This window comes from Peromyscus californicus, unplaced genomic scaffold (assembly GCF_007827085.1).
Source record: "Peromyscus californicus insignis strain IS unplaced genomic scaffold, ASM782708v3 Scaffold_9__1_contigs__length_137607984, whole genome shotgun sequence".
NCBI classification, from domain to species: domain Eukaryota; kingdom Metazoa; phylum Chordata; class Mammalia; order Rodentia; family Cricetidae; genus Peromyscus; species Peromyscus californicus.
Window position 1 is genome coordinate 94,521,661 of NW_026294617.1, and position 144,179 is coordinate 94,665,839.

Here is a 144,179-nt window from a genome sequence, read left to right on the forward strand (position 1 = left end):
AGAGTCGTAGGTTGTATGTGTGTTCAGTTTCAGTAGGTACTCAAAAGAGTTCTGCAAAATGGCTGCACATCAGTTGAAACTTCCATCAACAGCATGAGAATTCTGGTTGGTCCACATCCTTGCACTATTTGGCATTCCCCACCCCCATGCTGGTGGGTGTGTGGTGAATTCTTATTGTAATTTATACTGGGCAATTTATAATGAAATTGAGGGATTCATAGATTTGCTTGACCCCTGAATGGAGATGTGCTGGATGGAGTATGTACTGGATATAGTTATTGTTTCATAAGAGAAAACTGTGATATATAATTGCACATTTATATATCAACTTTTAATTAATAGATAATTGTTCTCTGACAATTTTATACATCTATACATAATTCACTTCAATCACTGTCTCTCTCTGCCTTCTCTTATCTTTCTCTTATCCTTGGTAACTGCTTCCCTTCCCTACAAATCTTTTTACCATATTCATGATATTTTGTTTTGCTTTGTGACCCACTGAGTTTAACCTGACCTACCCACTGGAGCCTGAAGGGCTCACCAGCAGCTATGCAAATGGACACTGTGGATACTGTGCCTACCCATCTTCTAGAATCTGTTACTCATAGTATTTCAGCAGTAAGGGACAGGGTCCATGAGCCCCTCTACCACCCAGAGCTGACTGTTGATTCCTGGTAATGGTTATTCCTGTGGCCATACAATAACCATTGCTCCAGGCTGTGGTCATTATTTGAATAGGACTTGTGTTGTAGTACCATTACATTTTTAGGGTCTGCCATTGGCCTTGAATATCTTCTTTTAGACATGAATATCTAACAGAATACATTTCCTTTTAAATACTGCCTCCCTGTATCATGCTAGTTTGAGTGTATGGATTTTTATTATCATTTAATAATTGTTTTCTAATTTTCTTCATGAAGTTTTCATTGATATGATGGTGGCTTAAAAGAAAACTGATTAGTTTTAAAACACTTGAGGGTTCCTAGATATCTTATTGATGTTTGAAAACAAAATACGACTGAAACATGAAAAAATGTGATTATAGTCCTTTGCATTTACCAAGACCGGCAAAATGGCTCAGGGGGTAAGGTGCTTGCCACATGAGTTGGAGCCCCAGGACTTACATGGTGGAAGGAAAGAGCTGACTCCTGTAGGCTGTTCTCTGTCCTCCACAGGTATACTAGGGCGTGCACATGCCCCGTCCCTCCAAACAAATAGATGTACTAAAAAGTTTTAAGTCACTAGATTTGTTTTAGGACTCAGTAGATCTTTCCTGGTGAGTGTTTTATCATTTACTTACAAAGAATATGTGTGTGGTTTCCCCATCATGATCTTGACCTCACTTCCTCCTGAGATTCTTCCTCCCTCTCTTCAACTGAAGTCTAGGAGCTCAACTAAGTGCTTGGTTGTGGATCTCTGCATCTGCTTACATCAGTTACTGGATGTAGGTTCTTTGATGTCATTAATCTAATTATAAGAGAAAGTAAGTTCAGGCACCCTCTCCATTATTGCTAGGAGTCTTAGTTGGTATATCTTTGTAGATTCTTGGGGATTTCTCTAGTACCAGGTTTCTTCCTAACCCCCTAATGATTTCCTCTACTAAGATATCTCTTTCCTTGCTCTCCCTTTCTATCCCTCCCTTCACTGGGCCGTCTCAGGCCCTTCTTTCCCCATCCCCCATCACTTTTCTTCTACCCCCTCCCAGTTTACCCAGGAGATCTTAACTATTTTCCCTTCCTGGCAGCCTGGAAGCCTCTCAGGTTCATCTTTTTTACCTAGCCCACAGAGACAGCTGATCCAAGTTAGTGGGAGCTCCTGGACTCTGGCCTGTTAGCTGGGGTGTTCCAAGCTGGGAATCAAACTAGTCCCTTTGAATGTGAGTGGCAATTATGTGGCTAGATCTGTTTGGGGAGCCCTCAGTGGTGTGACCAGGACTTATTCCAGGTGTGTGAAATGACTTTTTGGAACACATTCCCTAGGGTGGGATACCTTGTTCAGCCTTGACACAGAGGGGGAGGGGCTTGGCCCTGCCTCAGCTTAGTATGCTAGATTTTGGTGACTCCCCAAGGAGACCTTATGCTCTCTGAGGAGTGGATGGGGGTGGTAATTGGGAAGGTGGAGGGATGGGAGAAGGGGAGTGAGGAGGAACTGGGGTTGGTATGTGAAATAAAAAAAAAAAAAAGAATATATATGTGTAGTATATACGTATGTTAGGTCAAGTTTTTGTAGTGTCATTTAAAAATTTTACATTCAGCTGTAGTGTTAACATCTCTAACTATGAGTGTGGCATTGTTAATTTTTACTTTATATATTTCAAAGTTCTCTGAATAAGTATACATGTGCACAGAGTTACTATGTATCCTCCATTCATCAGTTCTGGTTAGTCTGGTTAGGCTGATATCAGCACCCTTATTTATTTTATGTTAGTCAAAATTTCTATCATTGATCTGGAGAGTATTGAACCTTTTTGACATTGTCCTGACATCCAATAGGAGAATTTGCATTTTTCAAAATTCAGTCTCTATATGATAGGCTTTCACTATGAACTCTGGTATGGGCTCCTATCCCCACTTGTGGTGAGTGCTTCTCAGGGGTACACCTCTCAGTCTAAAGAGCCCCAGTCTTAACATCTCAAGGCCAAAGCACTCTCTTCTTTGTAGTTAAGAAGGGCAGTAATGAAAGACACCTGGTAGTTCTTGCTGGTTCTTAAACAGCCTTTGCTTTATCGCCATGCTTTAAGGTACCCAGTCTTGCAAGTTCAGCTGTGTGGATAAGACAGTAAAGAACTTTAGGCTATTTCTAAGGAAAGCTGAGCTGATGATTATATGTGAAATTATGTGAATTAAATATCTTCTGGATCCACACTTGGGTTATGGCTGAAATACTTCAATCAGAATCACTCCTTTTTGACTATCGACTTGTCTATTTAAGAGGAAACTAATTTTCCCAGGGTTCAAAACAGCCAACTATTTTTTTTTCTAAATTATCAGTGTCTCTTTCCCATGTCGATAACCACAGGAAGGGTAGCACATGGAAATTCTCATAGGTCACTCTCACTGTAATGTGACTAACTAATCCGACCCTTCTATCAAACACACAAGAAGTCTGCTCACTAATATTGGGTGTGTGGATAAGTAAGTGCAAAAAGAAAGGGTATCTTTGCTGTGATTACTGAAAATTTCTATGTCTTCCTGAGAAACATCTTTTTGTGTTTACTGTCCATTCTTAAGTCATGGCTTTTGCTCATTTGTTTTGCCCCTGAGACTTTTGCTTTCTTATATATTCTGGATATCAATCCTTTGTCAGATTCATATTGTGTAAATAATTTCATCCCTTTTGCGAGCTGTCTCTTTTAATCTGTTCATTACTTTCTTTGCTGTGTATAAGCTTTTGAATTTGATATAATCTATTTTGAGAAAGGTGGTTACTAGGAGCTGGGGAAAGTTAGAGGAGGGATGGTTGGCCAGAGGTTGATCACTGCTTTCTAAGCTGTGGTATGGCAGGAGTAAGAAGTTCTGGTGTGAGTTCTATTGCCCTAGGAGGGGACTATGGGTAATGTACTATAAACATTGTCTTCAAAAAGCTACAAGACAAGTTTTGAATGTTTGTACTATAAAGAAAAATTTTGAGGCTTTCAAGATGTTTCAGCCAGCATATTGCTTATGGCCCAAGCATGAGTGTCTGAGTTCAGATCCTTAGCATTCATTTAAAAGGCTGTGCATAGCAGTGTATGTCTGTGTCTGAAATCCCAGCACTGGGGAGGCAAAGACAGGAGGGTCCTTGAAGGCCAATGAGTCTAGATGAATTGATAAGATCCAATTTCAGTGAGAGACCCTGCCTCAACAAATAAGGTGGAAAGCAATGAGAGAAAACGCTGGACATTGGGTTCTAGCCTCCATGTGTATGTACACCTATGTGCATGTACACCTGCATGCACACACACACACACACACACACACACACACACACACACACCCCTACACACATACAAGAAATTATAAGTGCTTAAGGAGACAATTACACTTAATTCATTTTAAACATTACGTGTACTGTATACATGTATGAAATATCACATGATGCTTCATAACTATGAATAGATTTTATGATGCCAGTTTTTGAAAGTCATTCTTTGGAGCTCTGTGAGCCCACACTGTGGGCACCTGGTCACACTGCAGAAGAATATCAGGGAGGTCATGCAGGAGGAAGGGGAATTGATAGGGAATAGAGTTTTATTAAAAACTGAACACAAAGCCGGGAGGTGGTGGCGCACGCCTTTAATCCCAGCACTCGGGAGGCAGAGCCAGGCGGATCTCTGTGAGTTCGAGGCCAGCCTGGGCTACCAAGTGAGTTCCAGGAAAGGCGCAAAGCTACACAGAGAAACCCTGTCTCGAAAAACCAAAAAAAAAAAAAAAAAAAAAAAAAAAACAAAACTGAACACAGAGAGAAAAGAAAGAAAAATTCAGTTAGTCAAAGTTTAACATTTACAGAAAAAGATTCATCCTCCTAAAGTAGTTTTTTATTCTTAGTTGTTAAAACACACACTACAGATGAGTCTTTCTTTTTTTATTTTATTTTTTTAAATTTTTTTATTAAGAAAAATTTTCATTCATTTTACACACTGATCAAAGATCCCCCTCTTCCCTCCTCCAGCTCCCTAGTCTGCCCCCCAACCCCCCTCCCACCCACAAGAGGGCAAGGCCTCCCATGGGGAGGCACATCCAATAGAGGCAAGTCTAAGGCCTTCCTCCTGCCTCAAGGCTACAGGAGGTGTCCCATTATACGTAGTGGGCTCCACAAAGCTCACTCATGCACCAGGGATGGATTCTGATCCTACCGCCAGGGGGCCCCCTGAGCAGATCAAGCTACAAAACTGTCTTGCCATGCAGAGGGCCTAGTCTAGTCCCATGTAGGCTCCACAGTCATCGAGCCAACTTTCATGAGTTCCCACTAGTTTGGTTTGGTCGTCTCTGCATATTTTCCCATCATGATTCTGATGCACTTGCTGATAGAATCCCTTTTCTCTCTCTTTGACTGGACTCCTGGAGCTCTGCCTGGTGTTTGGCTATGGATCTCTGCATCTGCTTTCATCAGTCATTGGAGAAAAGTTCTGTGATGACAGTTAGGGTATTCACTGGTCTTATCTCTGGGGCAAGCCAGTTTAGTTCAGGCACCCTCTCCACTATTGCTAGTAGTCCAGGCTGAGGTCACCCTTGGGGATTCCTGGCAAGTTCCCTAGTACCAGGTTTCTCTATCCCCATGATATCTCTATCATGGTATCTCTTTCATTGCTTTTCCCCTCCCTCCTTACTTTCTATGAGAAGTTATATGTAGGTTACACATTTTCTTCTGAATTTAATTTCTTACTAGTAATTCATCTAATAACATTGAGGTTATTGATTACTATTATTTTATTCTTTAGGTTATGTAAAATGTTTTACAGTAAGATATATTACAGACTTACTCTTTATGAAGAAACACTTAGTATTGCATTAATTTTCCCATGTATCCTTCATACTTCTGGTTGATTTTCCCTTCTCATATTCAAATTGTAATAACACAAGTTAAAAATATAATTACCTTTCTGACTCATTTTTTTTTTCTTTTCAGAGAACATATAGCCCAGTCAAGAGTTTTATTAATACTCCCTGTGTGAAGTTTTTTTCAAAATGAGTTTGGAAGATGTAATTAAATTAGGCAAATGCATTGCTTTTAACACTGCTGTTGTGAATTCACCTCACCTGGAGGCCGTACTCTAGCCCAACAGTTTTTTTTTTCCATTGCTACATTTGTTCCTATGGAAACCGGCCTCTTGGCACTCTTTTTTCCCCCCACTTTAGATACAGGTTACAAAGGCAATGTCCAGGAAGAAACATGAAATATTCATAGAGCCAGTGCTCAGCAGCTTCAATTTACAGCTGCATGCCTGCCCTTAAAGATTATACATACACACACACAGAAATCCCCACAGTACAAATTTCCATATTTCCCCAAGCCTTCCTCATCAGAGCTGAAAAAAAAATTCTCTTCAACTCAGTAGCAAAGCAGCTCAGCAAAGACACTCTGAGTATGTGGGGAAGTGGACCAGAGAGGTTATATAGAGGAGAATGTCAATGGGTGCTCGTGAGAACACTGAAGATCTGGGACAGAATAAATGTACATAGGTCCAGCCATGCTCCTGGTATCTGTCAACAAAGTTTGAAAAGTCAGTTTAGAGACAGCAGGGTCCTACCTGACTAATTATGAATTTTGGAAGAAGTACTTATCTCTCTGCCACCACATCTAAATAACTCCAAATAAATTAATGCATTGGTTTGTTTTGTTTCTCCTAAATGAAAGAAAATTGCCTTTGCTTGTCTTTTAAGTTCAAACAGAACAAGGCCTCTGTTTCAAAGTAAGCTACTTGTATGAATATGAAAATGAGCAAGAGGTGCTACCTGGGAGGGCTTAGGGGGAGGAAAGGATGGTAAGAATGATGTAATAATATTATAGTCTCAAAAGAAAACAAAAGAAATAATTTTAAAAGAAAAATTGGAGAAAAATGTTAAATTTTTGAGAGTTGAAAAAAGATATAATATGTCTCTATTTGGACAGAGGGAGAAGCACTTGGCAGGGATGTTGGAAATGGATAAATTAAGTGGGAAAGAGAAGAACTTAGGAAGATCTGTACCTATTTGTGGTTGCTGTTAAATATGGCAATAAACTATGAATAAGGTTTTAAAAAGTGAGCTACTAAAGAATCAACAGTTTTTACTTTTGCTTCTACTTATTTTGCTATTGACTAGAAATTTTCCAAGATAAATTCCTTTGGTGGTAGTTTAGCAAATTAATTGATCCACGCTCATCTCCTCCAAACCTGGATGGTCACACTAGGCTGGACAGTTCTACATTTCAGACACCAGTTTTCATCTAGAAAGGGGAAAAAACCCCCACATTTCTATTATGTACATCACAGACACAACTCCCAGTCTGGAACCTGGAGTTAGAAACCTGGGGCAGTCTGGAGTCAAGCAACCTGAGAAAGTCCTCAACTTTCTGAAGGTTTTTTTTTTTTTTTTTAATCACACTCTCTAAACTAAAGCAGCAATGATTACTTCGTTGTTGAGAGGACTTGGTCTATTTCCATGGATGACTTTGAGTTTCTTCAAAGCTGAGACCCTATGAAAGACAGCAGAAATACTGTAGTGAATGGAGCACAGCTCTTGTCCTCACAGGGAGGAGAAAATGTTGATTTTAGCCTTTGGTTTTTAGACACTTGTCACCACTATTGCTTTGTGCCCACGGGAACACTGCATTGCCATGGGGACACATGGCTAAGGAAGCCTACACACCTCATGCAGTGAAGGAAAGCAGAGCAGAGAGAGGGAGAGGGCTGAGTGTGCCATCAGCATCATCTTGGAGGTCATGCCTTCAATGATGTAACTTCTCTCTGCTAGGCCAGACCTCCTACACTTTCCACTACTACAGACCAAGTGTTTAGGAGACATTCAAGATCCAACCAAACTTAGCAGGCAGAAATGAAAATTCACACAGAAGAGAAAAGATTATACCAGAGGCTAGTGGTCAATCCGGGACTTGAATCTCAACCTTCTTACTTCACTGCAAGCCTTATTCATGCTACCAGATGCTAAGGAGAATTATGCACTGGTTTAAAAATATTATCTACAAACATACTTATACCATATTCTACAGATTCCATGTCAGGATTTTGAAGACTCAAATTTAGCCAACCCTTTTGAAAATATTATGTTAAGTGAAATTAGCTATGAGAAAAATGTGCATGGTCTTACTTACATATAACATCTGAAGCAGTCAAACTCACAGAAGCAAAGAGTAGAATGTGGTCGCTAGAGAGGAAGGATGGAGGAATGTATGATGGGAAAAAGGGAGAGAATGGTCAAAGGATACAAAAAGCTCCTTTAAAAGGAAAAAAATGTGATCTATTGCATTGCAAGATTAACAAATTTAGTCACAATGTATATCATTCATTAAAACTTCTAAAAGAATAAAACTTAAATGTGTCACTTATGAAAAATGATAAGTAGTAGAGGTCATTGGCTAACCAGTTTGATTTAATTAATTCCATAGAGTATATTCATGTCTAAGTATGAAACTGTACCTCCTGATTATACACCATTGTAGCAGGAATCTTAAAAGTTCTTATTAATAAAAACAAACCTGAAGCCAGGTATTGGGGTGAATGCTGGAAGATCAGAGAAGCAGAACAAGCCACAGCTACCTCACCTTGCCAGTTCCTCAGCTGATACTGTTTCCTCAGACTGGAAGCCTCTGAGTCCTCATCCAGAATGAATCTCAGCTGAACTGTGCTGCTCAAAGTCTAAAAGCTTAACCAGTCAAATGCTTCTAGTTTCTGTTCCTCACGCCTTATATACCTTTCTGCTTTCTGCCTTCACTCCCTGGGATTAAAGGCTCACTTTCTGGGATTAAGGGTGTAAGTCACCATGCCTGGCTGTTTCCATTGTGGCCTTGAACTCACAGAGATCCAGAGGGATTTCTGCCTCTGGAATGCTAGGATTAAAGGCGTGTGCTACCACTGCCTAACCTCTATGTTTAATATTGTGGCTGTTCTGTTCTTTGATCCCAGATAAGTTTACTAGCGTGCACAATATTTCAGGGAACACAATACCACCACACACCATGATATTTGCTAATTTAAAATAATAAAATATTTAATGAGCTGCTACAGTGGTAAGTAGTACAGTTCTATGTGCTGAACATACAGCATGGGGGAAGCATTCTTCTTTCATAATGTCTAGGAGGCTCTGGAGTCTCTGCTTCAACAAAGGAGAGAGGAAGTGAAAGAAGACATAGGACCCAAAGCCACAAGTGTAACAGACAGAAGTGTTGAAGGGAATAGAGCTGTAACCAAGCCCAGAAATCAAGCAGCCCAGATTGGAGCAGGCAGTTGGAGGGTGGTGAGAGCGATGTCCTTAGGAACAGAACTGACTGGCTGCATCCAAAACATCTGAGCATCTGGAAGAATGATTGCTGGAAGTCTGACAGACATCAGAGCATTTGGGAAAAACTACCAATTGGAACTTAAAATGAGTAAGCAAATGAAAAGAGCATCTATAAAGCTTTGGGACAGTAAAATAAAAAGTAAATGCATACATTCCTGATGTCAAGATGAACAGTATTACATTAAAAAGATACATAATACAAGCACTGACTATTAATTGAACCTCAATTTGTGTCACTGGATGGTCACTAGGGGTTTTGATCAGGACAGTCTAGCGGACAGACAGGAAGAGCCTGTAGGAGTAGGTCTCAGCGTAAACTGAGAGGAGATGGAGTTGGTAAGTGTACACAACCCCCCAAGGAATTCCAGCAAATATTTGTTAAAGTTTGACTAATGCTGAGACTTTATTTATATGAACTCAAATTAACGATCAAGAAAAAATTAAAAACTAAATCTATATGGAGGACACACTTGGATTTGTGTTTGCCTGCTCTTTAAATGTTAACCCACTTGAGACTCAGAGAGCAAACAAAACTCACAAGTTGTGAAGAGCTGCAACTTTCAAAATTTGCAAGGACCCTCCCAAGGACATAGAAGCAGCAAGCAACTGCAGGGGGAGGGGAGACTCTCTGGCCATGACAGAGGACAATTCTGTCACTGCAGAGATCACCTTGACCTCCCTTTTAAAGTCATACGTGTACCCCACACCAACATGTTTAGCCCTGGTTTCCAGCAGCTGGTAATTGTTCTCACCTCTGTAATCTTTACCTTATTGAGAATACTGTTATCACCTGAATTGGTTGCCCAGTGCCAAATGGTCAGCCCTGAAAACATGCATACAAGTAACATTATACAAATTGAACAGGTTATATTTAAGAACACATATGTTAACTTTATACAAATTGAACAGGTTATATTTAAGAACACATAAGTTAACATTTTACAAATTGAACAGGTTATATTTAAGAACATATGTATATATGTGTACATACATGCATGCAATAACAATGGATGAAAAAGAAGCTATGAGTTTGGAGGGTGGGGAGGGGCATATGGTGGAGTTTAGAAGGAGGAAAGGGAAGGGAGAAATGTAATTAAAGTGGAATCTCAAAAGCAATTAAAAATAATATTGTACAGGGAAGGAAAAAAAGATCAGTGGTTCAGAAAGAGATACTGTGCTTGAATTTCAGTTGTATCTCTTTGTATTTACACGTGGCATTCTTGGCTTCCTAGTTTCTGCCGGAAGCTAGACAAAACACGCCTAGGACAGTCGTTAGGGGGGAATGTAGGGCCAACAAATAAACTCAGTCCCATAGAGGAGGACACAGCGTGGGACAGTTCCTCAGATGAAGACTAAGCAAGTAAACTGAGTTTTCACAACTTCATTGACTCCACAAGTAGGCAGTAAAACACAGTGCGTCAGTAGACAGCATATTATTCACAGAGCACCGGACACTAGCGCTTCTCCTGCCCGCAAGTCTCTGGAGCAGAAATGATGGTCTGACATGGTGTGACAGCTCTAGAACCCAGGTCTAAACACTCAGTACACTGGCACACAGCAAGAAAGCCCTTTCTCCTCTAGTTGGAGAGGGCCCCGCCGTGGTACTCATGTTCTAGTCACTGAACTGTTTGATATCCTGTGTAACAAGTTAGGCAATGTGCTTTTCTTATTGAAAACAGATTTTTTTTCCCTCATAGATTATATCTTGATTATGGTTTCCTCTCCCTCTACTCTTCCCAGTTCCTCCCTACCTCCCCTCCCATTTGGGTCCACCCCCTTTCCGTCTCGTTAGAAAACAATCAGGCTTCAAAGAGATAGTATAATAAATATAATAATATAATGATAAAAACAAAAAGAAACAAATTGGAATAGGACAGACCAAACCAAAAGAAGGACAAGTCCAAGAAAAGGCACAAGAAACAGATACATAGGCACGGACAGACTCATCTGTGCACTCAAGAATGCCACAAAAACACAAAGCTGGAAGTCATAAATCATACAGACGTAAAACCATAGGCTAAAAATAAAATAGAAGTAAAGTGAAAATGAAAAGAAAAAACCCGGATACATTATGAGACAAAGGACCCCCAAGATACCTGGTTTCAGAATATGTTGTGGAGTTGTCATAATCCAGTCACCATGACAACCAGCACAGTGCTGACGCCGCTCATTAAATCTCTCAGCAGAAGGCGGTGGGAACATTCAAGGGTGTATAGGGAATACATTGTTTCTTGAAATGGCACTATTTTGAAATTTCTCCCTTTTATATGATAGTTTGGTGGGATATGAAGTTGTGAGTTAAAATTATTTTCTTTCATTCTTGTGGCCTTTGTTCTGCGCCATGGCACCAAGCTTCAGTGACAGAGAAGAGTGACGCCATCAGTCATCACTGTTCTCACTGGATTTGAATTTGATATCTGGGAGGAACTGCTTATTTTCACTCATTTTTGGGGTTTGACAGAAATTTGAAGTTTAAGGTATTAGGGCCATCTGCTTTGGTAACTTTTTGTATTATTAAATATTTTCTCCTCAGGCTAGGCCTCTAAGACAATTTATTATTGTCATATTCTGTCATTCTCTGTGTTTCTCATTTCTTCCTCTTTCTCTTCCATATTGTTCTTTAATTCCCAGAGGATTTTCTTACTTTAACCTTTTACATCTTCAGTGAATCTAAATTTCAAAATCTCCATCAAGTCTTCACTAATCCCAGGTTCTTGTTTTTTGAATGCACCCATCTTAGTTTATGTAGTGGACACAGTATCTTTTATATCCTTAAGTAATTTAATTATAGTCTTATCTTTGAATTTTGTGGTTTACTTGGATGAAATTTTGTTTTACATTGTTCTACTTTTTTTTTTTTTACATGGAAGCTTTCAAAAATCACATAATGACATTGGGCACTTATTCAGATTTATTGGGGAGCATTAAAGTGCAGATTAGAAACTGTGAGTAGACAGTACATCTACTTATTTATATCTGTTTATTGATTCATTTATTCTTTTACTTTAACACTTACTTTAAATATGATACTTTTAGTGACTCTTTGAGAGTTTCATACAATGTAGTTTGATCATATTCACATCCACCTTTCCCCCAGCTCCTCCCTTCTAGACCCATGCCCAACCTCTTCTCCCCTTTATAACTTTGTTTTTTTATGTCTTCCTTTTTTTTTAATAACCCACCAAGTCAAATCTGTGGTGCCCATATACTCATGAATGTGGGGTCATCCACTGGAACACGGTCAACACATTAAAGAAAACTGACTATTTCTTCCCCTAGAAGCCATCAATTGTCAATAGCTTGGTTTTGGTTGGGGTTTGCGATCTCCTTCCCCTTCCAAGCTAGCCAGAAGCCATCAATTGTCAATAGTTCATTCTGGTTGAGGTTCTCGAGCTCCTTCCTCTTCCAAGCTAGCCAGTGTTGTGGCTCTAAAAGACAGTGCTTTGCTATGGTCCACCCTGACTTCTGTTATCATGATCCTTCGGCCCCCTTTCCACAATGGTCCCTGAGCTGTGGTCTCGGTCTCTCTCTCTCTCTCTCTCTCTCTCTCTCTCTCTCTCTCTCTCTCTCTCGTGAGTGTGTGTGTGTGTGTGTGTGTGTGTGTGTGTGTGTGTGTGTGTGTGTGTGTGTGTGTTTTAGTGGTATATAACCCTCTTGGAAGATCAGGGAGTAAGTTACACTTTTAAGTAGCATCACCAAATTTCAGCTTTTGGGAGAAATTTCTATGGAACTATTTAGTTTCCAAGAAAAAAGTAATTCAGTTTGACTTTTGAGTGTGAGAGAGCATTGAGCCAACTAATCATAGCATTCTGAAACAAAAAAGTTTACCATGAAACAAGAAGTTTGAGGGCCAGGTTTACGCGTGTTTTTGCTTTGAGTCACATACCTTAAACTTGTGTCCCATTGTAGGTAACATTCCTGCTCAATTTCTTCAAGTAAACACTGTCTTCTCTAGAAGGAGGGCTGAGGGGGGCTTGTGCATCAAGGGTGCATCAGAGTGGGATAATTACATGCACTTTCTACAAGGCCACTTGTTTCCATCATATGACTCATGGAGGCTATCAAAATACCTACACAGGGCTTAAGATATCTGCCTCTCAGGCCTCTCTTTCTTAGTGTTAGAGTCCTGTAAGTATCGGTTTCTTCATTTTGTAAGCTAAGATGATTACCATTTTAGTCCATGCTCTCTTATAAAATAATTAAAAAAAAAGCCATCTACTGTTACCTTTTCCCACTTTCCATGCCTATGGGTAAACATAGTTTTTTTTTTAAACTTTTTTCTACATTGTTTTAATTTTTAGAGTTTGGGAAGGGAGAGAAGTTAAACACACAGTTGATGGGTGTGTTTAACTCCATGTTTTCCTATTGAGTTTCAAGTGAAGAGACTGAAATTAGAAATAATCAGTATATATGAATACCTGCTGTATACTGGATGGCTGAAGATGGGCCTTCGAATCAGCGATCTGTGTTGCTGTGTGCTACATGATTCATAGGTGCAACTGGAGTGGGTGAAGGACAGCCAGTGATCCACACATGACATGCTCCGAGTACTTGGAGACCAGAATAACTTTCCAGTTATTTGACATTTAAACTACAGGCTATATATAAAAATTATTCTTCTGGGTGTCTTTTTTTTCTTCTCAAGACAGCATGTTTAGATGATTGCTATGATTCATAAAACAGTGAAGAGTTGAGAGATGAGCTATGATCAAATGCCAAAGAAAGCTTGAAGAAATTCACTTCTCCTAGCTGTTTTTGACATATTTTAGAGTCTCCATAATATGAACAGTTATTTTTAGGGAAAATGAGCAGAATTGCTTAAACAGTTTGGTGCAAGTTTTAGACTATAGAATAAGGGTAACATTGCATAGGCTTAGGAAAGAAGTGATATTTTGAGGTCTATAAGGAGGTACAAGCTACAAACCTTTGATCCCAGAACTTGGGATGCAGAGGTATAAGCATCAGAGATTCAAGGCCATCTACAACATATGGAATCTGAAGCCAGCCCAGTGCTACATAAGACCTTGACTCAGTACTATCTTCACTCTACCACAAAAAGGATACACAATTTACAAGCAAAACATATGTTAAGTATATATTTCTATAAGAGAAATAATTTCTGATCAAATCAGTTAACATATGTTGTTGTTATGTTTTGGGTGAGAATTAGGATTATTGCCAGAATTCTATCAGGCAATGTAATTTGTTACAAAGAATAATATTGCTTAACTGAATAAGTTAAAAACACAGAGATACTGCCTCACTAAACCTACAGTTTCAGGTATAATCATATATCATAATATGCAGAAATTTTTTTATTGATTTAGTAATTTAAATTACTGGATTTAATGCTTATTATTTAACCATTAGTGTGATTTACTTTTAAATAAACAAAACCAACTCTTGCCTTTGTTACATTCTGTAAGAATATGTTTTATGTATGTGCATTTCCTAGATATCTAAACTATTTTATCTATATCATATCCTATCACAAGGCCTGCACAGGTTCAAGCCAGATATGGTCCCAGCACTGAGAGAGGGAAGTAACCATGGACTCACAGTCCTAACAAAGAAGCTATTTGCAATTAATACCTGCTGGTAAGGGAAAAATTGTTTTCTCCAGTTGAGTCTCACTGGGTATACTAAATACACCTTTGGGCAGGCCCAAAGACCTAGAATAGTTGACCGACACAAAACAAACTCAATCATATTTTTGTTTCAATTTGCTTTTTAGGCATTTTTGTCTTATCGGTATTTTGCTTGTTTATTTTGACTTTTGTGTGTGTGTGTTTCTTGGTTTTTGTTTTTGCTTATTTGAGAGAGAGAGAGAGGAATGTAAATTTGGGTGGGGACGATCTGGGGATGAGGAAAACATGACGAAAATATATCTTATAAAAAACATAAAAATCTTAAAAATACAAAAATGAAATTAAAAAACTGCCCAAAGTACACCCCTAGGTAACCAGCCCTTTCTTACTTTAGTCTCCATGAAAAGAGACCCCAGACTGAGGCGGGTACCGTGAGCGCTCTCACTCATGTTATCTGCTGTCAAGACTGACTGCCATCTGAATGTGTTCAGTTTGCCCTGTTCCCACAGCCTCTATTGAAGGCTGATTATATTATAGTCAAAGTAACTGCAAAATTAACAATTTTGATATCTACCACTTAACATTCTCCTAGAGGCAATGTGCCTCAAAGCCTACACAGAACAACAAGGGGAAGGAGGCTGGTTTTTGCTCTGTACACATATGCAAAGGTCAACTGGGATCTTGTATTTATATTTTGAAGAGTTTAATATTAGTAGCCCTATAACTTGGTTATAGGTTGGAAGATGCTTGGTTTGTAAGAAAGTGGGTAGTGCTTGTCAGAATCATCCTGTGCAGGACTGTGGTTCTAACACTCACAGCTTGGTTTGCCTTCCTTAATAAAACAACTAAAGACTTTGCAAGATCTCTGAATGGCATTCCTCATCACTGTGATGTTGGAAGACTTAAGACAAAGGAACATATTTGAACTATGAATCCAATGAAAGTGAATAATGTATATTTGTTAATTATTTAACTAAAATTGTTTTGGCGTATAACAGGGGAAAGACAGCATCTTTGGGATGTAGTTGAGAGCAGAGCTATTAGGATTTGGTTGGGCAGAAGATGGTAATGGGAAGGAATGTATTAAAGGCAGCTGGAACTTTTCTTCAGCAGATATGGTGGGCATGGGATGTTGCTATGACTATGAGGAAAACACAAATTTGGGCATAGAAATCATACCAGGAAGTATACTTTAAAAGTATGAAATCTGAGATAATTATAGATGTTTAAGCAGAGATGTAAATCAACAAGGCAATATTACTGAGCTCAGACAGCTAGGGAGAGGAGAGGACTGGAGATTTGAAAATCACCTAAGGGAGGCTGGAGAGACAGCTAGGAGGCAGAGAGCACTTGACGCTATTTTAGAGGACCCAAGTTCAGTTCCCAGTGACCACCTGGCATTTTACATCTGTCCATAACCTCAGGGATCCCACACCTTGTTCTGACCTCCATGGTCACCAGGAATACATACACTGCACATACATACTTACAAGCAAACACTCATACATATAAAAATAAAATAAATGAATCTAATTTTTAAAAAATCATTATATTCCTTCTCAGGTCTTTGATGGGATTGAAAACTAACAGTTATAGTTACAACTTAGTAGATAGAACATATTAAGTATTAGATTCAGGTTCTTTAGGATAGGACACGTTTTGGAATGATCTTTATAACATGCCATTTACCTATGCTCTATACTTCTCTGGATTTTAGTATGTTTCTTGCTTGATATTGTTTACATTGGTTGTAGTTCCATCTTATCTAGGTCATTATCCCTCATTATTCCTGGACAATATTTGATAACCATTCCTTTGTATATAGTCTTGTATTAGGTTAGAACTTTCTTATTTAGACAAAAAGGGGGAGATGTAGTGGGTAGCCATTCCAGCTTTGATCTGGAAGTTCCAACCCCCATTGAGACTTCGGCAACTGTCACGCCTACAAGGCGGGGCCAAGGGAGGCACCTGGAGACCCGAGATCTGGATGGGCCAGCGCTCTCTCTTGGTTCCGGGGCCCTGGATGGTGGAGGTGGGCCAAGCAGAGCTCCAGAGAACACCGCTGGACTGTGATACACCTTCCCCAGACCCCGCGACCTACCTATCCCTTAATTTGTAAGTTACGCCATTAAATAAATCTCCTTTTAACTACGTGGAGTGGCCTTAATAATTTCACCAATAAATCACCTAAGCATGGACTGGGGAGATGGCCCATTCAATAAAGTACTAACCATAGCTAACCATACAAGCATAGGGATCTGTGTTTAGATCCTATTATACTCTCTCTCTCTCTCTCTCTCTCTCTCTCTCTCTCTCTCTCTCTCTCTCTCTCTCTCTCTCACACACACACACACACACACACACACACACACACACACACACAAACACACACACACACTTCTAAGTGCAGAATGCTTTTGCTTGTAATTCAAAGATTGGGAGGGTGGAGACAGGAGGATCCCTGAGGCTTACTGGACTATCTAATTGAATCAGTGGCCTCCAGGTTCAGCAAGAGACTCTGTCAGACTCTGTCTCTAAAATGTATGGTGGGAAGCAATTAAGGAGGACACTGGACATCACCTCTATCCTCTATACTTATACATGTATGCACACCATATATGCATGCACACATACCTGTACACACATGTGTATACATATACCACACACACATTTACATGCAATGTAGTGAAAGCTGTGCAGCATCGTAAATGTATCTTCCATAGTTTTCCATTCCATTCTCATAATTGCCCTAGCTATAAGAATTCTAAGCCAAAGCACAGTGCTCCAATATTAAAGAAATATTAAAATCTAGTGTCATGTCCTACTAGAGAAGGTGGAGTGCACCTAGCAGACACCAAACTATAGAGAAACCAGTAGGTTCTGCACTTGGATGTCTGATTTTGTCTGCTTAAGTACAGCAGGGTTTCTCAGTCTTCTGGGTTTGGTGTTTTACACAGTAGAACGAGAAGGTTCTGTTTACTTCCACTCACCTCCTCTATGAAGTTGACTGTGGAGGTGGTAACATTTGAACAAACAACAAGCTAAATCATAAGCACTGTGAGAAGACAGCCTGTTCCAAGAACTCTGATTTATACTATGTAAACACTCTTTAAAACATGCTTCAGATGAGAAACAAAGAGAAAAATACAAACAGTACAAACTCAGCTTCCAAGTTTGGAGGTGGATTTTTAAAGTGGTGGAACTTCAGTGCTAAATCACATGGACAAAGATTTCTTTTTCTAACCTTTATTTTCACATTTTTAATTTACATATATGCATGTTTCTTTCTGTGTGTATGTGTACACCATGTGTGCTCAGGCATCTGTGGAGGAGAAAAAAAGATGGCATCATATTCCCTGGAGCTAGAGTTACTGGTGGTTGTGAGCCAATTGAGGAGGGTGATGGAAACTAAACTCAGATCCTGTGCAAGTGCAGCAAGCGCCCTTAGCCATTGGACCAGCTCTCCCTTCTAACATCTACTTCAAATTCTCTTTTTCCTCTATAGATAAAATTAGATCATTTGCTTACTTCAGTGAATTCTGAACTTAATTATTTTCTGCCTATTGAACACCTGGGGTGGTAGAAGCTCTTCAAAAGTACAGTGTGTGATAAAAGTTACATGCCTCATTCATCAAAACGATTGATGATATAAACTGTATGATGAAGCAAATACACAGATTATATCCAACAGAGATTTTTTCACAGTCTCAAAAGGGGGGTGGTGGATAAATTCTTTGAGAAGAAATGTGTTTGGTCTTGTGTTCAAAGATTCAGTGAAAATAAATGAAAGACAAAATTCATTGCCCAATGCAATGGAGTGATGTAATGACCAGGGAGGGTCTAAAATGTGATCAACAGACCATGTCCCTGTTCCCAGTGTCCCCCTGACACATGACAGTTGTGTTGATAAATAAGTCTCTCCCATATATTCTGTTTTCTCATGTGTGGAACATGGGTGACTGTAGTATTTGTTCACAGAAGTCGGGATTTCTCAGGTCTTACCAGGTAGGATTGAGATATAGCCTTTAAGAGTAAAGAGGATTTAAACAGCCATCAGGACTACGCCTGTCTTTCACCTACTTGGAGAAGACAAAGAATTTTAGCTGAGCCCAGGCCTCTTCCTTTGCTGCAAGGTGGTATAGATAAGGCCCATGGGGTAGATTGTGAATGACGGATGCTAATTATGTATCATTTTGAAGCCAAAGTGGCTTTTCCTTGACTTCATTCTGCTGGGAATTTGCAACCAACAGAGTGAACTTAGAAGTCATATGTTAAAGACTGCAAATCCCTCTCTCTAAGTATGGGCTTTTTAATATCAAAATTACTTACCTCAAATGATAGAATCATATAATTTGTGACAGTTCTGTGTTGGCTTGTCTGCCTAGCTTTTAACAGCCAAGCCATCTCTCTGGACCTGTCTGATTATTTTCTGCTCAGTTCCTGGAGAATCATTCAAGTTAGATACATTTGTGTTTTTAATCGCAGAATAGTATTCCACAGGATGGATGTATAATGTTTTAATGGTTCACACGCAAAAGGACATCTGGGTTGTTTTTGGTCTACTAATAATGAAGCATCTTTGAATGACTATGGGCCAGACTTTTGGTGTGGAAGCACAAGTTTCCTTTTCTATGTGCTAAATGGACAAAATTATAGTTCCTGGTCCACATGGTGAGTATATGTTTAGCTTAAAAAGAAATGGTCTGTGGTGATCTGAATTATAATGACTCCAGTAGGCTCATATATGTGAATTCTTGGTCTGCAGTTGGTGGAACTGTTTGGGAAGGATTAGGAGATGTTGTCTTGTTGGAGGGCATGGGCTTTGAAGTTTCAAAAGCACACACCATTCCCATTTAGCTCTCTCTCTGCCTCATGGTTGTTATCTCAACAGGTAAAGTTCTCGGCTACTGCCGCAGTGCCAATCCTGCCAGGTGCCATGCTCCCCACCATGATGGCCATGGACTCATCCTCCACAACTTTAAGCAAGCCCCCAATTAAATTCTTTCATAAATTTAATCTCTTTTGTGGTGGTGCTTTGTCACAACAATAGGAAAGTAACTAAGACATGACCAAACTGCATTTCAGAATGGTTGGACCATTGTTTTCCCACTAGATTAATTATGGCAACCATTTCACAACATATATGTGTTAATATATCAGACACCCCTGAGTATACCTTAACCACATACAATTTTTATTTGACAATTATATATCAATAAGTATGCATCCCTGAAGGTTGGTGCAAAGGAAAGAGCTTATTCAAAATATGATAAGACAAACTCCAGACTAGGAAAATATATTTGCAGACCAGAATTCAAAAATCTTAGATTTGAAGTATTTTTCTCCTGTTCTTAACACAAAGTTATATATTTTATACTTAAGTGTTTGAGCTCTTCTGAGACAGTTTTTGAAATGCCTGTCATAATTCAACTTAGTCTCACAATGGGGGAAACTAACCTGGAGGTGGAATAAACTATATTTTCCAAAACTCCAAGACAGCATACCTTATCTATACATCACAGGCTATCAGGTGGACACATATCCATAGGGAAGAAGCCAGGGATCCTAGTTTATAGAGCATCTCAATTTCCAACAAAGGTGTGGCCATTACTACCCTACATAGCACCCTGAATTCATTAAGGAAAAGGGTGAATTTGTATGACTATAACACATTCATATTTTTTCAGACTCATTCATTTAAATGTTTGTTTTACCATTTTATAAAGAGACTTTAGATTTTTGATAGATTTTCTTATGGCAATGATAAGAAGATCTTAAAATAGACAATACAATGAGATGAAATGGACACACTACAAGCTTGGAAAATTGGATTAGCAACAGAACTAGGGTTAACCCAGTCTTTGACATCACCTGTGAGGCATGGATATGCACAGCTAGGAACTTGTGACTACATTTATGGAATAATGAAATAGCTCTTCTCTGTATTAATGGTTCACTTAGATATTTTCTTGAAACTAGGTGGCATGGTTACTAAAGAGTTCCTATAACTACATTTTTATATACCATAAGCCACATACTGTTACTGGAATCTATATTGTCTTCCAACTGGAATGTTTGATCCTAGCATTTTAAAGCTTTCTACCAAATAAATGCAGGCTACATCTCCAACATCCAGAGGAAATGAAGTACAGTGTAGCTAGTGGCTTACCGGCATCTTCACATGCTGTTTGTCATCGTGGCGGCTGGCAGTGTCTCTGACTCAGCCTTCCACTTCTCAGCATTATTCTCCTCCTTGTCCTGCCTATACTTCCTGCCTAGCCACTGGCCAATCAGTGATTTATTTATTGACCAATCAGCAACACACTTAACATACAGACCATCCCACAGCAGTACAGGGTCATACACACGTCATTCCCTGTTTTGCAGGTGTGTTTCCCTCTTAGAATAAAACATTGCAATTCATTTTGCTTGCTTTCAATGATATTAACTAGATTACTCTTGCAACCACACATGCATTTTTGTGTTCCTTTGCTCTGGGGTGGGGACTACAACACCATTAAGCTCTTGACCTATAAAAGAAAGAAATGGCAGCTGTGATGACAGCTTCTTAGGTCTACAGAAGCTGCTCACTTGAGTCCTCACAAGATGAAGTTTGTTCTGGGGACATAACTACACAAATCACCTCTTTTGATATATTATATGGTAAAATGGTTGACACAGACTCTAAACATCCTGTATTTTCTCATTTCTTCTAACCTTGTAGCCAAAGAGGGCAATAATCATTAGACATTTGATCAGGTAATTTTCTGTTTCCATATCAGTAGTTTTATTTGCTGGATAAAACAGTATTGCTAATCCACAGAAACTTATATATTTTGTTGGATATTCTTCAGAAATTCTTCAGAAAGCTGGTATAGCTGATTCAGAAACAAAGATTTAAGGAATCAAAGTAGTTTAAAACTGCACTTAAATAATTATGAGACAGACATTGTGGTTTGCATATTGTTTGTAAAACCAGAATATTTGCATAATTTCATAGCAGCCTGCATTGGCTATTGTCTAGGCAGCAGTAATGATCTCATCCCTTGGTATCCATGAAAATGATTGCTACTGAACAGTTGTAAAAACTTAGTGTCATTTATAGATAACTGCCACTTTGTGTTCATAGAGCATAGTGCTTAAAGCCATTGGATTAAAGCATAAATCTTGGTTGTAATCTAAACCTTGTATTAACAATTTCTAATGTGATATAGAGCAGTATAAGTCAGAGAGTGGGCACTTATGGCTTGAAAGAAAATATAGTTAATTGTCAAGCACTCTTTTAAGAAAAACTGCAACATTTCTGCCTACAATGGCGTGAAAGACCATAATTGAGAAGGCTATATTGACTACTTTTAAACATTAAGACCCCTTAATCTCCTTATGTTGTCTTATTGCTCTGGCTAGAACTTCAAGTACTATATTGAATAAGTATGGGGAGAGCGGACAGCCTTGCCTCGTGACTGATTTTAGTGGAATTGCTTTGAGTTTCTCTCCATTTAATTTGATGTTGCCTGTTGGCTTGCTGTAAATCGCCTTTATTATGTTTAGGTATGTTCCCTGTATTTCTGATCGCTCCAAGACCTTTATCATGAAGGGGTGTTGGATTTTGTCAAATGCCTTTTCTGCATCTAGTGAGATGATCATGTGGTTTTTTTCCTTTGAGTTTGTTTATATGGTGTATTACTTTGATGGACTTTTGTATGTTGAACCACCCTTGCATCCCTGGAATGAAGCCTACTTGATCATGGTGAATAATTGTTTTAATGTGTTCTTGGAGTCTGTTTGCCAGTATTTCATTGAGTATTTTTGGATCAATGTTCATGAAGAAGATCGGTCTGTAGTTCTCTTTCTTTGTTGTATCCTTGTTTGGTTTAGGAATCAGGGTAATTGTAGCCTCATAGAAGGAGTTTGGTAATGTTCCTTCTGTTTCTATTGTGTGGAACGATTTAGAGAGTATTGGTATTAACTCTTCTTTGAAGATCTGGTAGAATTCTGCGCTGAAACCATCTGGTCCTGGGCTTTTTTTGGTTGGGAGACTTTTAATGACTGTTTCTATTTCGTTAGGGGTTATTGGACTATTTAAATAGTTTATCTGGTCTTGATTTAACTTAGGTATGTGGTACCTATCCAGAAAGTTATCCATTTCTTTTAAGTTTTCCAGTTTTGTGGAGTAGAGGTTTTTGAAGTATGATCTGATGATTCTCTGGATTTCCTCAATGTCTGTTGTTATGTCCCCCTTTTCATTTCTGATTTTGTTGATTTGGATGCTCTCCCTCTGTCTTTTGGTTAGTTTGGATAAGGGCTTGTCTATCTTGTTGATTTTCTCAAAGAACCAACTCTTTGTTTCATTAATTTTTTGTATTGTTCTCTTTGTTTCTATTTTATTGATTTCAGTTCTCACTTTGATAATTTCCTGGCGTCTATTTTTCCTGGGAGATTGTGCTTCTTCTTGTTCTAGAGCTTTCAGGTGTGCTGTTAAGTCACTAGTGTGAGATTTCTCCACCTTATTTATATGGGCATTTAGTGCTATGAATTTTCCTCTTAGCACTGCTTTCATAGTGTCCGATAGGTTTGGGTATGTGGTGTCTTCATTTTTGTTGATCTCTAGGAAGTCTTTAATTTCTTTCTTTATTTCTTCCTTAACCCATTGGTGATTCAGTTGAGTATTATTCAGTTTCCATGAGATTGTAGGATTTCTGTAGTTTTTGTTGTTGTTGAAATCTAACTTTAGACCATGGTGGTCTGATAGAACACAGGAGGTTATTCCAATTGTTTTGTATCTGTTGAGATTTGTTTTGTGGCCAAGTATGTGGTCGATTTTAGAGAAGGTTCCATGGGGTGCTGAGAAGAAGGTATATTCTTTTTTGTTAGGATGGAATGTTCTGTAGATATCGATTAAGTCCATTTGAGTCATGACATCAGTTAAGTCCTTTATTTCTCTGTTAAGTTTCAATTTGGGAGATCTGTCCAGTGGTGAAAGTAGGGTGTTGAGGTCTCCCACTATTAATGTGTGGGGTTTTATATGTGATTTAAGCTTTAGTAATATTTCTTTTACATATGTGGGTGCCCTTGTGTTTGGGGCATAAATGTTCAGAAATGAAACTTCATCTTGGTGGATCTTTCCTGTGATGAATATGTAATGCCCCTCTTGATCTCTTTTGATTGATTTTAGTTTGAAGTCTATTTTGCTGGATATCAGGATGGCTACACCTGCTTGTTTCTTATTGGAAAGTCTTTCTCAGCCTTTTAATTTTATTTTTAGGTAGTGTCTATCTTTGAATTTGAGATGTGTTTCTTGTATGCCTCAGAAAGATGGGTCCTGCTTTCGTATCCATTCTGTAAGCGCATGTCTTTTATCATCCTGAGTAAGGTAACCCAGACTCAGAAAGACAAACATGATATGTACTCACTCATAGGAGGATACTAGATGTGGAACAAGGATGACTGGACTGCTACTCACATCACCAGGGAGGCTACCTGGAAAACAGGACCCCAAGAAAGACATGGGGATTGCCCAATGATGGAGAAATGGAAGAGATCTACATGAACAGCCTGGACATGAGTGGGGGTAATGAAGGGTGAGGGTTGAGGGAAAGAGAGCTTGGGGGAGTGGGAGATCCCAGCTGGATCAACAACAGAGAGGGAGAACAAGGAATAGGAGACCATGGTAAATGAAGACCACATGAGAATAGGAAGAAGCAAAGTGCTAGAGAGGCCCACAGAAATCCACAAAGATACCCCCACAACAGACTGCTGGCAATGGTCGAGAGACATTCTGAACTGACCTACTCTGGTGATGGGATGGCCAAACACCCTAATTGTCATGCTAGAAACCCCATCCAACGACTAAGGGATCTGGATGCAGAGATCCATGGCTAGGCCCCAGGTGGAGCTCTGGGAGTCCAATTATCGAGAAAGAATAGGGTTTATATGAGCGAGAATTGTTGAGACCAAGGTTGGATAAAGCACAGGGACAAATAGCCAAACGAATGGAAACACATGAACTATGAACCAATGGCTGAGGGGTCCCCAACTGGATCAGGCCCTCTGAATGGGTGAGACAGTTGATTGGCTTGATCTGTTTGGGAGGCACCCAAGCAGTGGGACCGGGTCCTGTGCTCATTGCATGAGTTGGCTGTTTGAAACCTGGGGCCTATGCAGGGTCGCTTGGCTCGGCCTGGGAGGAGGGGACTGGACCTGCCTGGACTGAGTCTACCAGTTTGATCTCAGTCCCCGGGGGAGTCTTTGCCCTGGAGGAGGTGGGAATGGGGGTAGGCTGGGGGGAAAGTGAGGGGGGCGGGAGAGGGGAGAACAAGGGAATCCGTGGCTGATATGTAGAACTGAATTGTATTTCAAAATTAAAAAAAAAACAAAAAAATTAAGACCACTTGACTTTCTTATTTCATTTTTTATATATTATAGTATTAAAGAGTGGAAAAGTATGTTTAAGTGCAAGAGACATCCCATAATAAGCATGGCACAAAATTTTTTTTAAAAAAGATCTATTTTTACTTAATTGTATGTGCATATGTGTGTGCCTTATGTGTGTAGGTACTCAAAGAGGCCAGAAGAGGGAGTGTAGTTATAGGCCGTTGTGAGGCACTTGTGGGTACTGGCAACTGAACTCAGGTCCTCTGCAAGAGAAGGAAGTGTTGTTAACCACTGAACAGTCTCTCCAGCCTCCTGAGATAAAATTTCTAAACAAACAAACATATAGTGTGACAAACTTTCCTTTCTTAATGCAATACTCTTTCTTTCTCATCAACTATGAGTTTAACCAACTCATATTTATACTTTCCTTAGCCTTTTCCAAGTTGTTATCAATTCTTATTCCATCTGAAATAAAAACCCAAATATTTTTTGATGAAGAAATCTAATCTTTATTTCTATGATGTTAGCACAATATACTCACACGATAGCTTTGATCTGTACTTAACAAAATACATTTATAGCACTTTACAAACTTTATCAGTTTGGAAAACATTGCATAACATTTTATTAAACACAATACTTCATATATATTATATATTCATAATTTTATTTACTTTAAAAAGATAATTAACTCTCTTTATTCAATACTTGGTTTTATCAATAAAGCACAGCCTAACAAAAGAAGAAGTGTTCTCATTAGCAAATAAGATAAATAGAACACTAAGGAGAGATAACACCTGCTAGTCTGATTTATTTTAAATTAAGGTACCAGTGGAATGTAAACAAATTTTTTGTAATTATTTATTTTTTACAAAAGATGTGTTATCAAATATACATGCAGAGGTCTGAATTCTAGTGTCTATCATTATATTTCCTTAACAATGTGGTACAATTTGTTAAGTCATTAAAAACTGTAGCCTTTGGCACTTTGAGTAGAAAAAGAATATATCAATAGTATGTAAAGAAAAAAAATTCAATGACTAGAGAAGTACTTTAAAATCTTTTTTGTTAAGAAATAGGAAAGATTAGGAAATATCATACTGCACCTCAAATACTGCAGCTTGGTTTTTCTTCAGAGTACTAAAACCAGTCCACCCTTCCCTCTAGGAACTGCGGGGACATCGTGACAGTGGTGATGTAAGAAGTGGGGAAGGCAACATTTTACTCCCACTTCCTTCTCTGAGAAGGAAATTACCAGAAGGGTTACTGTTAAGTCTGTATTTTATTGCCAGAGTTTTCAATTCTGCTGGTTTCAGCTAAATTCCTAATGCCTTAGGAGGTTGAGTTCTCTAAAAAGCTCTGCCCTTTGCATGGAGAAGCTGATAATGGGATGGAAGGAATCCTTGCTGGATAGCTGTTGTTCACATTGGAAACTGCACTGAGTTCAGATCAACCAGCTCTGTGTTTTCTTTCTTTTTTTCCCTCTTGGCAATCATCAAGTGTACATTATAATCCTTAAGATATGGCATAACAGTGTTTAACACCAAATTTCAAGAACCAAATATTTCTCCACCCTTTAAATATCTAACTTGGAAAAACACTTCAAAATAATTTGTTTGTGTTCTCCTTGCTACCAATAATATGGTTTCCTTTGATTTAGGCTCAAGGCTTTTGATTCAAGACAGGCAGCCAAAACGGCCGGTTACACTCTAAGCACAAAAGCCAATGCCTGGTCTGATATTTTGAAGATACACTTTCTTAATTTATACTGGGAGACATTTTGATTTATCAATTAGCACTTGCCTGGATTCTTCCTGTTAGTGTCTCATTACAAGTATGTCACGGAAGAGAGTCAAGCTCACCCCACTGTGGCTCCAATTTATTATCAAGATAATGCAAAAGTGAAATTCTCTGGATCAATATCAAAATGAAATTTTGTGATTACTCAGTGACGTCATAACCTGTGCCATCAGGTTGGAGACATCTTGAACTTGACCGACATGTCTGGCAATGGAACCCACAATCTCAACTTTTGGCTCAGATTTCTTGTTTATGACTTCACAGCAGTGTAGTTTACACAAGGAATGTAAATAGTCATTTTTGCTTTTTAAAATAGAAGAATATATGTATAACCTCAAAACACCTAATAAACCAAGGAGAAGCCATAAAATGGAAAATATAATCACAGTAATTACAAAATATTCTCTAAAACAATGTTTTAAGTATGCAAATATACTCACTAAAAATACCAGAAATCAGCATTGCCAATACTTAAATAAAAAGCAGAAAAATGGTGCAGATAACTAGTTATTCCCTTTCACTGAAAACATTCCTACAGAGTTTCAGATGTTGAAAAATGCATTTTTTCAAAGAAATGCTCAGAACCTTTTTCAAAACATTTTTTTTTTCACTGTGAGAGAGCCACTACAGGGAAGCCGAGGACGGTCTATTCTACCACATCTTCAGAATAAAGGAGCATTTCTCTGACGAGGGGTTGCACACCACTATTTCACAGCTAAGTAGAGTTTAAGAGTTTACATGGTATATGAACTGTAATAATCAGCACCTCCCAGACTGCGCTTCTGGTGCAGATTCAGCAAAAAATGAATAATATATAATACTGCATGGCCTCTGCTGTAGGGAAAACCTGTGTGTTTTGGATTCCCACAGCTAAATATAATGAAAAAAAAAATCTCAAAGTTGGCACATTCAGAAAGTTAAATACTACACATAGAAGGAAACCGCTTTGTCTTAATACTGCCCTCTGCGAAGCCTCTGTCTTAAGAACTGTTCAGGTGATGAGATTAGTTCAGGTCTTGCGTTGTGCTTTTCCTTTCCCTTGGTGTAAAATTGCCACGATTTCTGTGGTAGTTCAATGAGAGTTCCGGGCTGATGGTGAACAATCTTCTAGTTGGGCAAGAAGGCTTTCCAAATCCTCCTGAAAAAAACAAAATAAAACAACAAACAAACAAAAAACAAAACAAAACAAAAAGCACAGGTAGAATAAATGTGTGGTCTTGAGGGTGGTGGTGGTCACCCATATGATGGCAGGAAGGACCATCATCGCTCAATCCTTATAAGCCCGCGTCGGGGACGTTCCTTTGTAGAAGATGTTTCTCGTGTTTTCAGGGCTGTTGCTTCTTTCGGGAATCAAGATAATGTTGCCCTTCCTGCGCAGGGTGGAGTCGCGTGAGGAGGACACCGAGAGCGTCTCTGAGCCTATCTCGCTGCCCTCCACCGGGGTCACTCGGATGGTGGTGATGCCGTGGTGGTGGTGCTCACTGCTATCAATGTTGCTTCTCTTGCGATCTCCAGAACCAAAGCTGTCTTTGAGGGACTCGCAGCTTTCCGAGTCCCTGTTGAGATCGTTGAGCTCGTAGGTTTGGCGCAGGCTACCCTTCTCTGGAGCTTTCCACTTCCAGGAGCCGCTGCCTTCGCCCTCGGTGGATGGGATCTGGATGATGGGCCTGTTGTTCTCGGGGTGGGCCTCCACCCGCACGATGCCGCCCGGCTCGTGGTCCGTCAGGGTTTTGTAGCGGATGGAGCCTGTGCAGGTGACCGTGCTACCCTCAGCATTCTTGGGGCTGCTCTGCAGCACGCCCTGTTGCTTAGACATGGCGATGACCTGCATGATGCGGGGCTGGCTGTTGCTCCGGTTACAGGCCACCGTCTTCTCTGCGGCTTTCAGCCACTTGGCCCGTGCAGAACTGCTCTTGGGCGAAGTGCTTATGTTTTCCTGGGTCTCCTCGGGGATGTGCACCAGTTGGGAGGAGCCAGGGCGGGACTGGATGGACACGCGTGGCCCTCCAGGCATGCTATTGTTGCACCCGGGGACAGTGCCAGGCTGGATCTTGAGGTACTGATTGCCTGGGACATGGTGGTCTCCATTCACCCCCACCCTCGAAGGCTCTGAGCTGGACCTCATTTCTATGGACCTAGGTGGTGACTGCCCTTCGGGCTCAGTGTCCATAACCTGCAGGGACATCTTGCGGCTTTCGTTCTTGCTCTTCCACTGAGTGAGGAGCTGCTTGGACCTGGCAGAATCCATGGAGGCATGGATGCTCGCGTTTCTTCTCACGGGATCTTCCACCGAAGGGGTGTTGGCTCTGGGCAGCGTGTTGCTGAAGGTCACCATGCTCTCCTTCCCCATGGGACTCCGAGGAGTGATGATTTCTACGTCAGCGTTGGCCCTCTTGAGATTTGTTAAGGAGCTTGCATCCCTGTGATTTCGGTTGAGGATGCCCTCTGTGTGAGCAATTCCATCACTGCTGCTACCATTTTTAGCTGATAAAACCCTGCTGGGGTCTTGATTGAGGTCTGTCAGTGACCTGAGGGCATCTCTCTGCTGGAGCATACTCTCTTCACTAGGCAGAAAATTCCCCACAGCATATAGGCCCTGGTGTTCAAGGGAAAACAACAAACATCACACACTAAAAGATGCTGTTAATAAAGTTTCCCTTAGAATGCCCAAGGGAGCATGTAACTGAGGTAGATACTGTGCATACGCCACGGACTAATAAAACAATGAAAACAAAAGTACAATAACTCGGGGTGGGGGGTGGCTTGCCACTATCTAGATCACTGAACTAATTGCTTAGAAATAGGGACGATTCCTTTCAGTCCCCCCCCCCCCCCCATGTTGTCACACTCTCTGTGTGTTTTGAAAAGAAAAGATAGACAATGAGAGAAATAAGGACATTTTCCTGCCTTCCAAAGCTATTCATTTTTTTTTTTTTTCTGGACTAGGAGTTTCATTTTGAGTGACAGCCCAAGAGGCCTGAAAAATTTATGTTCCCTTCCATTTTCGCTCATACCTTCTGACGGCAAGCAGAGGAGCTGCGGGAAATAGAGAACAATGGATCATTCATAAAAACGCTGTGCGGCGTTTGAAAACGAGGGCAGGGACACACATTCTTGCAAGTCACACTGACTCCAGCCTTGCCCGTCTGCCTTAAACTTGACCTTTCAACGGGAAAGTTGGATTCAATTATGGCTTTACAACAAATGTGGGCCAAATTCTATTTAATTTGTCTTCCTCCTTAGTCCACCGGTTTTTTATTTGTTTTAGATTTGGAAAAGGTTACATTTCTGTTTCAAAATTGTTACCCTGGTTACAGGAGATCGAATGCCTGCTGGATTTCCAGAGACCGATTGTGAAGCAGGTGTCTGCCTGTGAGCTAATTTCAATTGAAGGTGGCTGGGTCTACTTTTTAAATCTAAGTAATGCAATTTTATGGTTTCAGTATTTTACAGAATGCTTGACTCTGAGGAGCAGCATGTGCGTAGGAATGATAATGTTCCATTTTCGGGGCACAAGGTGCAAACAGAATAAAATAAATTCTCCCCCCCCTTGTGTGTGTGTGTGTGTGTGTGTGTGTGTGTGTGTGTGTGTGTGTATTGAGACAGGATCTCACTATGTGTAGTGGGTAGCCATTCCAGCTTTGATCTGGAAGTTCCAACCCCCATTGAGACTTCGGCAACTGTCACGCCTACAAGGCAGGGCGAAAGGAGGCGCCTGGGGACCCGAGATCTGGATCGGCGGGCGCTCTCTCTGTTGCGGGACCTTGGACTGGAGAGGTGGACCAAGCAGAGCTCCAGAGAACACCGCTGGACTGCGATACACCTTCCCCAGACCCCGCGACCTACCTATCCCTTAATTTGTAAGTTACGCCATTAAATAAATCTCCTTTTAACTACGTGGAGTGGCCTTAATAATTACACCAATATCTATGTCACCCTAATGGGCCTGGAATTTGTTACATAGATCAGGCTGGCCTCAAACTTACAGCCATTTTATCTGCCGCTGCCTCTCAAGTGCTAGGATTTCAGGCATGTGCCATCATATTTAGACTGATTTTTGTTGTTTTTTGAGAAGGTTTCACTAGGTAGGCCAGGCTGGCCTTAAATTTGTATTCTGCTGCTTTCTGTAATTCTTGCAAGTACCAAGATCCCATGATTGAGAACTGTGGCTATGACAACTGACTTTCCCCCCCTTTCTGTCAGCCCCTCTCAGTCTCCTTCTTGTTGCCTGTTCCTGTCTTTCACCTGTATATTGATTGTCTTGGGATCTTTTCACTCTGTGACCTGGCAATTTTGTATGCCCTAAATAATTACAATGCTACTTCTATAAACAATGCCCCTGGCTTCCAAAGTACTCATGGCTCTTCTGTCCTTCAGACATAACTACTCGAATGCCTATTAATTTATCATGAACTCCTCAAATTCAGCAACCTGTTAGTTTCATTATTTTCATGGTCTACTAATGTGGTCACCATAAGTCCACTCTCCCAAGTTATAAATTTGGTCATCATTTCTCATTCCAACACTTCCCTTTCTGTCCAATTGCTCTTCCACATATCTATCTCTTTGTATGATAATATCTTCCACTTGAATGAGCTTTCTACTTTCTTTACCTTAAAATATTTTTTTTAAACCAAAGCATTTCTAGAAAGGCTTATTGATGTTCCTTTGGCAGTTTCCTATTCTCAAGGAACCACATTCCATCACTAAGCACGTTGTAAACATTTATGCTGATGCTTCTCATTACACGATGAAGATGCATCTTATTTTCCTTTGTTGTATAGTGGATAACAATGGGTAGACAATGAATAAGTAAGATGAATGAAAGGATGCATGCATGACTGAGTTCAATAGACACTATTAGTTTCTTTATAATTCAGATACTCATCTTGGAGACACTTAGCATGTTTGAGAGATTTTAAAAATGATAAAATGGTAAAAATTCACTGTTAGTTGGAACATAGCTACACTCAGGAAAGTGGCACATTTGTGTTGTTGGGAAAATTACAGCAACTTTCACTAAACCTTCACTATTCCTCCTTTTACTTATATCCACTTTCCTCTTGTGTAAAATTTCAGTATACAAGATATTCTCTCTGTGTGCTTTCTTTATGATATAACAAGTCTTAAATCAATTTCGGCTCATAAGAAGAACTCATTAAATCATTTTATTGAAAGTAGAGTATAATTTGGCTTATACTGATGGTGCACCCTAAGATTTTCTCATGAATATAAAATACATCATGAGTAGCTTATTAATCTACAAAATATTCTATGCATGCCTTTCCGTATTAAACTGCACTTTACTAAATAGTAATAATGTTATTTACCAGATACAGGGCGATCCCTCCTCCTATTAAAAAGCCACAATAGACATCGACTGGGTGGTTCTTATACTGAGTTATCCGTGTTAGCCCGCAGATGATTCCACAGATGATAAATGTGAAGACCAAGAGAGGTTTCAGGAGCTTGGAGGAATCGGTTAATGTGGAATTGAAGTACATCTTTAAAACGAAAGACGTGAGTTAAGTATGCTGGAAAGGCCATTGTGTTAGAAAAGTCTAGGCAAATAAAAAGTTCAACTCAAAAGTCTGGCTGATACACTTGATGTAACTTTCACCCATTCCCCTTGCCATGGCTAAGTTCTCAACCTACCAAGGAGGAAAGCACATGCAACATTCATAACATAAACATCAGAGCTCTCATTTCACTGTGGCAAAGTTTGAAAAACATTGAAGCAATAGATTTGGCCAGAGAATCTGAATATCCCTGTTATAAACCATAAAATTTCAGTACATTTGTCTCACAAAAGACTACTCAGGCTGTGGTATCAATCAAACACAAGACTCTTCATTGTGTAACACTTATCAAATTGACAGTGACCTAGAACTCACTATTGTTACCTAAATCCTGAAAGCTGTGTTCCTGTCTGTGTTTTTGTACACTTACTTGATAAAAGCCCTTTGATTTTTATCACATTCATGTATTTCATAAATATCTTCCAACAATGTATTGCATTAAAATGGTCCAAGGTTAAGCAAGTATTATGACTCACTGTGGAAAAATTCTTTGGTTCTACTATTTTTTTTTTTTTTTTTTTTTGGTTTTTCGAGACAGGGTTTCTCTGTGTAGCTTTGCGCCTCTCCTGGAACTCACTTGGTTGCCCAGGCTGGCCTCGAACTCACAGAGATCCGCCTGGCTCTGCCTCCCGAGTGCTGGGATTAAAGGCGTGCGCCACCACCGCCCGGCTTCTACTTTTTTTTTTTTTTTTAAACAGTAGCATCTGATAATTGCTTTAGATGCTATGGTATTAAAGGGAGGCAGAACTAAACTGTAATCTAATTAGTCACCTGGAGAAAACACTCATTCCTTGTTTTTTTTCTCTAGGTCACAATTTAACAACAAGGAACCCATTACTCACCGACACATATACAGCAGCAAAGGCAGCAAGGGTCGCATGTTGGGACGGGAATGACTTTCTGCCAAAGAAAGACAGCCAAATTGCTCATTTTAGTTTGAATGCGATGCCAGCAATCATCTCAAGAAGGCTGGGTAAGATGTTCAACTTAAGGCCACAAAACAAGAAGCCATAATCTTCATTTATATTGACTTTACTGAGAAAGCCAAAGTGATTTATTCTCCTCGGGAGCACTGCTGGTCACCATTAGCATGAAAGAATAGCAGTGATATACTTTTCAGTAACAATTAAAATGAAAGGAACGAGAAAATAAGTATGACATTGGTAAAGGAACATGTGAGATGTCTGACATGAGTCGGAAGACAACTACGTTTTGGTTACAATTATATCAGTTTCTTGTTAAAGTTCATAAAATGTAGAGCTTTGATGTTTTAAACATTTTTATGCTCCAAAACAGTTTCATTACATTAAGTAATGAAGTTATTTTCCCATACCAGTAGATCATAATGCACTTTCATACTCTAAAATGTATAGAAAAGTCCTGTTTTAACGAGCTGCTTCCCTGATTAGCCCACTTAAACATGACTGTCACCTCTAAAACAACACAGAATTTTCCTAAGTTAAACAACTTAGGGAGCAAGGTTCATTTGGAACATTGGTCAGTGGAACACACCCAGAAAAGGACACACAGAAAAAGGACTAGACATTTCTTTCAATGGAATAAAAACATGGAAAACGAGTCATTTATATTATTGCTTTTCTAAGTATTTGATCCTTGCTATTCAACACAGACAAGAAAATGTAGAAATATTGAGAAAGAATACAGGACATGGTTCTTCAACATAGATTCAAAATTACTGAATGGTCCATAGGAATTTGCTTTGTTGAGAAGTCATTAATAACAAATCCAATTTTCATAAGAATTATTTAGTGCTCTGTTATCTCTCTATTTATTTCTTTTGAGCTTCTCAGAAACTTTCTCTTGTCTTATAAGTTTATTTTAATTTGTTGATTGAAAAAAAATTAATGTATTAGTAGTTTCTTGGGTTTTCATGTCCTTAACTTTCTGAAATGTCAAGTCAGGAGCTGTTTAACATTTCTGTGTTCATTCAAAGGAAAGAGATGCAACTCTTTGCAAACTTGAGCAAAAGAAAAATTTGCATGATTTTAAAATAAATGATAAAGAAGAGATATAACACAGATTTTGGGTATTTGACTTAAGTGAGTTCAATGCACATATTGTCTATCAGCTATAATGAATAGATCATTAATATCTTAAATCAATTGTGATAGAACATAAAATATAAGTTCAGTAAAAGGAGAGCTTATAGCAAGAATGTGAAACTGAAATTTGGAGACTTCAAGAGAAGATTTTTGAACAAGTTACTAGCAGATCTCTGTGTTATAGTCATTGAATTGATGGTTGCATTGAAAATATAAGTAAAATACAGATCATCATGACTGAAAATGGCATGGTTGGATGGTGCAGTTATTACATGATACAGGTATTGTCATGGAATAGTTCTGGAGTTTTGTTTTCAACCTGCCACTGTTGATAACTGTAAGGTCAGATCCTGAACAAATATCTTCCACGATGTAGGAATTTTCTTTGCAGGATACATTCAGAGAGGTGTAGTTTGGCTTGCACACAGTCAGAAAGTATGGTGCCTGATATCCTGTGGACAGCTGTATGATATCTGTAATGAGAGCTGTGGAGCACAGTCCAAACACATGGACACCTAGAAGCAAAATGGAAAATATTGTTACCTACTTGATGGCTAAAGCTGGGTTTATGTTAGTATTAAGTATGTTAATTGCATACTAATATGTTGACCTTATAATGTGCTGTCATTTTCTCTAAGATAATTTGAGAGATAATACAGAAAATTTCTGAATGTCTATTTAGACGGTCATTATTTAAGGGCAAAATAGTACAATGAGAATTTCCCAACTAGTAAGTATACCATAGTCACTCTTGTTAATTAGGGTAGATTTTTATATATAAATATTTACTTTTAATTAAGCATGTCTCTGTGTAGGTCTGTACATCTGTTTGTACAGATGCCTGCAGAGTACAAGAGATGGTGTTGGAGTTTCAGAGCTTGAGTTACAGGAAGTTGTGAGTGGCCAGATGTGGGTACTTGAAACTGAACTTGGGTCCTCTGCAAGAACAGTGTGTATTCTTAACTGATGAACCATGTCTCCAGTGTCTAAGGTCAGTTCTTAACATGATTTACCATAGGTCACTTGCCATCTACCTGGGGAAAGTTGAGGAATGGTTAGAGAGGTACAGAATATGAGAAATGTAATAGAATTAAAAATGTTTTTACATTAATATATTTTTGTTTTGTGATCAGCTGAACTTATTCAGTGCCATCTGTGTGATCATGGGTTTGAATCTGTTCATTGGAGTCTGGAGACAGTGACTGCCCGCCCCCACTCCCCACCCCCGATCCATCAGTAGCTAAATAGTTCAGTAATCTAGAAAACAAGTTTTAGGGAAGAGGAAGAGTTGACAGGGATGGGGAGGAGAGAAAAGTGAATCAGGAGGTGAGAGTAGTCAGTATGCATTACCTGTATGTATAAAATTGTTGAAGAACAAATTTAATAAACGTTACCTATATTTGTAATAAAACGCACACAACAAATTTTTAAAAATAATTTTAAAATTCTGAGCATTTCTGAGTTGTTAGGACTCTTTCCTCACCTTGGTCTATAACACTAGGTACAGTTACTAAACCCTACAGAATCCATTCTCATTCTCTCTAAAGCACAGTGCTGCTAAGAGTGCTAATTAAGCAAAGAAGGGGAATGGCAGGATTTGCCATAACAACCGAACAACACTTACAGCCTGGGTAACTGTGGGAGCTGCCTTATTTAGTGAAGATGTTCTTTTATCTCCTGCCAAATTTTGAATTTTATATTCTGGAACCAATCTTAAATTACAAATCCTCAAGCTCTATGCGTGTTTGAAGTCACTTGCTTGGCTCATCTTGTGAGTAGTTCCTTCTAAGACACAGATGATCTAGAACTCGCCTACTCTTCCCCTGCTGTCTTGACTCCCTGCATTCATTCTGACTCAACTCTTTGCATTCTGATTCATGAGACACCCACAGAAATCATCCTGAGAGGCACCCCTTCACCATCTCCAGACCAAGAGTGTCACATTGCACTGATTTTCATTTTTCTCCTCTGGTGATTGTGTCCATCAAAGCCCCAGTTCCTTTTCCAATTACACCAGGGAGTTATGACACAGAAAGCTGATATCTGCATTTCAGTTCCTGGATGCATGCATAGGGTCTATTCTTTTTTTTTATCTATTTACATACAGGTGTGTGAGTATGCACATTAGTGTAAGGATATCCATAGAGAACAGGGGGAAGGTGTTAGATCCCTCAGAACTGGAGTTTCAGTCAGTTGTAAGCTGCCTAATGTGGATTCTGTCTAGGAGCCAAACTCCAGTCCTCTGGAAGAGCCACAAATACTATTAACCATGAGCCACCTCTCCAGTTCCCCTAGAATTCACTCTTAACACGATGTAGCATAGATCATGTGTGTAGGACACAAGGAGCAGGCAGTGTGATCTGAGATTTGCATGGTCTAGGCAAAGACTGAATAAGAAGGGAGTCAGCATATTTTATCTTTGGAAGATGAGACTCTCCAGGCCCAGGGAGCATGAGGTTGCTGATAGCATTTTGGAGTATACACTTCTTTTTCCAAAGCGTTATATTCTATTATGGAAACATTTCTCTGTGTTCCGCTTTATATCTTGGAGTTCTATTTTCTTACCTCAAATGTTGCTATGGGGGGGGGGGGGGGCTACTGTTTTATTACCATATCAATATGATGGTAAGAAGATATCTTCAAAGAGCAGAGTTTAGGGGATGATTCAGAGCCAGTCATGGGAGAGAAAATTTAATGTAATTATTTATGAGATATTACCTGAAGCTGCCAATTTCTTTATGCTGATATGCTGTAGGTAAACATAACCTTATATTGACTTACCAGGATGAATGTAAAACATTCAGGTTGGTGTCTGGTATCGTAGATGACCATTTAAGTCAGCGGAAAAAAAGTAAAAAGCAATCTGTGGCTCAAACTACATTAAGATGGTCTCATGTTAATCGCCATTTAGGAATTAGTATGACTCAGATATTATCTTAATCAGGGCAGTAGTTTTCTTACAGACTTCATTAAAAAATGTAAGGTATGTGTGTGTGTCGGGGGCATAAAGGAGTCTAACCAAGAAAACATAACCAGAATGCAGCAGTCTAGGGGACAGTTCTATGCACAGTGACTTTGGATGAAACCACAAAGGAACAGACTCACTTATGTGAATAAATTAATTTCTGAAGCGTTGTCAATGATGGCCTACTGACATTTTTCTCCATTGAAAAACAAAACAAAATGGAACATTGTGCCACTCACCTGCAATCCTAGCACGTGGGAGGTAGAGGCAGGAGGCTGAGGAATTCAAGGCCAAACTCAGCAACATATTAAGTTTGAGGCCAGTCAGGGCTACTTGGAACTTGCCCCTTCTCTTTCCTTCTTCCACAGGAAAAAAATAAAAACCTAAAACGTACACTTCATGAAACTATTTTAAAGTCAACTTATGCTCCAACCAGCGTTTGGCAAAATGCCCTGAAATGTGTGGTGTGTGCTAGCTCCCAGAACCAGGGACATGACTCTAAATAGCACATTTCGATAGAGATCCCAGATTCCGTTTTTGAACAAGTTTCCTGTATAATGTGAAACTCACCACATACTGAACGTATACATCTAAATTACAGCTTTAGGGGTTTAATATCTGTAATTAGACATTGTATTTCTGTGCAGAAAAGCATTTCCTTTCTTTTTGGCTCCTCACACCCACCAACGAATCTGACGGCTCTTCTGAGAAAGGAGTTGAAGTTGCAGCCCCCAGCATTGATGTTGGGTTCCAGTCCAGCCCCATTTCTTCTTTTGGAAAGGCAGCAGTACAGAATCCCTTCTCCCAGCATGATCTGCAAAGGCCACATGGTGTCAGCAAGAGTGTCACTATACCTACACACTGACAAGCATAAGCTATGCGTCATCCCCTTACACATTGCCAATTGAATAAAGAGAAGAGGTGTTTTTCTCAGTACTTCAGAGATGTAAGCAATTTATTCTGGGGATTGAACAATCTGTGAGAAATAAGCGGTTGGGACACTGTAAAGAGGTCTGGCTGTATCTTGTCTACTCCTGCGCATTGGTCAAAGGTGTGAAAACATCTAAGAATTCAATTTGATTACAACGATTACCCCTTGGCATTTTACTCATCACACCCAGTAATTCAATCAACCACACAGTTGCTGATTCTGCTCTAACTCTGATAATCTTGACATCAATCCCAAGATGCCTTAGAAGAATCAAGTAAGTATAGAGTAAGGATCAGGGACATTTGACAAACAGATTTGGTCAACAAAACCATTTTTAATTTAACAGAAGGAAAAAATGCATGAAAAGCATGTCTGAGATTAAAAGCGCTATTGAGTGTAGCCGTTCTGCACATGTTTCTGTAGGGATGGAACTGTGTCTTGTATTGGTTAATATGGTAGCAACCACTCACATGTAGCTGCCAAGAACTCAAAAAAATGTAGACACTGCAAATGGATTGAATATTTAGTGCTAACTGTACTACATTAAAAATTTAAAACTAAATAAATTTAGACTTGAAAAAGCCACATGGGGGATGGCTACCTATTGGAGAATGCCCATGACAAGATAAGTAGGTAGTCTTCCTGAGAGATAAGCTTTCAGAGTACATCTTCACAGTAGATAAAGACCCACACTGAATTATCAGGAGTCTTTTAAGACATAAACAGTGGATTTTGCTGTGGGACTTTAAGAAGTATAACATCAGTGAGGGAATTCCATGTTATTTGGGTGTCCTTTCATTCAAGAAATTTTTTTTAAATTCTATTACTATACCCTAACATGAATTTCATCACCCTCCTTAGAACTGTGTCTTTTCCTTTGAGCAACTTTTTGAATTGCACACTACACATTCATTTGATGGTCTCTCCTTAGACCAGGGCCCTCCAAGACAAGAGCCACTTCTTAGTTACTCTCATTTTTAGATGGGATTTGTGTTTATGATTTTTACTCTGCTAACTATCCTAGAAATCTGAGCTGCTACTCATTCTGTATAATACAGGCAAGATTTGAATTTATGACTTTTATTTACCAAAAAGCTTTCAAATATTTGAGAGTATTATTCCTAATAAATTTCTGTCAAATTAGATAGTGGTTTCACAAATGCATAAAGTTGAGGAAAGTCAGGTTTCAAGAGATTAATAGTCCGTCAGATACAGTGGATCAAGTTACTGTAATGATAATGAATGTACTTAGGATTGAACAATGGTTGAGGTTAGATGTTTCTGGGTGAGCTTCTAAGTTCTCATTAAAATCTTTTTACTTGTTTTACAAAGTGCTTAAAACTATAACTCTCTTAGATACATTTAGTTGTACAGGTGATGTGGTATGTATATAATTGTAATGACTTAATTTGTTTACAAATTTTTGATATATTCTTTGATGAACTCTGAAGATAAGGCAAACATAAATATCACATGGTATGATAGATTTTTTTACAGTCAACCAGTACAGAAACTATAGAGGGGAATTTATCTCATATTGTCCAGTGCTGAATGAACTATTCATTCTTTTTGACTAATGTTTTCTGTCATTGTTACTTCAAATGAGACCTGGAAATGCACCAGCTCTCTGTTATGTGTAGTTAGCCCCTCTCCTCACACCAGGCTGCTCTAAAAGCTGAGCCCTATGAAGCTTGAGCTTGACTTCTTCCCAGGAATCCCAATTTTATACCAAGTTTATTCAGCTACAGAGATGAGAAGAAAACTGGCATCTTTGATGGTCAGAGATTAGAGTCTGTTAATTTTCATTCTTAGGAAATGGCAGGAATATAGGAGTTACAGAAACAACTTTTGTAGTAAGGTTACAGTAACATCACAATGACTCTGTGTGCCACAGAATCAATGCCGAGAAGAGCTCTTATTTAGGGGAAAGGCCCAAAAAACAGAAAGAACAATGACATGAGAACAAAACCAGAAGAATATAATAGATGTATTTGGAGACAGAGGGGGTCAGATACTACATTGTGTCAATAATGCCAAAGCTCATCTGAACATCAAGTTGTTCACTCAAGGTTTATGAAACCGCCGTGGAAGAAAAAATGTCACTGATGGCTTGGAAGCTTTCTAGGGGTAGGGGACTATCCCTAAACACAAACAGTTCCTGATTTACTTCTCTTTACATTAAGAGGCACATGGCAGGATGGAGGTACTACAGAAATGCCCCATAGAAGGAGGTGGCACTGGGTTCTGCTCAGTGGGAGGAAGAGGTGGTAGATCGTCATTGATTTCTTAGGTCTTCAAGCCCCAGTGTCCTAGGAAACATCCTTAACCTGTGTGTTGAGACTTTGTGATTGGACTCAAGGGATTCAAAAGAAGTAGGAACACTGTGACGATGCCAAGGTCATTGTCCCCAGTACATGCAACAATGTCAGGAGAACAAGCATCATGTGCTAAATGCTCCTGATATGGAACATAGCAATGAGACATTTTCCAAGTGACTTGGTGTTTATTTGCTCAGTTTATTCACTCATAGCTTAGTGAATAAGCACTTTTGCATCTATAAAATGTGAATTATTCAAATGATTGCATATAAACACTCTTTTTACCAGAGTCATACCCATCCATGTAGCACTTTATGCATTTTATTCCAGATGTATCAATTAAATCCATATACTGCACTCTGGCTGAGACATGTTTTCTGATGTGATAGGTTTAAAGCAAATTTAATAGTTCTGCTATGGTCAAATGACTAAGTAAAATGACAGGAAGATGTTACTATTTGAAGAAATATCATCCATTAAGAAGTTTTCTCTGCTTCCAAGTACATCATAAATATTTCTAATGCCCCAGAATTCATTGGAGCTCAAATATCATTAATTTACAAAGTGAATAAATTAGGCTTCAATTGTTTTATCCAAATATTTTATTAAATGTATTTATAGTGTAAATAACATTATTATTATTATTGACTATAGAGTGGTACTTTGAATACAGAGTCATGGTTACATGAAAGTATAGAGTTTAGAAAGTCTACAAAAAAGCTTTTTAAAAAATGCTGATGTACTGAAACTCAAAAGGCCAGTGCATCAGAGAATCTTATAAAAGATCCATTTAAGTGTGCCTTTTAATTTAACGTCACTTGTTCAACATTCATGAGTGTAATGAAAGAGCTAGAGATGAGCAAAGGCTCCTTCTGGCATAAGCAAACAATACCACCCTGGAAAACGTGTTTCTTGTTCTTTAGGGTAGTAGTATCAGGGCAGAAGAAATGGCAGCAATGCTTGGCTAACCTTATTTATTAATGGATTTACATAAAACATGCTATTTGTGGTGTGTAGTGACACATTAAAACAACTGTTTAGAAATTAAATATCAAGGAAATAAAACTGCCAATGAAAAAACAGACAAATGAACTGTTAGATAATTTTCAAAAAAAAAAAAGAATTTTTTTCAGTATTCCTAGCTATCAGAAATAGGAAAATTAAAATTACTTTAAGGTATTACCTTTCCTTAGTCAGAATGGTTATCATCAATAAATGTCACAAGAAATGTTAGAGAGGATGTAGCAAGAAGGGAAGCCTTATTTGCTGTTGGTGGAGGCAAAAATTAATACAATGGAAATCATTTGGAGATTTCTCCAAAAAATTGAAAATAGAACTACTGTATGACTCCAATATTTATTTTTGGGCATATACCCAGAGAACTCTATACCCGACCCTAGAGATGTTTGCACCCCAATGTTTATTACTGCTTTATTCATTGCAGTATTGAATCAGAATCAACTTAGTTGTCCATTAACAGATGAATGGATATTGAAAATTTATAGATATATAAAATGGAATATTATTCAGCTCTAAAGAAAAATGCAATCATGCAATTTGTAGGTAAATAAATGAACTTAGAACGCACAACATTAAGCAATATTTCACATTCTCAGAAAGATAAAACTGCATGCTTTCCCTCACATACAAAATCGAGTCAGTAATACATGCATATAAGTAAACAAGTGTGCTTGTTGGTACAGTATGTCATGTAGGAAAGAGAGAAAAGGAAGTTAAATACCAGGGGATCAGGATGGATTGAATGCAGGCAATGAACATGAATTCATTATGAAAGAGCATATAACCCTGCAATGGACTTTCCATTTTTGGTTGTAGATAAGTGCATAAACGCATTAGTAGAAGTATAAAATAAAATGTGAAGCTTCACAACTTCTGTATAGAAATTCACTGAGTTGTATAGTGTTTAGTATGGATAATTTTAGCATGTGATTTTCTTTTGCAACATTTTTTATAGTAAAGTTTAAAAATAAAAACAACTGTTTTAATTCACTTCTAGTAGATTGGGGTGTTTCTATACATACATGTTTTAAAATGTAGATGCCTGTTGTGAATCTGAAGGATCACAATCTGTATGTCTAGCCATGTGCATGCATGTGTGCGTGTGTGTGTGTGTGTGTGTGTGTGTGTGTGTGTGTGTGTGTGTGTGGTATGCATGCACACGTGTATGACCAGAAGGTGAGTTTTGAGCTCTTTACAGTTGGTAAGGCTCATTGCTTATAATCAGCATAAAGTGCTACTTTATTTAGTAAAACTGAACCTATAAATGTTATTAAAAGTAATTTTTGAGGAGAGGGTATATAATTATTTATTTTCAACTCCTAGAATTCAAATAGCAAACAAACACATGGAAAACACATCAATTAAAAGTATATCAGCAATATGATAGTACTCATTAAGAAAAATTGTGTAGAAAAAAAGAATTGTGTAATTACAAAACCCTTTTCACAATGATGTATAAATGCAAACGAATCATTTTTGGAAATCGTGTAATTTTTTAAAACTTTAAATGCCAACAGTTTTAGGCAATCAACTACATGAGAATGTCAATATATATATATACATATATATACATACATACATACATATATATATACATACATATACATGTATGTATATATATAATATATTCCAAAGACAGGATCTTCCCAGTCCAAGGGTTAGAATTCATCTTTTTTGTTTTTTAGCACACTTGCTACACAAACTGGATCATCTTTTGTTCTCTGGATCTGAACAATGAAATTTGGGGGTCAATTCTTACCGTAATTGCAGGTCCAGCGAAAGCCAAGCTAAGCAACATGAGGAATGGGATGGCCTCCTGGGTTGGCTCAATGTACGGCATGCTAAGACTCCGGTCATAGCAGCTGAATCCAGAGTGCACAGGTTTGAAGACATCTGTGAGTTCCAGGAAATAGAGGCTAACCACCGATGATGCCAATATAGGCAACTGAGGGTGAAAGACACAGGAGACAATCTATTTTTGTAAATAGGACAAATAGAATCAGTACATCTTGAAGTTTGAAATCTGTGGAATTTTCCCCTTCTGTCATGGCCCCTCTCTCTGTGGGGCAGAATAAAATGCATTCTTAAGTGCTGTGGGTTTGACATTCACAGAATGCCTCTAGTTATTATCTACCTTGCCAGTCCACTCTCACCTGTCACCCTTCGCCTAGTCTTTCCACCTTTCTCTTCACTTACCGATCCTCTCATCCACTCCGTCACCACTAACATCACAAGGAGACTTCTGGAAATATTCTAACTCATTTCACTTTCCACTGTAAGCGTCCTGTTGGTTGCCGTTCTCACCTGAACCAAACCCAAGTGTCTAACTTGAACAAAATCCAAGAGCTACACCGTGGAATGGAACTTTCCTCAATGTCTGGCCTTTGTCTCCGAGTCTGACTCTTGTAGTTCCACACTCCTACCACTCCTCAGCTCGCTTCTGACCACACTCAGATTATTCATGCTTATCCTGTGAGAGTGAAATGGATTCCTTCCCACGGTCCTTTGCGTCTGTGGCTCCTTCTTCCTCTCATGTCCTTTCCCTAGCTCTTGAGGGACATTTCTCTATCATTAATGGGACTGTCCTGTACCCTCTAGCCATGGTGGACTTTGATCCATCCTCAACCTTGTCATCTACCTTTTTTTCCCTCAATAGCACTTATTAATCAAAATTGCTTTGCAAATTAACATTATGTTAGCAAAACTAACAAATAGCTTATTTAATTTTCATCTTCTATAAACTATCGCTGCAATAAACACTTAAAGGAAATAAGAATCTGTCAATGTTATTTATTTCTGAGTCCCCAGAGCATAAATCTATTACTAGCACATAGTAATATTCAATGCATCGTTTAGTAGTTTTTAGTGGCCAATAACTACTTACCAATAAATAACTAACTGAATAAATGTGTAAACCTTAACGTATTACAGTAAGTATATTGGAGTCATCAGATTTATCAACAAAAATGCATGCTAACCAGTGAAATAAGAATTTTGGATTGTAATGACTAATTTTTCATTGTAAGAATATCCCATTCAATGATTGATAAATACATTGAAAATTATTCATTGTTTATCTGAAATTTTAATTTCTTTTTTTGGTTTTTTGAGACAGGGTTTCTCTGTGTAGCTTTGCGCCTTTCCTGGAACTTGCTTTGTAGACCAGGCTGGCCTCGAACTCACAGAGATCAGCCTGCCTCTGCCTCCCGAGTGTTGGGACTAAAGGCGTGTGCCACCACCGCCCGGCTTGAAATTTTAATTTCATTGGCCGTCTGTTTGGCTACCCTTAAGCCAATCACCTTGTAGTTTCTAACCTTTTGTTTTATATTCAACCTATAATGCTCCAGGTTCTCATTACATAGGTGTTAGGAATCATATAGAGAACATGACATATGCTTGGCCATCCAGGGGAAAAAAAAGCCTCGTGAGCAAGCTACTCACAGTTTGCAAGAAAATGTGAATTCTTTGCTCAATAGCAAACCTGTCAAAGCTACCATTACAGACTTATGTATCATTCAAAAAAGTTTAGTTTGGCATTGGGCAGATGGAGCAATCATTATACTGCTTTTTCTGCATATGTGAGGATCTGAGTTTGATCCCCATTATCCATGCCCAGAGTTTGGGAGGTAGAGAGAAGAGGATTCCTGAAGCATACTGAGCAGACAGTCTAGGAGAATTGATGCAGCTCATTTTCAGTGAGAAACCACTTCTCAAGAATATGGTGGAGAGTGAGTGAGGAAGATACCCATGTCAGTCTCTTGCCTCCATGGACCCCCCCCCCCCCCCCCCCCCCCCCCCCCCCGCCTGCATATGACCCCTTCTTTAGTTTAAGGTTTTGATGTTTGTGGAATACAGAATGGTTACATAACCAAATAGGAAATATTTTTTATAAGAACATGATTAACCAGTAATGATTTCTGGCTATTTGTTTAAAAATTAAATATGCAAGATAGAATTACACTTTCTATTTTCAGAAAGTCTTTTTTTGTAATGAAGTGGGCATTAGGTTTATTGGAAAATTAGTGATGAATGGTGATTAATATGGTTTTTTTTCTGGTTTTCAAGTGGGTGGTTTTCACAGAACAAAACATTGCATTGAAATATTTATGTTTTTTTTTATCTTATCCTTTATCATTTGATGGCTCCAAACAGCTGGTTATTTCTTCACATTCCTTCCTAACTTGGTATACAGTAATAGTAGCTTTCCATCATGACCTATAAAACAGTTCCCCTGGTGTATATGTGTGACTGAAATTTTCATTTCAATCTACAGTAATACATTTTATCTTTAATTTAGTAAATATATCAGGTCATACATGCCAGATAATTTTCTGTTTTGGAAATTAATGTGATTCACTGATTTTAACTTAATTTAAATGTTATTGTTCAACAGATAGGTCATATTGTTGTCCTTGTTTTTGTAGGTGATAAGCATTTATAACAGCAAGTGGTAGTTAGATGGTGAACCCAGCTCATCCCAAAGTCTTATGTATTAAACACTATTCTATCCTCCTTTCCAAAAATTAAACAGAAATAAATGGTTCAGATAATGAATTATGACTAGCATCAATTTAAAGGATTACTGTTAGCTTGTGGTTGTTCTGTGTTTATTACTCTTCAGTTAAGATATGCATTAATTAGTATAAACAGACTTTATATTAAATGTGTGGTTTCTATAAAATTGGAAAGATTTTCTCCATTTCAATTCTAAATGTTTCACCTTTAAACAGATTTCCCCATCTACTTTCTGTCTTTTTTTCTGGAAAATTTCTTGTGTCTTCTGCACATATTTTGCACATGGGGGTCAGATTTGAGATCTTCAGTGCCCGTCCAGATAACATTTGATGATCCCCCTTTTCATAAATTCATAAATGCTCATGAACTTACAAGTGTGCAATTTTTTTTTTTTAGCAATACAAGCAATCTGAAAACGAAGTTAGCCTTCCTTAGCAGAGACATATTCCCCATAGGATGTTTGTGTCTGATCACATGTAGACCATGCTCAACTGTGTTAGCAAAGATAGCCAAAGGATGAAGGCATTATTTTCAGTGCATGTGCATGGGAAAGTGGGAAAGAATGCTTAGAAGTTTGCCAGTGTAGTAGAAACAGTAAAGTTGGATGGCTTTCAGGTGACTAGGAGGTTCTAGCAACAGTATGTTCACTTGTACCAGAGATGACGTTGGAAGTGCTTCTTAGATTCAGTTTTCTTATCTGTGAAATTGGCTGTGTTGGCCAAGAGTGCCCACCACCGCCAGTCAGTTGACAAGAAGAAATGCACTATTGTAAAGAAGATGACAGTACCTGGAATAGAGATTAGTACTTTGGTTCCCTTGTGCACATTTTTTTCTATCTGTGACTTCAGTTGTCTATGACTTAAAAATATTAAGCAGAAAATCTATGGATAAAATGCAAAAGCTTACAACAAATTTTATTATAGGATGTGATGATTGTCCAAATTTATTATTAGTGTTGCTGATCTCTCACTGTGTCTAATTCCTGAGTTAAACTTTAACATAAGCCTGTGTACAAAGAAAAATGAATACAGGGTTTCTATAAACAGCTTCAGGTAGCCTCAGATCTTCCTGGAATGGATCCTCTGCGGATAAGGATGGCTGCTGTCTAAAGTTGTCCAATGTACTTGTATAATGTTAGCAACATACTTCTTACGCTCACCATAATTCCCTAGCACCTTTTTTTTTCCAGGAAATTATTGCATGCTGGCTCCCCCTCCCTTTTTTGAATTATCTAGAATGGGTATATAGAATGGGTCTGATGCTTTCGCAAACTAAAATTTTTAGGCTGTGGTCTGATCATACTTTCTATATTGCCATTAGTGCTTGCTAATATAATAATGACATCCAGGGAGATGCACATGCATTGGTGCACAGAAACAATGAGTTAACATGTGAATTAAAATAATTTCTATTACTAATATCTAGGTCTTTTTGTCTTTCTCACATTAGCCAGTTTTCGTAGCTGTATAATAGTCATCTGTGTTTCTGTAGAAGCCTGTTTCATTACCTTACTTGTTTTCAAGATTAGGAATAATTTTCTATCCCTTTGATGTTAGTGTCTCCTCTTTTTTTCTTAAAAGGTCATTTAGCTTCTTTCTGTGTCATCAATTTTTGTCTTTTAACACCCAAGTACACTGGATTAAATCACAGTTTTTTTTCTGTCATGCTTGTCTTCAGAAGTGTCTTTTCATTTCTGAGATGCTTAGCAACAGAAGTTGCTTTTGAATGTAAGAAAGTTAGCAGATGAGATGTGCTAATTTGGGAAAACATATATAGAATTTTATATGCACATAATAGGAAAAGTCACACAGATTTTGATAGCATTTAAAATGAAATCTTGAAGATTTAAAACTGTGCACATAGGCAAGTATAGATATTTTATTCCTTAATTGTGAGCCAACCTGTTTTATGCAGCAGTACTGAGAAGGGAAATTACCCGAACAGTAGAAAAACGGTTTTCAAAAGAACAGATTGATTCTTATAATTACTATGTACTAAGGAACTTGTGAGTGAGAATGATAGAGCAATTTAAAAGAAAAGAAAATGGTAACTTTTGGAGCACAGAGCCCAGGGAAAGCAAGTTATTTTAAAAGATCGCATTTGCTGTGTAATGTTGATTTTTCTCAAGTCAGTTTTAAAAATAAAAATCTATAGTTATGTATGGGTTTTAGTGACATATTGGTGCAATCCACCATGGAATCTTATCTAGGACAGGTAGCTTACTTGCTCTCAGCAAGCTGATATTAAGGACATGGTTTATCCCCACTGGGGAACATTCACTTTGCTCTCCACCTGGTAGAAGACATGTTGGTTCCTGTATTGGGACTATTTTGTGACCATGGTGGATTCAGAATCCTAGAAGATCCTTTTGAGGCAGTAGTACTGTCTCCACAAAGGGCCACTCAACATACACAGCCCTATTGGATGACTTGCTTACTGTTTTCTTTAATAAATATCTATTGAGAGCCCACCTGACTATACAAGTCAGTGTTCATGTTATGATTAAATAGAGACCTTAATGTCAGATTATTTTTAGATGAGGAAGGCAGATAAAAAATTAAGAAAGAATATTGGGAAAACTACACTGTCTGAAGAAGAAAGTGGTAGTATTTCAATGCCTGGATTCCCTATACCTTAAGCAAGACCTAGCTTAGATGCCATCTAATTGTATGCAAGTAAACTGAGAAAGTAACCTGAGATGATGTCAGAGAGGCAGACACAGCAGAGAACTGGAATCAATGGTTGGAGCTCGGATTTTATGCAAGTAAAACAGGAAACATTTGGAGAGATGAAATGGAGGTAAAACAGAACTCAATATATGTTTTACCAAGATCACTCTGGGTGTGAAATTGAGGATAGACAGCAGGAATTCTAAGGTAGAGGTAGAGTGAAAATTTGAATGCCCTTCAAAACTTAGCAAAATGTGTATTCACATGTAACAGGTGCAAGTGCATGGCTCAAACTAAATGCGAGAAGGAAGAACTTTCCAATTCAAATGGCTTGAATTTCAGTGGATGCAGAGTAGACCTAGCTGTCCAAGAGAGGAGATGACTGTTAGGTGACCCAGAACTAGAGCTATAGAGAACTCACTAGTTATGGTTATAGTTGTGGAGACATGATAGGAATTCGGTGGATGGTCACTGAAGAAGAGAAAGCAGTAAAGGTTGGTTTCAGGGATTTGCAATCCAAGCAGCAGGGCCAGCAGGGCCATTTCCTAGGAAGAAGAATGCTGGGGAAACCTGGTAGGGAGTGATCAATCTGTTTTACAACTATTCAATTGAGATGTCTTTTGGTTGTTTAATCACAGCTGTCCAGCAACCAGTAATGTGTTACTTGGAGAGTAAGAATTGTAAGGAGGAAGGATGAAGCTCCATGGCCATGGGATTGTTTAAACATAAGCAGTATCCTCACTTTTGAAGAGCTACACTTGCATAAAAAAATTCAACCAAGTTATCTTGGTTTTGCTATGAGTAATACCACAAGAAGTCAAAGAACATAATTATGCAAATTGTTCAAAGGAACATTTTTAGATTAATAAGAAATTTAAAAAGGGAAGTCTAAAAGTCATTTTGACAGATATCCCAAAATCATATACAAGGGAGAATTTAGGGCTGAGGAAATAGCTCAGCCAATAAACTACTGAAAGTATGAGGACCGGAAATGGATCCCTAGTACCCATGTGAAAAATAATCCAAAGTGGCTTTTGCTGTAATCCCAGTGCTGGGGTGGAGAGGGAAGCTAGGGGGAACTAATGCCTTCTGATCAACCGTTTGCCTCCTGGCTCAGTGAGAAACCCTTCCTCAAAAATTAAATTGGAGAAGCTGGGGATATTGCTCAGCAGATAAAACACATTCTGAGCAAGCAAGAGGATCACAGCTGGGATCCTCTGTGAGTCTCATAAAATCACACTGAATCCACATAAAAGCTGACTGTATTAGCCACCTCTCTAATCCCAGTGATCTGACAGAGAGATGGGAGGCAGAAAAAGGGGAATCTCTGGAAGTTCTCAAGCATGCTAGGCAAGGTCCCAAACTCTAGGCTGTCCTCTGACCTCCAAACAAGCGCTGTAGCACATGTGTACCCACATTTACACACACAGTCCACTTACACACAAAAGAAAAAAGGCAAATGATGAAGTGGAGAATGAAGAACAAGACTGATACACACTTCTAGCTTCCACATATAGATACACGTATATTCACATACACATGAACACATGCACAGAGTGTGAAATTTCACATAGCAATACATTTGTTGAAACAGGACTGACCATTGAGAAAGTTGTCAAGAGGTAGCACACTGTGATGAGGATATTTTCTCTTCCCTGTTATACAAGCGTTAACAATATTCCATGGCAGTTTCTTTTCTGTGTAGACAGTATTTCCTCAAAATATTGGCAATAATAGTGTCAAAAATATAGTATAAAGCTTTATGATTTCTAAAACCAATGTTGCTTTAATTATAACATATTCACATGAATAAATGAAACTCAAGAATGGGTTATGAGAATAAACCAACATTTTTAGTCCCCATAAAAGAACAGGTGAGAATGAATATTTACTATATGAAGGTCCAGAAATCTGAACTAGTTTTCACACAGGAAATGAGATGTGCAGATACAAATTAAAACAGGACAGCAGGAGCATGGGAAGCCAGTGCTGGCCTCGGAGCCCAGATAAGCCAGCTTCTTCCTTCATTTATGCTACAGTTTTGAGGATTTGGACAAGTTCTCAGCTTGTTGTGGCTTTGTTCATCACCAGTGAAATAAGGAATCCTTCCACAGCTATCTGATTCTAAAATCTTCTACGTGCCACGTGATGAAGGACCATCTTCTCTCACCTTTTTCAGCTGTCACCACCCTAAATAAGAGCATCAAGATTTCCTGTCTCTATTATTTTTTCACACTTCCTTTTCCCCTCCCCCTACCAGGGCTTACAGACTGATTTTCATAGAATTCACATCATGCAACTAACAGCACCCTGCTAAAATCAAAGCATATGAGGACTTTTTAGAATGACATTCATGACCTTATGTGTATGACATTTTCTCTTTTAAAAATGTTGACCTATGTCTATACATCACACACTCTGCAAACACTTCTCAGGTCCCTATAATGCTCACATCTGGAAAGTAACATCTAACTTTTTGCATTATGGTACAGTTCCATTTTTCTTCTTTCTAAACAAATATTTTTTCATATCTTTTTCCCTGCAATTTTTCTGCCCTCTGTTCAGAACTGAGGCTCCCATTTCCTACGTTTCATATAAAGCTTCATTAGAAGACTTGTTAATTTGTCTCTGATTATAAATGTTTGTATCTTACTAGTCTTATGCTAAGCTCAGGAATCTGAAAGTCAGATCTCTATACAAATCTCTGTTTTGAATGTGTTCACTAAATGGGGGTTTAACCAAAAGAAACCAGGAAGTCACTATCAAAGAAAGTGGAAATATCACTGGTTTACAGTATTTAGTAAGTGGTTAAGATTTAGGCACTTAAGACAGGTACTGTGCTGATCTTAATAGATTGCTATATTGAATTTATACTTTATGTAGTCTAAGTATTTGTTGATATCCTCAACTTATATAAGGAAACTGGAGTGATGATAAATTTTATAAATTGTACAACTATCAGAAAGTCAGTGAGAGCACCAGACTACTGCCCAGGTACCTAAGTCCATGGAAGTTGCTCTGAACTGATTTGCTTATGAGTTTTAACTTGCCCCCACCTCAATTCATGTACAACAATGACTACACTTCCCAAGATGGAAATGGGTCTTGTAGGTAACTTGTGTGTTGCAGAATATTTGTTTAATTATGCAAAGATGTATTGCATTTGTTGAACTATGTAAAGATGTGTTGCATTTGTTTATTTATGTAAAGATGGGCTGCTGGTTTACCTTGCCTGCCTAAGGCACCTGATTGGTCTAATAAAAAGCCGAGTGGTCAATAGTGAGGGAGGAGGTATATGCAGAGCTTCCAGGTAGAGAAAGTAAGAGGAGGAATTTAGGCTCAGGGGAGAAAGAAAAAGAGACCAAGAGACACCAGGGAAACACCAGGGGCTGGCCAGCCAGACATGGAGGAAGCAGGAGAGTAGAACATACAGAATGCAAGAAAGGTAAAAACCCCTAAGGCACTACTAATACACCAGGGGCTGGCCAGCCAGACATGGAGGAAGCAGGAGAGTAGAACATACAGAATGCAAGAAAGGTAAAAACCCCTAAGGCAAATTGTAGATGAATAGAAACAGGTTAAATAAAGTTAAAAGAGCTAGTGGGACAAACCTAATCTAAGGCCAAGCTTTCATACTTAATAACAAGTCTCTGTGACTTTATTTGGGAACTGATTGGCAGTCCAAAAAAATTTCAGCTACACTTGTGAAATTTTGCTTTTAACTCTTAAACACTTTCTATATTTACTTCTTCCTTATCAACTAATCATGACAAGTGTTTCCCTTGCTCAAGTCTATGATCTGTCCTTGCTAGATCACATTGTAATTTGACTTAAAACCAAATTTATTGAACATACTCATACTTAAAGAGAGAGGTGTGGACACTGATTTTTATTTCGATGTTTCCTCCTACTTGTCAGATTTAATTTCAGTTACTTCCTTGGGAATCTTATGATATATTTTAAAATAAAGACTCTGCCCCAGATACATTAAACAGTGTGCTTGAGGTCTGCATGGCAAGGCCAGTAACTGAATCCTGCTCTGTCAAGTTCCTGCAGTCCTGTGCCCCCATTACATCTTACTACTGTTCCATCACATGTCGCCATCTGGCATTTGTCTGATGCTTTTCAGGAAAAGTAGCCCCAGGAGTCAGTGGCCATGCCAGCTCAGAGGGCAGAAGGATAGAGGGAGCCATGTGTGCAAGGGCCGTGAGCAGCACCAAGAATGGGGGATGCTGGACGTTTTCAAGCTGCAGTCCTGCTAATACAGCATTCCCAGGGCTTAGAGGTTCTTTGTGCAGTTTCTTCAAAGCCATCCTTGTTTTTATTTATTCTGGTGATACCTGAAGAGTTTTAAATACTTAGGATTTGGCCTGGTTTTGTCTCCACTTTTATCTTCCTTAGTGAAGTGTTTTTGGTACATCAGAAATTGGGCACACTTAAGGCTCTGAAAGGTTTCTGGCCTTTGGTGCTTTTCCAGGATTCCTGCCTCAGGAACACTGTGGTGTTCTGCGGATGCCTGAGTCACAGCAGTCGTCATTCATTATTTGGGATAAAAATTGCTCATTAGCTGGTCTCTCCTATTTAAACAACAGTGCCTTTTAGAGCCCAGAAACTGTTCTGCCCTATTTAATTACTTCTTTATTCCTGATACATTGATAATCCTCAGTGTAGAGTAAGTTTATGCCTATGTAGATGATTGGAAAGGTGATGACATATACTTAGGCTATTTCTGTTGTGTGAAATACACACACACACACACACACACACACACACACACACACACACACACACACACAGTGTAATCTTATAGTGTAGTTAAGAAAATCTCATACTTGAAAGCCTTATTTATATCAACCATACACATCAACAGAAATATTTCTTATTTTGAAATTCTAATGATTTTGTTAGCATTCAAGAACATAAGAAACTTCAACTGGGTCCTCCCAATAGCAGTGCTGGTTAATAGAAAATAACTACCACACCTAATATATATTTTACATCTAATGGGAAAAATCTGTTCTATGTCTTTATGCCTGAATATAAACTCTATGTCTATAGCTCTAAGAAGACTAATGACAACCACTCAAAGATTTAATAGTAAAGCTTAATATAATACTTAGTGGCTGCCTTATTATCTGAACATTGATGTAGCGTTGGGCTTGGGGGCTAGGCTTTGTGAGCATTGGCCTTAACCCCTGGCACTGAAGATTGTTTTCTCATACATGATTAGACACTGAAGGATGTGCATTGTCTTGGAAAGAATTTTGTTCTTGAAACCAAATTAGAGATGAAGACCTGAGGCTGGGGACCAGTATTTCATGTGTTGAAAGTAATTGCTTTGTAAATCCTTTCTCACAGGCATAATTTCTCTTTCCCTGTAATATACAGCTGACTTTCAAAAATATGGTACTAACAGCAATTTAATGTTCCTGATATTTGACAGGTACTATTTAAAGGACTTTGCATATTTGAGTTTAGGCAATCTCCAAGACTGTTTTTTGTTTTTTGTTCAGGAAGATGCTACTATTACAGATGTTTTATGGATAAAAGAACAGAACATGAATAAATTACATGATTTTTTTGTGAAGTTTTTCAGCTTGGCAACTGGATTACTAACTAAAGGCATCTGACTCCTGAGTTCACATTTGTAATCACTCTATGTAATTTCCTTTTTTAGAAATTGCTACCTGTGACCTACCCTTTTCCAACATCACTGAGGAATTTAAAAATTACATATGGAAACATTTTCCTTTGTATACTATCTGCTGGGTGGTGTTGGTCAAAGAAAACAAGGTGAGCATTATGCTTAGATAGAGTGGCGTTTTCATTTCTAAGTATTGATTTCATTTCAAAAGAGAAACCATACAGACATTTACCAGATTATCTGGTTTGCTTTCTGTCTTAAACAAACAGTCCATAGTATTTTCCCTTTAAATGATAAAATAAGTCTAAGCAGAGTTTTGAATGAGGGCTCATGTGGACCACAGACACTAATCTCCAGTCTTTCAATGATCTAGAAGACAGGCCAATGTTTCTGGTAGACCATTCACTGTCATTTACTTTATAGTTAAAAGTGTTGACACAAACTAAATTTGACAGTTACGGAAAAGCTACAGACTGGAGATGTAACTCTGTGGTATTTTTTGCACAGCTGGGTTTGATCTTAATACTAGGAAAAAAATGAAATGAAAAGCAAATGTTTCTACTATTAGCCTTGTTTTGTTTCATACATTCAATAACAATTTACTGAAAATTTCCTTCCTGGTAGGAAATTTGCCAACAATGTTTAGATATTGTTTCCATCCAACTAACAGAGAGGCACATCATAAGCAATCAGTAAATAACATATTTAATGGGTAAATCGATGGTCATAAAATTATAAAATTAATCAACCCCAGAACACCATTGTAACATCTATTTGACATAGTAAGTTGGTCCCACTGGGACTCTGTGTGTGAGGAACCAGTGTCTGAATCTAGAACCTTCTGAGGTGGTGGTTTTCCTGTAACCAGTTTTGAAGAACAGGCTTTTGATGACATATTAAATTGCTGACAATCTGTTCCAATTTTTAACAATCTTTGTCTGTTACGTATACTGATACTTTTCATCACTTTTACCAAAATTACATTTATTTTAATCATGCATATTTCTTTTTCTCCTTAATATGCCTAATGGGTTGACCAGTTTTAGAATAGTCAGAAACCATTTTTTTTTACAACAAACAAGCAATTATCCTTCCACATGTTGATTGACAATGTTTTCTGACTTAAAAACAACCAAGCAAACAGTGTTGGATCTCAGTGCTAGTTGATTCAGGGTCTAATTACTCACAGAAAAACACCTCAGCATTAATTATATCATAATTAGCATTTTTAGCCCTGGCATTCAACATTTCAAAACTCACTTGACCAGAAAGAAATTATTTCATTACATAGCTATTTGGAATTTCAGTTCTAACCTACTCTAGAAGATATTTTACAAAGTTGAGATGTTCATGGCCCTCATAATTAAGACAATTCATAGTTTAAATGTAAGTTTTATATTTTCCTATGACAAGATGAGAGAACATCACTGGCTGATTTTTTTCTTTCTTTTTCCATTCTCTCTCTTTCTATCTTTCTCTGTCTCTCACTGTCTCTCTCTGTCTCTGTCTCTGTCTCTCTCTCTCCGTGTGTGTGTGTGTGTGTGTGTGTGTGTGTGTGTGTGTGTGTGTGTGTGTGTGTGATACGTGTAAGCATTTGCCATGTGTGTAGATGAACATGTGTATAGGTGTGTTTGCATCTGGAAGCCAGAGGTTGCCATTGGGAATCATCTTCCCCGGCTTTTGCACCTTTTTCGTTGAGACAGGATATCCCAACCAAACCCAGAGCTCACTGATATGGCAAGTCTTGCTAGCCAGCTTGCTCTGGGGAATTCCCTGTAGGTTGGCCATCATTCCCACTTGACATTTATTTGGGCATCTGAAGATCCAACTCTGGTCTTCACACTTACTGGGAAAATGTTTCAACTTCTGAGTCATCTCTTCAGCTCCTAGTAGGTGGGTTTTAACAAGTCCCTATACTTCCCTGTACAGTTATTTAACTAGTAAATAAGAGTTAATATCTGCTCTTAACCTGTGCTTAAGAATTAGGTGAGATGAAAATATATTTGCAAAAATTACACAAAAGAATATTGGTAAATTCAGTTATTTTATAAATACTGTTGTAAGTCACATTCTTATTTCTTCCAGTGTTTCCTTTCCTCTCCGCAAGAGACTCCATTCACATAGAGTGAAAAAATTGTGAAATTATATGTGAACAGTTTGGCAATGAGATGGGAAAATATTTTTTTTAGTATTTTCATCTTTCAATTCAACGTTGCTCCATCAAAAAAAGTGGTAACAATTCAGAAAAGCAGCAGATCCAATGCTGACTGCGTTTAACATGACGCCATGAAAGGCACCGGGAAACTGGCATGAATAAAAACCACAGTTCATCTACATGCTGAATTAGCAAGGCCTGCATGAACGGTTATTCAGACCAGAACATTCTCTTATAAAGAATGGGAGTATGGTGGAAGAAGAGGCAGAAAGATTTTATGAACCGGAAGTTGGGGAGGACTACTGAGAAATAGTGTCTTCTAGACATTACGGGACCGCTCACTCATGAGCTCCCACAGCTGTGTTACCTGCAGAAGACCAAACCAATCAAACTCCCAGCATGGATTAGGACCACAAAGTCCTAGCTGAGGAGGTATTGACTGTTGATGGCCACTGAGGGAGGGTTAGTCAGTTTTCTTTAGGGTTATGGCTCCTAGTAGGTTGTGGCTCCTAGTAGGCTGCTTATGCTCCATACAGGAAACACTAACTCGGCATGTTTGTTTGTTTGTTTATTTATTTATTTATTTATCTATCTATTTATTTATTTGTTTGTTTATTTTTGAGACAGGGTTTCTCTGTGTAGCTTTGCACCTTTCCTGGAACTCACTCTATAGCCCAGGCTGGCCTCGAACTCATGGAGATCCGCCTGGCTCTGCCTCCCGAGTACTGGAATTAAAGGTGTGTGCCACGACCGCGGCTGTTATTTTTTAAAAAGAGAGATAATATGAAGTTAGGAGGGGGATGTAGAAGGTAGCTAGGGAGAATTGGAGTGGGGATGGGCATGATCAAAGCACATTATATTCATGTGTGAAGTAAAATATAATTTATTATATTATCTTAAAATAAAATATATTTAATAAAGGGATTCTAGAAATCATAATAACCAGGAAAGATTACTGCAACAGAAGTCAGGAGAACTGGTCCTACGCCGGGTCTGCTGTTAACTGTACAAATCTTTAGTTAACTCTGGCTTTTGAAAACAATTTTCCTCTACCTGACAGAATTTAGTCAGACCAGATGTTCTTGGATTATGGAGTTCCTTCTGTAATAAGAGTTCCTAATTTCGTATTTTATACAAGAGTGCTTGCTTGAGAGATAGCCTAGGCTTTTATATGTATAATATATACTCACGCTGAAAGGACATTGTTTTTGTAAATGACATTTGTAACACATTTCCAGCATAAAAAACAACCATTGTGCCTCATGCAAGTCATCTTAGACAGCTTGAGTCTCCAAAGAGGTCTCCAAGTTTCATTCACAGAGTAGGTCTCCAGTGATCTCATGTGCACTTCACTCCTGTGTTCAGTGTTCTTGAGATGTCTCTCCCAACCCTGCTTGGCTTAGCCTCACTTTTTTTTTTTTAATTTACTGTGTCATTTCTTGAGTTCCATCACTTTATGAACTCATCCTATCCATTTCACTTCCTTAAACTCTGAGTTCCAAGTCTTCCTTTCCATCCATTGCACCTGATGAATGCCATTTGCCATTCTGCAAGTGAACAATCATCATAGTTTCAAAACATCCATGCCGGAAGGAAATCACTGATCATTGAATAGGAAATAGTACCAACAAAGCCAAATTCAATAGTTAAATGCATAGAAAAATTCTATTCCCCAGCTCTGACAAAATCCCAACTAGACTTACCTAAATGCATGACCTCCAATACTATGGATCGAGCCACATGAAAGAGAGGCAGGTCTCTTTACTCTACTCACCAAGTCTAGCATTGTTACTGGAAGCATGGGTGATGCACATGGTGCAATCACAGTGTGTGAGCAAAATAGATCTGTACTCAAATCTTGGCTTCTTCCATTAATTGTAATATGTCTCTGGTAAGATATGTATCTATCTGAGCTACAATATTCTGGTTTAAAAAGGCAAAGATAATAATGCCTTGTTTGAGGTTAGGCATAATTCTAGCACTTGGAAGGCTAAGGCCAGACGGTCCAAGTTTGAGGCAAGCTTGGGTCTATAAATTGTGACTCTGTCACAAAACAAAAACAAAAGGCAAAAACCAACCAACCAACCAACCAACCAAACGAACAAACAAAAAACAAGAACTAACTACCTCATTGGTGCGGTGGTTCAGAGGACTAATGATAATGTAGCCAGAGCTTCTGCCACCCAAAGAACACTTGAAATTATTATACTTTATTTTTACTATGACTAAGAACATTGTCACCGCCATCATAAACAACACTACCATTACAAATCTCTGAAGCTGATGGACATGAAGTAATTTTTTTCCTGATATAAAAATGTAGTAGTGATTTACTCCTGGAGAAAGATAGAGATTGTGCCTCAGGAGAGAAGAGCAGAGTCACTAACAGAAGGTTATGTGCTCCATACTTGGTGCTGCAGAAGTGTCCTCATTTAACTCTGTCTCTATGACTAGAAATCTATTCTCTTCTCCCTTGACTTTTTCTTTGCATCAGTTTGTGGATCACAACCAACTGGGAGGGATGATTTGCAAGCTCATCTCACTTGGCAGGCTTTAGAGTAGTTTCTGAGGAGACTATCTCTATCAAATCCAGAAAAGGAGGGAAAATTCACAGTTACTATTTTGGTACATGGAAATGCAGAAATGTTATGATGTTATTTTTCTTGCTGATATTAATGTTTATGTAAAACAACTGTATTTCAGAAAGATCAAATAAGCCATGTAGACTTGAAAAAAGATGTCATGAACACAGAAGTGTTGTGGATTCATGGTAGTTAAAGTTAGGATATAAATTTTTTGAAAGAAAACTTTCTTAAAAGAAATAATTTAATTTATTTTGAGGTTAAAATGCTGAGGTTACGTAATGTTTCTGATTCTGTTTTATATGCCAAGTGGAGAAACATGATTTTTTTCACACCATCAGTGTTTATATGCATCTATGTGCAGAGTTTTGAGCATGTGTATCTATTTACCAGAAACAAAATATTTCAGTCTTATTTTTATGGATATATGTGTAAAACATGTAAATATACATTAAATACTTCCTCTGCTCCCATAGGTAAGCATTATCCCAGAGATTGGAAAGTATGCTACAAAGTTGAACAATGTTTAAATAAAAAGAAATCTATGCCCCATTTATTTTACTTTCAGAATTTCCATTTTGGGACTTTTACAAAAGATTTATCATGTGTTTGTACTACATATTGAATGATTTTTGAGCAGTGTGACTAATGAAAAAAATTATGAGTCTGAGGACAAGGGAATTGTTATAGTGCTTAGCGTAAAGGGGATGCAACAAGACTATAAGCCTCATTGAATGTAATGCTGTGTGATTAAGCCCCCAAAGCCTTCGGCTAATACTAGCTGTGCTTCCAGCTGCAATTACCAACATAGATGAGACACCTATCACTTGGAGAGAACTTTGCAAATTAAAATACAATAACATTTTGGTCTACTTTGGTTTAATATAAGACTGCCCTGAATATATGCTTGGCTGAGGGTCCTTCCATAGCTGACCTTTCTTTTCTCGCATTGAACACTGAAAAGCGGAATTATCCAACTTTATCCATAAAGTAGGGTGCTATTATAGAAGCTATCTTGTTGTTCAAACTACCATAGGATGCTACTGTCAACCATGAACCTCTTTCCCAGCTAAACCAAAGATAAAAGAGGAAACATTCTGCCCATTAACTCACTAATGAGTGTGGTGATAAACAAGGACAGCATTACTTGAACTTAGAAGCTGAACGCTGTGGCTTGTGTCTACAAGATTGTAGAGGTACTTTATCAGAGTAAGGGGGCTGGGGCATCCCTGCTCCTTGTCTACCCTGGGGACACTAGCTCCTGACTAGTGAGACAGTGTGGGGAGTTCACACTGTCTGCTAAGTCTTTTGCTGAGTGTCTTCCAGCTGAGGAAGCATGTCTTCCTCTCACCTTTGACAATATGCTCATCTCTTACCACACCTTCCTGTTTGGTTGTTACTTGTTTATCTGCTGTTTTCCTTCTGAGTCAGGGTCTCAAAAGTGTTGCTGAGGCTGGCTTCAGACTCTTGGACTCTAGTGATCATCCCACCCCAGCCTCCCAGGTGTACCAGTCTCTGTGATGGTGAATATGAAGTCTGAATTGGTGACCACTCTGCCTCAACTTTTGTTATGTAGACTTGGCTATGTTATTTAATCTCTGTTTCGTTTTTTTAAAAAAATCTAGATAACAATGACTGCTGTGGGATGTTCTGTATGTCAAATGTGTTGCTGATTGGTCAATAAATAAAACACTGATTGGCCATTGGCTAGGCAAGAAGTATAGGCGGGACAAGGAGGAGAATAAAGCTGGGAAGTGGAAGGCTGAGTCAGAGAGACACTGCCAGCCGCCACGATGACAAACAGCATGTGAAGATGCCGGTAAGTCACAAGCCATGTGGCAAGGTATAGATTAATAGAAATGGATTAATTTAAGCTGTAAGAACAGTTAGCAAGAAGCCTGCCACGGCCATACAGTTTGTAACCAATATAAGTCTCTGTGTTTACTTGGTCGGGTCTGAGCAGCTGTGGGACTGGCAGGTGAGAGAGATTTGTCCTGACTGTGGGCCAGGCAGGAAAACTCAAGCTACAAATAGTGCTGTGGGATGTTCTGTATGTCAAATGTGTTGCTGATTGGTCAATAAATAAAACACTGATTGGCCATTGGCTAGGCAAGAAGTATAGGCGGGACAAGGAGGAGAATAAAGCTGGGAAGTGGAAGGCTGAGTCAGAGAGACGCTGCCAGCTGCCGTGATGACAAACAGCATATGAAGATGCCGGTAAGCCACAAGCCATGTGGCAAGGTATAGATTAATAGAAATGGATTAATTTAAGCTGTAAGAACAGTTAACAAGAAGCCTGCCATGGCCATACAGTTTGTAACCAATATAAGTCTCTGTGTTTACTTGGTTAGGTCTGACGGCTGTGGGACTGGCGGGTGAGAGAGATTTGTCCTGACTGTGGGCCAGGCAGGCAAACTCTAGCTACAAATGGCATCCAACGTGGTGGCAAGAGTTTCCACCTAAAAACTGAGAAAAAAGATTCTAAATCAGAGCTAAAAACAGTTCCTAATTGTCTCTCTCAAATGAACAGCAGCTGCCGGTTTGAGCTACTGGTGGGTTCCTAGTGTGCACGCTTGACCTGCCGCCGTATGGTGGGAATGAGGCCTCTACAAGTGGCACACTAAGCTGCGTGGTGGATTTAGCCTCTGCTAGTACAAAACAAAAAAAGAGGTTTCTGGGCTACACGCTGCTTGGATAAAAGCATAGACTCACGATAGCTCCCAGAGCTGGCGGTAAACTACCACCGCCATGTTGGGAAGCTGAGGTGGGCAGAGCCAGCAGCCACAGCTGCTGCAGTTTAAAGCAATAGATTCACAATAAGACAGATTCAGATGTAATAGTTTACAATGTGTGTAAAATATACGTAGGCTTGAAAGAGACAAAAAAGGTGATATATACAGTTATAGAAACAAATACACAGTTTTAAAAAATAAAGTCTTTAAAGAGACAGTAAAATTAATATAAAAATAAGCCATGTAAAGATGAATATTACACAGAGAATCTGGATTGTGTTGTCTTTGGGATTTTTAACTGCAGAAAAACATTTGATCATAAAAGATGTTGAGTTAAACCAAAATGTATATTTTAAAGGTACCTTGACTTCAAAATTTGAATATAAGGATATGTTGCTTTGGAAAAGAGTCTCTGCTTTTGTTCCCACAGAAAGCCAGAGGCTATGGATTTGTTCCAGATTAAGACACATCAGGTTTGACCAGCCAAGACCACCTGAAAGGTGACACCAAGGCCCAGATGAGCCAACATCCAGAATGGTTTCAAGGCAACTGGCTCAGACGATACAGCCTCACAGACTACTCCATGATCCTAAAATTTTCTTTGTGTCCTCATAAGATACAGTGCTCCCTTCCAGCAGGAAGTAGTAAGAGAAGCTACGCCCAAATTCCCAAATTATATGTAATTTTACTTTGTTAAGGTTAAAACCTTCCTTTTTGAAAAAAAAAGGGGGGGAAGTGCTGTGGGATGTTCTGTATGGCAAATGTGTTGCTGATTGGTCAATAAATAAAACACTGATTGGCCATTGGCTAGGCAGGAAGTGTAGGCGGGACAAAGAGGAGAATAAAGCTGGGAAGTGGAAGGCTGAGTCAGAGAGACACTGCCAGCCGCCAAGATGACAAACAGCATGTGAAGATGCCAGTAAGTCACAAGCCATGTGGCAAGGTATAGATTAATAGAAATGGATTAATTTAAGCTGTAAGAACAGTTAGCAAGAAGCCTGCCATGGCCATACAGTTTGTAACCAATATAAGTCTCTGTGTTTACTTGGTTAGGTCTGACGGCTGTGGGACTGGCGGGTGAGAGAGATTTGTCCTGACTGTGGGCCAGGCAGGAAAACTCTAGCTACAAATGACCTCTTTCATTTAAAAATTAATTTATTCATTTTATGTTTATATGTATGTATGTATGCATGTTACACATTATGATATAGAAGTCAAAAGGCAACATGTGGGAGTGAGTCTATCCTCTCCTTCTAACCCTTCTACCATGTGGGTGCAAGGGATTGAAGTCAGGTCACTGGACTTGAGCCATCTCACTGGCTCATTGGCTTCTTTCTAAAACAGAACTACTGAAGACTGAACAAGAAGGTGCATTTTCTTCTAAGGGCTTCATAAATAATGGTCACATTTCCTCTACAAAATTAAGAGCACTCCACTGTCCCTACCCATGACCAATATTACAGATTGATTCCATGGAACCTGTGAAATTCAAACCCCTTTTAGAAACTTGGGGAACAGTGTACACTTATGAAGTAGATCTTGTCCAGCCTAGCAGTGAAAGAATCCACTTCAGGTCAAGGGCAATTGTAAAAGAGAAAAGGAAACAACACAATGTACCCATCTTATCACAGGCCTGATGCTTTAACCGTGGAGTATATTCCATAGCTAAGAAATAGGCATCTTATTTTCTATTATAGAAATTTCATATATATTTCTATATGAGTATTCATATTGAGCCTACATAATTTTTTTATCATATTAAAAGAAATGTGGAGTGAGAGAGCAAACATAGTCAAAATTATCAACTACATGGCACAGGTGATTTTTGAACCAGGTCAATCTATCTTTAAGGTCCATTTTGCTGCCAATCAACCAATTGTTGCTATTTTCCTGCCAGAATTGCATCCAAGTTGATTTTAATACTCTGGTCCAAGTCAAAATTTCCCAATTAAATTCCTCTGTGTCACATAGGTATTGTAAATAGCAATCTAAAGCAGCCAAGTGTCATGAAGAAAGACAGCTTTGTCCCTACCATCACAAGACTCCAATACTCCCCCCACCCCAATATTGATTCTCTCACACACTTTTTCTTACTTCAGTTATGATATCTAGGCTCTGGGCCTGATATGTGACAGAAGGAGATTTACTTGTATTTAGCTATCTATCTTAATCCCTGGGATCTTGGGACGCTATGCTCCAAGGCCAGGTGCCATTCTTGTAGTGCTTTTTATTGACATGTTAATTCAGGCTCTGTTTATTCATCTTGCAAAAGAGACTCATCCTGCGAAGATTCATCCCACGAGCTTCAAAATGAGTCATTTCTAAGGAACTGGGTAGTGCTTCGTGCCAACTCCTAAATAGCTGGAAGACTGATGCTTTCTCCCATTTGTACCGTCTCTTTAGAGGTTCATCATGCATTTAAGGTTAAGGGAGATAATTTGCAATCCAAACTTGCAGCTCTCTATTAGAAGTCTATTACTCCCCAAATATAATGCTATAGATGCTCATTTAAACTCCGTGATGCATGCCCACCACCCGAATATGTGGAAGAAAGAGAGGCAGGAAGGTCAGGAATTCAAGGCCTGTCTTGCAACTAGTTAGTGTGAAGCCAGCTTGGGCTCCATGGAATCCCATCTCAAAACATCAGCAAACAAAAAGCAAAACAAGAAAATGAATGCAAAAACAAATCTTATAATAAACTCAATGATGGTCTTCAAGTGATTTTTCTGTAACTTGTCCTGCTAAGGAACTCATGGACGGTGTTGGAGTGGGTGAAAGTGAAAGTAGTGATTTCTGCTCCTGAAAAATACATGACATTTGTAAGATATTTGTTTCCAGAGACACCACTCCCATGAATTATAAACACCTTTATGTTTAAAATCCTAGGTTAAAGGCCATGTATTCCATAAAAGCTTCCTCAAAAGTCTGTACTTTCATTCCTTAAGGGAATAATGAAGTTTTTTGGTTTGTACCCTCATTCAGGAAGCCATACAGTTGTGTTCTGGTGTACTCAGCTTCCAGCTGATCTTAAGTGAGTATCTCCTAGAGACAGACCCAACAATACATTAATTTCTTCCCAATAAATATAATAGATTTAGATGTGATTGAAAGTGCTTTAGAAAGAAACACCACTAAATGGATTAGCAATGCCACAAGTGGTCTAGCCACTGATCTGGAAGGCAGGCAGCCTGGTTTCCTACTCCTTTATTCTGTTCATGGAATCTTCTGGGCCCACAATTTTCAATCACCCAAGCAATAGCTTTAAGATTCCTTGTAAAAAGAAGGGCAATAAATGACACAACGATTTTAAGAAAACAGGTCTCTCTCTCTCTCTCTCTCTCTCTCTCTCTCTCTCTCTCTCTCTCTCTCTCTCTCTCACTCTCTCTCTCTCTCTCTGCTTCATTTCTATAAGTCCTAGATAAAGGGATCACAGGTCATTTCTCTGAAACTTATGCAGGTCACATACATCTTAACACTTGAATCATTTAAAAATATATGGCACAAAAAGGAAACTTCCAAATGTATAGTTATCTCTAAGGGCAGGCTTGACACAATATTTCTTCCCCAAGTTTCAAGACAGTGGCTCTTGCCCAATCCAGATAAGCCTCCCAATCATCAAATACAGAATCTGCTATCTGTACTTGGAAGTGAGAACCTCCATGTTTGGCTGAAAAGACAACGAAGGAAGGCTATTTATAATGCAGCAATAGTTGGAAAATTCTCTACTCAACCTGAGATACAATTACAAGGAGCACAGTTTTACCCTTAAAACTATTAGATTTTCCTAAATTTATACAACAATCCCCTCTCCGCCTGTAATTTAACAAACCCCTTGCTTAAAAATGTCTTCCGAATGCAATGGATCACAGTACATGGAATCCTGTACCTGTCAATCTCTACACCCCTCCCATAAACTGTTCCTCCCTCAAATGCTGCATTAGGTAAGTCAGAGAGGTTCATTATGAGTGCAATCCCATGTTAATTGCTTAACTGTAATACTGCTCAGGTCAGAATAAAAGCACAGATACAAATCATGTGAACTCAGATGATGTCATACATTTAAAATATATATTCACGCGTTTTTGTATGTATCTACACTGTGCTGTATACATATGTATGGATATTTGTCCATGCACACACCCACACACACCATGGCAAAAAGGCCAGTAGATCGGTGATTGACATCTAGAAATGACCCAATTTTAGAAGCGGATGAAGTACCATAGCAACTGTAGTAGGAGAAGGGTTTGGAAGGGTTAATAGAAGCCACCAATAATCCTAAAACCACATAAACACCTCCGATTCTATAGTCCAGGCAAAGCTGTATGCATTTGAATTCCCACCAAAAGCTCACTGAGTTCTAGATACCGTCAGCAAATTGAAAATTGCAAATTCCAAAATATAGGCATCATGGCCCCTCCGGGGCACTTATGGACGCCGTGCACACTGGCGCTACAGGGCCACCACTAGACCTATACTCTCACAGGTATCCCTTCCCCTAATGCCACCCAGCAAGCCACCCCTAGTGATAACCAGCTGGTGTTGGCAGGTGCCCACAAGCAGACTCAGGGGAGCTCTGGAGAAAAACCTGTAGGGGGAAAGGGAAAGGGTTTAGCATTTGGGGACAGCAGCTGCGCACGCCTTGGTGCTCTGGTGTGGTTACCAATCTTACCCAGGACCCAAATTCGCTTCGGAGCTGTCCGGAAAGATCTGCATTATGCCAGGGCTCTGGGCCAACTCACCTCAACGAAATAAAAACAGGGCAGGAGGGTGACGCTGTCCTTGATCACTTTGCCCTTTGGCCTCTCCTTCGCCGACATCCCGGCCGCCTGCCGGGCTCCGCGTCCTCCCCCGGGCGAGGTGTGCACCGCGCGGCCGAGGCGAGCAGCCTGCTCCAGCCGCAAGCGCCCGGCGCCGCTGATGTCACATTCCCCGCGGGCACCGCTGGAGCCAGCGCGCTGCATGCAGCGCCCCCGCCTTCTCCCCGCCCCTCTTTGCAGTAACCCCGCGGTTCCCCGAGCCCGCAGGTCTCTTTCTTCAGCGCTGCGTTCGCCCGGGGTGTGTTGGCAAGGGATAGTCAGTTCCCTCCTCCAAGCTGTTGCTGCTATGGCTTCCCCTCCCTGCCACTCTCCCTGCGCTCTTCACCGCCCAGGCGAAGGGCTCCTCCGCTGGCTGTCAGAGCTTGACGTCAAGAACAGGGGAAAAAAAAAATTCAAAAAACAGGGGAAGCACTCCTGATTTCTGCAGATGCAAGGCTGAGGAACCAAGGCACCTGGTCTCAGATAGTCTATCTGGTGTTCGTCTTGGCTTCCTGGAGAGCAGAAATCTGCACAGCACCCATACCCACAGCAAGAAAAGCTGCCTCAACCTGTGCAAAATTAAAACTCGGACTTCATACTGACAAGTAGGCCATGGGGGGGAATTCATTGGGAGCTGGCTGCTGCCCAAGCGTGACAGCCCTGCCTGCGGATCTCTAGGGAGGTAACTCCCAGGGAAGCGCTGAGGAAAGCTTGGATCAGCTGGGGAGCGAAGTGAGTGTTTCCTGCATCTGAAGAGACAGGGTGAAGGGGCATCATCATATGCCCCAAAGGCCAGGAAAGGCTCTAAACTCACTCTTCTTTATTTATTAAATTTATTCATTTATTTTACATCCCGAGGGCAGTTTCCTCTCCTTCCTCTCTTCCCATTCCCTCCCCCATCCCACGCCCCCCCCCCCCCACCTCCCCTCTCTAACCTCACTCTTATTCCCTAGCATAGTGTGGGCATCACAGTCACAACCATGCAAGCATGGCTCCAAACACTGAGGTCTGAGTGAAGCCCTTTACCTGATTGGCAGCTCTCTCTACCATGGTCGCTCTCAACTTTGTGATTCTTTGACCAGCCACCAGAATCAAGTGATACAGAAGAAACACTCAATAAACACAAAGTAACACACAATGCAGATAATCACCCACTTGGGTGACTATCTTTTCTAGGTCATTTCTAGCACCTCGAAAGACTCCTTACCAACCATAAGATTTTGAATCCCCAGTCTACTATTCAGCTGCCCTTTTCCATGCTGCTCCAGTCGGGTTGTGGTGATTTAGGGGCCACATCCACTCAAGATCATGTTTCACTACCCACGCAGCATCCTGTCCCCACTCATTCCACCAGGATTAGGTTTCCAAACCCTACAGTGCAGTTGCTCGGTTCCCATCCCCATGTACTTAGTGAAACTATCCCCAGGTAAACCAGATGTCTGTCTGAACAGCAAACTACAGTAGAATAAAAATATAACACGTGATCTTGCTTTCCCTGAGACTTGGGACCATACCTTTAAATCTCTCCACCCCGCAATCTTAGTTTTTCCTTCTTAGTTGGTCATGGTTCCATTCATTGGCTATGGTTCTATCCATATCTTCTCCTAATTTATCCAAGTCCACATAGGCAGTTGACATTAATTCAGAAAATAGAAGCTGTAGAAAAAGACTATATTTTCTTACAAAATGGAGTACTCGCTCACCTCCCACAGCCACAACCATGTCTTGCTTTGACTGGCAGAAAAAAAAATCAGTCCCTACAATCTTCAAGTCATTCCTTACCCCCCATACAGTAGCCAAAATGTACTTCTGAAAAGCAACTAATTATTTCGTTTCCCTGATTAACCTTCTAGAAGCTTCCCACCACGTGAAGAAACCCCCAAGCTCTTTATTTTATCTTGAAGCTTGATGGCCATTCTGTTTGTTGGACTTCACTGATTGTTCTGGCCCTGAGGGTGAGGGGACCCATTTTAGCTTTTCACTGCCTCAAAACCTTGGTACTTACAGTACCTATATGTTCACAAATGCAGTTCTATCAACATTGCAGTTAACTGCTCATGCACTTCATGCTTCTGCTTAAAAATTGGGTGCTTGCCAAATTTTTCTTTGGCATACAAGTAACAGTTACAACCCAAGACTTCGATTCCTCCTCTCCTCTTCTTCCTCCTCCTTCCTCCTCCCCTTTCCTCCTTCCTCCTTCCCCCTCCTCCTCCCCCCTCCTCTCCTCCTTCTTTTGGTTTATTTCTCCATCCGTGAGTGCTTTGTCTGTATGTACACCTACACACCAGAAGAGGGCATTGTATCTCATTATAGATGGTTTGTAAGTCACCATGTGGTTGCTGGGAACTGAACTCAGGATGCCAATGCTCTTAACTTCTGAGCCATCTTTCCAGTCCCCTCTTCATTCTTTTATAATATTGTATTTCATTTTTAGAGCTTACCACTATTTAGTAATTAATTAATTCACTCATCTAAAGCTTTAACTTTTAGATGAGGAAACTGAGTCACAGACTTAAAATGTCCCTCCCCACACCTCATGGGGAGTCCATTCCATCTCCTAGCACTTTCTCCTGTCAGAACCCACCCTGCTTCCCAAAGCTACATTATCAGTTCTCTTGAAGACTTTCTCTTAGAAAAAGGCAATCAATTCTCACACAGCCTTTTCAAATTCTTTGGAGTAGGATGATGCCTTGGAAATAATATTGCTAATTAAAAATTAAATAAACTTTATGACCTTACATGTAAATGCCACCCAAATAACTCAATGAGAATATTTATTAAGAAAGGAAAAATGGTTTGTGCTTGACTATAGGAACTCAAAACCAATATAGAAACTGTTTATTACTTTGTTAGCTGAGATAGCTGACAGATTGAATAATGATGTCAAGTGTATTTTGAGGAATTTTTCCAGGTTATTGGTGCTGTGAAATATTCTGTCTTGAAATGTCAGAGAACTGCCTTTTCAGTGGTTGCCCTTTTTCAATGGAACAAGATTTCCACTGAAAACATTCAAGTTCTGGGAAGCATATTAAACTGCTTCTACACAGCTATTATGATGAAGATCTCCAATTAGCATACTTTAAGCAACTTCTCTTGTCCTGGATGAGAATTATTCACATGGTGAAAATGGGTAGGGAATAGTTCTTAATATAAGAATGCTTCCTGGTGGCCTCATTGTTGACAGTGGTTTGTAAAAATGGTTTTATTTTTTTCTACCAAGTGCTATATAGCTGGTCCTAATTTTCTTTTAGTTTTCAGTTAAGTGTTATGTTAATGCATTACTTCACGACTGAAAGTGTTGAGAAACACAAGCACATAAATTGTCTTTTTTCCTTTGTTACTACATTATGCAAATGTTTCCCATATACCTTACAGGAGAGTAGAAAGCAGAAGCTAATTAAAGTATTAAATGGCCACATCTAGCCAGTTCAAACATCCCATAATTCTTAATGCTTCTCATACTTAGTCCCCAAAGCTTCTGACTTTCTAATAAAGTGTTGCCCTTGTGAATTATTCTCTTTATATTTCCATAGGCATCAATTAAATTTTGGTTTCTGACATAATGACGGAACCAATTGACATGCCAACATGGATGGGGGAAGTTTTTCAAGGCCCCACCCATAGATACAGCAGATCAATGGCTGCTGAAAGAGGGTAGGATGCACACACACACACACACACACACACACACACACACACACACACGTGTGTGTGTATATATATATATATATTTACCACACATACATATGTGTGTTTATGTATTGTGTATAGGTGATATATAGGCATTATATATGTAGTATAAAATATCTATTAACTTATGAGTGAAAGTATTGAGTATGTGTGTATAATAATAATAGGGAAGAAGTTATGAGTTTGAGAGGGAACAGGGGCATAGGAAGAGTTGTAATGGAAAAGGGGAGTAGTGAAATTGATGCAAATTTATTCCTCATGCACAAAATTTAAAAAAAATGCAAAACTGAAATAAAAGTCCTTGTTTTTTTTTTTTGAGTCCAGCTCCAAGCTCTTTCACCCTCTTGTGCAGTTCCTCCATGAGACTCTTGTGGTGGTATTTTACTTGTACTGAAATGTGCTTTTAATTGTATGTTAATAAATAAAGTTGCCTGGGGGTCAGAGCTATTAGAGCCATAGCAAGAGCGTGGCAGTGGTGGCGCACGCCTTTAATCCCAGCACTTGGTAGACAGAGCTAGGTAGATCTCTGTGTTCAAGGATACAGCCAGCATTGGAGACACACGCCTTTAATCTCAATACCATAGAGGACCTGGAGGGCTGTACACACAGGCAGTGACGAGACAGTCACATGTTTGGGTTTACAACCAATAAGAAGGCAGAACAGACAGTTGCTCTGACTGGTTGATAAATAAAGCCGTTTGGCCTATGGCAAGGCAGCTTAGAGGCAGGTGGGAAATTCAGAGAGAGCGACAGAAAGAAGGCAGGGAGAGACGCCATCCTACCGCCCAAGGAGCAACATGTATTAAGACTCAGGTAAAGCCAGGGAACATGTAGCGATACATAGATTAATAGTTATGGGCTAATTTAAGATATAAGAGCTAGCTAGCAAAAAGCTTGAGCCATGGCCATGCAGTTATAATTAATATAAGCCTCTGTGTGTTTACTTGGGGGATGGGAGTGGGAGAGATTTGACCCAACTGCCAGCAGGCCAGGCAGGATACAGGAAATCTCTGACTGGATGTCCAACTCATCTTTTCCATTTCTCTTGTTATTTTGATCTGTCATCAGCTCCATGATATTGGAAGAGCCACTTATTTAATTCCCCTGATTTCAAAATTTTCCTTTTCTGATCAAGCCTGTAATTTTTGCACCAGGAAAATTTTCCCAAGGTTCAGTAATGATTGGGTTGCTCCTTCAGGTAAAATGTTCAGGAAGGGGCTGTGGGCTGAGGAGACAACTCAGCAGGTGAGCCACTGATTGTATAAGTCTGAAGTCCTGGGTGCAGATCTTCCAACCCAACATAAAAAGCTAGGCACTCAGCATGCATCTGTAATCCTGGTCCTAAGAATGTAGAGACAGGCAGATCCCCAGTAGCTCCCTGGGCAAAAGTCTATCTATCCAATCAGTGAGCTTCAGGGTCACTCAAGAGGCTTTGTTACAAAAAATAGGATTAAGAGGTGACAGAGTAGTATATTCATCGTTGACCTTTGACCTCCACACACGTATGCATACATGAGTATGCACACCTTCATACACACGGGCATATAAACACATTACACAGCACTCTCATACACACACAAACATAAGTACTATGTCCTGTGACTTTATATTGTCTAGGAAATTGCACTTAAATTCAGAAGCTTGGTATGTAAGATCATCCATAGCCTAATTTTCACCAATCTTTACATCTTATCAACTATTCTCTGTTTGCAAGCACTGAATGAGGTGGTATTGAATAAGCCTTATTTTCTTGAATTAAAACCTTTCATCAGATCTTTTTTTCTTTCTGTTTTCCATTCTGTACCATTTCTTTTGAATCTGTACCAACTTCCTCATAGATTTTCTTTGGTCTTTCATACCTCTGTGATATTTAGGACTTTCTTTAGGCATCTTTGGTAGATCCTATTCCAGTATGCCTTCTTCTGTTTCTTATAAATACGAAAAATGTTTGATTTTTTCCTTTTGAACCATTAGCATAGTATTTTTCATATGTCCAAATTTCATTGAATAACCATTGAATGTATAAATTCCACAATTTCTACCCTCTGGTAATGGTGTCAAGACCTTTGGCATTGTGAAAAGATATTGTCCTCTACAAATGTGTTTCGCTGTACTTATAGCTTTCTTAGATGCAGTTGACCACGTGCCACAGGTTAGTCATGCTTGAATTGTCACAGTGATTTGTATAACATAGGAACAACATAACAATTCTGAAGGAACAATTATTGATTAATTTGGGGTTTCATATATTTTTATTTTCTTGAGATAAGTACTTTCTCCCCCCTCCAAAGTCTTTGCAAGCACTTTCAACTCCCACAAGAAGTGTTAAAAGAGCCTGACATCTGCAACTGAGAAATTATTTTAATTAGCTCAGAGTGGCTCCTGTTCTCTCCATCTTTCAGTAATTATCCATGGGTTGGTAGTTAGAAGTTGGATTATAATTAGTCCTACATGAAAGTTGTGAACATCTCTTTGGAGCTGCTGAGAAACACGCTGTAATAAAGTGCATCTATACCCCCTCTGCACTTCCCAGTGTCTAGCTAGCACATCTTTTCTTAAATGTTGTTATACAAATTACCCTAAATTCTACTGAAGAGTCACTTGCTCTATGAAAATTTCCAGGGTTGCCTTCAGACTATGAAAGTTTAAAATAATTTCTATACAGTATTTGTCATTTTGCTCCTTTAATCTCTGTATATCTATGTGTACATGTAGCTTTTCCAAACGTCTTCCCACCTGTGGATTACTTAGCTGTGTAACTCTTTCTTGAACTGCATCTCATTTTATTTTTCACACTAAATTATAATTCATGTGATTATTTTGCTTGACTGTGATGGTGATAATCATTATGTGTCATAACCAGTTCTAAGAAAAAGCAGGGAAGGAATGTAGCTGGTTTTTGCAAGGAATTCATGAAATATCCTTATGGACATGATACAGTAATGGAAAACTTTGTTGATGCTCATCCTCCTCTATTTATGCAGCATATCTTAGAAGGTCTTGTGGGGAGGTAAGGGGCATATAGGGCAGGATGGATAATGACTAGAAGGTCTTGTGGGGAGGTAAGGGGCATTTAGGGCAGTATGGACACTGACTAGAAGGTCTTGTGAGGAGGAAAGGGGGGGTTCAGGAAAGTATGGACACACAGTAGAAGGCCTTGTGAGGAGGTAAGGGGCATTTAGGGCAGTATGGCCACAGACTAGAATTATGATTTAATAATACAATATATCAAATACCTAAAAGTATATGCTTACATTATTTATCAGTAGTTATTCCCTTGATAGCTATGCACTAATAGTTGAAAAGAAACTTTTCCTGCAGAGCTTATTATGATGGACCAAAGCTACACAGACTTGACTTCAGATGGATGTCAAGTCACACCAGTTAGGTTCTGTTGTGCTCACGTAACTCAGATTCATTGACATATACCAATACAAGTGTGTCTATAATTTATAACTGAATTAACTTTTATTTACAAAATCTTTTTGAGTTAAGAGAACTTGTCTACAAATATTGACTGATATGAAGTCCCAGAAAATGGGAACACTGTCTGAACTCACAGAGCTAAGGGACTGAGCACTGAACTGATTGAGGCATCTTATTGGAGTGGCAATATCTAATGTGCATGCACCTTTGTTCAGAGATGGTCATAAAATCAGTGTAACCTCTCACAAGCTTCTTATCAGGAGGGAAGAATATTCTTCTATTTTTGGTGATAAGGCTGTACAGGTGTAACAACTAGTTGCCCAGCTGGCTCAGTTGGTAGAGTATGAGACTCTTAATCTCAGGGTCATGAGTTCATGCCCCATGTTGGTTGCCACTTGGTATGACAGTCTACAGAAGTATGTATATCAATTTATTAAGGGGTGTGATGGGGAAACAGACTCACTAATACAAAGCAAGCTAGACGTGCTGGTGATCTGCTAATGATCCAGCTTCCATTCTCCTCAAGGCCAATGGGGACCATCTGCAAGCTGCTTGCTTTCTGTCACCTGACCCAGTCCTCTCACCTGAAGAGAGAGAGAGAGTGACCTCCCCCTCTCCTCTTACGTGGTTGTGTATGCAGACAAGACCACGTCCATAGATTCAGATACCCCCAAAGTCATAGGTTGAATGGAATAAATTCCCACAACAGTTGGTCATATTTCCTTCACCAAAAGAAGAAAACTTGTAACAGAAAAAACAGAAAAAGAAAATAGTCATAAATGGATAGATGGATAAGAGGGATGTGATACCACAGAGTTTTACTGCCTGAATAAAATTATTTACAATTACTCCTGAGGCTCAGCTGTGTGCATCAGTAAATTCTTCCACTAGCAATTTTTGTGTGTTACATTTCTTTGAATTCCTGTCACTCATCAACAAGAATACCTGTATAATGTACACTATATAAAACATACAAATATAGAGAGTATTAAAGAACTTGCAAAGGTTGCTCTGTGGGAGTAAGATATGAGGTGTCATCAGTCTTAAACTATAAATTAAGTCTCAGTGCAAGTCACATATCAGTGCTTAATTTGGAGCTACCCATAAATTGCAGTCAGGAGTGATAATAAGGATGTCCATCACACCTGTGTCTGTAGTGAATGTGGAGCTCCATTTGTGGCAAGAACTCATCTTGCCCATGTGTATAAGTGGGAATAACTGGAGCTGGTGTGTTTTATTGGTGAATTCTGCATTCTGTGTGTTGGGTTAACACTAGAAAGGTGGTGCTGGGATGGACATATATCAATAGAGCACTGGCCATCTAAAGGAATCAAGATGCAAAGTGTTGGCTCCACTTACATTTTGAAAAACAGAGCTTGGAATTTAGAATGACTAGTATTTCCAGAAAAGGCTTCTTCCATCTGAAGAAGACGACCTTGCACCTGGTTAACAGTGGCTTTTAAGTAGGGTAGAAGATAAGTCATCTTGGAACAGATCATGGAAAAGTGGCAAATGACAAATAATTGGGTTCTACTATTGTTGCTTTGATAAAAAGTATCATGACCAAAAATAGCTTAAGGGATAATGTTTATTTTGGCTTGTAGTGCCATAGGGTTAGAGTCTATCATGATGGGAGGCATATCAGCGGGTGGCTGGAACAGAAAACTGTCTGGTCATATTTAATAATACAAGAAGCTGAGAGTGAACTGGCAATGGGGACAGAAGATAAACACTCAAATCCCTCCCCAGTGATGTGCTTCCTCCAGCATGGCTCTACCTCCTAAATGTTCCATAGCCTCCCCAAACAGGACTACCAGATGAAGACCATGTGTTCAAATACCTGAGCCCATAGAGGACATTTCTCATTTAAACTACCCCAAAGGGTTTCACACAGATGTGTGTTCCAGTAAGTTGTTTCTCTATCTTCTCTGGATGGGGAGAGATGAATCTGTCTCACTAAAAGCTAAACACTTTTATGCAAGAGACCCAGAGTCTAATCTTAATAATCTTAATTTTACTGATTGAAAAGTTAGAGGAACTCTTAGGTCACCTAACTAGGCCTGAAACAAGAGGTCTCCTGGGAAGAGCTGACAAATTATTAAAAAGCAGAACTCACTAGAAACAACAGCAGCAGCACCAGGGTGGGGGTTGGGAATCAGGATGAAAGTCTTTGTTTAATTTCTATCAATGTGCTAAAACACTATGACCAAAAGTAACTTGGAGAGAAAAGGGGTTATTTTGCTTACACTTCCATGTCACAGTCCATTACCAGGGAAAGGCAAGGCAGGAACCTGGAGGTAACTGAAACAGAGACCAGGGAGGAACACTCCTCACTGGCTTGCTCACCATAGATCATTCAGCCTGCTTTCTTATATACTCCAGGACCAATGGTTCAGGAGTATCATCTCATAGTGGGATGGGCCCTCTTAAATCAATCATTAATCAAGAAGATGTCCTAAAGGCTTGTTGGCAGGCCAGTCTGATGGAGGTATTTTCTCAGTTGAAAAACTTACTTCCCAGGCGACACATTGTTTGTGTCAAGTTAACAAAAATCTAACCAGCAAAATGACCCCAATTCAAAGAGCTGAATAATCTTGGAAAGATTAGCTATGGAGGAACATATAACTGGGTTTAAAGGCTCTCTGCACTTTGACCCCTTGGCATGTTGTGTTTTCAGAATGAATGAGAATGTGACTAAATAGGCTTCGCCATCCTCAGGGAAGGAGTTCATGAAGCTTTGATTCCAAAGAAATTGCTTATTTGTTTTCTCTGTATGTTGAATGATGGAATGACAGAGTTCTGAGCTAACAGATTAAACACTCCTGCTGCTGCAGACCATGCTACCTCATAAGTCAGTGAGGGAGTCCCAGCAGCTTTGAGCTAGCCTCTACTGGACCATGGAGGAACAGTATGTGCTTGAAAATGGACCAAAATTGTCCTGGGGGTGGGGGGGAAGCTTTTCAATACTCTATTTTCTGGTTTTGGAAGTGAAACACTTTAAGCAACCAGTAAGCCCTAGTGGGGTCCTATCAAGCAGTGTTTTGAGGCCCAATCCACAGACCAAATTGCTTGCTTGTCTCAAGAGCACTCTTGGATTACCAGGGCACCCACACCTTCCTGTGCTGACCGTGGCTGTTTTGGTGCTAAAGACAAAGTCAAATAGCTACGACACAGATGACAAGCTCACAAGAATTAGAATATCCACTCTTACACCCTCCCTAATTCTGAATTTTAGCCTGAATTTACTCTACACCCATGTGGTTGATCTTACTGTTTCCAGAATGAATCCCTACTCTTTCCTTATATTCAATTTCTAACAAATCTGTCATGACTGAATTCTTCTGCAACAAATCAGGCACAATGTCTAGAGCTTGGTTCTGACCGTCGCATTCTATGGGTATGAATTTACCGAACCCAGTGAATCCCTGATACCACTTCAGACACATAGGAGTAACATAGGCATAAAACACAGCCTAAGTTATTTTTTTTATCAAAGTTTATGGAAATAAAAGAATATTCTCTAATAAGCTGTAAAGTGGGTAGAGTGATATGTTTAATGTGACATTTAAATTTCAGACATCTATTTGCCTTTGCAAATATTATTCAGAGAGACTCTTTAAGCCTTAAAATGTCATAAAATGGCAAAAGCCACATTATACAAATATCTTTAATTTGCTCAATCTGTGCTGAGTTCTTTGAAAGTTATGTAAAATGGCATGCCAATCAGAGTAAATTAACCAATATTTCAGGAAAAGCAGATGGCACCTTGGTCTTCATGCCATCTGAATAGTGAAACCAAATGCTGTATTGATCAGAGAGAAAGGGGATTTGATTTATGGAAATAAAAATGTTTTGCATTGTTGACCCTTATAACATAATGTAATTTTAAAAATAGATAGTTTTGGTATATATGTACATATATCCAAACATAAATATACAGGCAGACAAAAGAAAGAGGTAGCTACTTTCCAGTGTGCATATTTAATTAAATTTGGGATAAAATAAAATTTTAAAGAACTTTACAAACATTAAAATTTTTTAAAGATTTATTTATCTTATTTTGTGTGTATGAGTGGTTTGCCTGCATGTATGTATGGGCACTGTGTATGTGCTTGGTATGCAGGAGTTCAGAAGTGGGCACTGGATCCCTGGACCTGGAGTTATAGACAATTATGATCCTCCAGGTGACTTTGGGTGGGTTTATAAGCCGTGGAAGGAAACACCATTCAGGTGATACATTCATTCCTGTAATCCTGAATCATCAGGTTGAGGCAGGAGGATTGTGATTAAATTCAGGGCAATCTGGATAAAGTAGGGAGAGCCTGTCTCAAAAACAAACAAACAAACAAACAAACCTCCCCCACAAAAACAAAAACACTCAACCCTCCTACAAATAACTGCAAAATAAAAAACAACATGTATCCATTACTCTTTTTAAAGACATTATATAGAGACAACCGAAAAACACATTCTGTGGTAAACACAAACATGTACAGGCACATACGCGCACACACACACACACACACACACACACACACACACACACACTCACACACACACACATGGCACCATTGCCTTCGTGACTTAGCCATCGTTTTCTTCATACTGTTAGAGAATAATGACGGTTTTATTTCTTTAATAGTATTATTTTCTATTTATTTCATTAAATATTGGAAATACAGATGCTTTATAATCTGCCTCCAATAATTCCATCCTTTGAAATTCATCAGAAGTTCTTATTGTTTGTAGTGGTTCTTGCCTTTGGTCTCGACTGAACTAAGTGCTCTCTCAGTGTATTAGTCACTGTAATTGAAACACTGGTGTTTTTGAAATACACTTACAAGTTTATTTTTAAGATAAATTCTGCCACGGGGAGGTAGAATTCCTTCTGCTGGGCAGTACTGCTCACTTGAAATCACCTCAGCTGAATTACACGTTGAGATTTCTTAGTCAGGCAATTAATTTAAAGTAGGTCTGCAATGGCATGCAAGGACATTCTATTTCTGGTTCCACTTGACCCTGGGGACGTGGTCTCCTGTAGCTTAGATCTGGGGGAAAGAGGGATGGCAAGCCTCACCGCATGCCTGGAGTCTGTCTCTGCTGCTCATGGGCTCTCATCCGGTAGGTTGAGGGTCTGAGTTCTGGTAAAGCCCATGCCCAACCGCTACTGTAGTGCTTCCCCCCAAGCACTCTCAGGGCTCTTCTTTTAATTTTGGCCTAGTCATTAATTTTTAGCTCTCCAGCAGCAGTGATCCCAAAAGTGCATTCAGGATACAACATACATACACACATGAACATGTGCGCGTGCGCATACACACACACACACACACACACACACACACATACACACACACCACGTAAATACATATTTTAGTCCTGCTTTCTTACTTTGAGTTCATTTAGTCACTAGCATCCTCTTCTACAAACAGGGCAAAGACCTAACTGCACTGGAAATGGGGGTGATGTGTCCAAACTGAGCACATTGCCTTATCCCCTAAAGTTCACAGTTCTGATTTTTTTTTTTTTTTAAGAAGAAATTGGCTATTTCTACCAATTGCTTTTGTGGGTAATCTGTGAACTCTCAAGAAGCAAGTAAGTAACTTTTTCTAAAACAGAGTTTCTCTGCATATCCTAAGACTGGCTAACACCCCATTTCTTAAGGCACACTGGCCTCGAATTCGTGATCCCTGGGCCCCAGTCTCCTGAGTTCTGGTATTGAAGACATACACCACCACACCCAGTTGGCAGTCTTCAGGTTTTTACCTTTTATTCTTTTCTTATTTGGTTAGTATATAAGGTAATGGTCCATCTGTATTTTCCATCTACCTTAAGAATCACGTCCTTCTCTTTCTTGACTGCTTTTCTAGTTTTGTGACCTACATCATACACACATGCAAATACACACCCATGTACATATATGTGTTTATAGTTTTAAATGCATATAATTAAATTTGGATTCTACATACAAGAAAAAAAGATGTAGTATTTGTCTTTCTGAGACTGGCTTGTTTTGTTTTATACTATGATTTCCAGTTCCATCCATTTTCTTGCAAATGACATGACTTCATTCTTTTATGGTGTATAAAAAACTCCATTGGATCTACATACCACATTTCCTTTATCTATTTTTGTACTCGCAGATATTGGTTGCCTAACTTGGCTACTGTGAGTACTGACTACAGCAGAAAATATGGATGGACAATATCAATATAAGAATACATCTCTCACCTCAAAGCTCATAAGAGATAGTTTATTCTGGAGCCAAATATGAGTGGCCACACCCTGGAAACACAGAATCAGGTTGCCCCGAATTACAGGTTCTAACATGGTAAGAATTTGATGGAACAGTTATAGAAACACAGCTAAGAAAGCTGTAAATCAATGTATTTTTAAATACATGGATGAAAACACCAGACAGGTTGGTTACAACACAACCAGAAAATCACAGCTGTAGGCCTGAGATCCATTAAACCTTTTGGTCAGTAGAAGCCAGGATTTTGTTGATACAATCCTGTGGTGATATTTTATTTGTGCTGAAATGTGGTGATGTTTTATTTGTGCTTTAATAAATAAAGCTTGCCTGGAGATCAGAGGCAAAAGCCAGCCACAACACAGAAGTCATGCAATGTTAGCACATGGCTTTAATCCTATCACTTGGCCGGCAGGATCTCTGTGTGTTCAAGGCCACACTGGAAACAGAGCCAGGTGTGGTGGCACACACCTTAAAATTCCAACACTAGTTAACCATGGAGTTCTGGAGGTCTGTACAGACAGACAGGAAGTGACAGAACTGGGCAGGAAGAGGAAGTGATGTAGCTAAACAGAGAGAGCAAATCAGATGGCAGAACAGCAAGGCATATAGGCAGCATTTGGAAGCTGCCGAGTTGGTGAGGTAAGGTTAGCTGTGGCTTTCCCTGTTTCCCTGATCTCTCTCACGCTTTTACCCATATGTCTGGCTCCATGTTTTTAATTCAATCAGATCGTTTAGAAATCCATCTACACGTTCTGAAAGGTTTTACAGGTTATTCACAAGGATGTTAACTCAGAATAGAGATGGTCAAGAAAGGATTACTTGTGGGGCTAAAAATAGGTCAATATAAATCATAATTAGAATCTGCACCTGCAGTGTTTCAACCTCTTCCCAATCACTGAAGTTGTGTGAACTGCAGCCTCGGAGGAGTTCCAGTGTATGGAAGGTATGGTTTTGTCTAGGAACTGTCCTTCACATCAAGTATTTCTGGTATTCTGATGAACATGTTCTTGGGTGGCATATACTGTGGAGTGAAATTATAGGGTCATGTTGTTATATTTTCAACTTTTCTAGGAATTCCCATAATAGTTTTTATAGAGGCTGCCCCAGTTTACATCCCTATCTGCCCTGATTAAAGACTCTTCTTTCTCCATATCTTTGCCACCATTTCTTGTCAAGGGAAATATTTTATTTCTTAAACATGTTTTCTTTGAGAAATTGTCAATATTACTCTGAGTAGTATTTAAAAGTTGGCAGGAAGTTTACCTAGGGTGAAGATGCAGTTTTCCCCCTTTAACTTTGTTAGAAGATGTTAAGAATGGGAATGCATGCCTATTTCAGACTTCAGAGTTAGAGAGATGTGGATAATCAATGATACAGAACTTACCACATTTTCAGAAAGCATACCTGTAAAAATGAAAACTAAGTGACAACATAATGCAAATATACAAAACTGAAAATTACAACTTCTTTTTAAACATTGGGGTGAGTGTCTTATTAATTGAGAAATAGCCAATACCTTTACTGATGATTTATCATCCCATATCAATTAACTGGGTCCACCCATAAAAAGCTGAAAAATATAAATTTCTCCTCCTCAGATTGGTTTCTGACTCAAGCTACAGTCTTGTATCAACAGGAAATGGAGGGGCTAGGTCCTTTATCCGAAATCCTTGCTTTTTATGGTAAAATGGGTGTTTCTACCTATATTCTATTCAGAGACTACAATTCCCAAAAAGCCTCAGGGAGAGAATTGCCATGGAGCATTGCCTTGAATTCTGGAAATTATTTCCTCAAGGTGAAATACTGTGAGCAGAAGTAAAGGAAATCTGAAAAACCAGATAAGAGTGCCTGCTGAGCGCTGCAGTTTCCCTGAACTACTTCATGTTACTATGGGAAAGACTCAGAGAACTTGAGAAGTGAAACTGCATAAGACGTGTGCTCTGTACATAGTGCAGACAGCAAGGTGACTGTGAGCTTGCACTAACTCTCCACTCACTTATTGTTCATCCACTAATTACTGACGATCTGCTACACGAGAACAGTCTAGGCCTGGGCTATTAGCAATAAGCAAAAACAACTAAATTTCTGACCTTCAAGGAGGATGAGTGTAAAAGTCAAGACATTCTAGTTATTGGAGATGATGGGAGAAAAGTAAGTCTAAAGAGAGGCCGCAGGGTAGGTGGAGCTCATGGAGAAGGGGCTGCTATAATTGGGGAGGACACGGAAAGGTTATTTGGTAAGTCACATTTAAGATGACAACTTACAGAAATGCAGCAGTTCCTGTCTGCTTTTATCCTGAGAATGGAACTGAGTGGGTTAGCTCTATCTGGCAAACTCTTCCCCAAGCTGCCTATGTGGTGTCTTTTTTCACCTCCTTAAGTTTTAAGGAAGGAAAATGAGACCAAACACACACACACACACACACACACACACACACACACACACACACACACACACACACAAACACACACACAGAGGATCAGAGATGATAATGTGCTTCAAGAAGCACAGAGTGCCCATTGCTAGGATCTGGAGGGTTTTGCATTTACCAAGGCAGTTCATATACCCATAACTTAATCCCCAACATGATGACATTTAGAGATTAGACCTTTGAAAGGTGCTTTTGTCATGAGGTCAGAGCCCTCGTGCATGAGACTGGTGCCTTTATAAAAGAGGCCAAAGGGACTTGTCTGCCATGTGGTGATATAAGAATGAGACATCAACTAAGAAACAGTCCCTTAGCAGACACAAGACCTGACTACTTTTTCATACATTTTATAATCTCCAGAACTAGGAGAAATAAATTTCTGGCATGTGTGTGTATGATGTATGTGTGTGTGTGAGGTATATGTATGTGTGCCTGTGTGTATGGATGCACTCACCTGTGTGTATGCACAAGTAAACCAGTGGTTCACACTGGGTGATTTCCTTTATCATTCTCCACCTTGTTATGGTTGCTATTATTATTGAGACAGGGACTATCATTGAACCTGGAATTTGTTACTGGGGTTTGAATGAGAATGACCCTCTTTGGGCCATATATTTGAATGTTTGGTCTCCAGTTGGTGCACTGTTTTGGGAAGGGTTAGAAGGTATGGCCTTGTTGGAGGAGGAGTGTCATTGGGGTGGGGATTTGAGGTTTCAAAAGCCCATGTGAGGCCCAGTCTCACTGTCTGCCTGGTACCTGTAGATCAGATGTAAGCTCTTAGCTACTGTCCCAGCATCATGCCCGCCTGCTGCCAGGTTCCTTGCCATGATGATCATGGATTAATCTGAGACTGTAAGCAAGCTCTCAATTAAAGGTTCTCTTTTATAACTTACCTTGGTCATGGTGTCTCTTCACAGTAATAGACAAGTAAAGAAAACTGTATTCTATGTCCTGATGAGAATTAGAAAGTGAAGCTCCTTCCTGGCCATGGTGGGAGAGTCTAATGCTGATAATAAGAAGTTTGATGCCCTGTTCAATGCTGTCCTGTAGCGCTTTGCATGTACGTTCACAATAGCACCTATTTCATTGTTATACAGATGTTTATGGGCCTATTGGTATCTTTCATTACATTATAATCTACTTAAATTGAAGACATTCATTATTTCTTCCTTACTCTAACATCAACAATGTCTACTATGTGAGTCTACATATTTCAACAAGACAGAAATTTTAAGCTTCCAGTTCTGGAGTCTCTGTGTTATTCTTCACATGTATTTCTAAGTCTGCCTAAGGTGTGTCAGGAAACCATTTAGCATCAGTTGCTAGAACAACTTCACAACAGATTTCTCCTGTTTACAGTTTTCTCTACCTGTTTACAACTGTCTTCCCTTGTTTAAGGCATGCTTCTGAATGGCCTTACATCTGGGTTAAGTAGCCATTCTTTTAAGAGAAGACAGTGTTACAACAATGACTGTACATCTGGCTGGACACAAACAGTCCAATACCACCCAAAGCCAAGGAAAATACTTCCCAAGCTGCTTGCCAGATCCATTGAAAGTAGAAGGTTTAGAAGCAACTTCCCCATTTCCTCTCTCATCCCCTTCTTCCTTCCACCAAACCCATTCTTCCCAAGTCCTCTTCCTATTTCCATGTCTTTTGTTTCTGGTTCACTGCAGTTAATTAAGGTCACACGCATGAGCCATAGTGGGGGTATTTACTCAAGTAAGGGCAATTAACCTTTGCATGCTTAGCACTAAATTAGACATCTCCATATTGTTCTTTCCAAGGCTCAGGGAAGAGTTTTTCCATATCTGTTTCCATGGAACCCTGAAATTAAAGTTGGGTTTCCAACTAAGATTTATGTTATGGAAATCTATGACTTTGTCAAAATCCAGTGGAGATCAATTAATAAACAAAGGGTTACAAGTGAATATGTGTTGTGCTACCCATGTGTACATGTAAAATACAGATAGCACTTAGGAATTTGATTGAAGAAAATCCATTTAGCTAAACTCATGGAAATTTTTAATGAACGAAAAAAGGAATTGGCTTGGATTCAATATTAATCAGAAAAGAATGGGTCAACAGAGAGAGCTACTTGGGGAAGATAATGCCAAGGAAGAAAGTTAAGGGGTCAGAAGCACACATTTGTTTGCAAGTGTTAGGAGGACGCATTTAGTCAAAATCAAAATCCATCAATTATAGACGTTTGGTAAAATAGTGTGTTTATGGACTAGTACCTGGGGTATGGGTAGAATAGACCTGATGGGTCCATAGATACAACGTTCTTGAGGACTATCCAACATCATCCCAAAGTAAGCTGGAGATGTTGTCCAGAGAAAAGCTTAGGAAAAATGAATAAAACAGATATTATACAGATAGATTATTGGAGTCTGCTCACTTAAATGCTTATACTTGTATTGTCTGACTGGAATATGTTCTCACATATTTATGAGGTTGATATCTACAATTAAACTGTTTACTTCTCTGAAGGAGACATAATATAGAAATTCCAGTGATTTACCCAGGGACAAGCAGATACAAGAGCATAGCCTTTATTATCCCAAACTTCATGTTAAAAATGGCATTTATCTGGTTGACTTATTACTTTAAATTTCAGCAAATGACTCTTTTCATGATCTTGAAAGGATGTTTTTCTCTCTGTAATGTTCGGACACTTACTTAACCCTCAGTTTCTAGAGTCCATGTCAAGCCCAAGTCTTAGTGGGTGATAGGCACTAAGCCTACTCACAGGAAGCTGGCAAGTGGGAACCAGGAGATAACTGCCCAGTTAAATCATTGCTTTTTCTCTGCTGGAAAAGGACATGACAACAGTAGATACATGTACTGAGTTATCTAGAGAAGTGACAACATAAGGCAGGAAAGGGAGTCTAGTAAGCAAAGCTATGAATCAGTGTCAAACCTGAAGTTTGTTCCTAGGCAGAAGTGAGGGGCAAGCCTTGATGGCCATGGGTGGCTTTTGAGAATTTCTCACAAAGTGAGGTGGTAAGGCAGGGAGCACTATAAAGAAATTAAAAATTTAAATTAAGGAATGCTTGAAATTAGAAAGTAGCTTTCCTTAGAGTAAAAAAAAAAAAAAAATTAAACTCCACAGGACTAAAACATCTCAAGTAATAAGAAACGTGCTACTTTTGAAAGAGGCCTTATCCATTATTGGTTGTACCCTTGTTTACATTCTACCTTGTAATGTGATTGAAATTGTCCCCATTGCTAAGTAAAGCAGCCACATGATGGTATTACCTAAGTGTTAGAGCTTCAGTGTTTGTTAGTAGCTAGACTTCTTCAATGTAAACATTTTCTCTTCTAAATGATAAATTTCTTTTTGTCACCGTGTGTGTGTGTGTGTGTGTGTGTGTGTGTGTGTGTGTGTGTGTGTGTGTGTAATACTAGTGCTTTCCATGGAATCCTTTGAAATGTCAAGGTTTTTTTTTCCTTTTAATGGGTATCTTCATTTCTCAACTTGATCTGAATACCATATCACACCCTCAAATAAATATTGTACATTATTCAGCAAATAAATGTTAGATTCAGAATCTGAAGGAGCTAAGTTACATATTAGCTGTATCGCCTTCAAAAATAACCCTTTCAAATTTCTCTTTCCTAATCTGCAAACCATTGGTAATCTATGTAGGACTAAGGATTAGATTATGTGCTATATCTAAGTAATTACTCTTATTATTAATAACCCAGTGAATTTTAGCTGTTACATTATTAGCTTATATTGACTTTATGTTTACTTTAACTCAAAGATTTTTCTTATGAATTGTTTCCAAGATAGATTCTTTACATCTTGCACTTTTGTAATTGATTTTTTAATTTCTAAAACCAGGAATTCACAAGTTTCCCAGCTCTATTTTGGTTTTGGCTGTTAAACTCACATTTACACTCTGTCTAAAAGTGTATAGATATTGATTTATCATTTTCTAAATTGGCTATTCTTGGAAGCATTCTGAAGTCTTCAAAAAATCTTTCTTCAGTGCACATGTGTGGAATGTCTTCCATTTGTCAAGTAGCAAAACTGCATCTGAAACTCATGAGCTAGAAAAGCAGAATTTAAAATAAAACTTTTATAAGTGATATAAATGTGTTGTTAACTCAGTAAATACTAATCAATTTACTCTGCACACAGAACTGAATCAAAGATCTTCAAAATATTCTCTACTTATCTTTACTCCACCTTATCAGGCATCAATTATTATTATTATTTTTTATTATTAAGAAATTTTCTATTCACTTTACATACCAACCACAAATCCCCCCCTCTTCCCTCTTCTCAAACCCCTAGCCTTCCCTCCTCCAACCCACCCCCCATCCCCACATTTCCCAAGTCAAGGTCTCCCATGGGGAGTCAGCAGAGTCTGGCACACTCAGCTGAGGCAGGTCTAAGCCCCTCCCCCTGTACCAAGGCTGTGCAAGGTGTCACACCCTAGGCACTGGGCTCCAAAAAACCCACCCAGGGGCATCAATTATTATTATGTATAACTTTAAATAAATAAAAAGGAGACTATAAGACTAAATCTAAAATGCCTTTTCTTAGTCATGAAATCTTAACATATTAGATTTCTGTTGCTCTGAGGGAAAATGGGAAGGAATGGAGTTTTTATTGTAAGTTTAGAATAGCAACCTCATATCTGGTGTGATGGTTAACCTCAATTATCAATGAGCTCTAGAGCCATCTGAGACATAGGCCTCTGAGCATGCCTGTCAGGGATTATCTTGATTAAATGAGGTTAAACAAAATGTGAAGACCTGCCCACTGTGAGTGGTACCATTCCCTGGGTTGAGATCCTGGATTGTACAAAGAGGCAAAAATAAGCTGAGCATAAATGTTCACGTCTCTCGCCTTATTGACTGCAGAAACATCTGACCAGCTGCCACAGGCTCCTGCTGTGACTTCTCCACCATGGTGGACTGTAACTTTGAACTGTGAGCCACAGTAAACAGACCCTTTTACCTTTTTTGTTGCTTCGTTAGGGTATTTTGGCACAGCATCAGGAAACTGTTTTAAATGTTTTTCATTATGTTTCAAATCTTTTTTTTTTCTTGCTGTAAGTAATGCTTTTGTATGTCAGTATAGATATTTTAAACCATTTAAACTCATGCACGCATGCACATGTCTGCACATTCACATGAACACATTGGTACTTCCTATGTACCTATACACACACACACACACACACACACACACACACACACACACACACACACACAAATTCAAGACTATCTGTTTCTCTACGTATTATGATGAAATCTTGTGCTGCCCGGTTTTGTACTGCTTGGAACATGACTCATCCCATTGTCCAGTGTTTACATTCTGTATGCACTATACACTTGTCAGTCACTCAATCTTGATTACCAGGCTGACTGTTGAAGTACCATAATGTTTAGGTTCAAGTAACCTTACATAAGACCCCCAAACTAAATCATAATGCTTACATCATTTCCTTCACTTTGTATCAACATATAGGCATTATATCATCTCATATGATCATAATAAGAAGGGTGGATATAGTATAAAAAGATATTTTTAGACAAATTTTCAGTCAAATTTTAGACAAGGTTTCAGTCTCTTATTGTGCCTAATTTATAATAAACTAGAAGTTCATTAATTAGTATGTAAGTATAGAAAGAAATAGAGTCTTTGTATGTTTTATTATCTGTGTTTTCCAGCATCCATTGTGGTTATTGGAGCATATGAAGATCTTACTACCATTTATTATTACTCTCCTCTGTCAGTTATCAAAAAAGAACGCTTGATGGGATGGTTGGGTCACTAAGATGGTCCAATGGGTAAGGGCACTGGCCATCAATCTTTGGCAACTTGAGTGTAGTCCCCAGGAGGGATGGAAGGTCATAACCCATTCCTACATGTTGTCTTCTGATCTGCACACATACCCTGTGTCATACACATGCCCTCCCACCATGTGCACAAAGTATATAAAGTGTAAATCCTCTAGGACTGGGAAAAAAGAATGCCCAACACTTGTTGAAATGTAGAGGTATTTGAAGTTCAGCATTCCCCTCATCAAGGACTTAAGTCCTGTTTCAGAGGAGACAAGAGAAGAGGGCAGTGTTAGATGGCTCACTATAAATTCCACCTAGGAAACAAGCTCTCACCAACTACCCTCCTTGTTGGAAGTTGCACAGACCATCTGTTTGTGTCTCAGGATTTCTTTCAGAATCATTCATTTGAAGGATGGTATTCTTATTTTCAAAATATGTGGCATTTCGTGCTGCTTTGAGTACAGTGAACCAGATTTTCTCTGCTAGCGGGCTTCCCTGGAGGACCAAAGGGCACTTGGGGAAGCTCCAGTTATTCTCATTGCCTATTAGGGCACCACTCCCGAAACTGCCTCCAAGATACTGAGGAACGCAGAGTGTTTATGGCTGAAAGCAATAGCTCATATGTGGTACCTCAGTGATCCTAACTTGCAGGTGGAGCACAGCTTGCCTTCCAGCTCCCTGTCTAGGAGCCACGCTTCATGATTTTTAGAACGGATCCTACTGTTAACTATTAGTGTGGCTGTCGACAAATTGTCAATTTTCCCAGTTCTGTTTCTGCATCTAATGTGTAGGATGATTGGATGATTCTAACCCCCAAAGTCCCACTCTGTTCCCCAAAGCCATAGTCCACCATGTCTTAGCTTCAATATGTAGCAAAATCAAAGGATATACGGAATGCTGCGTTTTTGTGCACAGTTTGTATGGGTTCTAAATAGATTATCTCAGACAAACTCTCTGAAAGACACGGCTACTTTACATTATCTTCCACAACACATTTCTATGAATTTGTTCTTTATTTCTTACTAATAGAAAGTTCTTTCTATAATCATACAGCTCAGAACTACTTGACTCTAATTGATTAGGAAAGTTTTGAGGTGCATGACTTTGGGACAGCATTAATTATAGGTTGTCTGTTAAACTATCAAAAAAAATCTAGGCAGACTGTCCCCAGAGTGAGCCAATGAGACTGCCCAGGCTCAGAGAGATAGAGCACAGGATACTACAAGCGCACAAGCAAGTAGAGATAAGAGAGCAGGTTACTGGAAGTAAGGCATGATGATTGGCTGTTGAAGCCAAAGAAGCTGGCTCCCATCTCAACGGGACACCTGCCTGATGAGTTGAGATTCTCTATGAACTTCATTCTTGGGAACTTGCTGAGCAGAAAACAATCTAGAGGCAGCTAGAGGCAGAATCCAGCATATGGTGTAATAGGACCCTAATGCTCCTGACTTCAAAGCTCAAAGTCAGGAGAACATTATCTTCCCCTGCAGCTACCAAATCATCATAAATATTTTTGCAGTTGACTTTCCCCAGCACAAATCCAAGTGAGGACCAGGAAGACACAGAAAGCAAAACCAAAGCAGAGGGAAAGCAGGGATGCTCCAAGTAGAGGACACAGATACACAAAGCACAACAGAGAAACACAAAACCCAGGAGATGCCGCTCTTCTGTGACAGCTCTACAAACTGACAGCTTCGAACACCAGAAACCAAAGACTGGGAGATAGCAGAGATGCCAGAAAAGGTTCTGAAGACTATTCATCAAAAGTCTTAAAAAGTCAAAGATCAAGTAGAGAACTCATACAGATAAGGAATTTAATCCAAGACATGGAAAGGAACTTACAAAAGTGATTCAAGACAGACAAGAATGTTGTCAAAGTAGAAGAAAGAATTAGTACCTTGGAGGAGAAGGATTTAAATATGGAAGAGATCAGAAGGCTATAGAGACACTGGAAAAGAATCAAACAGAAATTCTGAAAATGAAGCAACCATTCAAATAAATGACATAACAGAAAGCAACATCAACATACAAAAACAAGCAAAAGAACAAATATCAGGGATGGAGGACAAGATTGAGACAACAATAAGTACAGATACATTTAAAGGGGAACAAACCAATGAATAGAACACAAAACTCTAAGAAGTCTGGGGTATACTAAGATATATTAAGAATTTGTGGGATAGAGGAAGGAATTGCAGTAAAAGCTTAAATAAGTCATTTATACTTGGGAATTTGCCAAACTTAGAAAACTAAATGGACATACAAACATAAGAAATATCTACAACTCCAAATAGACATGACCAGAGAGGAAGGAGACTTTCTGAGATGTACCAGAATGCCAAAAAATACAGAGAAGCAATACCAAAAGCTGTAAAGGAAAAACACCAAAAAGCTTAGAAAGGCAGAAATATCAGAAAAACAGCAGATCTGTCATCAACAACATAAAAGCTAGGGAAGTGTGAAATGATATATTCTTAGCCTTGAAAGAAAATGGCTGCTTACCAAGATTGCTACGCCTAGTGAAATTATCTATTAAAATAAAGGGATCATCAAAACTGAACCTTAATTAAAATCAGACACACTGAAGCTGCTAATGGAAAACAGGAGTAATACTTCTGGACATAGGTGCAGGTAACAAACACAATCCTGAACAGAACCCAAGTAGCACAGGATATAAGCCCAAGAATTAGCAAATGAGACTATATGAAATTAAAAATCTTCTACACAACACAATTTCTTCTACACAAACTATGAACAGAATAAACAGCCTACAGAGTGGGAGAAAATATCCTTGCCAGCTACATAGGAGTCTAGTATCTGGAATATACAAAGAACTATACAAATTAAACAGAACAGAGACAAAACTGTCAGTAGACGAACATACATACAGATGATCTGAACAGAGTTTTCAAAAGAAAAAATAAAAATGACCAATAATTTTTTTTTTTAGTCTCCAACATCTCCAGCCAGCAGAGAAATGCAAATTCAAACCACTTTAAGAGTCTATAGCAGCCTAGTAAGAACAGCAGCTGTCAGGAAAACAAATGCTGGCGAGGATGTGGGCAAAGAGGTATCTGTATACAATGTGGGTGGGAGTATATTCAGCTTTAACCTAGAGGGCATTCCCTGAGTTCTGAGGCCTCAGATGGACATTCTGAAAACATCCCCATTAATTCCGCTGATACCATAATTCTCCTGAGACTCCCTTTAGGAAATTGCTTGGTGTGGAGCTTAGCTTAGCCTATTTATTCCACTCAGAGGCTCCCTTATGTGCCACTATGGCAATGTGCACAATGTGTGGGTTTATACTCTTGCCTCTCCACAACTGTCCTCCCCTGGACGTCTTCCTGGTCGGATGGCCTCAGCCTATGAATGCTCTGGAAGCACAAGTGGTGCTGGGGTTCACTGGGCAGCTCTCAGAGGTCTCTTTCAGCAGCACGAGACTGGATATCTCTTTCTATCATCTTCATTACCAGATTAGGGCCTCAGGACATGCACTAGCCAGAGAGGCTGCTAAAAGCCCCCTTCTTTGGGGGGTAACCCAATCGATTGAATCAGCATAGGTTTGCAGAGATTATCTTGGCAGGGGCTATTTTCATGGCATCTCATAGATTATTCCCACTTTACATAAAAGTCCTATGGATTTCAAAGTGTGTTGAAAAGCGAAGATAGTGACGTCTACAATATGCTGCATAGAAAGCATCAGGAATTGCTTGGTCAGGGTTTACAAGAGAAACACAATAATAGTATCACTCTCTAACTTATAATTTGGATTCACAGATTTCAATTATCTTTGCCATTGTCATATTTATAATAGGAGGGGGAAGACACCAACTGTACACTGTTTCAACAATGGCTAAGCTTTATTATGGGAATTCACATTATTCAGTTCCCTGAGCAAAGAACATAAGCACTACATTTGTTTCAAACTTATTTTTGAAGAACTTATATTCTTGTATGGATTAAATAAAAAGTAATTATGTATAACCTTGTTTATGATTCCATATTACAATTATAAAAAAGCTATCAAATAAACAGAGTAGAATTTTAACAAGAGTTGTTGATCAACAACTTTGGGTGAAATTTATGGTACAGTGGGAGCATTTGCAGCTATGACATACATTAATAAGTGTCAACAAGGGGAGAAGCAGTGTGATTCCCACAGACCCAGCCTTCCTTTTGCGCCTAATTAAATAATGACGTTATCATTCTGTTCTTAGTTGAAAATGTAGAGAAGGCACACTTGATCAAATCCAGCATCCTGATAATCACAGTTAAGTGTCAGTTGCTCACCTTCTGCTGCAAAGCACGTTACCAAGTGTTCAATTGCTGGCTTGGAGTTAATTCCATAATGGCATTGGCTAGAGTACAGTTTAAGAGAAATTATGGAGTGAAATCTGTTGGCACAAATACTGAGTAGGAGGAGTAAATGTTTCTAACACACTGTGTGCTTCCATGCCCATCTGCTGTTCTCAAATAAGAAGAGCCGGGGAGGTCTACAAAATGTACTGGATGGGACATTTGAGAAGGCAGTCTGAGATAACAGTCATACTTCCCTTTTATTACAGTACCTATTAGTGGGGTAGTGGACTGAGCAGGCTATAACTGTATTCTATTTAAAACGATTTTAGAGACATGATCCTTTTCATTTGCTGTAGACATGCATGGTATTCCCAAACATTTAAAAAAATTACTGGCTCAAGCCTTCTATTCTATTTTTTTAACAATGAGAAATACAAGCTAAACAATAAGTGTATGAAATGACCATCTTTCAATTTTCAGAATGCAGATGTTTGCTTTTCCACCTGCTATACCATTCACTACACATTGCTTCATCTTATTAAATTTTATATATATGTAAAACATTTTGATATGACATCCTTGATGCAACAACAAAAACAACTTGAAATAGAAAATCATGAAGGCAAAATACCCTCCCTCCTATTTCCAAAAAATTACAAAATATTCTGATGAGTCCTTCCAACAGTATATACATTTACATATTCAAATCAACACTCTCCCCTCAAATTATTTTTTTAAATATATGACTTGTAGTCTGTTCTTTCATTTGGAAAAACAGCACTGATATTTCTTTAAAGTTTTAAAATTACATTTTAATTAATTTGCGTGGGTGTCATGTGTGTGTGTGTGTGTGTGTGTGTGTGTGTGTGTGTGTGTGTGTACCTACTTGTGTGTTGATACTTGTGTGATGCAGAAAACACATAGAGGTCAGAAGGCAACTTGCAGGGGTAGGTTTTCTTCTCCCACCTTGTGGGTCCCAGGGATTGAATTCAGGATCATCATCAGCAGGACTATATATATTTAACTACAGCTGTTCTGTCAATTTTGTTTAGAAATTAGTTTTCTAATCAGATTCTACCAGAAGTTCTCATGGTGAGACACCTCTCAGTATCGAGGCCTGTGTGAGTGACTGTGGGACCAGGAAACTGTGTTTGGTTCCATTTTTGGACTCCCTTTGGGGGGGTCACATATCAGATCTCCTGCATATCATATATTCATATTGTAATTTGCAACAGTAGCAAAATTACAGCTATGAAGTAGCAACAAAATAATTTTATGGTTGGGGTGTCACCATATGCTATGGAATAATCCTTCTGTATGCTGTGAATATGTGTTGCTCACATTGTTAATAAAGAGCTGACTGGCCAATAGCTAAGCAGGAAAAGGTTAGGCAGGAGAGCCAAACTAAGAGAATGCTGGGAAGAAGGATGGCAGAGCTGCCAGCCAGAGGCAGAAGAAGCAGGAGATGAATATGCCAGTGCTGAAAACAGGTACCACCATGTAGCAGAGCATAGATAAGAAATATGGGTTAGTTTAAGTTGAAAGAGCTAGTTAGCACCAAACCTAAGCTATCAGCTGAGCATTTTATAATTAATAATGTCTCCATATCAGCTATTGGGGAGCTGGTAGTCCTGATGACAAACCCCACCTATCAATGGTGCCCAACATATATCCACATATAACCTGGGAAAGCTTAAACCAAACACACAAAAGTGGAGCCAAACAGTTTCCTGGTCTCCCAGTCTCTCACACAGGCCTTGTTACTGAGAGGTGTCTCACCATGAAGAATTGTATTAAAGGGCCACAGCATTGGGAAGGTTGAGAACCACTGGCTGATGCTCATGCAGTTATTTTTGAAACACAACCAACTTTGTCACTGGCTGAAATCACATTGTTCCCTGTTCAGGAATAACTGACATGTTGCACCGGATGCACACAGAATGTATTCACTTCCTATTAACTTATTGGCAGTGTGTGGGCTAAGCCCTCATCAGGTAGGGTTTCCTGGAACTAGATCTAAGATGACTGAGCTGCACCCAGAGGAGGAGCAAGACATTCAAGGTGTCAAACCAGTTGTGGGGACTCTGCTTGCATCAGGGTTGCTGGAGTTCAAGCCACAGCAGCCAAGAATGGATGGCCAACCACAAACTAACCTGTTTGAGCACTACTTTGTCTGAGTACATCCCCTCCCAGTATTTCCCACACACCTCTGCTATAGTCTGAACATTTGTGTCCCTCTCAATTAATGTGTTGAAATTCTAACTTCCAAGGATGTGGTGTCAGGGCATTTGCAAGGTGATTAAGCTGCGATGGTGGTATCTGTGTGAATGAAAACAATACCCTTATAAAAGAGAACATTGCAGGGTTGTCCAACCTTTTGATGCTGGAACATGGCACTGGTCATGAGCTTCAGTACTCAATAGTGTAGTTTCAAAATCTGTGTGTGTGTGTGTGTGTGTGTGTGTGTGTGTGTGTGTGTAGAAAGCAACAAGCAACATAATGTTTTAAGTAAGGTTATGATTCTATGTGGAGTTTTATTCATTAAAGTAGCCCCTGTTCCATGTGGAAGCTGTAGCCTCAGCCTGTTTATGACTTAACATGGGGAACAACATTGAGGAGGGGTTCCCTATGAAGGGAAAATCAGCTCTTAACAGATGCAGCTTGTCAGCACCTTGAGCATGGACATCCCAGATTCCAGATTGTAGAAAAGTTTCTGTCGCTTGTTTGCTACCCATTTTTGGTCTTTTGTTGTAGCAACCTAAATGGACTCTGAACAATGTCTCTGCTAGAGGTGGCCGTCACTCAAAATATACTCCCATTGAGCAAGTCAGCTGCCTCCACACTTGCTGTCCCAGAGCTTTTGCCCCATTTTTGTGTCTGTTTCCTTGTCTCTGAGGCCCGGATGTCACAGGTGATTGGTCAAGTTGGCCCAGTGTCTCCAGGCTTAGGGCAGGCTGCTTGTTACTTTCATTCCTTCCATGGCCTCACTGACATACATGACTCTCGAAAGTATTTTAGGTCTCTGCTTAATCCTCATCCTCTGGGGGAGGGGAAATCCTCTTCACTTTCCTTTCGTCTGAGATTAAATTATTTTTTTCTAGGATCAAGTCAAATAGAGTGCTTCACCCAGTAGTGCAAAGACACACGCTTTCGGTTTAAAGGAATGAAAATGAAAATGATGTGTTAAGACAATGACTTTCTAGCGCTGTCATGGCAGGCTTTTGGGCTCAGGCATTTTTTTTTCTCCCCTGAACTTCTCAAATCCAACACAGAGCTTTATGTTTTCCTGTAGGATCAGACCTGCGTGGTCAGCTAGAGCTTTGCAATGTCATCAGATTGGAAAAGGACCTGCAGCTTATCAGTGTGGTGTGCCTTTTTGCTATTGAAGGATTAAGAAAACAACTTCACCCCTCACGATGCTCTCAGAACTTCAGTGAGATTCCCAGCCTGTTTATGACTTAACATGGGGAACAACTTCCTTACCATCGTTTCCAGCTAGGGAACGTGACATCTGAAGTTAGTGCTTATTTCATAAAACCTGGCTTCTGGTGCTCAACGACATAGAAAGGACACGAGTTTTCAACACAAAACAAAAACGAATGTACACCTCCTTCCCTGATTAATTCTTTCTCCAAATTCTGGCTGAAACGAATTTAGGGTTATATCTTCTCTCTGATGGGTATGGATGTACCCAAAGTGGTCCACCCCTCATTATCTTGCCATCTATCAAGGGTTTAAAGCCTGATATTTTAATGCATATTTAGATATTGTCTGATCATTTCTGTGGATGTCAGTACTATATCTTTTTAAAATAGCGTATTTTAGTTATCTGAAATTAAAGTAAAATTATGTCATTTCCCCCTTTCCTCTCTTCCCTCCAACCCTTCCCGTGTACCTCCCACACTTGTGTCTCTCAAATTCATGAACCCCTTTTTCTTTAATTGTGGTTATCTTAATATGTTTTATTTCACCTGTTCCTGGAAAAATACCTAATATGTATGGCAAGTGAAGTCACCCGAGGCTTGTCTGTTGTCTCCGACATAAAAGATATCGATGGTCCTATTAAAGAAAATACAGCTGCCTTTCCTTTTGTTAGAGTTCTACTTGTTGAACAAAGATTTTATTCATGATGGTACAATTGCTTTCTACTTTTAACAGTTATTATTCTGTTAAAAAGGTAAACATTGTGACATCCTTTAAAGGATAACCATTTTATGTTCTTTATAAAATTCACATCACTATATGGATTCTCCTAAATTTTATAGAGTGTTTGACCATCCTTTATCTCTGTTTTACCTTTCCCATGTTATTCTTCCATCCTAGAAAATTGTTAGATTTGTATTGTTTTCAATTTTGTCTTTTGTTTCTTTTGAGAGAAGGTCTCACAATGTGGTCTAGGCTGGCTTCCAACTCATGACCTTTCTGTCCCAGTGTCTGAGGATTGATATTATAGTCATATGCCAGCACACCTGACTTTAAATTTTTACAGCATTGATAGTAATTATACACGTAGCATGAACTTCAAGACAAGATGTGACAAGGTATCCAAAGGATACCCTGCTGCTCCTGGTTAGATGGGATTACTGTGGTCAAAGACTTAGTCCCCAGAGCAAAGCTATTGGGAAACCTCTGTGAGGTGAGATCTAGTAGAGTGACTTAAGGAACTGAGGACATGAAGTATTCCTCATGAGACTCCTTTGGTAATTTGAGCACGAGCATTGTTCTAAGAGCAGTGCCCATTCTCTTATTCTCTGCTTACACACAAGGTCTGGCCATATGACACACATTCCCATCACAATGTGTCCCCACCAGATGCCCTCACTGTGTCTATGCCAATGCCTCCTACAACTGCTCTTCAAGTAAGAACACCAAAACTGCAAGATAAAGAACCCTTTTTTTAAAAAAATAAAGTATTACATCCCTTTGCAAAGCTGATTAATTCACTACCTGAATGCTTAATCCCAGGTCTCCTTTGAGGACAAGAAAAGCCAGAAAGGTTAAGTAGATGGGCAATCTCACAGACCAGATGGATAATGGTGGCAAAGTTGGGACTGCAGAAAGCATTTTGTAAAATTTGCAGGAAACAGGGCTGGTGCAGAAGTGAAAGGCAACTTCTTGTCCTTTGAGAGGACCAAGTTTAGTTTCCGGCACCCACATCAGATGGCTCACAACTGCTTGTCACCCCAACTCCAAGGGATCTGATACTGTGTTCTGGTTTGAGGGCATCTGCTCTCATGTGCACATCCTCTATCTCCAACATATGTAATTAAAAAATATTTGAAGATAATTTGGAGAAAACAACAGGGATGGGACATCTAGAGGGGGAAGGAAAGAGGAAGGAAGGGAGGGAGGGATGGTGGAAGAGAGAGATTTGTTTAATACAGTTCTACTGTCAGAAATAAAACAATGCACGACCAAAAAGCACCAGGACAGCCACACTGGCATAGGACAGTCCAGTTCCTGTAGTACTCGTCACCCAGTTCTTAAACAGCAGTTCCATCATCGGGGATCAACAGGAAGTGCATCTGGAGACAAAACAGATGGAGGTTCTGGGTGAGAGGAGGCGATTTTTCTTGCGTTCAGTTATTAATGCTGAAAGTAGAAGTTGTTGATGCGGATAGTCTCTCTCCATTTTGGCAGATCACAGAGCTTACCCTGGGGAAAAGAGTGGCCCTGCCTGTGGGCTAGTCTTACCCAACCTGGTGAGTGTCTTGTTTATCATCAGCATTCTTGCCAGTTATTTATAAGTCTGTTGAAATAAACAAACATCACTGCTTTTTCTTTTGTTCTGGTGGAAAAAAACCCAACAAACAACTTTTCTTAATTACAAATGTGCTCTCCTAACAGTGTGGAGAATATTTTTGATTACTTAACATGTTACTCTATTATATGGTAAATCTAAAATTAAAAATGAATGGTGAAACTAATTATGGAAAACTTTTCTATGTAAAAATTACAGGAATATTTACAATTCAAAAGCAACATTCAAATGATATGCTCATATGAGGGTTTATATGAAATTTTCTAGCACTCAAGTCAAGTTGCTTAGAGGAATTTATAGGAAATTCTGAAAATTTTCAAAATGAGGCATTTATCTTTTTAGAGTTTTACTTTATTTTTATTGTGGTTGTGACTGTGATTGTGTGTGTGTGTGTGTGTTTACATGGGTGCAGATATTCACAGAGGCCAGAAGAGAGCATCAGATCCCTTCAAGCTGAAATTACAGGCAGTCCTGAGATGCTGGGGTCTGAACTCAGTTGCTCTGAAAGAAAAATAAATACTCTTAACCACTGAGCCATCTCTCCCTGTGGCATTTGTTTTGAACTACAAACTTTAAACTAAGCCTTAGCTTCAATAGTCCTTTTAGAACACTCTCTTTGACTAGATAGCATTGATCACAGATATGTCTTTACTTCAAACATCTCTAATCAATAGATAGGAAAACCAAACAAACAAAAAAAAGTACCCTACAAGCAGTAAAAGTATTTATGATGTAGTTATTTCCATTAGAATTCTTTTAGTCTAATGTATTGTGAGAGGGGAATATTTTCCCACAGTAATAATCTGCTCCTATGGCACCCTTTTGGAGTAGTTACAGACTACTATTGTCTCTGTGAAGTTATATCTGCTTTCAAGAAACACAAATGAGCAGGACAATTTGAAACTAGTTGGAAATTTGGGAACTTGTGACTAAGAACAAGCTAACAGTAGATAAACTTTTCCTCCTTTTAATAGATTTCAGATGCTGGCAATACATAAATTTGCAGCAAGCCAAAACTATTATAATTTTGGACCCCAGATGGAAGTTGTTTATGAATAACTAGGGAACATCCACTTTATTTATAGCACAGAAATCACTAACACTTGGAAAACAAAAAAGCAATTACTGTATCTCCAACCGTGTAATGACCATGTTAGATAAAAGAGCCACACATTTAACTTCATCATCCTTAAATCAGAGACTGGGTAGTGGAGACTGTGACTGCCTTTGTAAAACCAGAGAAAAATAACACTTTTAGAATTATAGCATAAAAGACAATTAAAGCTGTTATCCTTATTCCCCAGAATAATAAAGTTCCATTTGGGAGAAAAGAGAAGTAAGTCATCAGAGAAATATTAAAATAAAATCAATTAGATAAGAATAATTAGGTCGCCCCCCCACCGTGGTGTGTGTGTGTGTGTGTGTGTGTGTGTGTGTGTGAGAGAGAGAGAGAGAGAGAGAGAGAGAGAGAGAGAGAGAGAGAGAGAGAGAGAGAGAGTTTGTGTGTGTTTATCCTATGGATATTTTTTCACAGCTTCCTCTTCCAACTTTTTTCTTTATTCTGAGTCCCAATACTTCTATTCCTTTAAGAAGGAATAGAATGTGTCTTTCTAAGTCCTTGTTATCAGGAAACCTACCACTATACTTTGGTTGCCATAGTTGTGAGGTTAGATAGAGAAACCTGATGACCCCGTCAGGTTAGGCTACCCATCGTCAATACTCCAATTAAGAGGCAGCTGATTTTGATGAACAGAGCAAGATGTTGTCAACATGGCCACATTAGGAAGAGGAACAAAGAGGTCCAGAGACCTTGGCACCAAGCTCTCCAGCTGGGACCTAAAGTGAAGTAATGAAGTTTAGGTTTAAATAGAAGGCAAAGTGTGTGTATAACTAAGCAGTCCTGTCCAGATATGGTCTCACCCATCACTGATCCATTCTCTTGGTTCCAGTGTCTCTTCTTCCTCTCTGGCCGAGACCAGACTTCAGCCTTTTCCTCTCCCAGTATGAGACTTCTTGGAAAGTCCAGTTTTTCAAGGTCTATTGTTTCAATAGTCCAACAGCCAATGGGAGGGACACATATGACTCTTTCAATATCTTCCTTCCTGCCAGGATGTTGCAATCTCCCACCCTCCCTTCCCTTTGCTTTGTTTCTTTTCTGTTCTTTCTGTTATTGTAAGCAAGTTCTAACAGAAATATTTTCAGCTGTAAAGAATGAAGAAATCCCTCTGTCTGATAATTACATAAAATGGCCACAAATAACTTTTTTTGGTAGTGAACCCTTTGCTTCAAGAGATGAGCAAGGAGAAAATGAAGCTACTTTCCTTAAAAGCCGCAGGCAGCATCATAAAGATTGCACAGCCCCAAATTCTTTCTGGTACTAGCATAGAATGCTTCCATTTATAATTTTGGACAGTTACTGATCAAGGAATTTCCCACATGATGCCATTCAGAACTCTCTCTCTCTCTCTCTCTCTCTCTCTCTTTGAGACAGGGGTCTCTGTGTAGTTTTGGTGCCTGTCCTGGATCTCACTCTGTAGACCAGGCTGGCCTTGAACTCAAAGAGATCGCCTTGACTCTGCCTCCCAAGTGCCATTCAGCACTCTTTATAGAATAAATCATCATTTATCTTTGTTTCTTCTCTTTGTTCAGAAAAGTAAAATAGTCTTCCTCCAGGATTTGATTTTGTATGAATTTGCTCCCATCACTCAACATGTTTATGTTCTGGTTTTCATTTTTATCATTAATCTCTCTTTTTAAAATTCCTTTCCCCTAACACCCTCACTTCTTTCTCTCCCATCCTCCTTCTCACTCACTCCCTACTTTCCACCTCTTTTTTCTTATTCCACACTGCCTTTCTCCTTCCTTTTTGCATTCTGACCCTTGTCCAGAAAAGGTTTGCCAAAGGCCTTGTCACTCAGCCCCAAGGCCCAGAGACAATCAGTCATTAGAGAAGGAAAGTAGATACTTTCTGGCCTCGTTCTGAAAAGATTACTTCTTAGTCCTCCCTCTCCCTCACCCCCTCCTACCATGTCCCTTTCCCCATTTAAATATTGATGCCATCTCACTGGCCACCTACTAAAGTAACTGTGGCTGGCACTCTGCACGGGCAAGAGGAGCTGCAGCCTGGCAGCAGGTAAGAGACGTTAGGCATCGTTCCCTCCTATCTGTTACTTGCTCTCCTGCAGTCTCTGGGCCCCAAGCTTGCCAAGGACAGAAAAACCCACGTGCGTGGCAGGAGATTTGCTGCCCAGAGAGAAGCTCCGCTTCCCTTAGGTTGTCGTCCACTTCCTGATGCTGTATCAGCAGCTGCCTGGGCTACCCTGAAACAGGAGGAAAGGTCAGCCCTGGTTCATCGAGCGGGGCAATGGCCAATGGCACAGTTGGGATGCTAGTTACTCATGTCTCTGGTTTAGAGTTGAGAACAAAATACTTACTGGTTTGGGTCTTCCAGAGTTGCATATTCTCAGCCCATCTAGAGGGGCTGCACATGTAGCTGCCTTACCCACTGCTCTGCATGCTTTACCCAGGGGACCTGCGTCTGTGGCGACGGTGTCCACTGGTCTGATGGTTCCGGAATAAGGGCGGTGTCGTTTCTGAATGTCAGTGTCACAGCACGAGTTCCTGGAGACTGATGAGGCTTCTGAGTGCTTCAGTGTGTGCCACTTAATTACGTGCCCCATGTAATTTCAGAACAGTGCTATTTATAGTGAGACTTTATTTTTAAAAAGCTTATATTTTAGAGTAGGAGGCGATGCAAATCATTTTAGGCCTTGTAATGAGCCTTAAAATGCCACTCCATGGAGCTGTAAAATTGGCCTGCACTTTAAATGGGTCACATTTAGATCAAGACGACAGTAATGGCAGGGTTTGAAAAAAATGTGAGATGCAGTATACGTTCGAGTGGATATGTCTGATGTGTGTTGTCGTGTGTGTGTGTGTGTGTGTGTGTGTGTGTGTGTGTATGTGTGTGTGTGTGTGCATGTGTATGTGTGTTTCTTGTAGAGAAGGTTGTTTATTACTGGTAAAAAATACAAAAGAAGTTAAGGACATTTAGGACGTTTAATAGCAATTTAGATTTTATGTAAATGTTTAACAAGGTCAGCTTGAGTCTGATATAGATTCAACGTGAATTCCCAGTGGGGAAGATATGAGAAGTAAGATGTGACCAGTAGCAGAAAGCTGTCAGTAAGGGTGTGGTGGTGTCTGTGTTGTCAGGCATGAAACAATACCTGGGGAGAGGGGAGAGCCTTAGTATGTGCATGAGTTTCTGTGTTCACATAGGTTGTGTCTGTGTGTTTGTGTGAACATGAATGTGTGCAGTAGAGGAGAGACACATAGGTTATTGGAGGCTCAAGGTCTTTGAAGTGCACAGTGACTCCTAGCTTTCCTGCTTTGATTATGGTCTAGACTATAACTGAAAGGATTTTTAAATTATTATTTTTGCTATTTTTAATATTTTTATTTGTCCTTTGAAAATTTTCTAAGTATGTACAATGTGTCTAGTTCTATCCACCTCCCATTCCCCCTTCCAACAATTTCTAGGCACCTCTTGGTGCACCTCACTCCCAACGACATGAGCTTTCACATCTATTCATATATATGTATATATTATATTCCACTGAGTCTAGTGAGTGCTGCCCACATGAGCATGAATGTGGGGCCACCCATGAGGGCATAGGTAACCTGTCATTGCCACAGCCCTAAGGAGAGGTGACTCTCCCTCCCTCGACAACTATCAATGGCCAATAGCTCCTTATCTACAGATGGTCTTGGGCATCCCCATCCGTCTGTGTTGGAATTTTAACTGTCTTCATTTTATGCAGGCTTTATTCAAGCAACTGCTGCCTCTGATAGTTCATGTGCATAAAGCTATGTCATTCAGAAGTCCGACTTTCCATACCTTTCCTCCTTGTCATCCTCTGGTTCTCACATTCTTCCCATGCCCTTCTACATTCCTTCCATCTCCTCTTCTAGGATGTTCCCTGAACCTCAGGGGTGGGTGGGAGACCGCCATAGATGTCCCATCTACAGCTGAGCATAATTAATTTTTTTCTAAGTCAAGACAGGAGTGACTGGAGCTTGTAATCAATTTGAGAGGACCCAGAAGTATACTAAAAGTTATATGGGTCTTCCCTAAGAGTGAGTCGACAATCCACCACCTAATGTGATGTAACCAATTTTTCCTCTCCTTCTCTTACCCCATATTTCCCCCACAAAGATTGAGACCAACCGACCCTTACAGCCGGTCACCCAGAAATGCAGAGATGGTGAATAGCTTTAGAGTCAGCCCAACACCCCCCTAGCTGCTTGACTCCAGCATCAGATCCTTGGGAGCAGTCATGGTCATGCTCATCCCTGAGCACAGTGGGGAAGCAGGATAATCAGTTGGCTGAATGTTTCTATTTTCCGGGCCTGATTGTTCCATTGTGGAGCTACAGCTGCATCATCTCTTCTCTCCTTTCTTAGCTGCCCCTCCTACTATCTATTTCTGGCTCATTTTTACAGCTACATTCAGTCTTAACCCTTACACCTACCTCTAGGCACATGCCTGTTTCCTAACATTCAATTGTAGCTCCAGCCCTCCCCGCATCTATGTTCCCTGTCCTTTAGCTGTTCACCTTACTCACTCAGGGCTCTACACTCATGTCTGCTGGAGTACGCACAAATCCTATGAGTTCACAGAGACTGAAGCTCCAAGCACAAGGCTCCCATAGCTCTGCACCAGGTCCTCTGTGTATCTATTGAAGCTATTAGCTTAGTATCTTCATGGAACTCCTGAGTGTGAGAACAATGGGTCTCCGACTCTTGTGCCTGTTCTTGGAACTCTTCTTCTCCTGTTGAGTTTCCATGTCAACTTTGATATGATAAATTTTGCCTCATCTTATTGTATTCTATTTTGTCAAAAAAGAAAGAAAAAAGAAAATAAATCTTTTGCAACCAAGCAGCAATGGAGAGATTAAATATATTTCCAATATCCAGCATATACTCTATATTAAAAGAAGAATGAAAACATTGGATTTAATACTAGGACCCAAAGAAGACGTCAGTTTTTGAAATATTTTTTTAAATGGATACTTTTAAGGGAAATGGTTCATTGGAGAAAGGAACATGCTATGTAATCCTAGTGACCCGAGTTTAATTCCTGGAACCAAAGTCAGGTGAAAGGTAAATACCAACTCCATAATCCTGTGTCTCACACACATGGACTGTAGAATGTCACCTACACATTCATGCTAATTCACAATAAACCAGACATTTTTAAAAGTCATTTTCTTTAGGTATGATTCCAAGACCTGTAATAATTCTCTGAAAATTGCATAAATCAAAACTGTGATTTATTTTTAATTAGTTCCCTATTATTTAAATTTTAATGCTGAAAACAGGAACTATGAGTCTAATTAGACCAGTGGTTCTCAACCTTCATAGTGCTTGACCCTTTAATCCAGTCCTCATGTTGAGGTGACTCCCAACCATAAAATTATTTTTGTTGCTACTTCATAACTATAATTTTGCTACTGTTATGCATCATAGTGTAAATATCTGTTTTGTTCAATGGTCCTAGGCTACCTCTGTGAAAAGGTTGTTTATCCTCCAGAGTGTCCTGACCCACAGGTTGAGAACTACTGAATTAGACTATTATCTTAACTATAATTATCAGCAGTAAATAACATGGTAGTAAGAAGAACTATTAGCAATAATTCAATGGTATTTTATTGCTCAACTAGTATTGATTCTGAGTGTGTTTAATGGGTGCAGAGTAAGCATTTATAGTATGCTAAATGTTTTCACACATGTGCTGTCTTGATCCTCCTCACAATTCAAGGGTTCTGCTTCATCATCTCATGTTTGTCTACATCTTTCACATTCTTGGTGCTACAACATGTAGACAGGTGAGAAGCGAGTATTAATAATTAGTGGTTATGTGATTAGCAGGGCAGGTTAATATCTGCTTTGAGAATCCAGAACATACATCAAAGGGCTTGTCTAGCAACTGACTTATCACAACTTCCTATGAAAGGAGACATTCCCACACACACACACTAAAGTAAACAGGCAAGAGGTCAGCCATGGTTGTTTGTGATGGTCCAGGCTCTCCTCAAACTGCCTATGTACCTCAGGATGACCCTGAACTCCTGATTCTTCTGTCCCCACCTCCTAAGTGTTGAAATTATACATGTCACCATATTGTGTCATCAATATTGTGGTTCCAGGTCAAATTTTGGAGTTTGGTATGGGCAAGTCTCTCATTTAGAGATTGTTGGAAATGTAATTTTTGTATGATTAGCTTATTTTTGGAGTGCTGATTCTGAAGCAATATTAGACAGGAAGAATTCTGCCTAAGGATCACATTTTACTAATCAGTCATTCACACTCAAATGGTTATTTAATCTCATCATGGGTCACTGGGACACTACTTGCCATTTCTATTGGTGCATGCTCAAATGAGTCTGAAGTTGTCTAAGCCAGTGCCTTTCTTTGATCTTTGGTCCTGGGGATTGCCCATACTAAAGGGGGTGCTCTCTTACAATTGCTATGTATTTCTGTCTTCCTTCAGAGACTCCCCAGGGAGATAATGGTGCTCCTGCACTAGCAATACCTAGGGCTTGCTGCACGAATGAGGTCTCTGAGCCCTAGAATCTTTAGCAATAATAAGAATTCTGCCCACCTTGGATATAAAGGTGAAGAAACAGTAGAAACACTGTGTAAAGTAAAATAATTAGATGCAAAGCTGTTGGTAGTTGTGTCTACAGAAAAGACCACGATTGATCATCTATGTTAAAGTTGCCTTCAAATCAAGAGATGATTGAGGAAATATTTCGAGGAGGAAAGAGGTTTTTCTACTCCATAACAAAATTATTACTGAAATGTCCTCTTCAATGACATCCATGTTTCTTTGTCATGACCCAGACTGAAATAGTTCTTTCTGTAAAGTCCATGTCCCTGGTACAAACATCATAATTAGTGCCAATGCATGTCTACTGACTGAAGGTCAGAGTCCTTCTTCCATAGCCACTGTCTGTGAAGCACCGCCATTACAGATATGAAGCCATTATGTCAAGCAAGTCATCTGCTTCCTTAGTACGTCTTGTGCTTTTGAAAAGGGTCGCTAACTGAAGAAGCCGTCTCTCCCATCATAAATCAGCCCAATGGGCATTTTAGAAATACTAGCACGACTAGGCCAAGGAATAAAGTGAAACTGGGGAGTTTAAAACGTGTCAGCTCTGTCTCATTCCCCACTTTATGAGAAATTAGGAAGTCAGGCAACGTCTCTAACAAACTTCTGGCACGTAAGTAGTTTCCTAGGCATGTTAATAAACCCTTTCACAGATCTCAGTCATTGCAAGTTGAACACTCCATCTGCTGTTCATCCCTTGGGGGTTTCTAGAAGGAGCAGCTAGAGCCAGAAGGTGTTATGTGGTTCTTTCAGTCATGCGAGGTCAGTAGCATAAAAGGAAGAGATACAACAATGTTCCTTGGGTGGCCTTGTCATACATGCTAGCTACCTTTTCTCATACACTGTCCCTTCCTTATCAGAGCCGGCAGTGGACAAGTTTGACTCTCAAATACAAATAGTTTTAGCATTTGTAATCAAGGCCCCGTTGAGGAGGACAGGAAGCATGGACAGTGATAGGGCATAACAGACATTGAATGTATTTAGAAACACATTTATCAGAGCATGCTGCCTCTGCCTTTAGCCTCCACTAGCAGCATCAATCGAGAGACTAAGAACAATTAGCCTTCTAGGCTCAAAGGAAGAATTGTCTTAGTTCCCCTTTGCAGTGGCTTTAAGATAAGCACAAGCTCACCTAATCTCATGGTGTATGAAAATTACTTTGCAATTGAATAAAGATTCTTGTAAATAAACTACATAGGAAAAAGCAGATTTTATGTTGATCATATTATTGGAGCCAGTGCTACTACATGAGGTGGTTTATTTTTCTAGAACTTAACTCTGTCAGATCACATTTGTCTCTGCTCTTGCTGCATGTTAGGATCCTTTCTGAATCAGCTCAAGGGATAACTCTCTGTTCAAGAAAATGGGGTATCTCGTGTGATATTCAACACGTCTGAATCAATCACTTTCATCATCAAATTCTTGGTCCAGAGTGACAGATATCTTCATTTCCTGCACGCATCTTCCTAAAGTCAGATCATTGGACTGTATTAATTCTTCCTCTTCCTATGATTCTATAGGATGTCAATCTTATATCATTGTAACAAAACACCTGAAAAAATCAGCTTAAGGACAGGAAGGTTTTTTTTTTTTTTTTTTTGGACTCACGTTTTCACAGGTGTTAGTCTGTGTTGGCAGCATTCATTATTTCTGGTCTGAGACAAAGCAGGTCATCATGGTGGAAGGACATAGAACAGGCTGCTCACCTCAAGGGGGTTGGGAAGCAGAGAGAGACCAAAGAGAGAGCTCAAAAGCATACAGACCCTCTCAGAACATGACCCACTTATCTACTTCTTCCAATTAGTCCCCTCATTTTAAAGTTTTATGACCTCCTAGCAATGACATCAGATTATGAACGAATCAGTGAATTAATCCACTGATAAGGTTGTAGCTTTCTTGATTCATTCACCTTCCCTAAACCCTAGGCTTCAGCTCTGTTGCATGGGGAGCCAGCCTTTGACACATGAGGTATGGTGACCTTGAGTTAGACTCAAATCATAGCCAATATTTTCCCCAGTTTCTGCATTTCTCAGTCACTTCTCTGTCACACAGCGCCACTAGTTTTCTATTTTACATTAAACTCGTCCACCTAACCTGCTTTACTTACCCCATCTGGAGATGCTTTTCCATCTTTTTATAACTGTAAAGTAATTGAATTAACAAGGAACTCTGATCAGAGCTAAAGAGGCTAAATGTATGTTTACATATTTAGCTCCACTGACAAGAGGGTGGGAACACATCCCACTTGGAGGGGACAAAGTATCTTTTTTCCTTTCTTTCAGTTGTGTGGGGTAGCTTTTAGTCTACAAGCTTTCTACTGCCTCCCTCCTTGGTTAAGTTTATTACTATGCTGTTGTGAATGATAGTATTTCTGGATTGTGGAGTGAATGGGCATCCTTGTTTTCTTCCTGATGCCCTGTGTGAGTGTGCTCTTGTGTGCACATTCACACGTGAGGCCAGAGGATAACCTTGATAGTTGTGTCTCAGTGTCTGTCAACCTTGTTTTTTGAGACAGAGTCTCAAAATAAGCAGAAAATAGGCAAGAATGCCTCTACACACAGTTTTTCTTAAAAACAAGGGTTCTTGGACATTAAACTCAGTTACTCAAGCTTCTGAGGCAAGTACTTTAATGACAGAGCTACTGTGTAGCTCAGCACTTCTTTATTGTAGAAGGAACACCTTCAGTTTCTCACTAAGGAGTAGTATTCTAGCTAGCTGTGAGCCTTTCAACGATGATTTTCATTTAATTTAGGCAGTTTCTTTTCCTAATTTTTTTGAGTGTCTTTGTCATGAAAAGGCTTTAAATTTCATTGGATGTTTTTGGTACATCACATGTGTTGATGTTACTATTATCATTAGTATTATTAACACGTACAATACATTTAATTTATTTCCCCTTTAAAACATATAGTTCCATAAAGATCTTGGTTAATTTTTATCCTTCATTTGGAATTTGGTAGTGTTGGTTGCTTCCTTCTGGATTTTTTAGAAGGATTTGAGATGACTGTTAGATTGGTATGACTCTCAGACTTCATCTGGGAAGTTTCTTTGTTCAGTGGATGGTGGTTAATGCAGAAACTTACACTGGTCAAATTGCAGAGTAAGTGTCTGCAGAGTGCCTAGACACACCTGGGATATATCTCAGGGACCATGATGAATAAGCACATAGAAGGACTGTAAGAGACAGAAAACAAAGAGGACCAGAGGAATACAGTGTCTAAGGGAGATAGCAGGACCTCTACACTCATGAACTCCCGGCAGGAGTGTGGGTATGAGATGAAGCCAATCAACATTCTAGAGGAGGGAAGAGAGATTCATGAGTCCCTACTGCTAATGGAGGAGGTGTTGACAGGTTATGGCTTCTGGGGAATGGAGAGCCATTTTCCTTTAGGAGTGTTTGTAGTCTCTGGAAGGTTGACTACACTCCTGTGATTGGCTTCACACACATTAGTATATTGAAGTACAAGTTAGAGTTGGTTGGTCATTTGAGAAAAGAGGACACAAAGTTGGGGTTTGTGTGGAGATGGGGATCTTAGAGGAGTTAGGATGAGTAGTGGGGGGATGAAATTAAAATATATTGCATTAAATTCCTGAGGAATTAATTAAAATAGTGTATTAAAATAAACAAAAATTTAAAATGTCTTTGCTTCCCAAAGCAATCTGCAGGCCAAATGCAACCCTTCAAAAATTCAAATAGCACGTAAAAATATAAACTAAACTAAAACTTCTTCTAAATAAAGAAAAAGCCATAGATAGACAAAGCAACCCTAAGGAATGAGAATAAAACTGGAGGCCTTGCACTTCCTGACTTCAAAACACACTACAAAGTGACATTAATCAAATAGGTGTGGTAACAGCATTGTTAAGATAGACATATAGACCAATAGAACAGAATAAATAGGCTAGGGTGCATGATCAGAAAAATGTTTAACAGAGATACTAAGACAACACAATGCGAAGGAACAGATTCTTCAACTAATATAGTGGGGGAAACTGAATGTTTACATGCACAATTGCTATTATTGTATCATGTATTTAAAAATAAATCTTCATTGCAGTAGGAAATTAACTATAGGACTTAAACTCTGAAACTTTCAGATGGAAGAAAACACAGTGGAGTCTTACAGTGTTAACTGTGGAAATAACTTCTTGGACATAACACCAAAAGCACCATGAGCAATAACAAAGAAAGACAGCAAACAAAAATTCCTTTGGAGGAAAGTAAATAAGTAATAATTTATTAATAATTAAGATCAATTATATCTTTAAATTGATTAATGTAATTATATTTAAATTGATGAGTCAATTATATTGATATTTTAAGTCATAATTAAAATCAATGTATACAATGAGAGAAAATATTATAAACCAAATATCTAACTAAGAGCCCAATTTTGAAAATACATAGGATGGGATGTTCAGTAGTTCAAAAACTCAACTTAAATGATCAGGTGACTTGAATAGAAAATTCTCTAATGAAAGTATACTGATATATCTACCAAATAATGCTTCATATTATGTATTATTAGGCAAATGCAAGCCAACAGTGCACTGAGATACCTCGCATGGTTTAAGATGGCCACTTTTAATATTTACAAATAAGTGTTAGTGAGGATGTAGAAAAACTGAAATCCTTGTGAGTTTATGGTGAGAATGAAGTGATACATCTGTCATGAAACCATAAGAAGCTTAAGATTAGAAGTGTCACCTCATCTAACAATCATATTTATATCCCCTAAAATCAAAGACAAGACCCCCAAAGATATTTCCATTCCTGTGTTCATTGCAATATTATCCTCAAGAGGCAGAAAAACACTTGACATTTACCGAGAAAATGTGATCCATACACACACTGTAGTATTACTCTGTCTTAAAGAAAGAAGTACTAGTTCACGTAATAAGTATGAACACAGAAGATAGCATGCTAATGACATGATCCAGCCATGGAAAAATAAATAATAGTATTATGCTTATCAGGGGTATCTAAAGGCATTGGACAAATGGAATCAGGAAATAGAATGCAGTTCAGGGGTTGAGAGAGGAGAAAGGTTGGGGTGGCTGCTCAGTGGTGTCAAAGTTCAGTCTTGCAACATGATACAATTGTAGAGATCTGTTGTATAACTCCATGCACACAGTTAGCAACAGTGAGCTGTGCACTTAAACATTTGTTAGCAGGGAAAGTCTCTCATGATGGGTAAGGAAGTTCTGGTTCACCACAGGTGCTGTTCAGAGGAGGATAAAAAGATAGAAACTAATGTAGCTGCAGTCTAAAGGCACTTACCAGGAGCACTCTGGGCATTTGTATCACTACAATAAGATGTAGTGCCCCAAACCTCCTTTATGGTGTGTCAAGAGCTGCATAGGCCAGTTCTGGGTCAAATGAGTGAAACAATGCTTGTTTCTGACATCAAGGCTGGGGTTTCTGCCAGAAATGAAAAGATCTCTGGGAATTCAGAAGAACTTAGCCCATGTTGGAGAAATAGAATAAACCATCAACCACACAAACAACCAAAAAACAAACAAAAGAACCCACAAGAAATCTTCCATCTCTTCTATTCACAAAGGCAGTAAAGTGGGTAAAAAAAACCCAACAAACATTGAAAGAGAACATGGTGCTTAGCAGAGACAATTTGCTTAAGGGATTACAGAAAGAAAGAATTAGGCTTTTCTGTGTAGCTACGGTGGTACAACCTATTGCAGGCTTCAAGGAAAACATAACCAGGACTTGACAGGACCTGTTGTAAAGCGCAAGTCCTCTTAAGTGGACCTGGTAAATGGAGGGAACCTCTGAGTTAGCTAATTGTCTTTATCCAGAGAAGTAGTAACTCAGGTTCTTTGTCTTTTCTTGAATAGAGGAGGTAATGTATATGGATGAAATGTGTACATAGATGGTAGGCTCCTACTCTCCTCTAGAGACTGGGGGATGGGTGTCAGTTCCTTTATGTTGAGAGGTGGATTTCAGGTCCTTGAGAAAGAAGCTTCTCATCAGAAAACTGACAGAAGGCTTCCTAGTTTTCTAAGGAATCTATAGAAAGTTCAAAGAGAAGAAAATGCATTCACATTAACAAACTGTTTAAAGCAACTGAAAAAAAAGGGAGGGAAATGCTTGGCTCCATTTTCAACTCATATTGCTGGTTTGTGCTGTCCTTTGGTAATTTCTTACCTCCAAAGCAATGTGAAAGGGTGAGGGGATCTGTGGGGTGACTTTCCTACTTGTAGATGTTTTGGGGGTTCACATGCATGGCAGAGTAGGCATGGGGTCAGCACTTTGCCTTGGTGGATATTGGGCCGGCTGGAGAGGAACTATTCCAGCCACATAGGCTGTCAAACTGGGTTCTGGAATAAAGGCTAACCTGATCTCTTCATCTCAGCAGTCGATTCCTACCTCCCTAAAGTAGACCTTTAGGATATTATTGTTGTGTCATGAGCAAACACTCAGCTGTGATCAATTTTAGGTAATAAATAATAATTTGATGTGTAGGCAAGGATTTGTTTTAGGTGAGAACTTGGTCCTTTCTATCAACTTGTAACTTTTGATGGATGTGTATTTTTGAAGTATCATGCTGTTTCTCTCCAGATGACTATATTTGAATATTATCTAAAAGCTATCGTCATAAATTATTTTTCCCTCAAAAGTTTAATTTCTTCCGCTGTTTCTTTCTAAATTCCTTCTAAATGTAAGCCAGGCAGTTTTCAGACCATGGCACCACAGTCTCTTCTTTTGTTTAGTCAGTGAGAATGAGCCAGCCAGCATTTGAAATGAAGGCATACAGTGACCTTGCCCCCATCCTTCTCTGTCACGGGATACCCTGCCACCAGATCAGTTGCTCTGTAGCAGCAATTAACCCGGACCAAGTGATGATGGTAATAGCAGGTGCGGGTATCATAAGACAAGGTCAAGTTACATCAGCCCATCTACAAACTCTGCTGTCACCACGCTTGGTTCTTGATTTTCCACAGCTCAAGTGAAGGTGAATGAGGCTGTGTTGGAATGTCCATGTCCATCGCCAATGTGCCAAGCTCTGAGTGATCAGAACTTGCTGGGAAAAGGATGCTATTTATTCCACCCCTGACCTGGTTTGAATTTCTTTATGTGAAACAACTATAGATAAGAGTTAAAAGTATCCCTAACTACCTTATGCTATGGTGGATCAAACTTGCTTAACAAAACATTTAAGTAATGAACAGGTATAAGACAATATTACAATTCTAAATTGGTTTAACTTTGGCATCAAGAAATATAATGATATTCTTTACATTATTTCCTGAGTGGATCCCGCCCACTCTATTTTGTGTGCATAGTTTACCAAAATCTTATTTGTAATTTTTGGTTCTTTTCCATTAGTTCTCTTTCCTCAATTAAGTTTTGTGATGCTATCCCTAAGAAGATGTGAGCAAATGTCTCCTCATCCCAGATATGGAACTAACTGCAGGCCAAAGAAAGGATACCTTCAAAGTCCAACTTGGTGAAACAATGGGGTTTCATTAGTTTTACTTAAACAGGAGTATGGATGAGGAGTTACCTACAGGACCATAAGTGACTCAAAGACAGATGCATCACAAAACCCACCTGCACAAAAACTGAAGCTAGCTCAATAGGTTGGCCAGTGTCTCCCACCAGTTCTTGCTGCTTATATAAACTTAGATAGGAAGAGGCTTAGTGAATCTGGCCCAGTTTCAGGGATTTCCTGAAGCAACTGAGTTGCTTATTTCCTGAGTCTGAATGAATTTTTCCACAGGATGGAATGTTTCATTTTGATTTCAAATATCCTCAGCTTTTAACAAGCTTCTAAAATGGAATGTTTTGGAAGGAATCATTATGTAATGAATACTAGTTGGTTCTTTTTAGTTGAGATACTTTTTACTTCCCATATAGTTGAAGAGAAGTGTTTGCAAGCCATAGTCTCAACAAATATTTTTGCTTTTCTTTCATATTTGATTGACCTGCCTGATAAAGGGAATAAAAATTAATACTTAATCAATGAAACATTAATCTGACAGTCCTCAGACAGGAAATATGGTGTGTGTAGCTCTTTCTCCATGTTGTATATCACTAGATAGACCTTAAGTTTCCTAAGAAAGGATGTGTGTTTTTGGCATTTAACTCTCATAGCAACTAATAAGGTGCCTACAACACTCCTTTTCCTATATAGGTGCTGTATTTACTGGGCGAATAAAAAGAATCCTGCCCAGCCCTTACAAAGAGAAAATTACTCCAAAATATTAAGAAAATTCTAATTATTGAGTGATCACTTGGAGCTTAAAAAGTCTGGTATTGTACTACATTGTTAGTGTAATGGAAGAGTTAGTTTCTCCTTCCACATTTCTACACCAGAGGAATTAAAATCAGTATTCATGTAGCATTATTTTCTTAACCAGTGAGCAAAGTTGCATCTGTGGTCCTTTTGGCTTTCAGAGCTTTAAAAAAAACTAGCTTACCTGGTTTAAGAAAAACTAAATGAAAAGCAATTTTCTAATATCCCTTTAATGCCAATCATATAAAATTATAATTTTATTTATAATTATTTATTTTGTGTGTGTAATGCACAACGTGGCACAGTGTTAGAAGTCAGAGAACAGTTTGCAGAAGTCAGTTCTCTCCTTCCATCCTGTGGGTTTCAAGAATCAAACTCAGACAATCAGGTTTGACAGCAAGTGTCTTAGCAACTGAGCCATCTCATCTACCCGACATGTAAATATTATTACATCATTATTAAGCTAAATGTTTTAAGTTAGATGATGTCTTAGCTACTTTAGTTACTTTCCTCTTGCTGGGATAAGACACTATAATCAAGGAAATTCATAGAAGAAAGAGTTCATTGGGGCCTTAGAGTTTCAGAGGATGACTCATGACCATCACTTGGTGTGGGACATTGCTGTGGCAGGCAGACATGATGCTGGACCAGTAGCTGAAAGCTTATACCTTGACCCATAAGCATGAGGTAGAGAGGAAGACACTGGGAATGGCATAGACTTTTGAAACCTCAAAGCCCAACCCCAGTGACACATCCCCTCCAACAAGGCCACACCTCCTAATCCTTCCCAAACAGTCCTACAAACTGGAGACCAAGCATTTAAACATATGAGTCTATGCAGGACAGTCTCTTTCAAACCACAACAGATGACACAGATTAACATTAAATTGCCTCTCATTCTCTAGGAATTAATTCATAGGCATTACTATCTGTGAGATATTCTTAATTTCTCAAGTGGATGTTGTACTGGCATGAGTAGAGCTGGGTCCTGTAATAGTAAATCAAGAAATTGTGCCGTTGGGGTAACTTTTAAGGTTAAAACTATTTATAATGAATATTTAGGAACAAGAGTTACCTTTAGCTAGCCTGCTGTCTAGTACCATATGTTCTATTATAGTTCACCAATTTTGGAATTGGGGGCAGTTAACAAAATTAACTTTGTAAAATAAAATTTACTTCTAGGATTGGTTTTGATACAGTCAGAATCCACAGACTTTAGTAGAAAATCCAATTTATATAACTCTGTAAGTTTAGACAAACACAGTAGAATTGTGGGTCAAATTTGGGATGCTGAATTCAGTCTCAAGCCATTCAAGCCTCCATCTTTGAATATGTTCTTCCCTGTGAATATATTTCCTTGGTTTTAAATTTAATTCTCAAAGTTAACACACAAAATAATGGGTTTCACTATGATATTTCCTAATAGTTTCTCAGCCTCTCCCTCACTATGTTCCCTCATCCCTCCTCTTCCTTTTGGGGATCACCTTCCTCCCACTGTGTGGCTCCTCTTTTGTTTTAATATCATGTGTCCTATGGATGTACTTTGAAGCCACGGTGGTCTTAACAACACCACTCAGCATCCCGAGGAGAGAGTGATGGTCAGTTTCAGCTACCATGTCATGCAGCCATACGAACAGTCACCATAAGCATCCTCTTGGCAAGACACAGAGGCCTCAGGCAATAATGAGGGAGCCATCTGTGACGAGGTCTGTCCTCTCAGTCAGAACTCTCAATGACCTCATCCCTAACCAACCTCATGAAGAAACCTTTAAAGAGACCACTGAGCCAAAATTCCCCATCTAAGATGCTGCTGAACCGAAACAGAAAAATTGTAAATGTTTATCATTATGAGATGCTAAGTGAATGTAAAACTAGGTCTTTTGTCACAATCAATAACTAATTCAGAGCCAAAGCACATGTGTGCATGCATGTGGGATGCATGTACACTCACATGTGCACATGCGTGTTTGTGTGTGCATATATATGTTCACGTGCATGTGTATACAGGCATGTGTACATGCATGCATGTATGCGTGCATGTGTGCATGTATATGTTCATGTGCATGTGATTGCATGCGTGTGTGTGCATGCGTGCGTGCATGTGTGCGTGTGCGTGTGCGTGTGCGTGTGTGTGTGTGTGTGTGTGTGTGTGTGTGTGTGTGTTCTCTTGTTCTCTGGGTATCTAACGCTTAGCTGCCATATTGGTGGGTAATGTGGTAGCACTGGGTGAGTCACCAGTAACAGAAATAGTAAAAAGAAATGTATTGAAACAGATTACCATTCAGAAAGTGTCTCAAGGGGAAGTAATAGCCTTAAATTTAATATAAATGATGCTTTTAGTTCATCCTCCATACTGTACTGACTCACAGACAAATAAATACCTAGGAAGGCACACAAAACATTTGGTATGGGAAGATGTTGCAAAGTCATAAAGGACTTGGAAGAAGCTTCATGGCTGCTCTCTTTCCTCACTAAAAGGGTAAGATTTTATAAGACGTTTATGTACCCATGAAAATCAGTGCAAAGCATGAGCCTAGTTCATAACCATCAGTGATTACAGGACAGTAGTCTGGAGTCTCAGCCTTCTATAGCTTCTAAATTGTGAAAATAGTTCAAAACTTTCTGAAATCCCACTGACCTTGTGAACAGCCTTTCTTAGGTTACAGAGTTGTCGCCTGTCCTGATTAGCTTAAAGCTGTCAACATGCTGCAGCCTAGAAATCACCTGAGAGGAGAGCTTCGGGTGCGGCAATTCTTAGATCAGACCGATCTGTCTGTATGTCTGTAAGGGATTGTCTTTATCATCAGAGTGACATATAAGTGCGTGGGAACTTGGGTGGTACCAGTTTCTGTGCAAGTGGTCCTGAGCTACACATTGAAGGTGTCTTAGTTAGGGCTCCTATTGCTGTGAAGAGATACCATGACCACAGCAACTCTTATACAGAAAAACATTGAATTGGAATGGCTTACATTTTCAGAGGTTTAGTCCATGATCGTCATGGTGTGATATGTTGGCATGCAGGCAAACGTGGTGCTAGAGAAGGAGCTGAGATTCCTATATCTTGACTTGTAGGCAACAGGAAGTGGTCTGTCTCACTGGGAGTAGCTTGAGCATAAGAGACCTCAAGGCCTGCCTCCAGTGACACACTTCCTCCAACAAGGCCACACCTATGCTTCATCAAGGCCACACCTCCTAAAAGTGCCACCATCTATGAGCTTTTGGGGGGGGGGGTGCTAATTACATTCAAACTACCAAAGAAGGCATCTGAGCATGATTTTACACAGACTCCTCAAGCAACATGCTCCAGGCCTTTTGCTGTACTTCCTTGACTGCCAGTGAGTTTTCTGGTTAAAGGTAATTCTCTGTGGAACAGCAAGCAGGTCTGTCTTCAGGTTCCCACCCTGACTTCATTCAACCATGTCAAGTAACCTGGAAGTGTAAGCCAAATAATGATTTTCCTCCCTTAATTTGCTTTTGTTATTGTATACAGCAACAAAGGAAAGGTAGAACATTACCATATAACAAAATAGACCATAGGGGCATGATAGACACTGAACTGAATTCTGACTACATTTGATGAGCTATGTGTCATCCTGGATAAGTCTCATTCCTTCTCTGAACCCGTTTTCTTGATTAAGAAGCACTCATTATAGTTCTGACTTCATAACATTTCCAGGAAAATCAAGTGAGGTATTCATTGGGAAGCATTAGGCCAAGCATGCTGCAAATGAGCATTATATGGAAGCTGGTGTCACTGTGGTTACTTTGCTACCATTTGAAATCTTGTTAGGGACTGAAAACTTTTCTACACTTTTTTTCAAAACATAGTGAAATAGAAGGACAAACAACTCCCATCAAATTTCCACTGATCTTCCACTCCATGCTTCTTTTGCTCACCCTTTTAATTCCTTCTGTATATTCCATTGCTTGTCAGGCATGAAGCAAAGGGATTATAAACATTTGTCCATATTTGTACCCTTACCTTATAAAAAGCTATCAGAAAACATGGACAAATCATTTTAACTGAATTTTAAGACAAAATTTATGTATCTTTTGAATCTATGAGACATTTGTTAGTATATGTACAAGTATAAATGATTTTTATCCTTATGTTAAGAATTCGATCTAGTGATGTGTTATGTTCATGTCACTTATGATAAAGGGGTAGAAGTTTTCAAAGGTTAAATCATATTTAATGAGATTATGACATATATAAGATTTTGAAATAATTTTGAGTGAAGCATTTAATTGGAGTTTTTCCAGACATGTTTTCAAGGTCATAAGAAGGTAATGATAAAATTCTATTAACATTGAGATCTTTTCTTATCTCAAAGATCAGCTGGGCCAAACTCTGTGTGATATTTGCCCTTAATTTAAGTCCTGGCTGTCATTCCTTCAGATTGCAATTTGCTTATCTTCCTGTCTTATGGCAGAACCAAAAATTCTGGATTCACCAGTAAATTCATACATTTTGGTGCTGGTATCTTTCACTCTGCTCCAAACTCAGGGAAGATGGAGATACATATTGTTTACTCTGTCATGCTATACTCAGCTTTCCACACAATGCTCAGCAAAGGCTTGTCAAAACTTGAATAGTCTTGGATATGTTCATAGACTAGCTTTCACTGATTTATCTTTATGTGGGCTACAATACTAGTGATGCATATTTTCAAACATTTCCTTCCTATAGATTCTTATAACTGTGTACAGCTATACATGAATAGTTACACATAATTAAATGTATAAAGCTACAACTATGTGTATTTCAGTTGTTATAGGTTATAACAACTGAAAACTATAACCAAGTTTTAATAAGCTTTCATCTTAAGACTTGGAAGCAGAAATCATTAAATGCATTAGACTCAGTCTTAAAGAATGGTGGCAGTTTGTGTGAAGGAAGGATTAGTGTAGATAGAATTTTGAAATTGCTTGGCCCATCATTGAATCTATTCCTGAGTAGTACAAAGTAGGAGTTGTATACTCAATACACCTGCAAGGAATTTTGTCTTGTCTATGACAGTATCTCTGAGATACACAGTAGTGTCAAACCTGCAGGGGCACTTGCTACATAGTTGTGGAGTATATTGTCTAGCTGATACAGATGAATCAATAAGCAAAAGACAGCCAGTCACTTTTTCCTGTATTACCTCCTATTATCTCATCAAGGTCATCTCTGGGTTAGAGAAAGTCATATATCCCAATAACATAGGAAGAAAAATCAAGTCTAGAACAAATTATTAGTAACCTATGCATACATGTAAAAGTTGAATGCACTAATTGCTTACTAATAACTAGTTACCCAGTTAGGAGATAAATGGCATCTCTTCAGGGTAGTAGAGATTGGTTGCCAACATAGAGAGAAGATATTTATAGGCAGTGCTTATTATACATGAAGAAAATCTCAAAGGAAGGCAACAGTTTTCTCACACAAATGGCTTTAGACAATGTGTTTGTTTTCAGAAAAGATAAAGGTTAATCACAGGCTTTCACATACATTGCAACGATACAGATCATTTTGACAGGGCCATTATGAGGTATGCAAATCAAAATTGTCTAGCAAATGACATTTGCAAAAGATGATGAGACTCCAAGGCTCATGCTCCCTACATACCCCAAGCCCTTTCTGTTACCTGCTCCCAAGTTAAGGAGTAATTTTACTTTTTTACCTGGCCTACATCCATATTGTTGAAATTTTGAGTATGTGTTACTTTTTTTCAAGTTAAGTATTTTTGCATACACAATTGTTTTAAAACGTACAAGAACTAACTTGACCTATGAGTGAAACACTTGTTCTCTGTCTTGGCAAATGTTACTGTTGACTCTGTTTTAGAATCGTCTAAGAGCTATCCCTGTGAGATATGTCTGTGAAGGGTGTCCAGAGACTGACTATGACAGAAAGGCCTACCCTAAGTGTGGATGGGGTGCCTGGGCTGCATAACAGGAGGAAAAGGAACAGGACAGTCCAATGAGCACCTCCATTCATCTCTCTGCTTCCAGACGGCACAGCACTGTGACCAGCTACTTCATGCTCCCAACGCCCTGACTTCCCACCATGTTGGGCCACGTCAACCCGAACAATGAACCCAGATCAGCCTTTCCTTCTTTAAGTCACTTTTGTCAGGTGCTGTGTGACAGCAAAGAAAATGTGACTAAATATTCTTTATCATTGTGACATAACTCAATGACATCAAACGTAGTATTTTATCTTATTAATAACTAAGAGAATAATTCACATCGAAGAATGAGCTTTGAACTACTGAAGTAAGGTTGAAACATATTTTTCGTGGAAACAGGAATCTGCTTCAGCTAACAAGTGTCCCATCCCTTGCTCACCACCTCTTTGATTTCAGTCACAGAGTCGATTCTGACTGTCAGTGTGTTGGGCGTCCTTCTGTGTTTTGTAATTTCTTTTAAGTAAAGTGAATCTTCCTATATGTATAATTCTACATATTCAATGTTAAACTTTAACATCATTGATGAATTTTACATGGTGGTTCTTACACATAAAGCATTAATTGAGAATTTCCTTTACATTTATATTAAGGAAAGTAACTTTTTTTTTTTTTGCCCTAGTGGCCCTTGCTTTGCCCTTTTAAAATCAATGTTTTTCATATGTAATGTTTGAATCTCATTTTTAAAAAATATGCATATTAATAATATCTGATCCATAAGACTCTTCTGACAGTAGTACATACAAAGCACTTAAGACAATAATGTTAGTAATTACTCTAACTGGTATTAATTGCTATTGTACCATGTTAATACCATTTAAAAAAGACCTCAGTAGACATTATTTCCTTTGTTCTTTAGTTCCACAAGTCTGATCTTTTCTCTTAGGCTGGGCTTTCTGGGAGTTCCAGGAAGCCTGCTAAATGCACTTACTCTTTTATGACTTGCACGTGGCCAGATTTCATTTAGATAGCTCCAAGATGAGGCAAAACAGTCAGAACATGGACACAGTTTCAATCCAGTGATATGAACCTTAATAAACATCAGATCTATTTCTGGAATATACTGTCAGATACAAGATGGAGCCTTTTAGAAGAAAATAAATGAAGGAAAAATCTTCAAAATTAAATACACAGTCAGTTCTCACCTCCTTTTCTTCAAAATATTTTACAGGATGCAGACATTATAAGAGCAACATTTTAAAAACATTTATCACTTTAATCTCTCAGGGTAATGGCTGTACAATAATGTTTCTTGGGGAAATTGACTACAACATCTTGAAGGAATGATATGGTTAGAAAATTCTGGAAATCAATTTGGATTTCTGAATCTTTTACTTAAAAGAAATCAGTTTGGATTTCTGATGTATCATGGCTATTCTAAATTTAACTCCGCCACATGCAATGCTTGGAATTACTTCTTAGATTAAACCTTCTGCTGTGATCTACAGAAGTTCCAATTAAACTGGTACTATATGCTATATTTGGTGGGCTAGGAATCACCTGAGGTCTGCAGCTAGGCATGCTTTCCCCTGTTCTTGAATTCCTTATCCTCACTTGCCTCAGCTGCTTAAAACTAATCTTAGCAAGCCCTTCATAGGTAGCCACACTACCAGTGAAATGAATTCTCAATTAATATATAAAACATAAAAGGTCATGTGACACTGGGTACTGTAGCTAGAGTTTTTCTCTTTGAGTCCTGCCAAGGCCCAGCAGCCCACTTACAAAATAAACACACAGACTCTTATACTATTTAAACTGTTTGGCCTAATGGCTCAGGCTTCTAGCTATCTAGTTCTTACATCTTAAATTAACCCATTTCTATAAATCTATACCTTGCCACATGGCTCGTGGCTTACCAGTATCTTACATGTTGGTACTCATGGCGGTGGCTGGCAGTGTCTTCTGACTCAGCTTTCCTGTTCCCAGAATTCTCTTCTCTGCTTGTCCTGCCCATACTTCCTGCCTGGCTACTAGCCAATCAGCATTTTATTTATACAGAACGATATCCACAGCAGGGTACCATGTGACATTTCAGCACATGCATACATTAGAAAATGTTTAAATCAGGATAAACAGCATATCCATATAATGAGAATATTAAAAATCTTTCTTTCAGGTCTTTGAAATTCATAGCCCTTTCTTGTTATCTGTAGTCACATTGATTTTCAATGGTGTATCATCAGAAATTCCTACTTCCAAATGGCTAGCTGGTCAACCCTTTCCTTCTCTCTCCTCTTCTAAATGGTCTTTCAGGCTCTGGTAACCATAATTTTGTTCTCAGTGTCTATGAAAGCAACTTTATTTTGTCCTACATATTAGTAAAGCCACATGGCACTTATTCTGTGCCTGTCTTACTTCATTTAACATGGTGATTTCCATCTCACTCATTGCAAATGACAGGACTTAATTTTGCTTATGATTGGTTAATATTGTGTATACACCACACTTCTTTTAAATTCCATTCAGTCATCCACTGAGAGATGGCTTAGTGGTTAAAAGTGAGTACTGCTCCTGCTGAAGACCTGAATTCAGTTCCCACCACCCACATTGGGTACGTTACAACCACTTCCAGCTCCAGTAGAACCAATACCATCTTCTGGCCTCCATTGGCACCTATACCCATGTGCACAAACCACACACACACACACACACACACACACACACACACACACAATTAAAGTAAAAATATCTGTTCAGCCTTTGATTGGCATTTAAGTTGATTCTTTTTCTTGGCTACTGTGAATAGTGATATAACGACCATGGGAATACAGGTCTCTCTTCAACCATCTTTCATTTTCTTTGGTTCATAGCCAGTAGCGGGATTATCATATCATATGATAGTCTGTTTTTTAATCTTTTAAAAATTATTTTACTTTTTAATTATGTGTACATGTGTACCAGGTGTCTCTTCAACAGTCTTTCACCTTCTTTGGATTCCTAGCCAGTAGTGGGATTATCATATCATATGATAGTCTACTTTTTAATCGTTTAAAAATTATTTTATTTTTTAATTATGTGTACACGTGTATATTTTAGTGTGGATGGACAAATCTCTCCCACCTGCCTGTTCCCGAATAACCAGTCAGAGACTTAATAGGAATTATAAAGTGTTTGGCCTATGGCACAGGCTTAATCCTAGCTAGTTATTACATCTTAAATTAACCCATTTCTATTAATCCATGTATTGCCACATGGCTGATGGCTTACTGGTACTTCCACATCTTGTTTCTTGGGTGGCTTGCTGGTGTCTTCCCCAACTCCTCCCTCTTCTCCCTGTATCTCTGCTTGGATTTCCAGTCTGCCTCTATTCTGCCCTGCCATAGGTCAAAGCAGCTTTATTTATCAACCAATGGGAACAACACTTATTTAGAGTACAGAAAGAGACCCCACAGCATTTTAGTTCCCAGAGAGGCCAGAAGAGGGTGCCAGACCCCTAGAGTTGGAGTAACAGATGTTTTTAGCCACCTGATACAGGTGTTAGAAACCAAACTGGGACCCTTTACAAGAACAGTAGTCACTCTTAACTGCTGAGCTGTCTCTCCAGCCCCCAACCTTTTCATCTTCCCATCTACAGAACTCTAGGAATACTTGAATTATTTTCTCCACATCTTGCCAGTCTTTGTTATTTTTAGAGGTATTTTTCCCTCAAACTATCCATTTAACAGAAATTAATATCTAGAATATAAAAGGAGCCCTGACTGCTCCAATAAGTATAAAACAAAACTAACTTGACTTGAAAAGTAGCCAATAGACCTAAAGAGACATCTTTCGTAGGAAGACACACACACTGTCAATAGGTACATGAAAAACTCTCTATATCATTAATCATCAGGGAGATACAAATTAAGCCGCCATGAGGTATCACTTCACACCAGTAAAACCAGTTAACCATATTTAACATTTCAATTTGTTTCAGCAAATGGTTGAGGTGTCGCTGTGATCCACACCTGTCCTAGTCATTCTTTTCCTCAGATAGGTCACTATGTCTTCAACCCAGCCTCGTTTCTCCTGCCTTTTGCCTCTTTGATGCTTTGTTTTGCTTTCAATGATTGCTTTTCTTCCATAAATAACACTCCTCTTTATTCATTAACATTCAGCAGAGGGATGGAAAACAAATCCTAAACAAAACAAACCCCATCAAGTCCAGAAACTAGATGCTCATCCACTGTCTCACCATTTCCTTGACATTGTCCTTATCTCCACTAGCTTGTTCTTCCAGCATCCAGACTGATCAAATGAGAGACTCTGAGCACAGTAGAGGAAACTCCCCATGTGCACACTGGTACCTCTATAGAGTAATAGTTTCTGAACAAACTGTGTGTTCAAGTCTATGCAGACACTCCTACTATTATTTTGTTCTAACTGGCTTTCTTTCTCATTGTCTGAATAAAAAAAAAGTATTAAAAAACTTTCCGCTTCCAGGCCTTACCTTTAATTTAATAATAATAAAAAAAACATTTCATCTTCACTTTTGTAGAGGAAAATAGAAACCACCATGCTCAATTTTCTCAGCTTCTTTCAGTCTACACACGATGTTCTGGGTCTGAGACGTCTCTCACAATGTGTTTCCAACAGAAAAGGTGCTGCTGTGCCCTTTGCCTGGAGTTTTGGATGCTAAACTTACTTGCGATCTTAAGGATTGTGTTCTGGTTTCTTTTGTTGCTGGTGTGGCAAGAGCAGTGGAGGTGCACTCGTGCGTGCGTGCGTGTGTGTGTGTGTGTGTGCGTGTTGGTTTTAGTCAAGTTCCAGACCACACTGTTCTTCAAACTCACTATGTAGCCCACGCAGGCAACCATCCTCTTCCCTGCCTAACCTTTTCTGTGCCGGCACTGTGGATGTGTCCCCAGTTGGCTAGCTCTATTATCTTTTTCATCATTAATTTACCTTCTACTTCTTTTTCTCTTTGTCATTTCAATGATAAAAATAATTTAAAGAATTTTTTCTTTTTTTTATTAAGGATTTTTAAAAATTCATTTTACATACCAATCACAGACCTCCCTCCTCCAGCTCCTCCCACCTTCTTCCCCCAACCCACCCCCTATTCTTTCCTCCAGCAAGGCAAGGTCTCCCATGGGGAGTCAGCAGAGCCTGGTTCATTCAGTAGAGGCAGGTACAAGCCCTGCCCCCGCCCTGCATCAAGGCTATGCAAGGTGTCCCACCACAGGTAGTGGGCTCCAAAAAGCCAGCTCATGCACCAGGGATGGATCCTGATCCTACTGCCAGGCGGCCCCTTAAAAAATAATTTAAAGAGTTTAATTTAATTTACAGAAGTTAGAGAAAATAATTTAAAGATTAAAAATAATTTAAAGTAGAAACTAAGGAAGTAAACAAGACCCTTAAATGAGCCATACACTTTCCAGGTAAAACAGTTTAAAACAAGAGAGATCCAGAACTGGCGTTTGTAAAAAATATTCAGTGAAGAAAAACCTGCTTTTTCCTTCAAAAATAAAACTGCTGACGCCAAGGTTCCTGTTGCCACATCTGTGGCTAAGCCTGATAAAATTTCTATTAATTTTCTTTTTGATTGACATATAATCATTGTTCATATCCTGCAAGTGCTATGAGGTTGTCTATCACACACATGCTTTGTATAATGATCAAATCAGAGTGGTCAGCAGATACATCACCTTAAACATCTACTGCTTCTTTGTGATGAGGACATTTAAAATGCTCCCTTCTCACTGTTTTGAAATCCACAACACTTTATTTATAATTGTAGTCATTTGACTACATGTCAAAACACCAGGTCTTGTTCCTCCTGTCTGACTATAAGCTTGTTGAGCGACTTCTCCCTGTTGTCCTCCATTACTTTCTACCTCACTTGGTAATTCTTGAGCACTTGACAGTGCTTGAAATATTTTTTCTATTGAGTTTCTGTTATATCATTCCATCTTCCTTTGTTCCTATAATTTCCAAATCTATACCTACAGACCAACTGTTGTATTTTTACAGGTGCTAAAACAAATGTCCACAAACTAGGTGACTTGTAACCATAGATATTTACTCTGTCCCCTTTCTGGAAGCTTGAAGTATGAAATGAAGTCAGCAACAAACCCACACATCATTCAGCAGTCCTAGGAGAGAATCCCTTCCTTCTCTCATCTGGTGGCCAAATACTTTTCTTGGTATGATTTCCACACCTACTTTTCCAAGCTATGGTAACCAGTGATTTCCCTGCACACAGACTGAGGTATCACTGTGATGATAGCTTGTAGATGAAGTTATCTGACAATCTGGCAACTTGAAGAAAAAGGATTGTTGTATTAGCTACCATAATATTATTTTCAATTAGAAGATTATATTGTTGGGGTAACCAGCACTTGAAGGAAAGGAGCCAACCAATTCCTAGGTGACACTATCTTTCCTGGAGTCTATCCATACCTTCCTGACCCATGGCTTCCTGTCTGGCTCCAGATTCTTGTCCAGCTTAGCTCACCCATGTACTCTCCATCTGCAAGATACCTAAACAAGTGAGGCCTGTGGGCTGAAATCTCTACCATACTGCTCAGATAAATTATAGAAGAAATGAATAAATGGAAAGATGCATGTCTATGATTGACTTATATGCTAATACAATCTGAACAAACATTTAGGTAGGCTTTGAGAAAACCAAGAGGCTGACTTAGACACTTATTTAAAAAAATAGAGACAAATGTAAGGTAGGAACAATCCAACTTGATGGAAAAAAAGTTTGAAGAGAAGGCTACAGTACTTGATGTTGCTAGCAAGATGTTAGTAAACACATAAGGATGGACAAAGAGACTTAGGAATCAAACAGAAAATCCAGAAATAGACTCATACCTATCTGGTCACTTGATTTGAAACCAAAGAATCAAGATAGTGACTAGGGAGAAGGGCAGCCTTCCTGATAAGCCGTGTTGGTCCAACTGGGTGTTCACACGAGTGAAATGTATACTTTGATTTTGACATCATATAGCACACGTAAACATAAATTTGAGACAGATTCTGTGCTTAAACTTTTCGTATTGGTGACTTCCAGAATGCATTGAAAAGGGATAGAAAGTGGAAGTACAGGTGGCTCTCTCTTGAACCAAAATACGCTCCTGGTCTGATGTGCACATTTTGGCAGTGACCTTGCAGAAATCATTGCACATTTTTTGACTGACTATTAAGAAATGTGAATTACTGGTGGAAGTTTGGGGCCTTTAATCTGAAAGATGATAAAAGAGCCATCTATGTTCTAACTAATGAAAGCACTTACCTATTCTCAAAGGGCTTAAACATGGTTTGAAGAAGCACATTCACCCCAAATGGATTTCCACTCATTAACTGTGGTGACATCGATGTGCTATGTACCCACCTCAGTAAGTGGTAATTCTGTCTTAGTTGAGTAGAAATTAGAGCACCTGTGCCTTGTGCTAAGTAGGCATAACAGTGTACAATATTAGACTTGGGCTTGACTCAGAATTCCTGATGGTTGCGCCAGTTCTTGCCCATAGTAGACATGACATTTCTAAGAAGTACTTCATCCCTGGTTGTCGTGTGTATTTTAGTATTTGAATGATAGAAACAAAACAAAGTACAATAGAAATATACTTGATCTTCAAAACACTACATAGATGATAAATTAGTAGGACAATGATGGAGTTGTTCCTGAGGGGATGATGTATACATTTTACACACAGACACAGACAAAGACACACACACACACACACACACACACACACACACACACACATACACACACACACAGAGAGAGAGAGAGAGAGAGAGACAGAGAGAGAGAGAGACAGAGAGAGAGAGAGAGACAGAGACAGAGACAGAGACAGAGAGAGAGAGAGAGAGAGAGTCTCTAGACCCTTCAGTAAGTGAATCCACCCGTGCCTGTAAATTTAGAATCCTCCCTATGAATCTTCCAACTGGATTAAGAAATTTTAAAAAGGGCTTAATCCTTCTTTGATGCCAGAAATAAAAATTTAAAATTCAGAAGCCATATTTTTTAACCCAGAAGAGGTAGCCAGCCTGCCGTAAGAGAACAAATCTGGCAGGAAAAGAAGAGCAAGACCATGGATAGGATATGGGAGAGGAAGGAGAGCAAAGAGAATGAGAAAATATTCGAAGGATTTGGTGGCTTTCCCCGTGAAATTATGGCTATTTTTTTCATGTAGGCTGCGATTCAATTTGAGATGAGCCAAGGCCCTTCTGATGAATGTCTCCCTTTCTTTGGTTTTGGTTATTTGTTTCCCACCTGATTTCCATTTCTTGGTGTCCATCTGTCAGTCCTAGGCTGCACCTGACAAGCTGCCAAGTGTACTTTACACTTCCAGAAGGTGTCGCCATTCCAAAGGGACAGAGCATTTTCTCTTGTGGGCACTACTGCTTCTCAGATCTCGGCTAGTGCAGTGGTTCTCCTGGGAAGCAGCAGCGTGCTCCCCAGGGTCACTTCAACATGGCACTGCCACTAATTCTGCTGCCGCTGCCGCCGCAGCTGCTGCTGCTGCTGGGGATACACCGGGCAATGGAAGAGGAAATGGGTTCTGGAAGTCTCTTGTACGCTGGAGAATAATAGCCCTTCCTCATTTCTTTTTAAAGAATACATATTTCTAGTTTATTTGAATGAAATGAAACTTTTTCTTTTCTTTTCTTTTTTTTTTCAACTTTTTGCCTTCTAGAATTGAAACAGAATTTTGACCAGAGACACTACTGAGCAACGCTAGGTAATATGAAGAACCCCTGCACCCCCTGCACCCCAAAATTGCTCTCTGTCTTTTAAATAGCAAGACCACCAGGAGTGTCTTGCCATGTCGATCAGATATTCTTATTTACACACAATGCTAGCTATAGATATAGGTTAGTCTAAGACCAAACTTTTTACCACAAGAGTGGTAGTGTTTCTCAATTTTATTTTATTTTTAAATCGTGTGTGTGTGTGTGTGTGTGTGTGTGTGTGTGTGTGTGTGTGTGTGTGTGCACGCGCGTGCATGTGAGCTCAGGTACCCTCAGAGGTCAGGGGATGACATCTGACTCCCTAGAGGTGGAATTACAAGTGATTATGATCTGTCCAACATGGATGCTGAGAACTCAACAGACTCTCCTTGAGAGTGGTACAGGCTCTAACCACTGAGACATCTCTCCAGTTTCTTAAAACTTGTTCTGTATTGAGATCATCCAAAGGAGCTTAGAACACAAAAGTTTTGTGACCTGGTGCTGAGGAAAAAAGCTTTAGATGTGATGCCAAAGCATAAAAAAAAAAAAAAAAAAAAAAACAAAGCAAAAAACCCAGAAAACTTTGGCTACACACTAGAAAGAAATATTAGTAAACCAAATATTCAAAACTTATGAAAAATTCCTAATATTCAAAAGTAGAGAAATAAGAAAGGTTTTAAATAGACAAAATATGGACAGTCACCAAAGCAATTAAAGACAGGAAATCGGCACATTTAAAACAAATACTCAGGAGCCAGGGAGGTAGCTTCATGGGTAAGAGCTCTGGATGAGCAAGCATGAGGACCTGTATCCCCAGGACACACGATGTAAGAGCCAGGGTTGAGAACCATAGTGGACAAAGTCAGCCTCATGTCCCCTCCCTCTGACTTCAGAAAAGCTATAGTTGTCCACTCCCAGAAGGGGAAAAAACAAAGCACATTCTGTGCTTTTATAAAATGACCTTTTAGAACACTTTGCCATCTCAATTCCATCCTTGGGTATCTGAGAAATGGCTGTAGTTCAACTAAGTCTTTCACGTTCAAGAGCTCACCAAATAGCAAGTAAACTGAGTCCGGTCGTTCTGTCTATAGGAATATGCTGTGTACATGTGTGTGTGCTTGTATTTATGCACAGGGAGGCTAGAGGACAATCGCAGTTTTCATTTGGACAATTGCTATCCGAATTGATTTCTTTTTAAAGGAGGCATTGGCATGGTTGTCAAGAGGGCTGTGCTGGCTGTTTAATGAGTACCGCGATCCATCTGACAGCCTCCCCAGAGCGACTACCCTAGCCCTGTGTGCTGACGATTCAGTCAACTAAAACCCAAATGGCTGGGCACACCTGCGAGCCTATGTATGTAAAGGACATGGAAGAAGGAAGCTCGCTCTCTTTACTTGACTGCTCTCACCAGAAAGTGTAGCTGGAGTTTTCCTGCCTGGCCCACAGTCAGGACAAATCTCTCTCACCCGCCAGTCCCAAGCCGCTTAAACCCGATCAAATAAACACAGACACTTAAATTGGTTTCAAACTGTATGGCCGTGGCAGGCTTCTTGCTAACTGTTCTTACAGCTTAAATTAATCCATTTCTATTAATCTATACCGTGCCACGTGGCTTGTGGCTTACCGGTACTTTACATCTTCCTTGTCCTGATGGCGGCTGGCAGTGTCTCTCTGACTCAGCCTTCCACTTCCCCGCTCTATTCTCCTCCTTGTCCCTCCTATACTTCCTGCCTGGCCACGGGCCAATCAGTGATTTATTTATTGACCAATCAGCAACACATTTGACATACAGACCATCCCACAGTACTTCCCCTTTTCTTTTCTTAAAAAGGAAGGTTTTAACCTTTACACATCTCCAAAGTCAGTTTGGTATATTTGGGAATTTGGGCGTAGCTTTTCTTACTACTTCCTGCTGGAGGGGGGCGCTGTATCTTCTGGGGAAACAAAGAAAATTTTAGGATCATGGAGTAGTCCGTGAGGCTGTATCATCTGAGCCAGTTGTCTTGAAACGGTTCTGGATGTTGGATCATCTGGGCCATGGTGTCATCGGAGACCTTTCAGGGGGTCTTGGCTGGTCAAACCTGATGTATCTTACTCTGGAGCAAATCCATAGTCTCTTGTTTTCTGTGGAAACAAAAGAGACTCTTTTTCAAAGCAACATATCCTTATATCCAAATTTTGAAGTCAAAGTATCTTTAAAATATACGTACTGGTTTAACTCAGCTTCCTTTACAATCAAATATCTCTCTGTAGTTAAGAATCCCAAAGACAACACAATCCAGACTCTCTGTGTAATAGTCATCTCTACGTGGCTTATTTTTTATATTAATTTTATTGTCTCTTTAAAGACTTTATTTTTTAAAACCATGTATTTGTTTCTATATTGTATATATTATCTTTTTTTGTCTCTTTTAAGCCTACGTATATTTTACACACATTTTAAACTATTACATCTGAATCTGTCTTATTGTGAATCTATTGCTTTAAGCTGCAGCAGCTGTGGCTGCTGGCTCCGCCCACCGCAGCTTCCCAACATGGCGTGGTACTTTACCACCAGCTCTGGGAGCTATCGTGGGTCTATGCTTTTATCCAAGCAGCGTGTAGCCCAGAAACCTCTTTTGTTTTGTACTAGCAAAGGCTAAATCCACAATGTAGCTTAATGTGCCACTTGCAGAGGCCTCATTCCCGCCATACTGCAGGTCGAGCGCACGCCAGCAACCCGCCAGTAGCTCAAACCACAGGCTGCCGCTCATTTGAGAGAGACAATTAGGAAGCTGTTTTTAGCTCCGTTTTAGAATCTTTTTTTTCAGTTTTTAGGTGGAAACTCTTGTCACCACGTTGGACGCCATTTGTTGTTAGAGTTTTCCTGCCTGGCCCACAGTCAGGACAAATCTCTCTCACCCGCCAGTCCCAAGCCGCTCAAACCCGATCAAGTAAACACAGACACTTATATTGGTTTCAAACTGTATGGCCGTGGCAGGCTTCTTGCTAACTGTTCTTACAGCTTAAATTAATCCATTTCTATTAATCTATACCTTGCCACGTGGCTTGTGGCTTACCGGTACTTTACATCTTCCTTGTCCTGATGGCGGCTGGCAGTGTCTCTCTGACTCAGCCTTCCACTTCCCCGCTCTATTCTCCTCCTTGTCCCGCCTATACTTCCTGCCTGGCCACGGGCCAATCAGTGATTTATTTATTGACCAATCAGCAACACATTTGACATACAGACCATCCCACAGTAAGAAAGTCCATTGGCATTAGAGTCCACTTCAAGATTTCCATGTATCCTGAAGACCAGCGGAGACATCCAGCCTCCTCCTTCTTTAAAAAATCACTTGATTATTTTATTTTCTTTTTTTTTTTAAAAAAAAGAAAGAAAAGAAAAACAATCCCTTCAGGGTAGAGGGAAGCTGGGCCCTACAACCTTCCTCGAAGGACAACTGAAAAATCTCAGCACTGTTTTCCAAAGAGGAAAAGGATCTCATAGGCCGAAGACAAGGGGATCGAAGGACCCCTAGCAAGTCCTAACGTGCTCCAGACTATCTGCTCAAAATCTAATTGCTAATGGATGAAGAGTTTTTGCTTTCTTTTCATCCACAAATACAGCGAGCTTCAAGAGGAGATCAAGCCAGGATTTTGAGAATGCCTGGGACAAAGGAGATGTTGTAGAAGAAGGCAGAAGAGGATAGCAACACTTTCGGTACATTAGGTCACACAAAATACATCTTTTCAATTATATGGAGGTTATGTGAAGCATTTTCAAACCCTTGTCCTTCCATCCGCCAATAACTTAGCTTCCCTAATTAGGACCAATTTTTAATTTCTTTTAAAAAAATGAATACTAGTCGTGACTCAAATACATTTTCCTCTGAAAAAAGATGATGCTGGAGTTTTAGCAGTGCTTGGAGCTGAAAGGTTGTCATGGTGATGGGAATCTGTGCTAGTCTGTTCCACTTTCCTGGCCTTGTTCTGAGCCTGAAGTGGAAGGTTCTATTGTTAGGGTGGGATTCAACGTTGGCTAATCGAACCTGTTTTTAAATATTTTTAAAATATTTAAATAAAAGGCTTGTCCCTGTTGGTATCTTTTGTCTCATGGAAACAATGCAGGCACTCAGGCGACGATACTGAAAATGGTTTAGATTGACAAGCCTTCTGTTCCTGATTGCAGATCACACACACACACACAAAAAATGGTGTCCTGCAGATACACCGGTACCCGCCATAGTTTGGAAACGTCTGCCACCTGGTGGTCGCAGTCCGAAATGCTGAATAATACCGGCACTCTAGCTGTTCGGAAGCAGAAAAACCCTGGCTACCTCAGTAAATACACCCTTCCCTTTTGTCAGATATAGCACAGTTCTGATTGTCCCGCGATTCCTGTCAGGTTTGTAAAATGGTGCTTCCGTGTTTGTTGACTCCACCTTAGCAGTTTTTGGCCACAGCACTGTTTCTCATGTCTGTAGTTTTTTTTTTTTTTTTTTTTTTTTTTTTTTTTTTTTTTTGGTTTTTCGAGACAGGGTTTCTCTGTGTAGCTTTGCGCCTTTCCTGGAACTCACTTGGTAGCCCAGGCTGGCCTCGAACTCACAGAGATCCGCCTGGCTCTGCCTCCCGAGTCTGTAGTTTTTAAACAGCTGTCAGCGATGCTCATTGCAGGGCCTGATGTTATTTTTCCGTCATCTTTTCCATCTGATCTAGAGATACAATGCTGTCCTTCCTGGGAGTCGATTTCTGCTTTGCTGGATGTTTAGTATCTGCTCGCTTGTGTTGTTTTTCTCATTGCTTTGAAATTAATTTGAAGGTCTGAAATTTTTTTTCATATTTCCCTTTGTATCTGCACACAATTCTGTTAAGTTTTCATCTGGACATGGTCGTGCACACCTTGCGCATGTTGGTATGACAGTGATCGCTTATTTCCAAGCATTTTCTGAATTTCACCACTGATACCTGTTCCAGTGGGACATGGCCTTTAAGCATGCAAGTGAATAGAAAACACTAACGTTTCTCCCCATTCTTTTTATGTATTTTTAAAAATTTTTCCCTCAGGGAATAGATTTCTTTTGTAATTTAAAGCAAACAGCTAGCTTGCTCAAGTGGCTTGTTACTTCATAGATCTATGAACATCGTTTATTAGTTAAAGCTTTTCTTCCTGCTCTTACCTGGAATGCTCAGATCCCATGTCAGCCACTCAATAAACTCATTTCCAGTTCTTCTTTCCTGTGCTCCCTAATCAGGAATACTCATGCCTTCTATTGTATTCACTACATTTTGGACTTCGTTTGATGACAATCCTAATTTCAATATATCCTTTTTTTTTAAAAAAAAAAAATTATTTTATAGTTAACTTAATTTCACATATCAGCCACAGATTCCCCCATCCTCCCTCCTCCCACCCCCCCAGCCCTCTACCCCCAATCCACCTCCCATTTCCATCTCCTCCAAGGCAAAGTCTTCCCTGGGGGAGTCAGCCCAGCCTGGTAGACTCAGCCGAGACAGGTCCACTCCCCTCCTCCCTACACCAAGGCTGAACAAAGTGTCCCAGCCTAGGCCCTAGGCTCCAAAAAGCCAGCCCATGCACCAAGGAAGACCCCACCCAGGGGAATAGGAAGAAACAGAGTCCTAGAGAGGTCCCCAGAAATCCACAAAGATACCTCCACTGTAGACTACTGGCAATGGTCGAGAGAGTGCACGAACTGACCTACTCTGGTGATTGGATGGCCAAACACCCTGGCTGTCATGATTTCAATATATTCTAAGCAGGTGTGTGTGTGTGTGTGTGTGTGTGTGTGTGTGTGTGTGTGTGTACTTACGTGCTTCCCTCAGAGTAATGTTATTTATTACTCTTATCCTCTGTACTGTATTTCCTAGGGGAAGGAATTCTCTGCCTTCCACCTTTGAGCTACTTCTTGAACACTCCACCCTGCTTTCCAACCGTTTCGCTTAGCTGTCCCTCAGTGGGATGGTGCCCCCTCTCCAGGCCCGTTGGACAGGTGACTTCTTCTGCTTGGACGATTACTCATTTCGCTCTTTCCCACATCCTAGCCCATCATTTGGTTTTTAGTCCAGCTGCCTCCTGAGGAGGCTTTCTCAGAGTGGACAGAGGGCTGTGTCTTCATTGTGGGACACTCCCATTCCTGCGTGTTTTTTGACTTCTGATTGTCAATCATCTGGGTGATTACTGCATTCATATCTGTCTCGTCCTTATAGAACCAGTGTTGATTTTTTTTGTTAAATATGGCTTGCTTATTTATGGCAATAAAATTAAATTTTAGCCTGTGTTGTATTTTGAAGATTTTTACAAAAAATAAAGGGAAATTAAAAGAAAACAACTTGAGAATTTCTATACTTAATATTTGAAGTTTGGGTTGTGAGTCTAGCCTTCGAGGGCTGAGCCATCTCTCTGGCCTTGAATAGCTAATTTTTTTAAATAAAGAACAGAAGAATGTGGAAAAACAGTCTCCTGTCCTCTCCCCTCCTCACCCCTCCCCTCCTTTCCTCTCTTCTAATCCCTTCTTTCCTCATCTCTCCAGTGTCTCCAGAAGACTGAGATAAGCTTCTTGGTGTGGCCTTTGTAGTTTCCCATTAGCCACTAAACATACAGGACACCATGAGCAGGAATAAACTGAACACAGATAGGAGGGTGTGATGGCAGAGGCAGGTGAACCTCTGTGAGCTTGATTCCAGCCTGGTTTACAGAGTGAGTTCCAGAGCAGCCAGGGCTGCATAGAAAGACCTTGTCTCAAAATAAAATAAAACAAAATAAAATAGAAAAAAAATCAAACAACACCAACAACAAACCATGGGTTTTGAAGTCATGGCAATTCCCAAACTCTGAGGTCAGGCTGACAGAGCCTTTGAGAGCTGTGGTTCCATACACGCAAGACATTTGCAGAAGTTAGAGCATGCTCATTGTTTTTAAATCCTCCTTATTAACCCTTGGTTAGTATCTACTGTGTGATGTGGATATAGACATAAATAAGATATGATGCTGACTCCCAAGTAGTCTTGGATCTAAGCTCAATACAGAGACGTGTGATTAAATTAGAGGTTTGGGTAATTTCCAGGCACAGACATCAGTGTAGACTGGGTCCTGCCGTGCTGGCAGAGAGGGAAGGATGAAGAGACAACATTGTCACATTTCTCTTATTGCTTGTTACACACCCTAACACACTGCCCAGGCTGTCTTCTGCGTCAATAGGCATGTGACTCGGGGCTTGTCTTTTAATCTCTCTGTGTGTCAGTAGAAAGAGCAGTAGCCAACGTTTACAAAAGCACATAATACAGCCATCAATTTCTCCTCACTGCTGTATGTGTCTTAATTCCCTAATCCTTACAATAATCTCACTTCGTTCAAGGAGAACTAAGGACTGATAAAAGAGATAGCAATAGTGAGTACGTTGTCTCATGGTACAGAAATAATAAAAATGGTAGCACTAAGATTCAGACTCCGAAGTCAAGCTCCATAGTCACATCCTTTATCACAACGGAGTCTAGCATGTTAGCAACAATAGCAGTAACAGTAATAGGTATATTTCTGCTATAGAGGATGCTTCTGCAAACTTGGTTGTTACCACTATCAACTCACTGGAGATAGTAAACATATTTGCTTACTTATTTTTTTTTAAATATAATTAATTCTCTGGGAAACAGTTCAAATTCTTGTCTCCAGTTTTCGCCAATAGATGTACAGAAATCACTAGTGGTGGGCAGTGCTTTTGTTTAGAGCCCTCTTGTGGAAAAAACATAATAATTCAGGGCAGCAGTTTTACTTACCTAGGGATTGTGAGTCGGAGGGCTCAATGCAAGGAAAACCTTCTGGCATCATCTATGGTTTTGTTGAATGCAGCAAACATTTATCAATGGCTTGCAATATAAAATTAAATAGGTAAAATGTGCAATATAGCAAACATTAAGAAGCAAGTCCTCAGGGCAACTGAAATCTATCTCTAAGCTGTAATGAAGCAGAGTTAGCATGGCCCCAAAGACAGCTTTAATTAAGCAATTAAATTATTGGAAAAGTTACTTATCTAAAGAAATTAATTCAACATTAGCGTTTTGTATGATGCAATAATATGCTTTTCTTTGCATCTATTATTTATATTTTAAAAAAGTTTGACTAAGGAATTAACCTTGGACAAAGAAGAAACCTGAAAAAATTTTAAATATGCCATAGTATTTGAGAGGCTTTTAAATTAATTAAAAGTAGGAACTGATTAAATATTAGTGTCTGGATGAATCATTTATTAAATGATCCTATTGTGAGAGTTTAAATGCATGGGTTGTACTGAAGAATGATTCCCCTGGCATCACATATTTAGTTATTTGCCCCTAATACTCTCTGGTTTGATGTTGCAGGAATATATGTGGATGACTTTATTTCTACTTTCCTTTATAAAAATGGTGCTGTTATCTGCCCTCATCTCAGAAAGAGACCTGCATTCTCTGTCTCGTGTTCCTGAATCAGAAGTGATCCTGGCCATGTGGTTTATCCTTGCTTTATGCATATTCCCAGTATGAAAGAGAGATGGTATAAAGAAGAATAATACTTCCCAACTGAAAATACCCATCCAAGGCTCCTCCGATTATGAGATTCCTATTAAGTAATTTCCAAGCCTCAGCAGTTAAGCTTATTAGGAAGAGCTCAGTGTCAGCTTCTAATTGAATTTGCCTCCAACAAAGATGTTTACTAAGGTTCTGTGCTGTTACTCTGGTGATGTGCTAGTGTTTGTACTGTCACTTGGGTAATGTGCTAATGTTTTATGCCCGTTATCTTTTCTAATCTTCAGAAGAAGAAATCAGCATGGATCCAGGTAATTAAGGTACTCACAGGCCTTGAACTGAGACTGGAACCCAGATGTGGCTGAGTGACTTCAATGGTGCCATGGTACAAACAGGAGGCAGTTGGGGTGCTGCCCAGTGTGAAATGGGATTTGAAGAAACATAGCAGGCATGAATTGGGTTTCCATCATGCTTCTAGGAGCTTTCTAAATGTTTCCTACTTTCTAGTGCTCTGGAATATTTTACAGAAGAGTTCTACAACTAAGATCAATTTGAATTTCACTCTGTTTACACAGACTGCCTGGTATTTTGTGTCTCTGACTAGAAAGGGATAGAAGTTCTCCTCAATGGTAGTGTTGACTATCATCCTCTTTATTGTCATCCATGGTATTTCTTAATACAGTCCCTTTTGGAGTACTTATAAAGCATTTTTTTTTTGGTAGAGTACCACTCTTTTGGCTGGGCCCATTATTTCTCTTCCAGCTACACCAGAGATGAAAGCCAGATAACTAAATTGTCTAATAGGAAAAAATTAAAGTCTAACAGAAGAGCCTGAATTAATCACCCAAACATTACAGCTGCCACCCTGGGTATGTCTGAAACCTCTCTTCTCACAGAATCAGACTCTTTTGTTTGATTTGTGAGCTTGTGTTTAAATCTTATCTTTGTGAGAACTACCTTCCAAAACCTGCAACTAAATTTGTTGCCAGATAAGAGCTGCTCTAGAGAACCAATCAATAAATCCAAGATGGGATGTTCCCAGTTAGCATAAACATCAGAGACAAACATGCTTTCAACAGGAAAGATATTTGTCTCAGCCACATACATCCATTTCATCAGGAAACTGATTATAATTTTTGGGGAAGACATCTCTCATGGGATGAGTATGGAGACCCAATCTGCATCTTATCCTGAGTTTCGCTCAAGCATCATATTGTAAGGTCCTTTGCTTCTTGATTTAGATCTGATAGGAGAATTAAAAGGAATATGGAGTTGTTTTCTAGAGAAGAAAGGAAGTCCTATATTCAACTACTAAGTGCAAAGGAAATGGAGGTCCAGTAAGGCTAGCCAGCTTGCTCAGAGGTCTGTAATGGAACCACCCGTGTTGCTGAGGAAACCCCCAGGAGTCCCCAGGCCTTTCTTCAGTGCTCTAGTTTGCAAAACCTGACTCCCTGGCTAGCTTGTGCACATTGCCCCATAGAGACATAAAGTTCAATATCACCCTAAACACAATGACACTGGAATTTGCTTCTGCGTTTTATTTTATTTCTCTATATTGAAGGGAATAGTTGTATTTGCCTGTTATTTTCGACTAAGAGTTTCCTTCCCAGGACAACTTTAAGTTGGATTTCTGTTTAAAAAAAGCTTTACACATGATAGTGCTATTGCTTGGGAGTGCCATTTGTTCCAGGGATAAATCTCTGAGTAAAATAAATGTTGTGTTTTCTGAAAAACATCATAGCTGTAGTTTTTCTTTCTCTTCATGTCCAAAGACACAGAGCCAAAGGAATAAGCTAGAAAATAACCTGGATAAGAGAGCTTGGGAAGCTCAACATTTAATGCCACTGCCCACTAGCAAGGGAACCAGAGAGGCCTCCAAAATGAAGCTAAGGTGGATTCAGTGAACTGAGAGAGGGGATGGTAGGAAGACAGGGGAGTAAAGGAAGAATGGAAGAGGAAAGGGGGGAAACGTTCAGTTTTATCTCTATCCCTAAAAAGAGAACGCTGTCTGTCCAAGATTCATGTGTTCATGGGAAGCTAAAATTACAAAATTAATTTCATTTTAGGTCTCATTATTGAGTCTATTAGCCTGGTTTTCACAACAACCTTGCGTGTTTCCATGCTTTCCACTTCACAGGGAGCTGTTCTGAGTCTCGAATGGTGCAGGTAGCATTGCCCGGGTGGGTACGTCAGGTCGTGTTGGGGGTGAGAGTCACTCCTCTTCCTTGTTTTGTTCTGGAGCTCAAAGTGCTTTGGTTTTTAAGCTGTAAAGCCTCTAGAACCCGGCCCACATACGATTATAGCTGCTAAAATTAAGCAGTAAGAATTTGCCTTTTGTGTACTGTATTAAAACCAACAAACAGATCATATCCTTTTCTCCAGGCAGTGTTTGCCAGGTGAAAATTTTCTGTTTTCTATATTCTCTGCCTCTGTCCCTTGAGAATATCCATTATCAGTGCTAATTCTGGGAAGTAGAATGGAGAAGTCCCAATTTAAGTGTCTCTCTTAATTCTTTGTCAGGGAAATACCTTCTCTCTTGAAGTTCTTACCAAGAATGTTCCAGATTGCCTGAGAAGACAGGCAGCCAGGTAGAAAGTGGGAGCAGTGACACTAGCTGCCACCTGGACTCCCAGGCCCTTTCACTGGCATCAGATGTGAGCTGCAGAGCTGAAAGCCCATGGGGTTCCCTGGGATAGGAAAGAGACCACCCCAGCCTCATAAGCCATGCATTTGCTGTCTGGAGCACATCCACTGAAACGTATGCATATCTGAATGATTCCCTTGGCAAAGTATTTCTGTCTTGTTGCCATGGCCGTAATTGCATTTCTCTCCTTCTTATTGTGTATGTGTTTTCTTGACCAGTTCTGGAACATAGTTTGGAAATGGAAAGAAAAGTCAGGCTGATGTGATAACAGTGCCCAGTTTTCAGGATAAATAGATTATCTGTTAGCTCTATCCTCCCCTCTGTCCCTCTTTAATTACCTCTAGCAGGACTTCTTCAGTGTGTGTTTGGACTTTGGAAATTAAGTTAATATGTTTTAAATCACATTTCTACAACCAAATTACTAACCATAAACCCAGTTATATACTAGGTAGGTTAGGGAGGCATCTACTCCTGATATGGAAAGAAAATTATATCTATGTAATATATTTAAATATTTAAGTCTGTTTTTCCTGCAGCACTTCAGATTGAGTACCATCTATGAAAAGATTTAGCCTAAAGTATTTGTGAAGCCTGCCTTCGGTTGTTTTAGATTTTGTATAGGGAAGGTTTTAAAGTATTGAGTTCATTAGGGGAATGTTTTAAAGCATTGAGTTCATTATTATTTTTCCAGATAAGCAACATCTTGGTTCCCCAAATTCTATTGTGGGTGAATATATGAGTTCACTTGTATCCTTCAGAATTTGTCTAAATCTCATGATTTGTTAACCTAACAGAAAAACACAGTCCTGCCTGAAGGATTAAATAAAGGACAATTGTAACTAATCATATTTCAAGAAGTTCCCTGTAAATGACATAAGAAAAATGAATCTTGATATATGTATGCATACATACACACACATGTATTTATGCACATATACATATTTGCATATACATGCATATTTCTAATTTCTAAATTAAGAAAATAAGCCCAGTTGCCTTTTAAATGTGGTCATGGAAACCAAACTTCTCAGTAATTAAGGATAATAAGAGGGCTGTGGAAGTAGCTCAGTCAGTTTGTGTGTTCTCCACAAGCACAAAGACTTGAGTTTCGATTCCCAAAACCTGTGTAGAAAATCAGGGTTATGAGCATGTTCCTGTAACCCCATAACTGGGCAGAGCATAGGCAGAAATAGGTAGATACCTGAGGCTCACTGACAAGTCAGCCTAGCCTAATTGATGAGTCTCAGGTTTAGTGAGAAATCCTATCTCAAAAAACAAAAGGTGGAGAGTGTTCTGATGTTCAGCTTGAGGACTCACACTCACACCCACTCGTGTGTGCACATTCACACTACGGTACACACAGCAGTCCTCCCACACAGGAGAAATAATAACAAGAAAGAGAAAAGCCAAGAATATTAAATCATTAAAACTCACAGAATATTCACTAGGATATGTGGTATTGGGGGGGGGCAGAGAGAGAGAACAAATCTGTTACTATGTTTTTAAACAACTTTTGCATTTTATATTTTTTATATTTATATTTTCATATACTTATCTGGAAATAAAATGCCTAAGTATAAACTTTGTGACATAAAGAATACCAAGTCCCAACAGCACCCAGAGAAAGAATTTAATACTGAAGGGCTGTCTAACAGGTCCAAGGAGGGCAAAGATGGTGCTGGAGGTCTCTCCCATCTCACTTCCCTCTCATTCACTAAACCGTTACATTACTTCCCTAAAACAAACCAAGTCTGTTCCCTCATTTGGACACTTCCTTACGCCCGACTGAAACTTCAAGGTCTGGCAATCAAAATGTATTATTTGGCTATACTGACTAGCATGTCCCATCGGGACTTACCAACTCACCCTGGCACAGACTTCCTCTTTCTTCTCCTTCAAAACCACTCCTGCAGGGCCACCTGTCACTGTCTTTGATCCAGAGGCAGTCCCCTCCTCCCGCTGGTTCATCTGGGGGAACAGAACCTCCTTTGTGCTGAGAATTTGGTGTCTGGGTGTGTCCTGTGCTGAATCTGATGCTCCCTTCAAATACAGTCCATATGTGTATTGGGTGCCGTTTGTGTAAGAAAACTCAAGTCTTAAGATGAGCCACTAAATAATGAGATTTGAACCAGTACTTTAAATGACTTTACTTGATAAATTTCATTGATACTAGTAAGATTTCACCAGCAGAAAAAATTTAGCAACATTTATTTTTGTGTGGTGAGTTATGAATAAGCAAATATAACTCAGTTACAATTATTGTATATCCATTCATTGGAACAAAATAAAACTTCTTGAACTTAACAAAATTTTGTCTTGTTGAATAACACTCAGAGAAATCCCTGAAGGTTATTAACTCCATTTCATAAATAAGACTAAGACTGATTCTCAAGTCTGTGTCTTTATTTTGAATTGTCTTCCCTGTGAACCAACTGTTTATTTCCAACGAGTACCAGCTATTTGAGTGTTGATTTCAGGTCACACTGCATGAGCTCATCATCTTGCTTCTACTTAGATTGGGCCACATAGGCTGGTATTTGTCTTAAAAACCTAACTCTGGGGCTGGGCGTGGTGGTCCACGCCACCTTTGATTCCTGCACTCTGGGAACAGTGGAAGGTGGATCTCTGAGAGTTCAAGGTCAGCCTGGTATACACAGTGAGTTCCAGATCCGCTAGGGCTACCCAATGAGAACCTGTCTCAAAAAAAAAAAAAAAAAAAAAAGAAACACCAAAAACCAAACAAAAAACCCCTAACTCTGAAATGTCCATCATTATTAAGGTTTATTTCTCATTCACATGAACTGTCCAGGTGGCGGTAGATGGTAGATACTCTAATACAAAAGTACTGAAGGTGGCAGCGGCGTTTAATCTCTGCATTCTGGAACATTACAGGGGTAGTGTGTGGGGTGGTGGATATCACATTAGTCACCTCTATTTACATTTTATTGATCCTATCAGTCAGTAGTCCTATACTGTCTTAGGGAAGTTCATGCTTCCTTATACAAAGCATGTAGGGGAATTGCTGATGTCTACCACAGTCCCCATGTCATGTGATGCTAATCCGAGTTAGCTTTAAGAAATCTTTTAGAAATTCATTTATAAAATTCTACAGTCACATTCCTTCTGAATATTTAAGAAAAAGCACATGGACTGTATTATAGACTACAGACTACCAAAGGAACAAAACAAGAACAGTAACAGGTAAAATGCACTGACGGGGCCAGGGAAAGAACTCAAACACAACTAAAAAATATTGCTTAGGAAACAATGTGAAGCCAGAATGAAATGGAAAAAAAAAATAGGATTCCAGCTCTATTAAAGAACCAAAACCCAAACTAGGTGTGGATGAGTCACCCAAACCTATTTAAAACAAGTGTGATTGTGTGTGAGTCAAGTAAAGACTGAAAGGATTGGAGGAGAGGAAGCCAGAGATGCACCCTGAGAAGGCTGGGTTGTCCTAAACAGCTTTACTGAAAACTGTGAAAGCATTACAACCAGCTAATTAAATATCCAAGACAAGTAACCCGGGGAGATCACAAAAGCCACACAAGGCAGGTGGCAGGAGTGATTTCATAAAGGTATTAATGAGTTTCAGAACAGGAGAGGAAGAAGTGGGATTAATCACACGTTCCCCAGGTGTAGCTCTTGGAAAGCAGCGGCAGTGACAGCTGCTGGAGCACCAGCGAGAGCAGCAGTGGATTTAATAATCCGGGGGCGCGGGGGGGGGGGGGGGGGGGGGGGAGGGGGAGCGAGGCCGACACTTCACATCAATAGCAGAAAATTCAGTTATGAAAGATACCGGGGATGTTCCAAAGCACCAAGAACCAACTCTCTCCCCTTGACAACGAATAGTATGTGAAATCTGAAATGCCATGGCATTATGGGTGAAGTATAAATTATGAAATTTGACTGAAGCAAAGAATCGTATCTAGAGTCCAACAACTGAAAACATTGATCATGTTGTGACATCTTCATGGGAAACTGCAGTTCTGGCTCATTTTAAGCATTAAACATTGATGCATTTAAATAATGCCTAATTTCTGAAACTGAAGCAAAACCTTCCCTAGATTGTGTACAGTGAGAATTATACACACGAGACTCTGATAACGAT

The 144,179-nt window shown here is 39.4% G+C and overlaps 1 protein-coding gene across 1 annotated transcript; it reads right to left on the reverse strand.

The window, feature by feature from the left end:
- Nucleotides 1-25,428: 25,428 nt before the first annotated feature.
- On the reverse strand, nucleotides 25,429-67,051 carry Plppr4 (phospholipid phosphatase related 4). The gene is made up of 7 exons (XM_052730066.1): nucleotides 66,659-67,051; nucleotides 43,379-43,564; nucleotides 38,035-38,164; nucleotides 34,705-34,900; nucleotides 33,165-33,222; nucleotides 32,074-32,247; nucleotides 25,429-29,339 (listed from the first exon to the last, which is right to left on the reverse strand). Exons 1-7 carry the CDS (start codon nucleotides 66,878-66,880, stop codon nucleotides 28,011-28,013), a joined length of 2,295 nt encoding a protein of 764 aa, XP_052586026.1. The 5' UTR covers nucleotides 66,881-67,051; the 3' UTR covers nucleotides 25,429-28,010.
- Between the last annotated feature and the right edge of the window lie 77,128 nt (nucleotides 67,052-144,179).

What these genes read in the sequence shown, in the direction of transcription:
- Plppr4 (XM_052730066.1), bottom strand. Translation starts at nt 66,880, where the DNA reads ATGCAGCGCGCTGGCTCCAGCGGTGCCCGCGGGGAATGTGACATCAGC. An exon ending in AAGAGCCGTCAGATTCGTTG is followed by an intron (nt 34,901 to 38,034) that starts GTGGGTGTGAGG and finishes TTTTGCTTCTAG; the next exon opens with GTGTCCATGTGTTTGGACTG. An exon ending in TTGCTGCTGTATATGTGTCG is followed by an intron (nt 32,248 to 33,164) that starts GTGAGTAATGGG and finishes TTCGTTTTAAAG; the next exon opens with ATGTACTTCAATTCCACATT.